Source organism: Chrysemys picta, chromosome 1 (assembly GCF_011386835.1).
Source record: "Chrysemys picta bellii isolate R12L10 chromosome 1, ASM1138683v2, whole genome shotgun sequence".
NCBI lineage: Eukaryota > Metazoa > Chordata > Testudines > Emydidae > Chrysemys > Chrysemys picta.
The window spans coordinates 162,114,915-162,223,354 of record NC_088791.1 but is presented as its reverse complement, the minus strand read 5'-3'; the positions used below and the strand labels follow the sequence as shown (position 1 = coordinate 162,223,354).

Sequence of the window (108,440 nt, the reverse complement as noted above, 5' to 3'; positions counted from 1 at the left end):
ACCCTACCCCCTACCTGTACCCTGACTGCCCAAAACTTTCTCCACTGCCCCCAAAAAGCCCCCCCTGTTTCTTGACCTCCACCTCCAGAACCTTCCTGCCCCCTGACCTCCTTACCCTGCTGCTCAGAACAGAGTGTTGGGCTCTGTGCAGCCGAGCCGGACACGTGGCTGAGCTCCCCTGCACAACAAAACCCGGTCTGGCCCTGCACAACAAAACCCGGTCTGGCCCTCCACAGTGCTGCCGGACTGGGCTGCAAAGGAGCTGCCTGCTCAGAATGCAGGGCGGATCCGGCTCCTCTACAGCTGCTCCTGAGTCCAGCCCGGGACTTCCCTGCAGCCCTCCCAGCCACTCTCTGCTAATCCCGGACATTGTGAGAGCTTTACAAATTCCCCCCCGGACGCTATTTTTAGCACACAAAAGGAGGACATGTCCGGGGAAATCCGGACGTATGGTAACCCTAGTTCTGGGAGGATGCAAGGGACTAAGGGGAGAAGGATGTTTGGGGCTGCAGGAGTTCAGGCTGGTGGGTGCCTGAGAGACATGCAGGTTCTGGGTGGCTAGGGGGATGAAAGGGGCTGAGGCAGTGGGTGCTGTGGGGGTTCTGTAGGTGCCCATGGGGGGGCTGGGTCATCCCCTGCCCCTTATTAGCTCCCTACTGTCCCTAAGCGTGTGAGTGGAGTTCAGCTCTGCCCTCTCTCTTTAGTAGGGGATTTCCCCTTTCCTGTTGCACTTGGCCAGCCTCTGGCTTGCAAAACGCGGCTCTGGCCGGGGTCCTGCCCCAGGGGAGGGGTCACTTGGAGCAGAACGTTCAGCTCCCTTCGCCCCCGCTCAGGCGCTGCGGTTGCGTTGCGCGCTGCCGCCGCCAGGGGCCGCCTCCCGCGCACCAGGGCCCCGCCCCGAGCGCCTGGTCGCAGTCCCGTGCGGCCACTAGGGGGCTTGTCCCACCCGGGCTGGCTCAGGCGGCGGCGGCGATGGCCTCGGGCGAGCGCTACGGGGCTCTGCGCAGGGCGGAGCTGAGGCTGGACTATCTCCACGCCAACTCGTGAGTGGCTCTTCCAGGCGGGCGCGGAGAGTGTCCGGCTCCCGTTGTGCCTGGTGCACGCCGGGGCCCCCCGCTGGTCACAGCAGCATGGGGCACTGCGGGTGGGAAGACCGCGGCGCTGGTGTGTTGGGGGCAGCAGCAGTGGCAGAAGGCATGAGCACCTGGGTAGCGTGGCGGGTGCATGACCTGTGCTTCCAGGCTCAGGCAGCGGAAAAGGGCTGTACCATCTGGGCGTGTGCTTGGGCTGCTGAGTCACACACTCAGGTTTCCCCCAAATAAACGGTCTATTCTCTTTAGAAGGATAATACTAAACCCACCCCACCCCCCCTCGGGCCCAAGCCCCTTACACTCTCCAGCTCGCTCTGCGAGGGAAACTTTCCATCTGTTGTTGTTGTTGTAAAAGCAGTTCCTACCCAAGTGCTGGCAATTCCCTTTCAACAACATAGGTAATATCTTTTAAAATAAACCTCTGCTGTCTCCACCAAGTCTGTAACAACAACTGTTTCTAAAGCGCTTGTATCTGTAGCTCTCAAAGAGCTTTAAAAAGGTAGGTATGTCATTTCTCAGGTAGGGAAACCGAGGCACGGGACTTAAAGCGTATATTTTCAAAAACATTTGCTACTTCTAGGTACTTAATTTTCTGCCCCAGAGTGCGGCTTTGTACTTTTCCTGAAGCATTGAGCATCAGCAACTGAAGGCAAGGGGAATTGCCAGCATCTAAGCACCCCAAAATATCAAGCATTTAAGGTCATTTGGATTGAGTGACTTGTCCAAGGGACATACTAATTTAGCTATCAAATTGATGTAACAGAACTATACCCCTCTGACTCCCACATCTATGCTCAGTCCATTTGACTGTAGCTTCCTGAGTTCAATAAAAGTTGGTTGTGGGGAGGAAAAGTTAGCTGGTCTTTCTGCGCGAAAAGCTGAAGAAATCTGGAAAATGTTAAGAAGCCTCTGATGTGTTCCTATCTGAGGTGCTTTCTTTTCCTGTGTATTTTGTCTCCCACGCTTGCACCACCACTGCAGCTCTAGTGGCAGTAGCAGCCATCGCTGCTGCCTGCAGGAGACTGAATCAGCACAGGTCACGAACTAGTGTACACTGTAACTATTGTCTTCTAATCTTGTTAAGACATAGGCAACAGTTTTACACGCTGGCAGCTAGTCTATTCTAGTGCTCCTTTGAATGGGTTAGGGTACATCTACACTACAGGGGGGAGTCGATTTAAGATACGCAAATTCAGCTACGTGAATAGCGTAGCTGAATTCGACGTATTGCAGCCGACTTACCCCATTGTGAGGACGGCGGCAAAATCGACTTCTGCGGCTTTTTGTCGGCGGCGCTTACTACCACCTCCGCTGGTGGAGTTAGAGCGCCGATTTGGGGATCGATTGTCGCGTCCCGACGGGACGCGATAAATCGATCCCCGAGAGGTCGATTTCTACCCGCCGATTCAGGCGGGTAGTATAGACCAGACCTTGGGTAACAGTGGCCTGTGGCAAAAAATGCTAAGGTTGTTGGAGTCCCAGGCTGCATCTGCACTAGAAAATGCTACACACATTTTTCCCGCCTTTGTGCCAACAATGACGTAAGCACTGTTGTTGTACATAGTGCTTGGGTGGCTTAAAAAACTCTCTTTCAGAAAGAGCTTGGGCTCTGCCTAGTCTAGCACTTATGTTACTGCTTGCACTGGTGTGGCTGCACAGTTGCTGGAACATGTGTGCAAAGTAAAAGTAGTTTAGTTAGGACAAGAAGTAATGATTTTTATTACCACTTAAATAACCTTTTGGGTGGGAATTGAAGGATATTGTTCCTTACATAAAAGAGCAGAGTTTAAACCCTTTCTCAAGAGTCTTGTGTTGCTGTCATGTTCCATTTTTGTAGCTCAAAAGTTTGAGATGTACAAATAAACAATACACCTCTAGCCCGATAAAACGCTGTCCTTGGGAGCCAAAAAATCTTACCGCGTTATAGGTGAAACTGCGTTATATCGAACTTGCTTTGATCCACTGGAGTGTTCAGCCCCGCCCCCCCGGAGCACTGCTTTACCATGTCATATTCGAATTCGTGTTATATAGGGTCGCGTTATATCGGGGTAGAGATGTACTTGAATTTCAGATGCTCTTTTAATGTTAGAATAATGCTCTGCCAAAAATTCTTCATTGAGAGTATAGGATTTTGAGGAGAGGCTTTAGTCTATAATGTGTCTCTTTATATCTCCCTATAATAAAACTTGAAAATACAGTGTTAAAATTAAAAGTCTCACAAGTTCAGTAACTAGAGCACCATTAGTATTCTTGCAGGCAGCAGTGGGCATTATCAGCTGTTGGTGTGATTTTCAGCACAGTTGTATTTAACACAGTTGAGCTAAATCCCTAATTCTGTGGAGTCTGTTAATCTGTCTCCCATCCTCCTGCTCCTGTACCTTAAATCACCTGCTGTTGCTGAATGCAGGATGAATTGATCCTTATGTGCAAGTTTTTATCCCCGGATGCACAATTGCCCAGATGCATTGTTGGGGCAGTAGAGGTGGCAGAAGCACCACAGATTGACCACAGCTGGAGGTAGGACCACGAATGGGTCTAGTGCTCCTGAGTTGGACAAGGAATCCTCTGAATTAGATGTCTGGCTGGTGGATCTTGATCACATGATCAGGGTCTGACTGATGGCTATATATGGGCTAAGGAAGGGATTTCTCCTGGGTCATATTGGTAAGGACCTTGGAGGACCTTCCTCTGCAGCAAGGGGAATAGATTGCTGTTGGGATCATCTAGACATAACTCACCTAATCAGTTCCTTGCTATTGCAGGGGTCTTTGGCATTGGTAGCACTTCAGTCTTTCTTGTTCTCTGCCAGTGGCACACAACAGTTTAGATGCCTGAGGACGAAAGTGCTTAGTTTAACTAAAGTTATTGGGCTCAGTGTGGGGAATCTGGTGTAATTTAATGGCCTGTGATATACAGGAAGTAAGCCTAGTTAAGTGTTTTCACCCTTTTTTCATTGGTGGGCCCCTAAAATTTTTTGAACGGCGGTGCGGACTCCTTTGGAAATCTCAGACATAGTCTGTGCCCCCAGGGGTCTGCAGACCACAGGTTGAAATTCACTGGTCTCAATGATCTAGTGATCTGTTCTGACCTTGAACTATCTGAAAATATGAAATTGAATCCTCAGTCCTTGGGGAGATACAGCCTGATTTTAAATCTCATCAGAATAGTAAATAGAGAGTAAACGCACTGGGAATGGAGTTACACTGTTGTGAGACCAGAACGAGGCTCAAGAAAATATTGATATCTATATAGTTCTTAATAGGTCATAGCATCACAGGGAGCTTGTGTTGCTACTTGCCAGTGCCACAAAATGAAATTAGCTTTTTCTACCAACTTAAAAAAGAAATCAATAGTGTACAATTTTTTTTTGGCTTATATCGTAACAGAAAACAAGCCCTTTTAACTGCTTCACCACTAGGGTAGTGAAAATGTTCTGATGTGTAACACGCATAATTAGAGAATGGAATATACATAACAGGTTAAAAGTGCAGAGTGACCAGCATATTCTGCCTGCATATTCAGTTTTTAGAAATCTTTATCACTAACCTTCACAATAGTATGTGTGTATTTGAATCTTAAGTTAAAAGCTGCTTTCATAGAATTTCATGTGTTTCAGTGTCAGGAACTGAACATATCACTTATGTAGATTCCATAATACACAGATGCTTGATTTGGTATTACCAATTGCTTGTAGGTTTTAACCAACTTTTACCTTTATTTTAGCACCACTCACGACTTTCTCTTTGGAGCGATTGCTGAACTGATTGACAACGCCCGGTAAATATTATACTTTGTAGGACCCAAGTTCTGTTATTTATGGGTTTAAATGTTTAGCAAGGCTGACTCTGCCAGGAGAGGTGGGAAAATGTTTCCACAAGTGGAAGTGATAAAGTAATTTTCAGGGTTGCTTGACACCTTGTCTACACTACAAATATTTTGCTAGTTTGTCTATCTCAGCATAGCTTCCTAGTGTTGATGCTGTAACATAGACATGGCCTAAATTACATACAAGTGTACCATGGAACATGATCTCAGTGAAACCAGGGCCGACGCTTCCACTAGGTGACCCTAGGCGTTCGCGTAGGGTGGCAGGATTTGGGGGGCGGCATTTTGCCGTCCTTGGTGGAAATTTGGCGGTGGAGGGTCTTTCCGCTCCGGGTCTTCGGCGGAAATTCGGCGGCGGGTCCTTCACTCACTCCGGGACCTGCTGCCGAAGTGTCCCGAAGATGCGGAGCGGAAGGACCCTCGCCGCCGAATGCTCAGAGGAGGAGCGCTGTCGCCTAGGGCGGCAAAAACCCTGGCGCCGCTCCTGAATGAAACAGTACTTGTTCTACTTCAGCTTTAATTGTTCTTCATTAATTGAAGTTGTGAAGCATTTTAAAGCACTGATTCTGAGAGGCCAGGTGCCCTCACTGGAATTTGAGGTCACTGAGCATTTTATAGGGCTGGTCCCTCAAATATTAGGCCTACAGTGTGTCTCACTAGCAAATCATGGTAATTGAATTTAATCATAAAAGGTCTGATTCTGCAAACTAAGTGTATAATTACTATTCACAGTAGCCAACGCTGTGCTCAGTGTTTGAAGGCTTGGGTGCAAAGACTGCATATAAGGTGACAAAAACAAGTAAGTTCAGACTTAGGTGTGTTAAGGAGGATTTGGCTGCAGGCCTGTTGTGTAGGCCACACTGCATACGTGTTCTCTCAAGTGGGTTAATGCTGGGGTGGTGTTACATATGCTGAGGCCAGGCCTTTACTCAAAGGTTAAATTGACAGCTGTACTGCTCAGGGGTGTGAAAAACCCACGCCCTGAGTGATGTAGTTAACCGGTTTAACCCCTAGTGTAGACTGTGCTAGGCTTGATGGAAGAATTCTCCTGTTGAACTAGCTACAACCCCTTGGGGAGGTGGATTAAGTAGACCGATGGGAAAACACCTCCCATCACTGCAGTGAGTATCTACACTGAAGCGCGACAGCGGCACAGCTGCAGCATTTCAAGTGTAGACAAGCCCAGTGTGGTTAATAGTAAATTGACACATGAGGAGCCCCCTTTATTCTGTACCCATTCATCTGCTTTCTTTGTTCCTCTTCCTTTTTCTTTACCCTTCTTTGTGCTCTCCCTTCCCATAATATAGAGAGTTTCCAATATGCCCTAGTCCTTAGGGCACATCTGCTAGTTAATGTTGACTGGACTCAGGTCTTGGAAATGGCTGTCCAACACACTCTGAGGAGATATTTGGGATTGGCTGTAGTTTTGCTAGCTGCAGGGACCCCAAAGTATCAACTGACTAAAACATTTTTATTATGCACACATACAGCTTCATTTTAAGAGTTTAGTTGTTTTAAATAGGTCTAATTCTTTCAAGTATGCAAAATGATTAGTCACGCTGTGCGTGACTCACTAACTGGGAAAGTATTTCATAATGCAAAGCTGGTTTTTGTAGTTTGTGCCAAAATGTTCAAACATGGAGAAACTGAATTTTTGAACTTTCCTTTAACTTAGTAACTTTGATTGTAGCTAAAAATAAAATAGCTCCCAGGATAATGCTAGGTCTTCAGTGTGCTACCGGTTTAACTACAACCAGTTTTCAATGCACAGTTTTCGTATTACACTGCTCTACAGCCAAAATGCTTCTGAAATAAATGTAGTCAAACTTTACTAATTCTGGATCACTGAGAACGAAAATGATGCTTAAAATTGTTGATTGGCTCTAGTTTTCAAGATATGCTATTGGGTCAGTATATACGACCCTTGACTTGGGAATGGCGGAGGATAAGTGAGTTATAAAGGGAAGGGATCTCAATTTAAAACAGAAATTACTCAAATACATCTTTGACTGGATCTATGAATAAATCTATGACTGGGTTTGGACAGTACTTGCTTTTTAGGCAAAACAATGAATGATGCAATCTGAAGCTGGTATTGCGTCATACATGATATGAATTGCATCATGTTATTCCTAGAAGTCATGGATGATGCAATCATAACGAAGCTTACATCACTCTGCTGAACAAATTGCCCTATATCAGCTCTAGAAATCATACAGTGTCATGCTCTCTTATTTGTCAGTGTTTGATTTTGCAAAAGGACACATTTCTGTTTAGCCAAAGTGAGCAGAGATGCCTCGTACTTGTGTGAGCAGTGCAGATAACTTCTGCTATGTTTGTGGTGAAGTGACTTTTGCATCACAAAAGCGCAGTATAACCACTATGGTTAAGAAAGCCTATCACCTTTATTTTGGCTGCAAAATTGGAGATCAGGACAAGAGGTGGGCCCCACACATATGCTGCAACACTTGTGCAACAAATCTTCGCCAGTGGTTGAACAGGAAAAGGAAATCTATGCCTTTTGCAGTGCCAATGATTTGGAGAGAGCCAGCAGATCATCCCAGCAATTGTTACTTCTGCATGGTGCCTCCAGTTGGGAAAGGTGTGTCAAAGAAGAAAAAGTGGACTGTGCATTATCCAAACATTCCATCAGCTATACGCCCACAGAGAAGGACTGGTGAAATATTATCATGTAAAGCAACCATAAACACATGAAAAGACCTAGGTTTACAATTTATGATTAAAACTCTACTATCTACACAATATACATAGACATAAAATGTAAAAACTTAAATATCTTAGAAACAGTAGCCAATCAGTTGTTTTAATTGTCATATTTGAATTCAGCACATCAAAATACATAATAAATAGCACATTTTATTTCTGAAGCAGACGACTTCTCAAAAATTGTAGACCAGTGTTATCTTCAAGTTGGAAAATAGCGGTTGTATGGGAAGGGTCATTTCAACCCTTTAAATTATTCTCCATTGTTCAGGTGGCAAGAACTAGAATGTCAGACCCTGTTTCTGTTATGAAGCATTTTTAAAATAGAAAAGATAACTGCTTGGTTAGACTCATTAAGCTAAATCCAGTAAGAATAACTCTTCAAGTACCAAGAAAAATCTTGGCTGGCAGAAAAATCTTGACATGTCCTTTCAACCAGTGCAATAGAATTTTGCTAGTTAAAATGAAAGTTTGGGAGATATATTTCTGATTAATGAATTTTGCCAGCTAGTCATTAGGTAAAGGTACATGATGAGCAAGGAATGACTCATCACAAAATGTGCTTCGTTGATTGACATGACTCGTGTAGGTAAGTTTTAGTTCTTTATGATTCTCCATAGCATTTTAATAAATGTTTCTAGAATTTTTAGTAATATGAAGCCTTAGGAACTCTCTATTAAATACTTCCTAGTAAATAGAGAGAGGTGACCATTTTATTTTGCATGTGAGTTAAAGGATTAACTAAGTTCTCCTGTACTTGTGGAAAAACTAATTTTCCATGGATATTTTGCATTGCATCTAGTCTCTTGAAGATTCTATGTGGGACAACTGCTAAGAATAGTGAAGCAATTAAAGAGGGATTGCAACTGGATATTGGGGAGAGTACAGAAAAGTTATTGGGCCAATATTTGTCTCTTCCCTTTGCTACTGCAGACTTCTGATCCCTGTAAAATTACTGGCATAATTCTCCTACATGACCCAGTAGTGAAATCTGAATCTTATCTCTGCCATCAGTGAGATACTGTGGAAAGATTTGTGACAGATTCAGCTATATCACTTCATTAAAGGATCAGATAAGAGGAGGTAACTTTGACAGGAAATGGGTGTTTGATGCCAAACTAACTCTCTCTAAAATCCATTATTAACCATTTTGGTCTGAAATGTGGAATTTCTTCCAGATCAGTAGCTCTGAGGTGTTAATAGAAATAGGTGAGTAACTGACAAACTATCAACATTTAAGGCACTCGATGATCTTCGAATCATGCCTTCTTTTCTGTGCTAGACCTTATGTCACCAAGATTCCCATTAGCTGGTGCTCTGAGTCTCTGACCTACCTTAATTGGAGTATTTGGGTTTGAAACAAATCACAGATAGTAATATGAGAATCATGATTGTTGCATATAAGCATCAGGAACATTTAATTGCTTTTTTCTTCACTGTCCCTTACTTGTTTAAGCTTCCTGACCTTCCCCATACCTCACTAGCACTCTTGGCTTCATTTCTTCTGAAAGAGCTTCCATTCTAAAACTTGCTAATTCTTAATCCTTTTATTGTCTCTTTTGGTATCAACCATAGCTGCTGATATGACAGCTTTCTCCAATATGTATATGAACTAAATGGCTTGGATAAAGGCCAAGGAACATGGTGTCTCATGGAAGGTTGTAGTAAACAAATATTGCATTAAGGCCTTGCTTTAGGCATTTTTACTTTGAAAGACAGCTGAATTCTATAAAGCTTGAGAAGGACACGTGAGAATCGTTGCTCTGGGCCATTTTCATCTGCTGTGGGCCCTCCAGCATCCCTGTAGTTTGCTACAAATGGATACAAATGGCTTTGAAGTTAAAATTACATCTCTTTGTGGAATGATTCTGTCCCAGTCCTGTTGATGACTTATTAAAGGTGAAATCCAAAACTTTTTGCTAAGGCTTGAGTTCGGGGATCTTGGTTTGCTTTGGAACAGTCAGTAGCATTGCAGTCTCACGTGGTAACCTAGGGGGAACACAGCTATCTCCTCTGCTTTAGGTGTTAGTGGTGCCATCCACTGTTATAGGGGAAATCCAACAACCTGCTCCTGGAACTTTTCAGGCAAGTAAGGGCATAATTCTGGATTCCTTATATTACTTCAGCTCTCATTGGAGGCAAAAGATTTGGGTAGGCAAAGAATGCAGGATTGGGCTCTAAAGGAGCAAGTGACTTTTCTCCACTTTGAATCTAACTTTTATTTACAGTTTCAAATGGATATAATTTTCTTGACTGCAAATTAATTTAAGTCTACACACACTGAGTGCCAGTAACATGATCTCCTCTACTAAGTTACCACACTGTAGTATGAGATAAATATTTCTTTAAGTGTAATGGATTACTGTAATGTCTCAGATACTTCAGCAGCAACTGTTAGTAGAGGGCTTGTTATTGTTGTCCAAATGACTCATTGTGTGGTGTTGGTATAACCGAAGGGTGCTATGCACATATAGAAAAGAGACCATCTTTCATGTAAGGGCTTACAATCTAAAGACAATCTAAAGATGAGGAAAGATACAAGCATAAGAGCCAGGTGAAGAATTGGTACAGCTTTGTTAGTCACATGTATTCTCTTTTTTTTTTTTTTTCCTCTGTGGGCAGAGGAAGGTAATTTTGTACTTTTGTTTTCAGAGATGCAGGAGCCACCAGACTTGACATATTTACTGGTAAGTGCCATAAAAAATAGTTAAAGGGAGTGATGCCCGTTGTCAGCAAGAAGCATATCAAGAGGGCATTGGTCTGCATCTGATTCCTCAGTTGCAGGTGTCTGCCTGCACGCTATCATGGTAGTTGAAAATTTGGCTTTGGAAATATCAGGCAATGGGGTTTCCATTTCCCTTGGGAAATCATCCCACAAATAAATGGATGTTGCCTTTCAGGAGGCTTGTTTAACTGTCTTTACCTATTTCTTTCAATAGCTGGGGTACAGAATGTATAATGCTTCTGCATGCTTAAGAGTATTATTGGCAGCATCAATGAACAAAGGAATGCAGAAGTATTTCAGCTTTCTTGTAAAATCGGGTTTTAGTATTTTCAGCAGGGCTGTTCAGTGGAGATATATAAGTAGCTAAAAAAAAATTCACTGTTTCGCCTCTCTTTTTTTCTCATTTTATTCTGGTGAAACATCTATTTTGCAAAGCTGAGCTCTCACTGACATTTGTATTGTTTGGCCAGCTAATCCTACTGAAAGCTGGAGTAGAGCTGGCCTAATCCCTTTGCCCCACTGAGCGTCAGACTAGCTAGATTCCCACCATAAAGCTTCCCTTATGGGATGCTGAGATGTCTCATGCTGGTTTCTACCCCTTGTTTCTACCTGTTTTTCAAGTTGCATCTTTCACTTTGCATGCCTCTGAGACCTCCAGCTGAGATATTAAACAGACATCAAGACTTGCACAGCTCTCTTTCTTTAGCTAAGTCAGGTTGGAAAGTGGTGTCCTGACAAGTTGCTTTTTTGCACAAATTAGAACACAAAAAATAAAATATATTAATACTTACAAACCACTGGGTTTAGATTACAGAAAATTAGAAGTATAGTAAAACAGCAGTTTGTCATTTTATTGTTTCTCTTCTTTGCTGAAAAATGACTTGTGTGAGCTTTTGGTATCAGTTACTGGGATCAACTGGCAATCCAGACCAGTGAGGGGTTGTGTCACCACTTGTCCTGCAGCCCTGTGCCTTACAATGCTTTGCTACTATAGCTCCTAGCTGAGATGCTCACAACCAGCCTACAAGTGTGCAGGTCACACCCTGAATGTCCGTGTGGTAGACAGCCCTGATTCAGCAGCTTTGACCTCAGCAGTACCTCATTCTGGCTTCCACCAGTCTTGGTCACAGCCAGCAAGGTGACCCCAGCATACTCCCAGTCCTGAGTTTTCCTGAAACCATGTACTCTATAATGTCCAGACCTTTTCTGGATAGTTCAGAGAAATAAGGTTTGTTTGTTCCTCTAAAGAGACACAAGCACATCACAAAAAGAACAGGAGTACTTGTGGCACCTGAGAGACTAACAAATTTATTAGAGCATAAGCTTTCGTGGGCTACAACCCACTTCTTCGGATGCATATAGAGTGAAACATATATTGAGGAGATATATATACACACATACAGAGAGCATAAACAGGTGGGAGTTGTCTTACCAACTCTGAGAGGCCAATTAAGTAAGAGAAAAAAAACTTTTGAAGTGATAATCAGGATAGCTCAGTACAGACAGTTTGATAAGAAGCAAGTGTGAGAATACTTACCAGGGGAGATAGATTCAATGTTTGTAATGGCTCAGCCATTCCCAGTCCTTATTTAATCCCGAGTTGATTGTGTCTAGTTTGCATATCAATTCCAGCTCAGCAGTCTCTCGTTGGAGTCTGTTTTTGAAGTTTTTCTGTTTTAAGATAGCCACCCGCAGGTCTGTCATAGAATGACCAGACAGGTTAAAGTGTTCTCCCACTGGTTTTTGAGTATTATGATTCCTGATGTCACATTTGTGTCCATTAATTCTTTTGCGTAGAGACTGTCCGGTTTGGCCAATGTACATGGCAGAGGGGCATTGCTGGCACATGATGGCATATATCACATTGGTAGATGTGCAGGTGAACGAGCCCCTGATGGTATGGCTGATGTGATTAGGCCCTATGATGATGTCACTTGAATAGATATGTGGATGGAGTTGGCATCGGGCTTTGTTACAAGGATAGGTTCCTGGGTCAGTGTTTTTGTTCAGTGATGTGTGGTTACTGGTGAGTATTTGCTTTAGGTTGGGGGGTTGTCTGTAAGCGAGGACAGGTCTGTCTCCCAAGATCTGTGAGAGTAAAGGATCATCTTTCAGAATAGGTTGTAGATCTCTGATGATGCGCTGGAGAGGTTTTAGTTGGGGGCTGAAGGTGACAGCTAATGGTATTCTGTTATTTTCTTTGTTGGCCCTGTCTTGTAGGAGGTGACTTCTGGGTACTCGTCTGGCTCTGTCAATCTGTTTTTTCACTTCAGCAGGTGGGTATTGTAGTTTTAAGAATGCTTGATAGAGATCTTGTAGGTGCTTGTCTCTATCTGAGGGATTAGAGCAAATGCGGTTATATCTTAGAGCTTGGCTGTAGACAATGGACCGTGTGGTGTGTCCTGGATGGAAGCTGGAGGCATGTAGGTAAGTGTAGCGGTCAGTAGGTTTCCGGTATAGGGTGGTATTTATGTGACCATCGCTTATTAGCACAGTAGTGTCCAGGAAATGGACCGCTTGTGTGGATTGATCTAGGCTGAGGTTGATGGTGGGATGGAAATTATTGAAATCATGGTGGAATTCCTCAAGGGCTTCTTTTCCATGGGTCCAGATGATGAAGATGTCATCAATGTAGCGCAAGTAGAATATGGGGCGTTAGGGGACGAGAGCTAAGGAAGCGTTGTTCTAAGTCAGCCATAAAAATGTTGGCATACTGTGGGGCCATGTGGGTACCCATTGCAGTGCCGCTGACTTGAAGGTATATATTGTCCCCAAATGTGAAATAGTTGTGGGTGAGGACAAAGTCACAGAGTTCAGCCACCAGGTTAGCTGTGACATTATCTGGGATACTGTTCCTGATAGCTTGTAGTCCATCTTTGTGTGGAATATTGGTGCAGAGGGCTTCTACGTCCATAGTGGCCAGGATGGTGTTTTCTGGAAGATCACCGGTGGATTGTAGTTTCCTCAGGAAGTCAGTGGTGTCTCGAAGATAGCTAGGAGTGCTGGTAGCGTAGGGTCTGAGGAGAGAGTCCACATAACCAGACAAGCCTGATGTTAGGGTGCCAATGCCTGAGATGATGGGGCGTCCAGGATTTCCAGGTTTATGGATCTTGGGTAGCAAATAGAATGTCCCTGGTCGGGGTTCTAGGCATGTGTCTGTACAGATTTGTTCCTGTGCTTTGTCAGGGAGTTTTTTTAGCAGATGGTGTAGTTTCTTTAGGACACAAATCTGACATCAGGAATCATAATACTCAAAAACCAGTGGGAGAACACTTTAACCTGTCTGGTCATTCTATGACAGACCTGCGGGTGGCTATCTTAAAACAGAAAAACTTCAAAAACAGACTCCAACGAGAGACTGCTGAGCTGGAATTGATATGCAAACTAGACACAATCAATTTGGGATTAAATAAGGACTGGGAATGGCTGAGCTATTACAAACATTGAATCTATCTCCCCTGGTAATGATCCCACCATACTTAATTTACATAGGATACAGGTAATAGCTGCCTTCTTTCCTGTTTGGCCACAGACTTTAAAGCATAATTTTATGAAGTATCCATATTTCCCTATATAATGTTAATACATTTCACCATGATAATACTCACTAGTGTGTCACTAGCTTTCAGAAAAGACCTCACTCTATACATTTTTATAACACAGTAATATTATATACAGTCAGTTGATTCAATCACTTACCACTTGAGATTCAGACCCCTATGGCTTTATATACCAGTAAACATTTGAAATGATTTCTTCTGAGTGTTACCTCAATGTAAAGTTTATTCAGGTTGTGAGGAAGGCAACATGGAGTCTGGTGGCGAAGGAAGCGCCATGCTTTTTCTTCCCTCACTTGTTATCTTAATAAATTTGTCTACCTAAAACATAAAAATGGACCTTCATCGTCTTTGCGTGACAATCAGGCTAGTCAGAGAATCATATATATATTCCTTTGTCTGGGGCACACCTGTTTACCAATGCCCCCTGACATGCCATAATTCCAGCATACATCCATAACTCTTAATACACACCGCGTACATACAGCACACAAGAATATTAATGATCAGTCAGTTATTAGTTTTCATATGATACTTCACAAGATATATTTTGTACAAAGATTATTACAATTGTGTGTAGGATGTGAATAGAGGGATTGTTGCATCACAATCTCCCTAACCGGCAAATTAGGTTCTACATTTATTACAAACAGGTTTTTCTCTTTTTTCAGTGGATAATGACAAACTGCAAGGGGGATTTACGTTGTGCTTTTTGGATGATGGATGTGGCATGACTCCTAGTAAGTTAACTATAAAGATGCTTAACTGGTTGTTCAAGGGGATAAAATGCCAAGTATATAGAGACATTATTTAAAATGATATACACCTCTACTCTGATATAATGCGACCCGATATAATACGAATTCGGATATAACACTGTAAAGCAGTGCTCTGGGGGGGGGGGGCTGCGCACTCCGGTGGATCAAAGCAAGTTCGATATAACGCGGTTTCACCTATAACACGGTAAGATTTTTTGGCTCCCAAGGACAGCGTTATATCGAGGTAGAGGTGTATATACTTAATTTACAATTTTACCTACTGTTTTTAGTATTTTTGCTAGCAGAGTAAATTAGTCCTGAAGTTTTTTTAAGCTGTGCATAAAGTGACTGTAAATTTTCTTGGAGAAATGAAATGTAAAATATATGGATTATTACAGAAATATAATTTCCCTGCTTTTAAAGCATAGCACCAACCACATATCAGAAAATGGTCAGAGTTCCAGGCACAGTATTACCAGTTAATTCACTGATTTCAAACAAACAACCAAACCGTGAAACATTCATTTGTTTTTAGGATCTCTCCCATAAAGGAATGGAGTTTAACATTGATGTCCTAGACAAATTTAAAACCCTGCTATAATTACTTTTTGCTTCCCTGAACTTCCTCTCCAGCTTGCATTGGATGTTGGATTTTTCCCACTGTGCCTAAACTGTTAAGTGTTGCTATGTTTTGTCAAACTGCTGTATTTCAGAGTTCGATGATGCATTCCTTGCTTATTACAGGGGTTCCTACACTTTTTTTTATATGTAAAAAAAAAACCCTCTGGGATTGTTCAGAATAAATGGTACAGTGAAAATGTAACATCAGTATCATTTCCACATATCACCATATTTCCAGCCAATAAATAGTGTACTTTCCTGTTCTCTAGGATGGTCACTTAATGAAGCCAGTTTCAGGGGGTCTGCGAGCCCCGGCCCGGTTCCTCCTCCACTTTGGCTGAGCTGAAGCCCAGAGCACAGCCTGGCTGGTCCTTGGAGTTTTTATAGCATGTTGGTCTCAGAAAGGAAAAGGTTGAGAACCCCTAACTTAAGGCACACTTCAGTGTACATCATAGGCAGCAATCAAAATAAAAATAGTACTTGTTGCTCTGAATTTGTACATGACGTTGTTCCCTTGGTGCAATCAGTTGTCACGTGTAAGTATCACAGTTGGAGGAACAGAAATGATACAGGAAGCACCAGAGATGAATGTGTACTTGATTTATTTTACCTAATTATATGTCTTTATCTGAGTGGTGCCATTTTGCTTATAAGAAGAGGATCAGTAGATGTTCACTTCCGTATACAATGGATTTTTTGTGTGTGGTCCCAAATAGACAATTTCCCTAAAACTCTAACAAAGGATCTTTATGATGGGACTTACATTAGCTTAAGGAGTGCTGGGTGTAATTCTGTATATTTTGCAGTCATATTTTTGCAAAAGTCATGGGGGTATTGTTATGCTATAGTACTAGGCAATGTTGTGCTACTAGCAGCTGAAGACTTTTCAGATAAAATAACATTGTACCAGTTTGCCATCTAGTGTGTTGCTCCTGCTTCTTTTTTAAGAGTGAATTTATTTTCCTTTAAGTATCCAAACAGCCTTCTATTGACCAAGCAATTTTAGTTCATTGATATTATGGCGGCTTCATGCTGCTCCCAAGTATATAATGGAGAGTCTTGATCTTCAGGTTAGGTTGATACATGCTGTAAATAAACTGTTCCCAGAATGACTATGTCAGATGTTCTTGGAAGTCATCCTTGCTAGTTAATTCTTTGAATGGCATTTGGCATGCCAACTTTCACTGCAAATGGAGAGAGCTACTCAGTACCTACTGCAGCTATCAACTGGTGGATTTCCTTCTTATGTGGGGAAAAAAAAACCTATGCAGAAAGCATCTGCAAAGGGGGAGGTACTATTTTTGACACAGGAATGTGGATCACAACCTAGCTTCTATTTCAAACTTGGCCAGAGATCTTGTATCATTTTGGGCAAGGCACGTAACTTCTGGTGCTTCAGTTTCCTTATTAAAACGAGCACAGTGCTTACGTCATGTGCTGAGGATCAACTCATTCTTGGTTTTTAAAATGCTTAGTTCTTCCAATGAAACGAGCTATAAATACAAAATAATATCTAAAATTTGTTATGATTTAATTGTGGCGTGTACAATTCCAAGACCTACTGTCATTCCTGAGTTAAGAAGGGAAGGAGTATTAAGATTTGCTATATTTGATCAGACCATTGGTCCATTGAATCTGGTATCCTACTTTTGTCAGCAGTGGTATCCAATTACAGCATTTGTTTGGCTACCTCTATACTGAGTCAGACAAGCATGGAAACAACTTGTGTCTGATTTATATCGTGCTCCACGGCTAATAACACACATCATAAGATCTCAACAAATCCTGTGCTGTAGCACAAACCAAGTGAATGCTCATTTTAAAATCTATGCAGGTTTTTAAAGTTTTCAAGTCCTGTGTTTTCTAATGAGTGTACTATTTGCATGTTTTAATAATAACAATAAAATTCTATTGCAGAGGAAGCTACTGATCTGATTTATTTTGGAAGGTCTTCTAAGCGGACATCTCTCTCAAGAATGATTGGACACTATGGCAATGGACTTAAATCGTAAGGGTGTTTTCTAAATCCTACAAAAACAACAAGGAGTCTGGTGGCACCTTAAAGACTAACAGATTTATTTGGGCATAAGCTTTCGTGAGTAAAAACCTCACTTCTTCGGATGCATAGAGTGAAAGTTACAGATGCAGGCATTATATACTGACACATGGAGAGCAGGGAGTTACTTCACAAGTGGAGAACCAGTGTTGACAGGGCCAATTCAATCAGGGTGGATGTAGTCCACTCCCAATAATAGATGAGGAGGTGTCAATTCCAGGAGAGGAAAAGCTGCTTCTGTAGTGAGCCAGCCACTCCCAGTCCCTATTCAAGCCCAGATTAATGGTGTTGAATTTGCAAATGAATTTTAGTTCTGCTGTTTCTAAATCCTAGTGTCTTGATTGTCTCTGCCTCAGTATTTTTTTGTAAGTATGATCCTTAACTCAAAAACTAAATGGAATAATGGAATATAATCCTAGAAAAATCAATGCTCTATTTGGTCATCTAACAGTCTGAATATTTAACTCAGTATTGTTCCTAATAGTGCGTACTGAAGTTCCTGATGGTTCTAGTTGTCCAGTTATTTCTAATGTATATTTCAAAAGTGAATATATTCACCATATTTCCTTCTGCTTTCTCTTTTTCTGTAAAGGGAGGGAGAGTTTTGGGAGGGAATTCCAGCCATTTTTAGGACAGATTCTTGCTAGTGCAAGGAGGCAAAAATGGTACTTCCTGGTGCTAGCCTGGCCCTGTGTGTCCTAAGGAAGAGTCAGTCTCCTGACAGAGGACAGATGATAGACTGCCACTTCTTAGTGGTTCCACTGGGCAAAGGCAGCAGTATTTGCTGCTGAAGGATCCCCACCAAAAGAAATTACTTGGGGGATATTCTGGATAAGCACTTCCACCTGCCACTCTGGCATTGAAGCTGGCTGACAGAAAGACCTTAGCAGAGAGCAGCTGGTGGAGACCTGCCACCACATCTAGAATTGCTTAAACTTTGGTATGTATTTATTTCTCTGTTCAGCTGCTTTGATGCAACATTAAGCAGCGCTGTGCATCCTTTAAAATATGTTGATCACTGATCCATGGCTCTTAGTAGTTGTGTGACTCTATGTATGTATTTTGCAACCAGTAGCCTAAAACCACAACTTTCTGTTAGTTTTGTGCACTCTGTCAACATGATGTGTGGTTACCTCATTTTGGCTGAGGATGGTTAGATGAGGAAAGGAGTCCCTTAAGGTTTAGGTGCTCCCTCTTCCCAAGAGCTGCTTTTTCCTTGTTCCAAACACCCATTGCCAGGAGTAGAAATTTAATTTGAACATGCTAGAACAGGGCCATCAAGCCAATTAATGATATGTTCTGTCTGTATTACTTAAAGTAAATTAACATCCTGACAACAAGCTATCTGAGAGTAATTGACATCTTCTGTATCTTTACTATAGTGGATCTATGCGAATAGGGAAAGACTTCATATTATTCACAAAGAAAGAAGATACAATGACATGTGTTCTCTTCTCTCAAACATTCTGTGAGACAGAAGGCCTTAATGAGGTATCTTTTTTTTTTTGCATTGATTGTAAATAGTTTCAAATAGACCCTAGGCAAGACTTTGAAGTGCTTAGGTCTCATTGAAATTCAATGGAATTTAGCCTCCTAAAGTGGGCGGTACTTTCTAAAGCATCTTCTGCAATTGCTGTGCATGTTATATATTGTGCTGTACGGCATTGCTTATTAAAAATAAATGAAACTTCTCATTTTTCATTAGAAATATTGTTTATGAAATACAGAGATGACTGTTAATGTAGGGAAAAAGTTGTCCAAGTCTGCTTTGTTTTGGGTTTTTGTTTGTTCTTTTTATAGAAAAGGTGAAGCAGAGCTTTATCACGCAGTATGCTCTGCTGACATCTGAAGGATAAGCACAGATCAAAACTGGTACTGTACTTCAATCTGTTGGCTTCACCTTAATTACAGTCAACAAACTATATTCTTTAGACCCTTCCTGTGAGATCTTATGTCAGATGGTGACCTGGTAGGGCCTAGGAGAATCTGTCTCTCAAAATGGACTAGATGGGATTTAGAAGGAGCCATGTGTAGCCTTCCTTCCTGGAGCTTTGATTGACCGACTGCTTGTACAGCAAAGCGACTTTAAAGGAAAAACTACTAATGAGGGTGACTGAGAAAGAGGTTTGATGTTACAGCCCAAAGGTTCAGTCTTGGTTGGTTGGTTCGTGGGGCAAGGAACAAGGTGAAGCTCAGGAACATGAAGAGCAAGGGATAGGACTGAAAATGAAAATAAGAAAAAGGAGGGCTCGTTTAAAGAAAGGAACGAGAAATGGAAAATGCAGGAAGAACTATCTACGTGTTATCAGAATAGGATATCTACTTGTAAAACAGCACCTGGAGACCATAAAGGCTACAGCTACGCTACAAGCTATGGGTGTGATTCCCCTGTTCGCTTACACGTCTGTGTGCTAGCTTCACGAGTGTAAATGGCAGTGTAGCCACAATAGCATGGGTAGCGGCAGCAGAGGCACGGCTGAGTCTTGCTGAGTACAAACCTGCCCGAATGGGTGAGTATGCACTCATCACAACTATAAAATAACAGAAAGCAGCAGGAGCAGCAGGAAGAGAGAGGAGGAGGAGCCTCTTATGTACCTCTCTAGTACCCCCAGCCTGGACTGATTAACACCAACTTCTCAGGGGACTTCCTGTTTACTGCTGCTTCCCTGAACCCACTTGAGAACAGGCAGTCAACTGAAGTAGTAGGAGCAAGTTAGGCCCTTAAGACGCTGATATCTTCCCTTACTCAGGCCCTGCTACCAGCCTGCTTATTTGTCCCCTTCAATTGAGTGTTGAGAGCCACTATAGCTGACACAGAACAGCAGTCATGAGTGAAAGAAGAAAACACCCCTCTGGGGCAGCATTCAGAAAAAGAAAGAAAGCAAAGGAAGCTTTTCTATCTAAGCAGGAAGGAGCTCTCCTGAGATATATAGACACAAATGTTCACGGTGAGCCTTCCGGCCCCAGTGAGGATGTGAGTGGTGAGGAGATGCCTGATCTTCCAGTTAGTCAGAGTGCAGGTGACCTGGCAGCTACTGCAGCATCCATATCTCCATCTCAAATGGATGTAACCATGCACATTCCTGAAGTGTAGATCAGAGAAGAGTGTGGTGGAGGCGCAAGAAACAGCTGCTGCTGAGTTTAGTTCCTTAAGTGTAGATGATCCAGGACTGTGGACCCACTTGAGCAGTAGCCTGAGGGGCTTCCTTGTACTGCATGGGCCACAGCAAGTGAAAAACTTCATGTTCCCCAAAGACAATTAAAATAGAAGCTTCCATCCAACACATTACTGGTGTGAAATCTCCAATGGTGACAAAGTGGAGAGGCCATGGCTTATGTACTCAAAAACCCAGAATGCTGCATACTGTTTTTGTTGCAAACTCTTCCAGTCTAATGTTCCAGCCACATTGGGTTCTACAGGAACAAAGGACTGGAAAAATCCAGACTGACCGGTAGCTGTCTGGCGTTGCAAGCTTCCACAGGGCTATCGCCACTCGCTTCTCAGCTGTGAGGGCTGCTCTCATCTTGGTATTCTGGCGCTTCAGGGCAGGGGAAAGCAAGTCACAAAGTTCCATGAAAGTGCCCTTACGCATGCAAAAGTTTCGCAGCCACTGGGAATCGTCCCACACCTGCAACACTATGCGGTCCCACCAGTCTGTGCTTGTTTCCCGGGCCCAGAATCGGCGTTCCACTGATAGAACCTGCCCCATTAACAACATGATCTCCAAAGCACCGGGGCCTGCGGTTTGAGAGAATTCTGTGTCCGTGTCCATGTCCTCATCACTCTCGTCACTGCACTGCCGTCGCCATCTCCTCCTCGCCTCGTTTTTCTGGTCCTGGTTCAGCATAAACTGCACGAGAATGCGCAAGGTGTTTACAATGTTCATGACTGCTGCCTTGAGCTGAGCGGGCTCCATGCTTGCCGTGGTATGGCGTCTGCAGTGTTCACCCAGGAAAAAAGGCGCGAACCGGTTGTCTGCCGTTGCTTTCATGGAGGGAGGGGTGAGGCTGTACTCAGAACCACCTGCGACAATGTTTTTTGCCCCATCAGGCACTTGGATCTCAACCCAGAATTCCAATGGGCGGGGGAGACTGCGGGAACTATGGGATAGCTATGGGATAACTACCCACAGTGCAACGCTCTGGAAATCGACGCTAGTCCCGGTACATGGACGCACACCGCCAAATTAATGTGCTTAATGTGGCTGCATACATTTGACTTTATACAGTCTGTTTCCAAAATTTGAATTCTGTAAATTCGGATTAATCCCGTAGTGTAGACATACTCTGAGTGTTTTGGCATGACATACTGAAGTAAATGTTGTAAGCAAGAGACTCCCAGGTGTTGACCTTGATATATCTGGAGCAATGGAACAACTGGACAAAATAAAGTCATACCTACAGTCTTACCGGTCAGATGAGGGATTTCAAAACGTTCTGAAGAGTGCACAGAAGTTGGCAGAAGAACTTCAAACTGAAGCTATTTTCCCACCCATTCAAGAATACAAGAGTCACCGAAGAACACTCCTGTGGACAAAGCTGTGTTTTCTACCAGTACAGTGAAACTACCGCCATCCCATGAGAGAAACAGGCTTTGCTGGTAAAAGCGCAGCTTTGCCAGTAGAACTGCATCTACACTATGGGCTTCTATTGGTTCAGTTATGTCTGTCGGGGATCACACCTCTTTGCACCCTCAGTAACACAGTTATGCTGGCAGAGATGTGTAGTGTAGACATGGCCCAAGAGCTCATCTGAATGACCAAATACAGAACTGAGCACTTTCACTTGAACACTCAGTTTGAGAATTGAATAGAGATGGCTGTGACACCAGAAAAAAGCGAGAGACAGATGACAGAATTTATTGGCGAGGCAGTCATCCTAATAGTTTCTGCTCTGTTTCAAATATGAAATCCATCTTCTCTTGACTGTAGGTCATGACTGACAAATTACCCTTTTTACCCTTAAATTGGGCTTAACCCTGGAGCTTATGAGAATGGGGAAGTAATGAATGGGCCACTCTCTTTTTATTTTATTTTTATTTTTTTGCGAGGAGAGGAAAAGGAAAAAACAGGTTTATACTTTCTTAGAGCTCTGCTCTCTTGCACCCCAGAGAATTTTTATGTCCCTAGCTAGCTGAGAATAGTTCCCTTTGTGTTTAAAATGAAACATTCCATTGGAAATGTTTAAAATTCAGAAATCTGCAAAAGGAGACATTTTGATATCCCCGTGTGTCTGGCACATCTATCATGTAAACCCTCAACAGTCCCATCCTATATTGACACACACTCTGTACTATATATGAAGATGAAGAGCTATTGTAAATATGACCGTGGATAGCCGTGACAGGGTTCTCTAGTGAGGTGGCTCTATATGTGTAATTTTGCCTTATTAGTATTTGTAAGAGCAACTAGCTGCTAAGGTGATGAACACTAAACAAAATATGAGGTAAAAGATGTGTGAATGTTTGAGATTGTGGTGTATGCTAATCTTTGTACTTCAAGTATAGTATAGTTTCTCATAATAGAAATGGGCTCTTCTTGACTAGAGGAAAATAATTGGATTTTCCAACGACTGTTTGTTTAGTCCACGCTTTTTCACCTTATAAGGCAACTTCATTGTTACATGTGTTCTAGATCTGTCTTTTTTAGGTATTTGGTAATGGGGGCCATTTGTAGAGTCTGAGTACTCCACAGTCATTAATGTTCTTGTCCATTCCACACTCTGTGAGGTAGGGTACTATATTGGCTACATCTGATGCACAGAGACTTGGTTTATTGCCCAAGGTCACACATGAGGTCTGTGGTAGAGAAGAGAATTGAACCCAGTTTTCCAGAATCCCAGGTTAGTACTTTAACAATTGTACTATCCTTCCCTTCTAGGTTCCATGAATGATTTCCATAGCTAGACATTGATGTTTGCCTCTAAAATAATCCCTATTGCCAGGGCCTGAGAGTTTACTGTGCAGAGATTGTTGGCATGTGATACATTGTGGGATTGTAAGTCCCAGGTCGGGAAATAAAGAATCAAACCTATTTTTTATCAGATTTCCTCTGTGGTTTTGTTTTTTTGTAGCAAAGATTGATTTTAGTAGCTTTCTGTATCTTAGCTGTGTAAACCTGTTTATCTTAAAAATAATTTTAGGATTATAATTTCTCCACAAAATAATTAAAAATAAAAGGACAGCAACAATCAAAAATTTCACCTTGGTCTTTGAATATTTAATATGTAATTGTCCCTGAAATATTTTTTTCAAATTGTTTTTTGCAGCTGATAGTCCCAATAACCTCATGGTCAAGAAGTACTAGAAAACCTGTCATAGGTGATCTTGAGAAATTCACTGTACAGATGTCTATCATCTTTAAGTACTCCCCTTTTAAGAGTGAAACTGAATTGCTGCAGCAATTTGACGCGATCTATGGGAGAAGTGGTAAGCTTTACCAAACAATGCAATTTTCATGTAAACAATTATTTAAAATATAGCCATACCGATGTATCATTAGAGAAGCAATGTGCTTTTAACTCTCATGGAGAAGGTCAACTACTGAAATTCTTATTTGGTCAGACCTTTTTAATAAGAAGAAAATAAAAGGATTAGGGTATTTACCTTACACCCTGGTTGCTATTATAAAGAGAATAAAATGTCTGTTCTACTTGAATGCCAAAATTGAAATGTTTATATGGGGAAAAAAATCTAGAAAGAATGCTGAAATTCTCCATGCACTTTGGTCCAGACTACTTAGATTTCCTCTCCGCTAGTTCTTCTTATTCGACAGGCCTCTTCTGTCTTTTCACACAGTGTAATGCTTAATGCAAGAGACTTGTCCTCTGCATTACCTTCCATCTGGAAGAGCCTCTCTCTCACTCTATATCTCCTTTCATAGTTCCTAAGAAAGTGTCTGTTTTCTACTTCAGTCTTATCTCTGAATTCTCCCTCTCTCTTCTATCACTGTAGCTGTATGAATCTTAGGCCTTGTCTAGATGGAGAGTTAGTGTGCAGCTATGGTGCACTAACTGGCCATGCGAAGCCTGCTAGTATGCCTTAAAATTCCCTAGTGCGCTTTGACCTTCTGCTGTTTGAAACTTTTATATCCAAGCTTGCTGTGCACTGACTGTATCTAGACAAGCGCTCAGTGTCTGTAAACTCAATTTGTATCAGACACGATACAATAAGTTGTACGTACATATTTCCATGGTTTTTGTTTTAAACAGGCCACACAAATTGCAGCTCTTATTTGGATACTGTATATATTATTTAGACAGGCTAGACTGACAAGATTAAAAAGTACAGAAGCACCTGAAAAGGATCTTTTAAAATATTCAAATAGTTGCCTTTAAAAGATGTATATTTTCTCTCCACAGGCACTTTTATTGTTATTTACAACTTAAAGCTTATGCTCAGTGGAGAGCCAGAGCTAGATATTAGAACTGACAGTGTGGATATTCAGATTGCTGGTCTTCTTGATAAGTGAGTGGCATAATTACATTACTGGAGCAAAGATTTGGATGAATATCTGTAATCAATAGTACATGGTTACATACACCAGTAAGAGTATTTTATTGGGGAACTGTCAATTGATTAGGAACTGAAAAACAGCATGGATATGTTGTCATTCAGAAATGAGAGCAGGGTGTCAAGGAAAAGAAATGCCTTTCTTTGACTAGGGGGTGGCGGGGTAACATAGGATCAAAAGGCAAATATGGTACGGTTGCCCAGTTGTGCAAATGACCTTTTTCATTCACTAATAAAACTGGGTAAACCATGCAGAGGAGAAATTGTACGACATATAAACATTCACTGCTCCCTGTGCTGTCTGTAACAAATGGATTGTATGCTCTGCTACCTCAGATGTCCCATTGTGATCAATGTTGAGGAATTGCCAGCCAATATTAGGGGCAAGTAAGAAAGTGAACGCAGTTCTTTAAATGAGAGGTACAATGTACCCATTGGATTTAGATGACACTTGATTTAGTACATCATCTTTTCAAAGCATCCTGGATATTGGGCCCTCAGGTAGGTGGCCACAGTTTATTTCTGTAGGGGACTCATTAACCCAACAGGGTTCCACTACTCCTCACATCTATTGTCATTTTAAGAAAGGGATGATAAAACTTTCTGGTTCCTCTCTTCCTCCCCTTCCCCCCCTCACTTTGCACCTGACCTATGGCAACCCCTCCAAATTGATTCTTAGAAAATACCAGGGTAAAAAACTTCATAGTAATGGGATTCTGTTGTAAAGAAGCCTAAGCAAGTTAAAAGCCCAACTCCCGTTGAATTTCATTGGGTCTTGTGTGCCTAATTCCCTCATGCTTCTTTGAAAATCCAAGGCTAAAAGACTTGGGTTTCTGAATAACAGCTGTCCACAGATCTCAAAGCGAAGATTATGCAAACCACTGTAATAATTTCTAATCCACTGAAGACAAAATTGATCATTCAGATAACTGTAACTTAGCTATTTGATCTTAAAATGCAGCTAGTTAAATTCTGTCTACTTATGACACAATTTTCATCTTCTCTGAGGCTGATTACTGCAGCACATTTAAAATTAATTTACAATTATTAATGCAATAATTCCAAGACTTGAGGTTCAGTTTTTAATTTAGAGATCTGAAAAGAGTTCACAGAACTAAATCTTGACTATAAGATAGTTATTCACAATTGAAATTAGACCTTTTCTGTACTTACATCTCAAGTACAATGGAAATTGTTTTGGGAGACATCCTATGTATTGTATAGATGGAGAAGTAGCAGTAAAGATGATGTTGACAATAAGTGAGTGCACATTTAAATTAAAATGAGCAATTTAATGTAATATGTATTTTTCAGATGGGACAGTAAAGAGAAGGGACAATAACAAAAAAAATTAGATAAGAGAGGGAGAAATAATGGGCTGAGGAAGAGAGAAAAGGGATCTGGAGGGAAAGGAAATATGTGGAAAACTAACGGGGTTAGGAACAGAGGTTGTGAAAAAAGAATCTCAAGGAAAATGTTTGAGTTGGTGCCATTATCTGAGCACTTTCATAATACTACTGTGAATAACCCTGAGTTCTGTACCAGTAACATAATAGATAAGTGATGGCTGCCTAAGCATGTTTGCTCAAGCACCCTATGGGGACAATCCCTAATGTTGTGTGAAAGAAGCAGACAGAACTTGGTTGCAAGCAGTAGAGCACAAAGTGCAGGGGTGATGAATCAGCAGGCTCTCTGGCCTGGAGTGGAACTTTATGTAAGTGGGGACAGATGACTAAAAATATCAGCGGTACCTGTCACTATTGAGGGGTGGAGGCTGTTGGGTCTGTGCAGGGCATGCTTTATGGTCTTAAACATCTTCTTTTGGCTGAAATATGGCATTGCCTCAATCACGTTAGTATTTTAAACAAATAATATGTATTGCTCTACGAGAGAAATCACCAGAACTACTAGTCATCCTTCCCTAGTCCCTGGGTTGCTTCACTAATGATTTCTTCCCCACCCTGCACCCACTCACACTCTGCAACTTCCCCTCCCCTTTGGTAAGACAGGGAGCTTGTCTTCTGACTGGCCTCCTCCCACTGCCTGCATTCCATGGGTATAGAGCCCAAAGATATTGGCTGGAAAGTCTCTTGTTCATTCTATAGTTTAGGGAGGCTGGGGGCCTAGAGAGCCCACTAGGGTGAGAGTCCTCCAGAGTCTTCAGCCAGGAAACCAGGAAAGGAAGTTAGAGCTGAAGAGGCAAGACAGGGCTGGAAGAGCAGGGCTCTCTGCTATCCAGCCCAGCTCATCAGACTGAACTCCAGTCTCACACTTTCATATTTCTTCCTTGTCTGCAAAGCACCATAGATATTTGTGTCATAATACAGTGGGAAAACTAGATTCCCAGGGTTAAGTAAGTTAGCTTCTTGCATGGTAATGTCTTAAGCCTGAAGCTGTGTGGCATTAAATCCCACTGTTAGTGAGATTTTCATACTATATGTCAACAGCATCCCATTATAAAACAAATTTCTAGCCAAATCAAGAACTGTACCGTAGTTTTTAGTGCCATCAGCTGAAACCCAGTGCACAAATTGCAGTTTATTTGCAAGGTTCTGACAAACTTACTCTGGAGAAAACCTTCAAAAATCTTTTAATACCTACAGAGAGCACTGCAGGGATCCAGCGCATTTTAGTTTAATGAGTCTGGGGGTGGGCATGTTGTCTTAGGTTATTATGCATCTAATTTCTCCATGTAGTGGAGTTCACGCTTTGTGGTCTTGCTTTCATACTGGATATTTCAGCCTTCCAGAACGATGGTCACTCAGAGCCTATACAGCTGTATTGTATTTTGACCCGCATATGAGGATATTCATTCAAGCTGAGAAAGTAGAAACTAAGCGCCTGCCCTACTGCTTTTACAGACCCAGGTGAGTAAGCTTCCGTTGCTGTTACACTCTTAAATATTTTAATTTTCAAACCAGTGCACTTGAAAGCCTAAATAGCCTTTTTGTCATGGTGGGAAATTGATTTTGATGGCAATGTGACTTACAATTTAAACAAAGTTCAAATCGCATTGGCAGGCAGGTCTGCTAAAGTGTAATCATCTGTGACAAATGCTTGGCAGTTACCACGACCCAGGGCAAAGAACTTGCTACATAAGATAATCAACTAAAGGGGGATTTTTGATTTCACTTCGGTGCATCAAGGTGCTTCTGTTCTTGTATGAAAGATGCAGTATAAGATTATAGGTCACTTATGTGGTTTATTTGTAATGACCCCCTAATCCTGTTAATTTATAGTTTGTATGGGGTTGCTCCTAAAGTAAATCTAACTGAGCCCTGTTAGTGCACTGATCATATTCCCACTGTAGTTAGGGACCCAACTCCTTCTTTTGAAGTCAGTGGCGAGACTCTTACTAAGTGTACAAACCAAAGTGATCAGTTACTTAGTAGCAAAATTTTTAACATCTTTATGGAAGGAAAAAATGGCTTTCGTGGTGGGTATAACTGTATGGTTGGTTAGCTGGTGTGTAGTCTGCAACAGAGGTGCTAATATAAAAAACTAGCAGAAGCATAACAGTGTAGTTGGGGACTTAGACATTGGAGTCCTGTTAAAACAGGCTTGTATTTTAATATCTAACATGAGATTTTTCAGACCATGTGCGTAGGGTTTCCAAGCACTAGAAAGATTAGTATACACAAATCTTGGGGTTTTCTAGTGATGCACGGTGAGATTTCTAAAGTGCACTAAAGTGTTGAAAATTAATTGGTCCATGGGGACCCTGCTGGTGACCTTTAAAGTAGTACTTTTTGAAACATTACTGTATTAAAGACTCATGAGGGAGCCTTTAGTGTGCACCAGCAGGGTCTACATGGACCAATTAATGTGCAAAATGTTAGTGTGCTTTAGAAATCACAGCCCCATAGAGTGCATTACCCTACGGATGCCCTTAGTCTTCATCCTGTGACTACCATGGTGGGCCGAGACAAGAAAAACTTATGGCTGAAAGCACAGTCCGATAGTTTCACCGAATTTAAACTGAGGCAAATGTTGTGGCCAGAAAGACAGATAAGAGGCATATTTTAGAACTTGGAACTAAAATATGTAGGTTATTACTTGGTGCCCAATTGAATTTTTACAGAAGTGCTCAGCGTTGGTCTAAGTTTGTTCCTATTGAAGTATGAAATTTTCTTAAAAGAGAACGGAGTTTGGCCAACATGGACTAATTTTGAAAATCCCACTCTACATGTTGTTGTCAACTACCCTAGGAAAATCAGTTTATTTACTAATAAATTGATCATGTCAGGGGGAGTCATCATGTATTCTATCTGGCATCACACAACTGGATTTTATGAAAGTTACATCTGTTTTCAAACTTGAGTATCATTTTTAGAATATCATGTATATCATGCTATGTAAATACATACATGTAACTACGTATAGCAATCCAAACTTGAGAGCACCACATATCTACTGCATAAGTTAAATAGTGTTCTGACCACTGATCAAAAGGAAAATGTCAAATCAGTGACTCTAGCTTCTACAATTTATACTTCTCACACTACAGATCATAAACTCGTGGCTTTTCTCCACTGACCATAGCTGGCTTAAAGATTCCTTAATGCCCTAGCTCTTCCTCAGTCGAAGATCACTCTAGCTTTACCCATCTCTGTTTTATCACCCTGTTGGGCCTGCTGTAGGGCTTTCTTGGAGCAGCTGACCTTTCTTAACCTTGTTAAGGGACTTGGATTTACGATAATAGTTCTCGGTTCCAAAGCCACTAGCTCTTATCCAAATACTGAGTACAGCTCCTTCTAATTGTGAACTTTCTTCTGTGCTTAATAGATTAATAATAGAAGAGAGACAGAGCCTGCACTGTAGAGAGCGCAAATCGAAGGTAGAAACAGTTCAGTCACACAATACAATCAAATGAATTACATCTCCAAATAGCTGCGAATGTGTTTGTACAAAAATTAAACTGGGTTAGATACTGCATATGTTGGTGGATCACAGAGTTTCATGGAAAAGCAGCAAATGGAAGGATTTGAATGAGGCACAATTGAAAGGGGAGATTCAGAGTGCAAGGGGCATCTTGTAAAAATATTTGCTAAGTTAGAAAAGGATATCAAAGGGGTGCGAAGATGAGTAGCTTGGGATGAATGTAGACCAAAGTATTAAGGGGAATAGTAGGAAACAAGCTGACATGTAACCCAGTGGAATCATTCAATTTCTATCCTAAACTGTAATGTAATGTTGCTGTGTGGTGTTTCATAATTGCCACATTACATCTGAGAGGTGGCTGCCTGTTAAGTGGCGTGTCAAATAATCCTTTTGTGTAGTTTATCAAGTTAAATTGGAAAATACTCTGGGTTAAATGTGATTATAGAATTGTAAAGTCACTAATCTGTGGGACTGGATGTAACTTATAGCAGCAGATACCCCAGTGTAGGTAAGCAAACTATTGTTCTATAACTTGCCCCCACCCTGCCAAGTCAGTGCTCAAGGGGGAGAGACTGCTTTTCAGAATCCTGCTGGCATGTCTCAATATATGCCACTTTGTGACTGAAGCTTAGCATAACTTCAGTGTTCGTGTTCTTGCAGTAGCGTAATAGTCCTCATATCAAGCTAAGTGTTAAAATCAATTTTGCAGCACCAAAAATATCGTTCCTTCTGAAAATAACTGCTGTGAATATCCCAATAATTGTAGAAGTGGGTGCTCTAGGTGAAATATTCACTCTTTCAATCACTTTCAATATCTGTTCTATTTTAATCCCCTATATATTTTGCTCACTCAATTTGTGTGGCCCTCTTTATCTGATCACTGTTGAATATTGAGCCTGTTATCCTGGTTCTCAGTTATTTTTAATGGACTGTTTTGAGACTTTGTTCTATATTGAGTACAAAGTGTCAGTTTCCTTTAACATATTGTATCTGCTCTTGCTCACTTTTCCAGTGAAATGAGAATCCTTTCAGCCCTTACATTGTACTGTCATATCTTAACAATTTGTGCCAAATTGAGAACTTGATGTTAGAATGTAATGAGTTCTTCAGGATTCCTCATTATAGATCCATCTTTCAACAAGGAGTCCCCACCCAAAACCGCAAAATTAGTCTCTGCCACCACCTTCCCCTCTTCCTTCCCAACATAATTTTTGCCTCCTCAGTTTATGACTGGCTTTAAGTAGAAGTCAAGGAAAGCTGCTTGGGTAATTCCAGAAAATGCTGACTCTGTAGTCCATATATTGGTCCTATATCCTTTCTCAGTAGTGGAGATGGAGAGGGAGCAAGCATATCAATCACATTGGCCAGCTTGGAGTGGTGCAAATGGAGCCTTAATCCAGTCTGGAAGCAACGGAGGCCTTGCCTCAGTCCTCTGCTGCTAATTCCTTGTTGCTTTATACTTAGTGCCCAACTTAGAGAGAACAAAAATAAAGAGCTACAGAAGTGGGAGAGAACAGAATATAGGTGATCCAGAAGCTTGGGCTCACACCTCTCCTGAGGTAGACATCACTTCTTTTCAGGCTGCCTCATTGCCAATCGGCTTTCCCCAAATGTGGACACCCAATGTCTGACTTTCCATTCTGATGAGGTTCCTTGGAAGGAGCTGTTGCTCCACTCTAGCTCAGAACTATGTTCTGACAGCTTCTTGTGCTCTCCAGGACAACTCATTTCTTTCTATGGCACTTCATCTATCACCCAACAATCTGGGAAGACGGGCTTTTGATCAGGCCAGCTCTGTGGCCTCACAAACTTGTGTGGGGAATAACTGTGGCCACATTTCATCTTGGTGTTTTCTGTATAAGGGTTTTTGTTCTCTGCCAGTGAGAAGTGGCTTCTGTAATTTTCTCACCATTGGGTGCTTTGTATGGGACTACACCCTATATAGTTCATTTTCCCCTCATGCATTTCTGCCTGGTAACTTCTGCTTCCTGCCAGTCATTATTATGGATGGAATTGCCTGTGTTCTATAGTACAATAATGAATCCTGTAGCTGGTGGGACACATGCATTTTTATGTTATGGGTTAACAGTTTACACATCTGATCCCTTGCTTTCACTTGATCCACAGAACTCTTGAAGGAAAGCCAGGTCAGACAAGGGCACAGGCTCTTCTTACAGTTAATCGTTGGCTCATATATTTGTCTCCTTGACTTCCATGAGCTTATGGAAACTTCCAATTCAGTAACCACATTCCCTTCACACGCCCAGCCATGTAACCTCTCTGTTTGCTGATACCCCTGGCTATGCATTTATTTTTTCTGTACAAGATTGTTTCCATTTACCTCTCAGATATTATTCCTACAGTTTTCAGTGAACTTCATATTAACTAACCTTTCCTCTTCAGTCTTTGTCATGAAATCGCAGATGATGACATTAAGGGGGTGCAAATTGTCAGTTTGCATCAAGACCTTTGAAAAATGCTCCATCAAAATCACAACAGCTAAAATATCATGCTGAATTGAACATTGTGCATTCAAAACTTGGCTTACAGAGCAACTGACAGTCTCTGTTAGAGGCCATACTGCCAGAAACATATTTGTATTAATTTATAACTCTGCCACATGGGCACTTACAGGTTGCTATATTAAATATGGTAAGTTCACCACCACTATTAATACTGGTTGGTACATTTGATAGTAGTTCTGGATGTTCCTGTGTAGGAGAGTGAGAACTGACAAAAACAATTATGTAACAATATTTTCTGTTGCTCTTTCCTCAATCCACTCAGATTTTCTACTATTTTTTTTCCACTAGGAAATAAGTTATGGGGACTAGTTATGTCCCTTGTGATTTTTTTCTTCCTCCTTGTTTCAGTAGGAGTTTCAGATGGAGCTATAACATCTGACTCTAATTTTCCCATGTACAAGAGCTAAGAGGAAGAAGTATAGCAAACACAATGCCCTAAAGAAGAGCTCTGTGTAGCTCAAAAGTTTCTCTCTCACCAACAGAAGTTGGTCCAATAAAAGATATTACCTCACCCACCTTGGCTCTTTAAACACAATGCTTAATAATTTTCTCCCTTGGAACTGGAGGCTTATGGTCCATCCTATATTTTAGCTTACTAACTTCTTAAAGTAAATATTAATGTTAACGCATACATTTATACTGCAAGATACTGGAAGCTGATTCTGCCTCTATTAGTTTTAAATGTCTTCAGTATGTAATATATCATTATGATTTCTCATTATCATACCTGTGAAAGGATAGTCAACAGACTTTCTGGCTGGGATGGCAAATGTTCATGAACCTCTTGAAACAATAGTAAAAGGGCTATGTCTATTATTTTGAGGATGCCTCACCACAGATTATGTACAAATGATAAGAGAAAGAGTGAACACAATATTACGTTAAACTTACCAGTGCAACATTTAGTACCAAGTAACTTACATAATTGTTTTTTTCCAGTATGGAAATTTCTCATTGTTTTTGCAAGGCATTTCCATAGAAATCTCAAGTCCTTTGGTCAGTCTATTAATTGGAAAAAACAATCGGTTTCTTTCTGTTTCTAACTCTTAAAACCTAGATGCCACGTTCTTGGATGATTTCTCTCCCGAACACAATAGAATAGTTACCCTCTTGGTTCATCTCTCTGATATCACACTAAGTACAAGATAAATCTTTGCAAGACTGTTTTATATTATTATTCTTAAATAGTACTTTCATCCACGGATCTCAGATCAGTTCCAAAACACATGAATACTTAACTTCAAACTTGGTATTAGGAAGAAGTGTTCAAATGAAACATCATTTAGTTTACTAATTTTCATTGTGTAGCTAGATTTTCATTTAAATGCTTACTGTTTAGATCAGATTCTTCAAGGTAATTAGGAAGTCATGAAATCCACCCTCCAATTGTTTTTTGTACTTCAGTATAATAACAAATCCAGTGACAGTTACTGGTTTCCATATTCATAGGTAGCTTATGCTTCATGTTGTTTAAATAGCATAAATTGACCGTGTAGACTAGAAAGTGCTGTTACATAAATACACTCTTCTGGTTATTTTCACAGAATCATTAGTTAAAGACAACCTCGGGCTTGTCTACACTATGGGCCCTGCAGTGGCATGGCTATAGTGCAGTGGTGCCATAATGTAGACACTTTCTACAGTAACACAAAGGATTTTTCCACTGCTGTAGCTTGTCCCCCTCCCCGAACAGCGATAGTTAGGTTGACAGAAGCATTCTTCCATCAAGCTAGCTGTGTCTACATTGAGGGAGCAGGGTAGGAATGCATAGCTACAATATGGATTGTCACACCTTGAGCCCCCCAGCTTTTCAACCTAAATTTTAAGTGTACACCAGGTCTTAGTAATGAGACTAATTCACTTTTCCGATGTTAGCAGCATCGTTTGAGTGTATCCCAGCATGATAAATCATTTTTAATATTTAAGAACCCTTTTCCATTTCAGTTTTATCTGGAAAAAAATGCTTCCTGTATTAGCAATTAGTAGTCTGTCCTAATTTCAAACTAATGCTTGAGATCACAATATTGCTGCATTTAAAAAAACAAAAACAAAACAACTCCAGTTCCCTCTCTTATATGCAACGTTGTCATAATGACATCTCTTTTCATCTTAGTTTCCTCCATTGAGCATTTTGGCTGCAATCAAAAGGACTGCAAGGCACTAAAATATTAATCTGCATCATGAACATTAAATTTACAAACTTGTTTGTACACTTTTGTTTATAGGCCATTCTTTAATTGAAATTAGAGTAATTAAAGTGATTTTACTGAGGATAGTAAAAAACATGCATGTAAATAGGTGGCATTGTGTAAAAAGTAATTGATTTTAAATATTCTGTTATAAAAGTTGTCCCCTGACTTTTTAAAGTCTGATACTTTACATATACAATTGCATGTGGAATACTTTTCACTTGAAGTACAAATTCCTTTTATGGATGATGATAAGCAGATAAGGTTAAATCCTGCTGGTTGGTTACTACTTTTAACTTGAGTGATGCTATGTGTATGAGTAAGGTGAGCAGTCAATTGCTCCAATGGCTTGATATAATTGTGTTGGTATGCATTAAACTATGACATTTTGGAATTCACCCAGGCCAGTAAGGGGTTGGGTCACCGTCTTTTTTTGTAACCCTGGGTATCTGGTGGTTATGCAGTGTTGGTCCAGAGCTCTGACACCAACAGGCTGGTAGCAGCCCACAATCCTCACCCTGGCTTTGCCCTGCCTGGTTACTCATTGCAGACTGACCTTCGTGTCCGTCCAGCCCGGAAATCACCCTACTGCTGGGACCAGTGCCTTTCCCTGGACTCTCACAGAGAAAGTGTTACGTTCGCTGCCTCTGAGAGACAGTGAAACACTCCAACCTGTCAGCTTTCTAGAAGCACACACTTTACTGACTTTACACAGCTCTGGAGGTTTTTAATGAAAGCAAAATGAGTTTATTAACAAAAAAACGTGGATTAAATGATACACAGTAAAAGGGATAAAGGTGGCAAATCTAAAAACTAAACAATCTAGAAAGATACAGTCTCTGTTCCAGATCATTTATCTCATCCACAATCTCCTTTCCAGCTTTTATTGGCCAGGAACCATCACAGAGATCAAATTGCTTGGTTCCTTTGTCTCCTAAGCTAGAATCTCTTTCTGTTCCTTTTATCCCCAAAGGGATTTTCTTTGTCTTACAAGTCGGAAAGGCCTCCTCTGGATTCAGTCTCTTGTTTCACTGGGATGCAGGAGCCATGTTAATTCTCTGTGTCTAGAGTTCAGGATCAGGATAACCTCGGCTGATGCAGCTTGATGTTTTTGTTTACTGCTAACATCACTGAACAAAAACACTGACCCAGGAACCTGTCCTTGTAACAAAGCCCGATGCCAACTCTGTCCACATATCTATTCAAGTGACATCATCATAGGACCTAATCACATCAGCCATACCATCAGGGGCTCGTTCACCTGCACATCTACCAATGTGATATATGCCATCATGTGCCAGCAATGCCCCTCTGCCATGTACATTGGCCAAACCGGACAGTCTCTACGCAAAAGAATTAATGGACACAAATCTGACATCAGGAATCATAATACTCAAAAACCAGTGGGAGAACACTTTAACCTGTCTGGTCATTCTATGACAGACCTGCGGGTGGCTATCTTACAACAGAAAAACTTCAAAAACAGACTCCAAGGAGAGACTGCTGAGCTGGAATTGATATGCAAACTAGATACAATCAACTCAGGATTGTTTAAGGACTGGGAATGGCTGAGCCATTACAAACATTGAATCTATCTCCCCTTGTAAGTATTCTCACACTTCATATCAAACTGTCTGTACTGGGCTATCTTGATTATCACTTCAAAAGTTTTTTTCTCTTACTTAATTAGCCTCTCAGAGTTGGTAAGACAACTCCCACCTGTTTATGCTCTCTGTATGTGTGTATATATATCTCCTCAATATATGTTTCACTCTATATGCATCCGAAGAAGTGGGCTGTAGTCCACGAAAGCATATGCTCTAATAAATTTGTTAGTCTCTAAGGTGCCACAAGTACTCCTGTTCTTTTTATGTAAATTGAAGTAAACCCACATTCCTTTGTCTAGGACAAACCTGTTTACATCTTTACCTAGGCTTAGCTGTCTGGTCTTAAATATGTTCTAGTAACATCATACAGAGGCAATTCATAACGTCACATATAATGTTAACACACGTGCATTTTACAATGATATTAATAACCAGTGTGTTATTAGCTTTCATATGATTCCTTACACAATGCCTTTTGGATAAATATCATGACAACAGAGTGTTGGGGGGTAGGGGCTGGGCCACTCCTGGCTGTTTGCGGAGGCACAGCCTCCCCTAACCGGCCCTCCATACAATGTTGGAAACCCGATGTGGTCCTCAGGCCAAAAAGTTTGCCTGCCCCTGCTTTAGTGCCATGAATTTCAGAAGTGCATCAGTCAGTCTTTGTTTTGAAAATAATATTACAAAGGTGAGATGAAGTTAGAGGTTCTAAATTACTTCTGGGAGGTAGTCTATCTACAACTTGTTTAGCACTTATTAGCATATACAGAGTGGCAGGTTTGTGGCAGACCTTGTTGGCATTGGTCTCTGAGAAGGTAAATTAATCCAAAGGTAATGTGCATTATAACATGTACTGCATAACATTTGTTTGCTCCTGTGACTGCTCTGATGTGTGTTGAAAATGCAGTTTGTAATGATTTTACCATTCTGTCTTAACAGAATGTACCCATACATCACGTCATCTTTTAAAGGCACTGTGATGAAAGAAATAAAGAAGGCAGAAGTGGATGTGAAGATTGGTATGCAATATCCTGAATTGGCTACTTTTATTGAACTATAACTTTGCTTTTTATTTCAAAATTGTGGCTTAATTATGCTAGTAGTAAAACTCTTTTGTGAATAGAAATCAATAACACTTTTGTAGCACTTCATATTTTTGATATGCTCAGAAATATTAGCTAAACTCCCATAACTGCTCTGTTGCGGTTAAAATATAAAATACAGAAAAAAGCATAGTCACAAATTGCCTTGCAAGATAGGATGGCGAGCTTTAATTCAAGAAAGCAAGGAATCTAAAGAAAAGTAGCGATCCTCTTCCTAAATCCAAGGTCATACTGACATGGTGGGGGGACTATCATGGGAAGCAGTGACTCTGAAAAAGATTTTGGGAGTCATGAGGGGATAGTCAGCTGATCGTGAGCTCCCAGTGCGACGCCATGGCCAGAAGTGTTAATGCAATCCTTGGACTAATTAGGAGGAGTACAGAGGTTGTTTTACCTCTGTGTTTGGCACTGGTGCCACTGCTGTTGGAACACTGTGTCCAGTTCTGATGCCCACAATTCAAGAAGGATGTTGATAAATTGGAGAGGGTTCAGAGTGGAGCCATGAGAATGATTAAAGGACTAGATAATATGCTTTATAGTGATAAACTCAAGGAGCTCAATCTATTTTAGCTAACAAAGAGAAGGTTAAGTGAATGGATTATAGTCTATAAGTACCTAAAAGGGGAGCAAATATTTAATAATGGGCTCTTCGATCTAGCAGAGAAAGGTATAACACAATCTGGCGGCTGGAAGTTGAAACTAGACAAATTCAGATTGGAAAAAAGGCATAACTTTTAATCAGTGAGTGTTATTAACCATTGGAACAATTTACCAAAGGTCGTAGTGGATTCTCCATTCCTGAGAATTTTTAAATCAAGATTGGATGTTTTTTCTAGAAGATATGCTTTAGAAATTATTTTGGTGAGGTTCTCTGGTCTGTTTTCTTCAGGAGGTCAGTCTTGATGATCAGAATGGTCCCTTCTGTAAATCTAAATTAGTGACTAAGTATGTTAGTACCTCAGGAGGTGCTCACGTGCTGCAGTCTCAGTCATTCACTAAGTGCCCTTTATTCCCACCGATTCCAATAAAACAGAGGATGCTCAGCACCTCACAAATGCATAATCCGAGATTTAAAACATTTAACAGTTCCAGGTCGTCATGGTGTTTACCCAATCGATATTCTCTTTTTCTGTAGCGCCAGGATTTCATAATGTCTCTAAGCTGTACTTTAAGTAATTGCTTTGCTTATGTTTTCTAGCTGAACAAGCTGTAAAAGAAGCTAAGTGCCAATTAAAGCATTTAGAAGAATCTCTTCTGCATGAGGTCAATGAGGTACTGTAGCAGTGATAGTATATCTTAAGCATATTCAGAGATATTGCTTGTTATAGCTCCACAGCAACCCATGTTTACTGGCCACAGGTGTCAGTGTGGAAAATGAACAGTGGTAGCTTTTTTGGAAAGGTACCTAATTTCTTTTTAATGTAATTTTTCTAAAAGATAGTCTAGAAACAGTTGTAATGGCAGGTTTTTTAAATTTAGCTTACCAGTATTATTAAACACCAGGGAGGATAACCAGAACTACATTTCTATCAGTTACATGTGTACTATTATTGAGGATTTTTACAAAGATTAAGTGCCTAGTCGCACTGATCTTGGATTCAATTACATTTTCAAGAAAATATTTTAAGAAGCTTCCTTCCCCCTCTTAGTTGCCTTTAAATGTGATAATGATAGTGCTTATGTATGGAGATATTGTATTCATAAAACTGTAATAATAATGCCCCCCCTCTTGGTCCGCCAACCTTCTGTCCCCATGCATGCATGTAGACTTGAATTTTTCATGATTTGCCTGTGAAATGTTGAAGACAAGGCTTGCTGTTAGTAGAAGGGCATACGTCACTTGCAAAACGTGTAATTGTGGGAGATGGAAGGAGAAGCAAGTGTGGTGATTAATTCTCAAAATCTATTTTAAGGGTCCATCACCTACAACGTAACTTCTGCTCTCCATTCAAAAATATTGTAATGATTGTTTCTTTCTCTTATAGTGTGTCACTAAAATCAGTGTTGGTTCTGTTTTGACTGGTCAGAACCACCAATAGTTTTTCTCCTGTGTCTTACCTTGCCGTTGTAAATCATTGACGGCTCTAACTTACACTTCATGCCACGGGTATTTGGGTGCAAAGTGAAATAGACCAGAATCATTAAAGTTTCATTCTGTGGCCTCAGATGTGTATAAATGGAGGAATAGAGTTAATTAAAACCTACTGCCTTCTGCTCCATTCCTTGGGGTATTGTGCTCTGAACAGCAGAGTGAAAATTTAACACTGATTCTAATATATCTTGATTTAATCTCCAGTACACTAACTGTGTCTGGCAGTATCTGGGTTGGTAGCAGACTAGTGACAGGCTTGGAAGTAGGGTGGGCTCCAGAATATTCACTTTCTCAGAATGGGAAGCAGCTTGGGGAAAAAAAAGTAGGGTATTAATTGATGCTAAAATAACTTGTTTTACTGCTCTTTCCCCTAAATGGAAAAGTCTGCTCAGCTTGTATTACAGGATTCTCTAGAAAATGCAAAAAGAATGTGTGAGAAGCTGGAGGAGAAACAAAGGCAAGATGTGAGACTATTTAACCAGTGTTTCATAAAAAGTGGTTGTGTACTGTTTGTTGTAAATAGTGATTTGATCCAGAGTCTGATATTTAAATAGTGCTTTCTCAAGTTGCAGCTGTTTGTCATTTCAAGGTGCTTTTCAATTACTTTGGATGCTCCAATCCTTTACCCTTTTCTGGAAAAAAAATTTAATCCTTGTAATTTTTTGGTTAAAATCTTTTACAATGAAATTATTTGTATCTATTTAGACACTTGGGTTATGTTTCCTCCCATACACCAGGTGAAACAAATATTGTTTATAATTGTTTATAATATGGTTACAAAAATTTGAAAAGCTCAAATCTTGGCTCTCTGATTTTGAGACATTGGTGAAAAATCAACCCTGGGTTCATTGTGACAAATCTAAGCAGCGTTACACAAGACATTTTGAAAGCCCTACCTTGTAGCATGGCAATTCAGTTAGGAATAGGAGTGTGCTAGAGACCCAAGGCCATTGATCCTGCATAAAAACAAGTATTTTTAGGAGTCTGCTTCTGTCACACCCTGACAGTATTTTAAGATGTGCTTGAGTTTACAATACCCATCTGTTGGCTAGATTAGAGTCAACTGCTTCTTTTTCTAGTTAATATCCACAAACAGCAGTTCAGATCAAACACCCTCTCTTCAGGGAAAAAGTGAGATTTGTAGTCCCTCTGTGTGGGTCCTTTTGGGCAGCCAGGAAACCCAGAGGCTGGATTATATTCTGTTTACCAGATCCTCTTCAGCATGGGTCCAAAGGGTGCCCAAAATTTTTCCATGAGGAAATGATTATTCTGTATCGTACAGGTTGACATTTCAGTCTCCTCCTCAACAAGGCTACAGCATAGAATCTTCTTTTAGAGCATGCAGTAGCTTCTTGTCTCTATTTTTATGACTTGCAAAACAGATTACAATTGAACAGAATGTAGGACACCTCCTCCACATACAGGCATATTTGTCAGACAAGGAGTACAACAGAAGGAAACAGAGATTTACTTCAGTGTCCAAAGAAGCTGACGATTATAGGCCTGTATTACCAAGGTTGAACGATATAAAGTAATGTCCATCTTCAGGCTGATATCCATAAGGTCATACATTCAAGTAGTCAACTGAAGGCATTCCCCTGTTTACAGGATCTGAGAAACACATACTTGCACTTAACTGGGGTTTTGTTTGGCTTTGGAGCCACTTACATAAGCATGTTGCTTCATTATAATGCTACTTAACACAATGGATTGATATTAGGTGAGGTGGATGTCTCGCCCATTTCCCCATACCCTGATTTCTAGAAAATAGGAAGCTTTCCTTCTTCATTGTCTGCCCGCCTGGCTGTTGGGAAATTATTTGCCCTCTTTATTCTTACCCAGCTACTATCAAGGATGCAGGTCTTCCCTTTTTTACTCCTGTCTTCTGTTTTATTCTTATTAGACTCTGTGCTTATTGCCTAGCATGGCAGTACAAATGGAGTGCTAATCAGATGCCCAGACTTTGCAAGAGCAACTTGTGGGCTGAGACTAATTAACATGGAGATTGTAAAATCTTCTTGGGTTTGGCAATCCATACCAACATCTAATGGATATGTCCATATATAATCTATAAAGTGGTGAAATTGGGTTCAAACCTTGCTCAGAAGAGTAATCTTTTGCAGGTGGATTGTCTGGTGTGTAGGGATGATAACAAACTAACAGTGGGTAGATTCCTATTTCATTGGGCTATCATTCCTTTGCTCCCCACAAAACCCTTCACAGTATAGCTAGACAGTTTCCCTCCGTGCACTCTGTCAACAGAAACTTTAAGGGAGTATGAGGAGAGAGCAGCTATTGCAAAGAACACACTACTTCAGTCAGTGCAGCAGAAAATGTCTTTGGTTATTTTGCTTTTATCCTGCAGGACAAGTAATTCTATCACATTTGCCTCTTTGCTTCATGGCTTTAAATCTGTTTGGTAATACCTCCTCTGAACACTGCATCATAATGATGTGATGCCCAGAGTAATTTAAGACTTCCTGGGAATGACCCAAGAATTTTGGAATGGATAGCAACTCTGAAAAAAAAAGTTTATAGGTTCGTAGGTTCCAAGGCCACAAGGGACCATTGTGATCATCCAGTCTGACCTCTTCTATAATACAGACCATAGAACTGCCACAAAATCATTTCTGTTTGAACTAAAGCATATCTTTCAGAAAAAACATCCAATCTTTAGCTGTTGAGGAGTAGGGTGTAGAGCTGCCTCTTTAGGTAATAGCGAACACATTCTTGCTTATGTGATGCCTCACTTCAAGGAAGGACACTACTATCATTTACCGAAAGTAAAATGCTCACTTCCTGGAATCTGAAGGTCACCTGTAGTACATGGGCTTCGTGTAGTCCTTTAACTGGATAATGCTACATTTTCTAATGTTACTGGCAGATGCAGCATACAAGTAGTGATTACATGATGGTGCTTACCTAGGAGTTCTCATACCAATTTTAATACTTTCCATTCCTCGGGCCTACCCCCCAAAATGTGGTTCATGTTAGTTGAAGCTCCTTGTTCATGATTAGTTTCTTTGACTCTGGTAGCTCCTTGCAGAAAGTCTTACAAAGCCAAAGGGCACTTTAACCCTCCATCCTCCACTAGTTGAATGGGAGGAAACATGAAGTGTATGGAAGTCAACTCTGAGAACAAAACTGGCTAATTTTTGTGTTGCTTACTAATGGATGATGGTTACAGTATGCCTAATTTAAAAAAAAATCTATCAGCCAGAAACTTTATGATATAAAAACAAGTGCCAATTTGGTAAGGCATTTTTCCTCTACAAATGCAACGAAAGAATGTCTTTAGCTGTTCTCATATTGATAAACATGAAAATCTTCATAGCAATGGCTTTCAGTCTTAATTTCCAGGTTAACAGCCAATGCTGTCTTTGTTAATGTCAAGCTGCCAACGTGCTACTTGGCTTGTGTTTGATTTTAAACAGGAATTTTCTGTTTTCAAAAATGGATGAATGTGATCTACCTCTGATCCATTTCCAGTATACAGAAGTCTGTCCCATCAGTTTGAAAACCCAAGAATCATGTTAGCCTTTAAAAGTTTGGATGTTTTTGTGGTCGATACTACTTTTTTATCATTTATATTTCTGGCTAAAGTGAACTGTCCAATCTCTGTATCTCCTAAACCAGATTAACAGTGGCTATTAAACTGGTAACAATAAGTACAATTAAATTAAATTATAAAACTTTAAAAGGAAATTTATAAAAGAAAACTTCTTATTGATTTTACATTGCTTAGAGAATTGAGGAGGCCAAAGAAGCTCTATTTAATATTTGGAATAAACATAGAAAACAGAAGTCAAGATGGAATGTTCATCTATAACAACAGTCGCTTGGTCAGAATGTATGAGAAAGTGGGACCACATCTTAAACAGGGGTCTCGGTAAGCTTTCTTTCTTTCTTTCTTTCTTTCTTTCTTTCTTTCTTTCTTTCTTTCTTTTTATTTAGGGTTTAAAACTTTGTTTTAAAATGCAGGTATTATGAATACCAGCAGGAGTCTAAAATCCATGATCCCACCTGAAAGAGGTTATTTCCTTTCCAAGCATATGCACAACATGGATTATTTATATATTTTTGAGTGTTATATACATGCGTTAAGGGAAGAATAAATCATTCAAAATATAGTTCTGCAGTTCTCAAAGTAATTTTTTAGAGTAACTCACTATTGTTGAATTTTTTATTGCAACTTGGGAGTTCTTGAGTTCTCAGTTTCTCTGAGATTTTACCTGCATGTAAGTGTTGCTCTTTTTATATCCTCCAAATCCTGGTGTCTGTTCCTTTCCCTATCCTGCCACTTCTGACATGTCCTCACATTTTAGAACATAATATTTTTGAGATTTATTTCATGTATTCATTTGAAATGAAGTAATTTAAATATAATTCTGCACATGACTATGATCAGACAGGATGCTAGTCTCCGTTTTCTATTAGAAAAATATTATTTAATTTAATAGAATATCAGGGTTGGAAGGGACCTCAGGAGATCATCTAGTCCAACCCCCTGCTAAAAGCAGGACCAATCCCCAATTAAATCATCCAACCAATTTTTGCCCCATATCCCTAAGTGGTCCCCTCAACGGTTGAGCTCACAACCCTGGATTTAGCAGGCCAATGCCCAAACCACTGAGCTATCACTGAGTCAAGGGCAGCTGCAAACAAAACAGATGACTTGTTCTTTGAACTTGGATCAAAATGCTTTGAACTGATGTTATTTCAGTTTCAGCAGTGGAGCAGTTGGAATGGTGGATGTGCCCTTAGAAGTCATGGAGCCAACACACAATAAGCAGGCCTTTGTCAATGTTAAAGAATATAACCACTTGCTGACATCCATGGAGCATTATCTGATCCAGTACTGGAAGGACATGGGAATAAGTAAATCTTTATTGTTTAGCCTGGTTTGTTTTATATAGCTATTAAAAAAAAATCTGTGTCAAACTGTTAATTCATCAAATACAGCCGATAAATTGGAAGTTAGTGTGACGGGTTCGGTCACAGATACCCCCCTTGGGACTGCTACCTGATGTGCTGAGACTACCTCTGAGCCCATTTTCCCTGCCAGCTTGGGACTTCATAACCCTGTCTTGTTGAGCCAGACACGCTAACCTGCTGCAAACACAGACCGAGGTCTGAACCACGTCCCCCGAAGCTGCAGGCTTTAACTGAAAACCACTTAGCAGGTACTCCTGTCTCCAGCACCCAGCTATCCAGTTCCCAATGGGGTCCAAACCCCAAATAAATCCATTTTACTCTGTATAAAGCTTATAGAGGGTAAACTCATAAATTGTCAGCCCTCTATAACACTGATAGAGAGATATGCACAGCTGTTTGCTCCCCCAGGTATTGATTACTTACTCTGGGTTAATTAATAAGCCAAAAGTGATGTTATTAAGTATAAAAAGTATGATTTAAGTGGTTCCAAGTAATAACAGACAGAACAAAGTAAGTTACCAAGCAAAATAAAACAAAAACGCGCAGGTCTAAGCCTAATACAGTAGGAAGCTGAATACAGATAAAATCTCACCCTCAGAGATGTTCCAATAAGCTTCTTTCACAGACTGGACTCCTTCCTAGTCGGGGCCCAATCTTTTCCCCAGTACAGTTCTTGTTAGTTTCAGGAGCCATCTTAGGTGAAAAGCAGGGGATTTCACATGACTGCAGCCCCGTTTTTTCTGTTCCACCTCCTTTTATAGCTTTGGCACAAGGTGGGAATCTTTTGTCTCTCTATAGGTCCTTATCCCTCCTTCTAAATGGAAAAGCACCAGGTTTAAGATGGATTCCAGTACCAGGTGACATGGTCACATGTCCTGAGAGACCCCCATGCCTTCATTCTTCCTGGCCTGACTCACAGGAAGGCTTGCAAATAAACAGAGCCATCTACAGTCAATTGTCCTGGTTAATGGGAGCCATCCAGATTCCAAACCACCATTAATGGCCCACACTTTGCATAATTACAATAGGACCTCAGAATTATATTTCATATTTCTAGTTTCAGATACAAGAATGATGCATTCATACAAATAGGATGAACACACTCAGTAGATTATAAGCTTTGTAATGATACCTTACAAGAGCAAGAGACCTTTTGCATATTCCAGTTATATTATATTCACACTCATTAGCATATTTTTATAAAATCATATGGAGTGCAACGTCACAGTTGGATCAGATTGTAGCTTTTAAGAACAGCCACCTGAGGGAGTCAGTGTGGACCAGACACCGTACCAGTTGCAATTCCTAGAGGCATGCTGCGCGCAGAAAATAGAGGCAGAGAGATTACTAACTATTCAACTGTTGTGCCTCTGGGAGCACACACGGGAGCAAAGGTTGCACGTAAAGTACTTTGATATGAAGTTGAGATGGAGGTGCTATAACAATGCATGCTACCTTTTCAAATGCTAATCCTAGGATCTGGTGACAATCCCATGTGGGTCAACCAGTTGAGTTCAATTTGTGTAAAGCAGGAACCCCCAGAGCCAGGATGATAAACGGTAAATCCAAATAGTCATCTAGCTGTAAGAGTCAAAAGTACAGCTGGAGGAATCCTAACATGCAACCTGAATTTGCTCTTTCCCAGTAGCCACAGGATGAAGACAAAGGAAACCAGGTGCAAGTTTTCTTAGCAGTGAAATCAAGCAAGCATTTTGGTTCATCTAGTAAGGAATTGGAAGTATAGGCAAATATTACATCTATTCATTTTTTAGATAAATTGATTCTACATGTATTTACAAATTAGATGTGACCCTTGCTGTGTCCCAGTTCAAACAACATTGTTTTAACAAATGCTATAATCTGCTTTTTGTATAATTACTCATTATTTTCAGTGTGCACTAGAAAACTTCTACAGTGTGAAAAATGCACAGAGCTCCTACATCACATCTTGGTTTTGAAAATAATCAGATAATTTTGGGTAGCTTTCTTGTTTTATAAATAAAAGATGCAATATCACTGTTTGTTTAATTCAGATCCATAGTAGTACTTGGAATAATTGTGCTCTAGTTTGAATGAAATTATGGCCTTTAAAAAAATCTACGCATGATTTCATCCATTAAAAAAATAATGTGCCTTTCTGTCTAATGCAGAGAAGTTTGGTAGCTCAAGATGTCCAGTTTCACCTGGCTACACTTGTTTCCAAGCCCAGCTCCCCATCCCACACTGTCCCCATATGCAAGATTTTAGGCTGTCACAGTGGGGTTTGTGCTTTTTGTTTCTTTGTTGTAATATAAACATTTTAAAAAGAGCAGGAGGTGTGGACATGTTCTGTAAAAGATCTTCCCTTCCTCCTGAAATATTCAGTCCTTTTTGGCTAGTGTGCATATCTATAAAAGCCCCCGAATGTTGCAAGTATGTCAATTAACCAATGGATATATATGTACCAGTAGCATTAGCTCTCCACATATCTGGTTCCTTTGGGACAAGTGTAGCCTCAATCCAGCCTTGGACAAGTGTGCCTTCCTTTATACATGATTGATCCACCAGTATTGCTCTGTATGAAAGAAAGCACAAGAAACACATCTACACGGGCAGTTAATAGAGGGTCTTTTCTCTCTTCCTAGAAAAAAAGTGGTAGAGTGCTTTTAAACTCCAGTGTATGAGAAACTGCTCCTGAAACCTTAAAAGGGATATGTATGTAGTTCCTTACTTACTTTTGAAGATGGCTAGGGAGAAGGAGAAGTTAGTTGAAGTAAACAATTACGCGCTTGCATGGATGGGAGCAGTGAACAGGGTTTCCTGTAGTGCTGCATATCCTTATGCACCATAAGCTATATTGATGCTCTGCTTCCAATTAGCTTTAATGTAGGAGACGTTGTTTAGATGTTAGTAAACTACCCATTTTAACTTTTGGAGCAACTTTGTCTTTTCGGACCTTGGCTCCAAATATGTCTCTATGACGTACTCAACCAATCCACCTCAGGATGTCTGTGCGTAGAGTCCTTTCTTTCAAAGAAGGTCTGAGAATCAGCCATTCAATTCGTCTTGGTTACTATTATTTAATATTGGTGGATAGCGCAGGTGTGCATGGCACTTGATGGAGAAGAGCATATTAAAAGATATGTTATGGTGGCAGGAAAAATGAATGGAGCAGAGAAGGAGAAAAATCTTACACAGAACAAGATAGAGGTGGCTTGTTTTGCAAACCACTAACGTGTTTTTGTTTTTTTTAAGTAAGTCGATATTAGAAAGTTAGCATTGGATCATGTTTGGTGAATGCATATGGAGAGGATGGACGTGATGGAATAGTGTTTGTTAGGCTCTGTCAAATATAAAACAAAGCAGAGTCCCTGCCTTTGAAGGTATTTGAAGGAGGAGAGAGAGTGCACGGCTCTCGGTACCAGATGCTTGAAGCTGCCCATGGAGATGTTTGAGGGAGAAGGAAACTAAGGGAGGCATGAATTGAAGCAGAATTGGTAGATCAGAAGGCCCAAGTGGGGCTTTACGTAAAGCAGACTGACTTGAGGCAGAGGCAGATCCGTGACCTTTCCTTCCTACTTTCTCCCACAACTTTCACTGACAGGAGCACACGTTTTTATTGACTTTAACAATTCTTCCCACTCCAAGCACTCTGCCTATGGTACCCAGGTGAAGTTGTGGCTTTGTCAACTTCTTAGAGCTAGAAATGTTTTGAAAGAAATACAAAGTAATTATTGCCCTGCTCTTGGATGCTACATTTACCATGAGAGACTGGAACTGATTAACTCTGTTGACTGTATTTATGTGCTTAAACAAGCTAGTGGTTTTGATCCAATATTTTTGCTGTTTATAAAATAAGTTCTTAAAGTTTAATCCTTTAGAGCCTAATTTGCAGTTACACACTTAGTCTCATTGAAATAAATGTGGGAATAGGGGGCACAACATATGAACCTCAATGTAATAAGCAAGGTCCGCAAAGAGTAATGTATTTGACAGAATAAATTTATCAAAGTAACTGATCAAAATTAAAAAATTACAACAATTCACACAGCTTTTCTGCCAGGTGTTTATGAGCAAAATAATTGTTCTTTCCATTAGTCTGTATGTAGAGTCATAGAGTTTAGGCAGGGACCACCAGATCATCTAGTCTGACCTCCTGTGTGATATTCCTAGATAATCCTGTCATGTGACCCGCACACACATGCTGCAGAATCTGACCTGGGGGAAAATTCTTTCCCCCTCATATGGCGATCAGTTAGACCCTGAGCATGTGAGCAAGACCCAGTTAGCCAAGTACCTGAAAGAGCCCTCGCAGAGTCTTGGCTCTCCCCATCCAGTGGCCCATCTCCAGCCATGCCCATCCCTGACCCCTCAGAGGAAGGAGATAAAAACCAAAGCAGAATACACTGCAACGGGTACATCTCTTCCTGACTGCTGCCAGTGGCTGGCTGAAGCCCTGGAGTATAAGATTTTTATGAATATAAGACATCAAGCAGAAGTGAGCCCCACAGCTGCTGAGCCCTGCCCCCTACTATCATATCATGCTTGCATTAGTTCCCTCTTTTGCTGATCATGATGGTGTATCCCTAGTATATACTGTTGGCTCTCTGGGAGTGCGGTCTAGTACTTGGATGAGAAAACAGTTGTTGAATACCTCTGGATTCTGTTTCTAGTCTGCCACTGACTTCATGTGACCTGGAGCAAGCCACCGAAACTCGGGACAAAATTTTCAAACCCAGGTGCCTGAAGTTAAGTTCCTAAATCTGTCTTTAGGCCTTCAAAGTAGAATTTACAAAAGTACCTAAGTGACTTATAAGCACAAACACCATTAACTTTAAATGGTGACACTGCCCTAAAATAATTTAAGCACTCTTTAAATTCTACATGGAAGACTTAAATACAGATTTAGGAGTCTAATAGTTTAGACACCCATGTTTTAAAACTTTGGCCTCTGTGCCTTCATTGTCCTGTCTAACTTGAGGATAGGAATATGTTCTACCTCGGAGGTCTTGTAATAATTTAACTAAAATATGTTAGAAAATACTTTCCATGTCACTGGAGCTTTTAGTGAAAGGGGAGTGTTTCACAAATAAATGTTAATGTTGATTTTTTTTTTGTCTTCAGTTTTTTTTTGTTTTTTTTTTGTTGGCTTAAAAATGTGTGAGGACAAAGCTTCCTTTGTGGAGCCAATCACCGTTAAAAAGTTGAAGATCGAAAATTACTGCTTATATCTGCAATCCACTGGATAACTACAAACATATCTAGTCTTTGTCTTAAATGTTTGTGAATTGGAATTTCACAATAGTCTTTAGCTTATAATGGATTTGAGCTGATAGAAAGGCATTTGAAAGGTGACTCACTGGTCTCTCTGTGTATTACTACCTCATTCTGTATAGAAACTGTAATATTTACATAGTGCTATGTATCTTCAAAGTACTTCACAAACATGGACTAATCATCCCCACTCCTCATATAATGTAAGTAAATATTTGACTGATAGGGACACAGAAGGGGATGTGACTTATTCCAAGGCCACGAGAGTGTCCATTTCTAAACCCACATGAATGCTTAGGATCCCATCTTTCAGTTTTGTTTCCAGACCACATCTTGTTCCCACTACCTTCATGCCCGCTTGCAACTTCTCTTAAAAGCTACTGGTCCCCCATTTGCAAAGCACGTTCTTTAACTAACATCTGTAGTTTACATATAAACTTATTCTTCTGCTACTGAATGTTGTATCTGTATAAATATATATTCTTCTTTAGGTCAGAAAGGAGTAACTTCATTCTGGAATGCGTTTGGATATCTAAGTGACAAATGGCTGGAGAAACCCTCAGATGCAATTCAGTATAAGAGAAGACGTGCAATGGAAATTCCTGCCCTGGTTCAGTGTGGTGAGTTTATATAATTGGATACATAAAAGGAGAAATAAGGAGAGGATTTAATAGGATAATAAAAAAGAAAGGCCTTTAAATTGTAACACCTTAATCCCAGCTTTCCCCAGCATTTGACACTGTATACTGCTGTGTTTTCATGTGCTTCTTCCTTCAGAAGATCTTCTTATAGCCCCTATGTTTCATTTTCCATCTACCCCTTAAAAAAATCCATCCACAGCTATTTTTTTATAACTGTGCATGTTCCACTTCTGAATGTTTCATCGCATCATATTTAAAGGCTGCCAACAAACTGCGGTTTTAATATGCTCCAGAGTGAAAGGGTTATTGGTGAAGGACCGCAGAATTGGAGCACAGCTTTGGCTTTTAATTGATAGTTATCCATTGTTTAAAATTAATTTGCCAAGCTCCTTTTACAAATTGTCCTTACATAACATATTTTTGTGTGAAGCTGTTTCATTCTTTCCCAGCAATGTGCCTCTCTGCCATGCCAGGTTGGGTTCTTTATTGCTCTGTATCGGGACAGGATCAAACCTCAAACTGGGCAGTTTTTATTTGATTTGGGTTTTTCTCAGTTTCTGTTAATTTGTTTTTGCTTTTTACCAACATAGCTTTGTAAAGACACCTTGCTTTTTTAACTTTTGAATTATTGTCTGAGCTTCCCACTTCCTATGGCAAAATCTGAGTTTACAGATGGCTGGCTATGCCTCTGGTATCCTAGTATGAAATTGATCTCACATTTCAATTGATCACAGTATAATTAAATACTACAGTGCTTTGTTATCCTACTAAGTAGCTTTGAGCTCCTGTTCCTGCAGTTCTGAGTCAGAAGTTTAATAAAAGGCTTTTTCATGAAAAAGCCCAGTAAGTAAATTCTCCCACATCAGTGTCACAGAAATAAAGTGTTCCCTACATTAAGTTGTCTGCTCCCAGAAAAGAAACTGCTAGTCATAACACTGTGAGCACAGACTATGACATTTAAATTGGCTCTTGAATTTATAGCATATGAGAAAAATTTAAATTTTATTTCAGAAATAACAGTTAAAACTTTTGTCAAGTAAAAAACATGGATGGAAAACATTGTTTTTAAATTACTCATTAGGGTACTCTGTACATTTAAGATTCTGAAGCTATTCTAGTGTAACAAAAATTTGAACCAGTATGAAGTCCAGGATTTGCTGTTTAGTCCTGGCTCAGTGCCAAAATATCTCCCCCACTACACGGAGGAACTTGTGATATACCTTGAATCATCAGGACTCACTAATACTTGTCATTGATCACTAGACAGCTGGAATGTTCAGCTTTACAGTGCTATATGTGGTATTCATTTTCAGCCATGTCAGCGCGTGCTGCTTGTTGGAAATCACATCAGTCTTGTCTCCCCATCCCATTTCAATACAGTTGTAATCCACCATTTGGGAGAAACCCACTGCATTTCAAAGCAGTCTGGAGTTTATTTCTTAGACGCACAAAGCATTTTGCAAATTTGTCAGATCTACTCGCTAAATTCATGTCAAATTGAAGAGAGAGGCAAGGTAAGGGAGGGATGGGGCAAGCAAGACAGCAGTAACCTATTTAACATATAATATTTCATGACTTGTCATGGTTAGATATAGTTTGACATCTTGAAAGCATTTGTACTGGTTAACTGATCCATAAATATTTCAAAATGCTGATCCTGGTCTAGAAATCAGTGAAACTTTAGTTGCTCTAATATAGTTGGCACAATAACTACCACTATTCAGAAACTATACTCCTTGCCTTCTCTTAATACTTAATCCTAATAATAAGGCATTAAACCCAAATTGGATTAGTTCTTCCCCAACAGGTATTGCAGCACTTCATATTTTCCGAATGCCTCCTGCAGTATGATCAGCTACCTTTTGGAAAGTGTTCAATAACAAGTGTTCCCGGGGTAGAAATAACACCAAAATAAGTGACAGTGTTGGACAGCATACACTAATTATCTAAAGTTACAGTAGTAAGCAGAGTATCTGCCAAACTGTATGTAAAATGTGAAATTATACATGGTGATTCCTTTGCTAACATGAGTCCAACTAACTGGATTGCCCTCAGAGGGAGAGAAATTGTAACTAACACACCGTAGAAACCTCTAAAAGTTATGCGAATCTGATATGATCTATGAAAAGCTATTTCAAGGCCCTGTATCTTCTGTTTTAGTGGGATTGGAAGCCTTATGCCATAGAATGTGAGCTTGGTTCCTGACTTTCTAACAGAGGTTTGGGATGGTAGAATCAGCCATTTCTATCCTTGATGGGTCATGACGTTCAAAACCTGTCACTCGTTCAGGACTGAACACTGCCTGTCCTGGAACTTGGGACAGCTGAGCTTTGGGGGAATAGGGAAAGGTAACATTTATATTGTATGTTGCCTTTTTTTTTTTCAATGGCAGCCATTTGCTGGAATTTCTTTTAATATGCCAAAATTAGTTAGTTAGTAGACAGAGGGAAAATGAGACAGTCAAAGCTGCATGTTGAATCCCATTAGCACAATAAATGGGGGGGTGAGGTTTGTTTGTTTTGATATGTGCTATGATGTAGTAATTTTCTTCTAACTACTTAATTAGATATCTGCCTTAAATGGAGGGTTCTGTCATCGTCCACTGATATCGAAAACAAAGACCACCGTGGAATCTGGACTTGTGAAATGATCCCTGGTCCTCAGGAAAACAAGTAAGCTTTTGATTAGCAATACTATATAACTGATTAGCATATTAATAATGAATTACCATTTATTAGCCATCTCCCTTGAAGCCAGAGTAATAAACAAATGCAAACAGTAAAGTATAGATGGTATAGAAATATTTGCAAAAGCAAATACCATGTGAAACTTTACTATTGTGATCGTTATATTAGAGAACAAAGGCAGAATAATGGGGGTGTATCTAACCTTGTTAACTGCAGTAAGTGGCAGATAGTATGTGTATCAGCTCTGCTACTTCGGACACTTTCCACTAATGGCACACTCCAATGGTAATCCCTATCCCTCCTTTAATAATGAATTCAGTCATTGGGAGAAGGGACATTTTGGGGTCACTCACATCTAATCTAAATCTGAGTCTGTCTGGCACACACCATGATTTTAGTGTCCAAAGCTCCATTGCGGAGAAAGCATGCTCAGGGTAATGCGAGTCAGGCAGCAATGTGGTCCCAGCAGGAAAGCTGATCCTGTATTAACTATTCAGGCAGAGAGAGGTGTGTGTGTGTGTGTGTGTGTGTGTGTGTGTGTGTGTGTGTGTGTGTGAGAAGAGAGAGAGATTCCATGCACAGCTTTATTACGAAAGGTGACTGTAAAAAATGGCATCTGATGTCTGTACTAAACACAGTGAAACTACAGGTAAGTATTTTTTCTGACTGCCAGTCCTATAATCCTAAACGAGGCTCTGACAGTCAAGCTTGGTTCCATCTTTATCACACGATCAAGGTTCCGTGGGCAAAACTGGGCCCTCAGGCCATGTCTACACCACAGAATTCTATCGACCTAATTTAGATTGGTATACAGCCACTGCAGTTATTAAATCGCTTGTGTGCGCACGCATACTTGGCTCCTTGGGTCAGCGATGCGCGTCCTCACCAGGAACGCTTGTATTGATTGTATCATCAGTGTGGGGCACTGTGGGACAGCCCCTGAAAGCCAGTGACAGTCAATGTAAGCAATGCAGTCAATCTAATTACAGACACTGCATCAATCTAATTACATGAGGCACTTACTTCGGTGGGAGACAAATTTAAGTGAAGACACATCTACAGCTGGGTTGATGCAAGGCAGCTTATGTCAACCTAACTGTAGTGTAGAGCAGGGGTTCTCAACCTTTTTATTTCTGAGTCCACCCCCAACGTGCTATAAAAACTCCATGGCCCACCAGTGCCACAACAGTGTTTTTCTGCATATAAAAGCCAGGGCCAGCAAAAAAGCAGGGCAATTTCTCGGGGCCCCACGCCATAGGGGTCTTCGAAAAGCTAAGCTGCTCAGGCTTCAATTTCAGCCCCAGGTGGCAGGGCTTAGAGCCCTGGGGCTTCAGTCCCACACAGCAAAGCTTCAGCTTTCTGCCGTGGGTCCCAGCCAGTCTAAAACTGGCCCTGCTTGGCGGCCCCCCCGAAACCTGCTCACAGCCCCTCAGGAGGCGCCAGACCCCCAGTTGAGAACCACTGGTGTAGAGCAGGCCTTGGTGGCCACTGTGCAATTAGCATATTGCACAGGCATATCTGACTGGGTCATGGTAAGTAATTCTGGTGCACAAGAAGGAATAGAAACCAGCTCTCTTCCTTTAATCGGTGTTTGCACCCCAGAACTAACAAGAGTTAAAAGTAGTAAAGCTAATTTTTGTCACTGAAATTAACAGAAGTGATGTGGAGTATATTCAGAGAACAGTTCTATTGTATTAGATGATGCCTCTTTTAGTCACTTTGGAGGGCAGTACTATACTTCGAACCACTGAAGATAATTCCTTGCCAGACAATACAAGATAACAGAGCATGTATTCCTTTTCACTCATTTTTCTCTTATATCGATTGAAACCATATTGTAGGTGTAATAGACCAGAACGTTTACCCTCCATCCCTTTGGGCACTTTGAACAGACTATCACTGTCACCGAATGAAAAAGAAAAACTCCTCTTAGATTCAATCCAGCGACATCAAAGGAAGCTAGAAAACTTGCAGTCCCAGGTGAGCTGTTACCTTTAGCTTACGCTCTTTTCCTCTGAGCTGTCTGGCATTTGTCTTAGGGAAAGTTCCCACTAACTCAATGTGAATCTAAAAATTAAACATTCTTGGTTTGTTTGGTTTTGTTTTTTGAAAGAATGGGGAGAAAAGCAGAATGTGTAAAAACTCTGATTCAGGTAGAACATGTTCCATGGCAGTATTTTTCAGTGATAGAGTTGGAATTATTAATCAAGTGAAAACCATTTCATTAACTTTGGTTTAGTAACTATCAAATTGTGAGTTGATCTTTGTTTTTTCTGAAATACATCATGTGAAGTGAAATTAAGTTCTACTAGTCGGTAAGCAAAGCGATATGTAATTGATACTATCTTCAGAGGTGAGAATTGCATAATTTGTTTTGCTCTATCATTTATTTTCTAATAGAAATTAGGATTCTAGAAACTGCTGCTGCAATCTTCATTACCAAATTCTGTCTGGGAGTTAAATATGCACGGTCCATAAATTCCAGAAATACTGGTACCTTTTGGTAGACTTAATATTTACTAGGTACTAAAAGGATAAATAGCTTGATTTCCAGATAAAAAATAATCCTCTCAAATTGGAGTGTATATAAACATTGTTGTCCTTTTTAGGGTGGTAGTAGATATTGGAGACTGGTTTGTTTCCTGTAGGAGGTGAAATCAGTGGAGTAAGGTCAAAATATTTTCGTAGTGTGACTAGTTTGTTTTACACTACATACATCAGTCGTTGAACAGAGCTGGTCACAATCAGCATGCAGACAAATCCTTCGTTTGGGAATACAGCCAAACACCAATGCCTGGCTTCAAGGGAACAACTCTTTTGAGCTAGGCATTTCTGAAGGCAGAAAGCAAACTCTTGATGTTAGCAATAACTTTTCCAAAAAATAACCCGATTCAGGAAACTAACAGCACAGAATTTCTTCAGACTGAAGAGTGCTTGTGCTCCAAGAAGAAAGTTGTAAAACTGTGGAAGAGGGCCATAACAATAGTCTAGGAACAGAAAAGGCCATTCTGTCAAACAAATCATTTCACAGCTTGCTCACCATATTTTTCAGCACTGAGTCTTATATCTTAGTCCTATACTCTAGAAATAAATCCTAAATGCCTCTGAAATTCATTTATTATCATAGCTGTAGTTTTTCTCCCTAGTTACTTATTCATAAGTTTGCCTAATTCTGCTGAAACGGTTCCATACAGTGGGGACATACTCCACGATTAGATTTCAAAAATCTTCCACTGTTGCTTTTGATAACTTCGCACACTTGTAGTTAGCTCAGCTCAATCTCCTTTTTTCCTGATGTCTTATACGGATAAACTGAATTATTCCGTGCCTTCTTCAAGAAAGTTTCTATGTAAGATTACCTATAATGATCAAAGATGAAGTCAAAATATCTCATATATAGGCAACATTGTCTCTTACTTTGTAGTAGCACAGGGAAAGAACACCATTTAACACCTGGTGTGCCTCTGAAATCGCTGCTGTATGCTAAGATTTCAATAATTTTTCCACAATAATTAGCTTTGATTAGTTACAATTTGCTATTATTTTTAGTATCTTCTGGAAACCTAGAGAACTTGTTTCCAGGACAATTATCCAATTCGTTGCTGGTATGCACAGGCTCCCATGGAAATGCTGAGGTTTAGCATTGGACTTCTAACTAGTGTTATTGCAGTAATACAAGTATTCGCTATAGTATGGTTGTAACAATGCTGGTTCTGGTGGGATCCAACTGAGAGTGCCAATTCAGGACAAATTGCTTAAAGCAAGGCAGTTTCAGCCCAAGGCTGGGGTTCCTTTACTGTTAAGACAAACCAAACCAGCCAAACAGAGAAGACTTCGGTTTTACCCCACTGGCTAACCACAGGTCACACAAGCAATTCCCTTACACCCTCCAGTTTCCCAGTATCCCCACCAGTGCCACTCATTATGGGGACAAATGGTTATGAAAACCAATACACCAGTAAAAGAGAAAAGGTTCTCCCGATCCCAAAGGACCAAGCCCCAGACCCAGATTAATATACAAATCAGAACTTACCCACAAATCACACTGTTGCCAGTCTTTTAGAATCTAAAATCTAAAGGTTTGTTCGAATAAGGAAAAAGATATAGATGAGAGCAAGAATTGGTTAAATGGAATCAATTACATACAGTAATGGCAAAGTTCTTGGTTCAGGCTTGTAGCAGTGATGGAATAAACTGCAGGTTCAAATCAAGTCTCTGGAGTACATCCACAGCTGGGATGGGTCATTCAGTCCTTTGTTCAAAGCTTCAGTTTGTAACAAAGTCCCTCCAGAGATATGAAGCAGGATTGAAGACATGATGGAAGAGCTGCAGCAGTTTTTTATAGTCTCTTGTCATGTGGCTTTCTTTCTTTGTTCTCAAGACATTCATCCAGCACATGGCAAGAAAAAACCTTAGAGTTCTGTCCGTAGGCATGTCCCTGCCCCGCTACCTTGCTGAGTCACAAGGTGTATCTGCCTTCTTTCAATGGCTCAGTTGTATAGCTGATGGTCCTTAATGGGCCATCAAGCAGGCTAGGTAGTGCTAATGCCAAATTGTCTGGGGTGTCACCCAGAAGCATAGCATAAGTTTGAAATACAGACAGTATAGAGCCAATATTCATAACTTTAAATACAAAAATGATACATGCACCCAGATAGAATAATCATAACCAGCAAACCATAACCTGGTCTTAAACACCTTATTTGACCCCCTTTATACAAGATTTGGTGCCACTACAGGACCTTGGTTGCAACAATGATCTATACAGTCACAGGTTATGTCAGTAACGTCACAGTGGTAACACTAATTACAGTAAGATGCTAAATGTCAGTGCTCTTTTGGTAAATTACTGGTCTCTTGTATGTGGACAGACTTTCACCAGTTCCTAGAACTGACCCTGCAGAGGCTGGAGAGTAAGGGGGAGCTTGACTCATCTCTTGCCAAATTGAAAAGCTTCCAGCTATGTGTGTTCTTCTCTTCTTCAGACAGTGTTTTTGATGCAGCACTGTATTGTACCTCCTGTTTTTCTGTCCTTATCTTTGATTGCTCTCCCTTGTCAAATGCCTTTTGAAAATCTAAGTGTAACTACATCCACTGAATTTGCCTTTATCTTGGTGGTAATACCTTCAAAGAACTCCAGCAGGTCAGTAAAACATTGTCTTCCCTACCTGAGTGCATATTGGCTATCACTCCAGCTGTGCATGCATCCTGCACACTTTACAAAAAGGTGTATATGTTTTATTGTGACAACTTAATACTATCATTTTTCTTGAAAAAATTATAAGTGCTGATAAGATTCAGCATAAATATTGAGTCCCATTTTTTTTCCTTTCTCTGAGCTGTGTGACAAAGTTCCTCCTCTACCTTGGGGGGTCCTGCGCTTATTGGCAGATTTGCTCGCCTCACAGATTCACCATGTGGGTCGGGAAACAGCCCAGAGACCTTCCCCTCTGGTAGAAGCCACAGTCCAGGTCAATTCCTCTTGTGTCTGATCAGGAGTTGGGAGGTTTGGGGGGAACCTGGGTCCGCCCTCTACTCCGGGTTCCAGCCCAGGGCCTTGTGAACTGCAGCTGTCTAGAGTGGGTCCTGGTACAGCTGCGTGACAGCTACAACTCCCTGGGCTACTTCCCCATGGCCTCCTCCCAACACCTTCTTTATCCTCACCACGGGACCTTCCTCCTGGTGTTTGATAATGCTTGTACTCCTCAGTCTTCCAGCAATATGCCTTCTCACTCTCAGCTCCTAATGCCTCTTGCTCCCAGTTCCTCGCATGCATGCCACAAACTAAAGTGAACTCAGGTGCCCTGATAAGCTAGCCTGTCCTAATTGATTCTAGCAGTCTCTTAATTGGCTCCAGGTGTCCTAATTATCCTGCCTGTCTTAATTGGTTCTAACAGGTTCCTGATTACTCTAGTGCAGCCCCTGCTCTGGTCACTCAGGGAACAGAAAACTACTCATCCAGTGACCAGTATATTTGCCCTCTACCAGACTCCTGTACCCCACTGGTCTGGGTCTGTCACAGCTGTTACAGTGGGAGTAGCATCTTTGGGGACTCTAAGCAGGCAGAGAGGAGCCGGCATTCATTGGGCATGTGCTGCACATAAGGACCTTTCCAAACAAAATAGTGTTTAGTCTTACAGTTAGGTTTCAGGAAGGTGGACAAGAGGACTTGCTAAACTTTTAATGTTTCCAGAGTGTCATGGTAACTTTTGTACTGAAGGAAACAGAACATTTTAACTACTGAATAGCTACTCTTTGCACGCTGTAGTGTTGTCTTATGTGACACTAAATTTGTTTAGCATTGGAAATCAACTTTGAATCATTTTTAAAATTGTTGTTGCTTGACTAAATACACTTGAATTTGGGGCCACACTTCTCCAGGTGATAAGTTTATGTAAGAAGGTATAAGCTGAGCTAACTACTGCGGACAGAAATGTGGCCCTAGATACTTAAATACCAAATATTAAACTAGATGTATAGCTACCCCATATGAAAGGAGAGGTAGGATTTGTCTATTCAGATTGCTGTTATGTTACACTTATAATAGAAGTGTGTGCTGGTGAACCATTTGTATGCCAACATGTACTCTTTGGGCAATATTGCTGTCACAGTTTCAGAGTAATTGCACCTGTATTTCCCCTCTGTGATCACTTGAGGGCATAAGATTTCTGGCTCCCAGCCAGCACTTCTCTTGGGTGGAGACCCACATCTCCCTTCCGGCTGACAAGGGATTTTAAGGACTGTACAGCCCGCTGCCATGCATTGTGATGTCCCCAGCAAGGAAGTCTGCCTAAAGGCCAGCATCTGTGTGTTGCCTTCTCTCCAAGCACAATGTTTTTACCTTTGACCACACAGCTCTTCCAATAAAACTCATTTATTATAAGAGCAAGAAACACCACACACACACAAAATTTAAGAAAGTTCCTACATATTTAGTTAGCATACCAAAAATCACTTATCTTCACATAGGGTATCTGGTAGGCAATGTCCCTTCCAACCATTCAGCAAGAATGGGAGTACCCTTAGAACCAAAGGTCCTGTCCATCTGCTGAGTCAAAAAGAAGGCCCTGAGTCAGGTTAGACTCAGCCTTTTGTACTCAAAGCCCTTTCTTTGTCTTTTAGTCTTTGGAAAATCCAGTTTGAATGAGTATATGCAAGACGCCCCAGGGAGTAGAACTTCTCTGGAGTTGTCGTCAGTCCCAGGATGAGTGTGTACACACACACTCACACACACAAACACACACTTTCTCTCTGTCTCTCTCTCTCTCTCTCTGTCTCTCTCTCTGTTCCTGAAGGAGCTGTGGTAACCCTCCCCCAGGGAGTAGAACTGTCATACATGAAACCATTCATAAATTTCAAACAGTGATTCCCCAAAGATATTGCATGGGGTTGAAATATTTGTCACCACTGCTTTACTAAATTTCTCAAGGTAGCATAGCATATTGTACAGTGTGTATATATGTACTTAACTGTCTACTAGCTCTCAAAGAGGCACAAACTAAATTGACTGCCAAACTGTGGCTGCCAAATTCACTCCGGCTGCCAAACTGTGCTCTATAATCTAAGCTTACATTTAAATATATTTTTGTTCAATGGGGGTACACAAAAACGTAAATATTAACCAAGTGGAAATCCGTAGTGCTCTAAGTGTGCAGTCAATCTGAAACAATAGCCCTGAGAGGTGTGAAATGCCCCTTTCATCTAAATGGTATCTACTAGCTCTAATTTGAGGATGACAGTATAAACCTCTACATTCTTAACTAGCTACCTGCTGGTAACTTAAACAAAATAACTAAGGCTGTCAGGTGCTTAAAAAAATTAATCGTGATGAATCGCACTGTTAAACAATAATAGAATACCATTTATTTAAATGTTTTTGGATGTTTTCTACATTTTCAAATATATTGATTTCAGTTATAACACAGAATACAAAGTGTACTGTGCTCACTTTATATTTATTTTTTATTACAAGTATTTGCACTGTAAAAAAACAAAAGAAATAGTATTTTTCAATTCACCTAATACAAAGTACTGTAGTGAAATCTCTATAGCATGAAAGTTGAACTTACAAATGTAGAATTACACTTCTACCCTGATATAACGCTGTCTTCGTGAGCCAAAAAAATCTTACCGCGTAATAGATGAAATTGCGTTATATTGAACTTGCTTTGATCCACTGGAGCATGCAGCCCTGCCGCCCCAGAGCGCTGCTTTACTGCATTATATCCAAATTTGTGTTATATCGGGTCGTGTTATGTCGGGGTAGAGGTGTATGTACAAAAAAACTGCTTTCAAAAATAAAACAGTGTAAAATTTTAGAGCCTGCAAGTCCATTCTGTCCTACTTCTTGTTCAGCCAATCTCTTAGACAAACAAGTTTGTTTACATTTGCAGGAGATAATGCTGTCTGCTTCTTGTTTACAATGGCATCTGAAAGTGAGAACAGGCATTCACATGACACTGTAATAGCCGGCGTTGCAAGATATTTACATGCCAGATGTGCTAAAGATTCATATGTCCCTTCATGCTTCAACTACCATTCCAGGGGACATGCGTCCATGATGATCACAGGTTTTGCTCGATAACGATCCAAAGCAGTGTGGACCAATGCATGTTCATTTTCATTATCTGAGTCAGATGCCACCAGCAGAAGGTTGTTGGTTTTTTTGTTTTGTTTTGTTTTGTTTTTTTGGTGGTTCAGGTTCTGTAGTTTCTGCATCGGAGTGTTGCTCTTTTGAGACTTCTGAAAGCATGCTCCACACCTCATCCCTCTCAGATTTTGGAAGGCACTTCAGATTCTTAAACCTTGGGTCGAGTGCTGTAGCTCTCTTTAGAAATCTCACATTGGTACCTTTTTATGCCTTTTGTCAAATCTGCAGTGAAAGTGTTCTTAAAATGAACAACATGTGCTGGGTCATCATCCGAGACTGCTATAACATAAAATATATGTCAGAATGCAGGTAAAACAGAGCAGGGGACATACAATTCTTCCCCCAAGGAGTTCAATCACAAATTAAATTGACACATAATTTTTTTAACGGGCATCATCAGCATGGAAGCATGTCCTCTGGAATAGTGGCCGAAGGGGTATACGAATGTTTAGCATATCTGGCACATAAATACCTTACATTGTTTTGTTTTTGAGTGCAGTTATGTAACAAAAAAAATCTGTTTGTAAATTGCACTTTCACAACAAAGAGATTGCACTACAGTACTTGTATGAGGTGAACTGAAAAATACGATTTCTTTTGTTTATCATTTTTACAGTGCAAATATTTGTAATCCAAAATAATATACACTTTGATTTCAATTATAACACAGAATACAATATACATGACAATGTAGAAAAATCAGAAATATTTAGTAAATTTCAATTGGTATTCTATTGTTTAACAGTGCGATTAAAACTGCGATTAAGCGCAATTAACTTTTTTGAGTTAATCACAGTTATTAATTGACTGCCCTAAAAATAACAACAAGCAGCAAATAGGCTTATTGCACAATTCCCAGCTGCCTCGCTCCTCATTTTTTTTATTTATCTGAATCCACGATGCTGCTTATAGAATTTCCCCCAGAGTACCATTACTGAGGCACCTGGCCACTGAAGGAAGGTCAGGCTTACTGGGGAGTATGTAGAGTTTTGAGCCTGTTTCTTGGTATTCTCTTGTATCTGATTAGAGAGGAAATTTACAGGATTCCTGATCAGCCTGTCAAGAACAGGAGTTGCTTAGGGAACTGCTCTCCAGAAACTTAAGGAGTCTACTTGGGTAGTCCCTGAAAATAGAAGTTTTATTCACTTTTTTGCCTATTCGGCTAGCTAGCACAGAGATGCTGGGTGGCCTTTGAGTTAGAATTCTGACTACTAGGTTCTTTGGTGGGAATTTCTAACCAATAAACCAGGCCTTTATAAAAGCTTGTTTTACTTCAGAGTGTGCTGTGGTGACTTGGTGTTGGGGAACAGAATTGGGGGCTAACCATGTTTAATCCCCCCCCTTTTTTCCTAAATAAACACACGTCTTCAAAAACCTCTGCCACCTTCTTGAAACATAACAGATAGCAGAGTCAGTTCTCTATAAAACTCCTTAGCTAGAGATGCCCCAGAAAGCCTCATTCTGCATAGAGCAGATACCAGAAGGTGAGTTGACTTTCATAAGGATGGGAGGGGAAGAAGTATTTAAAGAGGTTATTTATAACTTATTTCTGTGGTGAATGCCTCCTGCCACTACCGTAATGGGAGTATTAAAGATATTAAACTCAATAGTTCACAGTGAACATATAAGATGGTAAGAACAATCCATTAGTGAGTCTTTACTGATTTTGTGACAGGCATAAATTACTGTAAACTCCTGAATTGCATGTGTTTACATTTATTTGTATAGAAATCTCTTTTAATCAAATCACACACGGTTACTCAGTGTGGAGACAGCAGCGGAACTCTATTAATAAATGTGAGTAACTAAACTCTTCAGATAACTATTTTCCATTGTGAACTAGTAGAGGCAGGAAAGGAATTAAAGACACACTAATTTACCTCAGACCTGTACATGTCAGAATTTTGTCCTTTGAATGAAGTGGTGTTTCATCTTGCAGAGGAAGTCTGCTAACACATTAAGAGTCTGATCCAAAGCCATTGGAAATTAATGGGAATTTTTCCATTGGCCTCTGTGGTTTCTGGATCCGGCCGGATCTGGCTTTTTTGCCGCCCTAGGCAGAAAAGCCACCCGCTGCCCCCCCTCTCACCTCCCCAGCTCGGCAGGGGAGGGCGCCGAGCCCGGCCGCGGGCCCACAATCCCCGACCAGCCGGAGCGCCGGGCGGAGGGCGCCGAGCCCACCGCGGCTCCGCTGTCCCCGGCGGCCAGAGCGCTGGGAGGAGGGCGGAGAGGCCCCAGCGGCCAGAGCACCGGGAGGAGGGCGGAGAGCCCGGGCGGGGCTCTCCACTCTCCCCAGCGGCCAGAGCGCCGGGAGCAGGGTGGAGAGCCTGGCCGGGGCTCTCCACTCTCCCCGGCGGCCAGAGTGCTGGGGGGAGGGCGGAGAGCCCCCGGCGGCCAGAGCGCTGCGGGGAGGGCGGCGAGCCCGCTGCGGCTCCGCTCTTCCCGGCGGCCGAAGCGTTGCGGGGAGGGCGGCGAGCCCAGTCGCGGCCCCGCTCTCCCCCGCCGCGCCGCCCCCCTCCAAGCACTGCCCTAAGCACATGCTTGGTGGGCTGGTGCCTGGAGCCGGCCCTGTTCTGGATCACCCTTTTAGTAAGGTCAAACTTCGTGTAATTCAAGAGTTATGAAGTAAAATAGTTTGTAATCTTTCTTGTTAAATGACCCAACCAAAAGAGAAGTGGTTACTTTGACATAACTGACAGTTTCCTTTCTTTAAGAAAAATGAAAGTGTTCAGAAAACAGTGAGTCAAAGAAATGCTTTCCATAGAGAGCCAGCTCCGTCATCTTCATGTTTGGATAACTGTGGCAGAAAACAACACGTGCAAAAAAGAGGCCCTAAAAGATGGGATATTTCAGAGCACAGGGTTATTTCCCAGAAGAAAGCAAGACCTCGTGAAGGACAAATACCTCCTGTTTCCCTACTGGAGAAGGATCACCGAGTTTCACTGGTGTAGTACCACTTTATTTCTTTGTTTTTGATATCCTTCCTAAAGTAGCTTGCTTATTAGTTTGATTTATACTGGGTATTTATCAACTTAGAAGGTGCATTTCCAATAATAAAAATTTAAGAAAGGGCAAATACTATTAAAAAAAAATTCATGAACTTTCATTAAAATCTTTGCAGTTGTTTTGAGAATTGCAGCCCTTCCTAACTGGCTTTCCATGATCAGTGGGGCCTTGAATCAAAGTGGATGTGGCCCATTCCCAGCAAAACTTCAAAAACAGACTTCCGCGAGAAACTGCAGAACTGGAATTAATTTGCAAACTTGACACCATCAAATTAGGCCTGAATAAAGACTGGGAGTGGCTGGGTCACTACAGAAAATAATTTTCCCTCTGTTGATATTCACCCCTTCTTGTCAACTTCTGGAATGGGCCACATCCACTTTGATTGAATTGGCCTCGTTAGCACTACAAAAAGTCATTTTCCTCTGTTGATATTCACCCCTTCTTGTTAACTGATGGGAATGGGCCACATCCACCCTAATTGAATTGGCCTTGTTAGCACTGACCCCCCCACACTTGGTACTCCCATCTTTTCATGTGCTGTATATTTATACCTGTTTACTGTATTTTCCACTCCATGCATCTGATGAAGTGGGTTGTATCCCATGAAAGCTTATGCCCAAATAAATTTGTTAGTCTCTAAGGTGCCACAAGGACTCCTTGTTGTTTTTACTGATACAGACTAACACGGCTACCACTCTGAAACCTGAGACAATTAAATGACTGAAAACAAGGGATTAGAATGGAAAGGTTTATGCAGCTTTGAAAATAGTATAGTGGTAACACCTGGTACAGTTCAGCTTGCCAGGTATTTCTTTGTAGTAGCTGGAAAAAATAAAACATCTAAAAGCAGTAAGACAGACTAATAACATCAGCAGTTAAACTGGCTAGAATAAAAATGCACTGGTGCTATCAGTCTGCATGCTTCAGGGCATAAAGTGAACACTTGCAAAGGTCATGAAAAAGTCACTTTCCCCATGTCCTCTCCCTCTATTCCAAACACACCCAATGGGGTAGTATTGCTCATTTGACCAGTAGGGCCCAGCATTGTTTTCCTTCCTCTGGCAGAAATGACTGTTGAGGATGGCATACACTATTAGATGGACTATTGGTTTAATATGATATGGTCATTCTTGGTGCTAAATGACTCCTTGTCATAAACGGAGTGTGAAAAGACAGATGGCTAGTGTATGCTGATTTGAACATTGTACATTGACCTCATTTAAATGCCAGGATTAAATTCAGGGGCAAATATTCAGAAGACTGATGCCTGGCATACTTTTTGACAGGTGCAAATAGCACACAATGAACTGCAGGTGCAAATCTGTATTTCCACTTGCAGTTGAGTAGTGAAGGGTGCAAGTATTCAGATTTGCACACACAATTCAGTCGCAAGTACAAATTTTACAAGTGGAAATGGCATCTGAAAAATGAACACTGCCCTCTTGAAAATTTGCCCCTAGAAACAGAATCAGATTTGAACTGTGGTTATTTCAGCTTTTTGGCGCATCTCATGGAAATGTAGTAATAAAAAAAAAAATGCATGTTCTGGGCATTTTTACCTAAAAAGCAGAAGGCAAGAGCAGCAATGCCCAGTTATTAAACAATGCTAAGATTTCTGAAATGTGCAGGTTGCCACACTGTTTGAATAGGTGTAACATCCTGGAGCATTATTTTACTCTCCATCCTGGGTGATGTGGTGTGCTTCAACATCTGTGCTGTTGGCATGCTAAAACTAGCTAAACTTGTTGTTTCCAATTCTCATACCTTGTTGCAGGTGCCTCTTTCTGAGAGCCAACACATGCTTCTGGAGAAATCTGAAGTTGCCAAAATTAAAAAAGAAGAAAGTGACCCAGAAATCATCTGTGTAAAAAGCCTTTTACCTTTCTTTTTAACCCATAAGCACTTTGTAAAATAAGCTGTAGTCAATATCCATAGTGAAATCTGAGTGCATTTATACCTCTATTTTTCCTATTAGAAACCCATTTTTTAGAAATGGCTGCTAGCACCATTGTGCCAGCACTGGGGATCCGGCATAATTTTGTCTAATCAGATTTTAAAACAATGTCTTAACAAAACATTTTACTGTCCACACTGCCTGATGAAAACCAGAACGAATTTTTACGTGGCAGAAGGATGCAGCATGGTAAATAACTTAAAGCCAGTAATACTCTCAGTTGATTGGCTTTGAGCTTTCTAAACCCCTGACTTGAAATGCTACTTGCCTTAATTACTTGTGGATCATCTGCTCTAAAATGCTGCTTTGTCATGAAACTTGAAAAGGTAGTGTTACTAATGAAGTGAAAATCAGTCCATAAAACAGTAAACCTACTATGTCCGTGCAATTAGCACATACCTACAGTTAATCTTAGGAGCATAATTTATTCAGAATAGCACAGAAAGCAGCCTTTATCAACTCAAGGTGTTCTGTCCATGACGAAAAAGAATATCAACAAGCTAGATGAAACTAGCATAGTTGTTTGATATTAATTTTAACAATAACTCTGGGAGTCTGGTGATAGCAAGATGCACATAGAGCAAAATTGCAAAGATAAAGTAAGGGGAAATCACTTCCTGAAAGCAGCACAAAGTAACCATCTTAGAACCATGCAGTAAAGCATAAGAGGGAGCTAGGCCACAGGTAGTATCAAGTTACTAAATCAATTTGTGGCCGTGCTGTGGTCCTGTAAAGCCCCTTTAAAATATGAGTGTGACAAAAAAAAATTAGCACTGACTTACCTTACGACACATGAAATGGATAAAGGGGAGAACCTGCAAATAAAGCAGAAGTTGTGATGCAGCAGGGACTAATTACAGGCATACGTTAAAATATAGCTGTTGATATAAGAAAAGTGTCTGGCTGAACTCCTGAAGTGAAAGCCAAATAATTTCCTTGTAGTCAAAAGAAACATCAGCAAAGGTTTGAATACCAATAGCTCATAACTCACTTCCAGATGGGGATGTTAGCACAGGAAATTGTTATAGATAACAATTCATCATTGTTTGTGGCAATAGATAACAATCAAGCATCTGTTGGAAAAGTAATAGGAAAAAAACCACTAAATTTCCCATAAGAATACATTGGAGACAGCTTTTGTTTCAGAATGTGGAGGAAGTAACTGGGGGACAGCCATTTTAGACTTGATTCTGACCAACAAGGAAAAATTGGTATTGAATCTGAAGGTGGAAGGGAATTTGGGTCAAAGTGGTCATGAAGTGATAGATTTCATGATTCTAGAGAGCAGCAGATTAAGGACAAAGGACTTCAAAAGACTTAGATAACTAGTAGGCAAGATCCCATGGGAAGAAAATCTAAGGAAAAAAGGAGTTCAGGAGAGCTGGCAGTTTCTCAAGGAGATAATATTAAAGGCACACCTGTGAACTTGGTCCTGCCTCAGTGCAGGGGCTGGATTTGATGACTTTGTGAGGACCTTCCAGCCCTACATTTCTGTGATCAAGTGTGATGACCAAGATTAATTATAATAGTTGTAAGTCCTAGGTGTAGTGTGTATTTCCTATATAGAAATGTCTAGCAACATGCAAATAGTGTTTTATTTAGGAGGCAGCATGGTCTAATAGAGATGAGAAGTAGGAGTTGGGACCCCTGGTTTGTGTTCCTAGGTGTGCCACTGACTCACTGAGGCACACACTGTAAGTGACTTACCTAACATCAGTTTTCCCATCTCTAAAACAGGACCTATGCTACTACCATACGAACAATAAAAATAAAAGTTGTGACTTGGGCAGAACTTGTTCAAGCCACTCTTGTCAGGAGAATAGGCTCTCCCGTTGTCTGGTACTTACTCTTTCAGAGTTGGTCATAAATGTTACGTGAATCTCATTACTTGTGGTATTCTGGCATTTTTACTTACAGTACCAGTCAAAAAATGAAAGTCTGAACCCGGGGAAAAAATATCCAAACGGACTGGGATTGTTTGGAGTGCAAGTATGGAATAGTTCTTTATCGCTCACTCTACTAGATACTTTTCAAACCATTTCAGATCTTGCTATTTCTAAAGTAACTCAAGTTTCACTTGCAAGTGAAGTATTGTAGATGTCATCAGATGTCACTTGGACCACGTAGCTACTTATATCAAGTGTAACGGTTTGGCTCCTGTTTTACTAATCTGCATTCTACCTTCCAAGCAGTTATTATAACAACATCAAACCAGGGGTTAGATTGGACCAGCTGTCACTTCATTTCCTACTCCAGCCCACCTACACATACTCATACTATCGATGAGATAGCTAGAACAGGGAAAGTTTAACGTATGATTGAGTTAGTAGTAGTACAAATATAGATTACCTAAAGATAAGGATGGAACTGCATTTGGAATCAAACGGTAAAGTGGTACGTGACTGCTGAAATGACATAATACACGGGTTAGGAACAAGTGCCCAGCACCAGCTGCTTTTACCATCCACAGATTATAAATCAGATTGTATCACTACATTTCTGGCCCAAGTGGGGGCAGTGTGGAGTTATGGGAGCTCTGAGATGCTATCCCATCCAGAAGTTAGTCCATGTCTGAGCTTCTTGGCATACAGTAGGGAGTGTGTACATGGCCATTCCTCGTCTCGGTTTTGAGGAGAGATGAACCAGTGAGTGCTAAGCGAGAATAGTCCCGGTATTCCCTCAGCTGGAAGAACTATTACTGTGTCCAGCCTTTGTGCAGGAAACAGAAAAAGTGGCAGTGTGCCTTGTACTCCACAGCAGCACAAGTGTCAGGTATAATCTGACCTACATCTGTTTTCAAACAGTGCTTAAATACTGTATTGCTGGGTACCATAGAAATGCCTATAACATTCTTGACAAATGATACTGCTTTTTCCCTGCTAAGTGGCGGTGTGACCCTCCACTTCAAACAGTGCTTCGCACTTAAGGTTTGCATCTCCCTTAGCATGGAGCACCCCCTTTACTCAGTCATTCTGCCGGTTCTTGGAAGGCTTTTCTTAGCTCACATATACCAGTTTTTATTTGTTTTAAGGAAACATCATGTTTGTCATTTATTACTTGCTCCAAGTATATTTGTGTGATCACAGCTGGCAATCTAATCTCAGGCTGCTGGTGGTTAATTAAGTTAGACAAATACCTACTCTCGGTAGATATATCATTGCTTTTCTGTTATGCTGTAGCTGCAAGAATTAAATTAGGAATTAATTGCCTTTTACTGCCTTGGCAGCTTTTGTTATTATTAAACCAGACAGTTATTGGCCTGCTTTAGTTCATCTTAACCCCTCCCCTGCTTGCCATAAAATGATACAATGGCTGTATGCAGATACTTGCGTCTCTTGCCATATAGACCCAGGTTGCCCTGGCAAAACATATTCTCACTAAATATCTTGGCTCAGACGCTTGGCTAGTGTAACTGGGATAGCTCCTTGTAAGTCAATGGAGCTGTGCCAGTTCACACAACTGCAGATCTGGTCCTTGATCTATCAAATGAAGTACATCAATATGGCTCTGGTATATGAATGTAGATGACTCTTACAAAGTACAGGTACACATGTCCATATCGGTGTCCTGGGTGACGTGAAATATCTGATGATCATGCTTCATACCATCTTCTATACCAAATGGGTATAGAATGGGTAGCTGTGATGGGGTGTATAGACCTCACACTGAAGTGGAAGGGGTTAAGGAGCTACTCTGGGCCCAGGCAACTCCACCCTGCTAAACCTGCAGTGCATGCACAGGCTGGAGGAGAAGCTGAAAAGGGGAGCGGAGTAGCTCGCTTGCAGGTGAGCAGACCTACACTCTGAAACTCTCCAAAAAGAGCCCTGCTGGGGCCCCTGACTATTGATGGTCTGTCCGACCTCTGAGGGAAAAGGACTCTGGACATCTGCAAGGTTGGAGACTTCTTTGATTTATTTTGTTTACAAGCTTTTGCGTTTCCCTCTTGAACGGGGAGGCCGGTAGGAAGTGATCTGGGAGGCCTGGCACTTCAGGGTACCGAGTTCAGCTGCCTGCCCTTGGGCCCTGGATTGGAACCTAGTGGAGAGAGGTGGGCCCAGGTTCCCTTACCCACGTCCTGATGGGGCTGGAGACTCAGAACTAGGAAGACCCCATATCTCAGAGAGTCCCAAGTCTGGGGCTATGGCCAGGTAAAGCCTGAAGCCTCTTGCTGGGCAGAAGAACTAGCTCTTGTTGGAATCTTGACATACCCTGGAACAGGTGGACACAACTTGTGGCCCAGCCGGAGGGCCAAGCCATAGCAGAGGACAGATCACCAAAGGCTATCAATAGGGGGTGCCAAGACTGGGGCTATGGCCAGTTAAAGCCTGAAGCCTCTTGCTGGGCAGAAGAACTAGCTCTTGTTGGAATCTTGACATACCCTGGAATAGGTGGACACAACTTGTGGCCCAGCGGGAGGGCCAAGCCATAGCAGAGGACAGATCACCAAAGGCTATCAATAGGGGGTGCCAAGACAGAAGAGCACTTGTCACACCCTCACTGACCACTAGGCGGCACCTGTGGAGAGTAGATCCCTTCACAGTAGCCCATTAGCTTCACCACTTTTCTTCGTGCCTGAGGCAATATTCTCAGAACCTTAAATGTTATATCCCACTTCTAAGATACTCAGTATATTCTCCTGTAATAACTATCTTTGTAGATCACTTGTTTTGTAGACAAAAATGGTGCTGTCACCTTTGCTTGTGTCGTCATTTATCTGTTTGATCTGGACTAATTAGTTGTTATTATATATAAGTCACCTAACAGAGGCAGTATAGTAAATGCTTCTCTAAACTAAATTGAAATCCTAATTATATTAATAAGATGTAATTCCTTGGCATTTTGCTGTTTTGCACATAACATCCTAGATATATGAGCCAGGACAGCAGTATTGATTTATGGTGAGGAAACTTTCTTTGTTCTTGTTACTTCCTTTTTAACATTCCTATAGATTATTGACTTGCTTTAAGCATGCCTATATGCTTTAGATTAGAGTGATGATAATTCTTGTCCAATAGATTATTTGGTTTCCCATCACTTGCATCTGCATCTAATGTCTCAATCTTGGTTTAATTTTTTTTGACAGCCTGATTTATTTGTAGCTGATTTGCCTTTACTGCAGACTGTATTAAAGTACTGTACACAGGCCCATCAAAAAGGCAGCCTTGCTAGCTTCTGTGCAGATAAACCTGATGGTGCACCTGGATGGACAAGAATCAGTGTCTGTGTAAAAGCAGTTATTCTGTACTTCAGCCTCTACTGTTGTCAAAACAGTGCTCACTGCTCTCGCTATAAATAAAGCCCTGCCATCTGTTCCATTATCAATCCCTGGTTTTTAGCATTTGTAATGGCTGTAAAACCTCGCTCCAGGCTAAAACTTGGTTTATGAGGCTTAATGTCTAGGAATGATGTGAAATTATCCGGATGCTTTTTAATAGGTAATAAAACTTGGCAGCTCCATCAGTAGTACGCTGTATATATGACATAAATTATGATGAAAAAATGGCAGGACAGAATAAAGAACATTGTACATTTGTCCTAAGCAAGAAGTGGATCAGATGGAACCAACGGAAATGAGGTGGAGATCTTGTATCTGAAATAGTTCCTGAGTAGGCCATTCATGAGGGTTATGAGAAATTGAAAAAGATGGGGGATAAAATAGTGATGGAGTTGGAGAGGACTGATTTGGAGGTGCAAATATCAACAAAATGAAACCAGTTAGATACCTGGGAGGGGTGGCTGCTGACAAGAGTATGAAAGGTTTCACACACTATGAGGAATCTAGGTAGTTTTATATACTGTTTGTTAGAGATGTTCAAATTTGGAGTATTACTTTAAGTAATGGAGTATCTACGTGATGGAGTAGGAAATCTCTCCCCAGCACTCTGGGCAGTTCTTCTTCTTAGAGTATGCACAACATGCCTCAGGTGGCTTGTGACCAGGATTCATCGCTGAATTTAGTCCACTGGTTGGATCATTCCTTCCCCAGCCCGAGCTGGGTACTGACGGGGAGCGCAATGTGAACGCTGATTCATGCCTCTCCTGGGCACTATATCTCCATGCAAGAGGAGACATCTGCAAGGGGACATGCATGCAGCCAGAGCTTTCATGGTTTTAGATGGCTCAGACTTGCTGCTCCGGGGAGCTTGCTCCCAAATGTGGGGATCAGTAGAAGTAATTGCTGAGGGACAATCTATTAGGATTGTCATTAGCTTTAACTGTTTAGTTCGTTCTTGGCTGAATACCTTTTTTATTATTGCCATCTCTGAAAACGTAGTAATATGCCAACTCCTTATTTATGGGGCATTTTTTTAGTATTCTTTCTCCGTTCAAACCGTGAACAAACTCGTGAACAAAAGAAACTATATCACAGATGTGACAGCAGCCAAGGCACATATTTAACTGGCCTCTGAGTGAGCAGAGGAGATTTTATGCTTGATTCTCTGCCACTGATTTGACCACATTACCTCGGACAAGTCACTTAGCCATCTTACAGATAGGGGAAGAGAGACTCAGAGAAATTACTGCTTACCCAGCTTCATGAAGCACTGTGACATCTCTGGATTCTAAATGCTATCGAAGTGCTAAGCAATATTTGCCTAATTTTCATGTGGAAGGTGTGAGTTATATACTGTGATGGTCCTCCTCACTCACTTTCCCACTAGGAAAGCTGAAATCCAAGTTAAACACAGGGCTTGACTCCATGAGCCAGTGGTTAATCCACAGTTAGTTGCTCTGTGTTAGTTAACATGCTGTACACAAGCTGCAGTTAATAGTGGGCACATGGGGCAGCTGTGCTCTCTTTTCAGTTCTCATCATTGTATGTACAGGGTGGGGGCTTGCTGCATACTAAGTGTGTGGCATTCTCAAAGGGTATTCTCTAGTCCTTAGCTTCGCTTCTGAGCAGTGGGCATTTCTGGGATTTCTCTCGCTGTACATTGTGGGGTGAGTAGAGGAAGCCAATGGAATTCTGGGACTTGGAGTCAATTTTTTTTTTTTTAAATCCCATGATTTCACTCTCTCTGTTCAATGCTTCCTCTCCTTCTGGGTGGGCTAGCACCATTTTGAAATTGCTATCAGCCAGTATAGACCTAACTGTGTTCCATGCTGCTGTGCTGACAACTGCGAAGATGCAGAGGCTACTTGGGTTGTATTTCAGTTCTCAAAGTCAGGCAGCTTTGCGTTTTGGACTGTGCCTGACGCACCACCAAGCACATGATGTGGCAGCAGCAGCTTCAGCAGCGGGGGAGGAAGGAAGACAAGGACAAGATTGATACCAAGCAACTGCTACTACAAGGGCTGTTCTTGGAGCAATGTCACACATTACAGTGCTGTTTCTGGGCTTAGAAAACCAGTGTGGATTGGTGGGATAGGATCACTAGGCAGACCTGGGATGACCAGCAGTGGTGAGAGAATTTCAGGATGGCGAAGATGACTTTTTCTGAGATCTGTGCTGAACTAGCAGCAGCAGCATACCATCCTGCAGTGTCCCCACACACGGACAAGCGATTCGCAATCACCATTGAGCAAATGGCCACTCTGCAATGGTACCAGTCCATAGCAAGCCAATTCAGTGTAAGGAGATCCACTGTTGGGGCCATTGTAATGCAGATGTGTGCTGCCGTGCATAAGCACAGATCCACAGTTCTTATAAAGCTCGGAAATGTATTTTGAAAGAGTATTACACAATTCACGGTAAATGAGGGGTTACTGTACTCTAATGAATTCTGTCTTGTGTGCTCAGGCATTTTCCCTCCAAACTAGCTTGAGTAACTGCGGTTAAACCCCCAATGTAGACAATAATTACCATAATTAGCTGCTAATGCTACCGTTTCTGGACACTAAGGCCTACAGTAATCTGTGAGAGACGTGCTGTGCCTTGTCTTTGAGGATACTGGAGGTAGCTTAGTGCTGTTGCTAGGTCACTATGGGGAAAGATTGTGCCCCCTATTAACTAATTGTATTAATCACATTAATGCACTATCCCAGAGACCCATTGTGTTAGGGACTACACATGTACATACACAGCCCCTGCCCTGAAGAGTTTACAGTCTAACTGGACAAGACAGACGAAGGGTAGAAGAAGGAAATATTATTCCTTTTCCATATGAGGAACTGAGACACAAGTTAAATGACCAGGTGAAGAGGCGTCAGATCAGGGTTCAATTCCCATCTCTGCCAGACATCCTGAGTCCCAGCTGAGTACATTAACCACGCTTCCTCCTGCTAGAAGTTCTGCTTACAATGGCAAAATAAGTTGGCAGCTAATTTCCCTCCCTCTATTTTTAGCCCTTTATCTCTCTTTTCCAGGCAGCAGTGAGCTCTTCCTGTGCATCTCCACCACTACCTCTTCTCCAGGAGCCATTGGCGCACTAAGACTTTTGTCCTCTGTTTTACAATGTCAGTGCCTCCCTGTTGTCCCCACCCTGCCCTCTCATGGCAAAGCATCCTAGGGGACACCAGGCAGAAAGCAAATGCTGCTTTGTTTGTGAGACCGATTTCTCACAGCATTGAAGGGGGACTGTGCCAATTCTGGTCTCAGACAGTGGCCTCTCATTTTCTACCAAGGTTAGAGTCCCAAGGGCTTAGTTTGCACATTCAAAGCAAATGGGGCAATGGATGAATGCTGCATAGCACTGAAAAGATCCTTCCCTTCCCTGCAAGACATTTGTATTGGGAATGTCACACTGAACAAAAATCTGAGTGAAAGAACAGCGGATTACATGAAAGGCCACTAGCCTGAAATAGTCACACAAGGCTAACAGAAAATCACCACTATGGTGGGCTTCAAACTGGCAATCAGAATACTTTATACTTTTTTCTCTTTTTTATAACATGAGAAAGCTAATCAGATCATACGATAACTCATTTTCAGCTTCCTATCTTTAGGACACTACCGAGTTCCTTTCATATGTTGCTGCTATGAAACTTTCTTAAGTCCGTGCCTAACAAAGCATAGAGGTAGACCCACTGTATTCAGTGGGACTGCTCATGAGTTTGCTTTCCTGAATAAGAGCCAGAATAAGGCCATATTTAGAACATTTTAAAAATATCAAACTGCTTGCTAAGCAGCATAATCTTTTTCACCAGATCTACAAAACACGTGTTGTTTGCCCACATTTTCCCCCTTTATTTACATCTGGTTAAAAAAAATGGAGAGTTGATCTGTAAAACTGCACAAGTACAACATTGAGCTGAGAAGACAAATATCAAGGAAACATGTAAGGCCTGATTCTGCCAGTATGATTCGATCAACGTGATGAGGTCACTTCTGACTTATGCCTGTGGAAGCAAGATCAAAATCAAACCCAAATTGAATTTAACCTGGAGTTAACCTCCAATTAACATGTATTATATTGTGATTTAACTTTGCTAGGTAGATCCATGGCTTTTTAGGAGAAGACAGTTTCTTAAAATATAGAAAGATAAACTAAATTTTATGTGTTTTAGGTAATGGTGTCTGAGGATGAGACTGAAAATTTGTCTAAGTGTGGGGAAAGTAAAGAATTTCTTCGGTTGAACAAAGGTAAAATCAAAAAGTGTTTGTACTTTCAATCTAGACTATGTTTACAGAATTGCTATGAATATTTAAAACAAAACAACAATATACACAAAAGGGACTTGCAACTGACACTAATCTCACTATCATATGACTACTGGGAAATAGTTAGTTGGAAGCAAAATCTTTGTGTGCTTAGGCCAGGGAACTGAATATTCACTTGGAGGACAGATTTCAATTTCAAGGGACGATTGTAAATGACTACAGGTCTGTCTCATCTTACGCGGGGGTTCCGTTCAGCAGTTAGCGCGTAAAGCGAAAACCGTGTATAGTCAAAATTACATTGAGTTCAGTGGCGGGCGGAATCGCCCGCACTACAGGTACAGTATTAAAATTGTTATTTTTCTCTTTTTTTTTGTTTTGTTTTTTGTTTTTGCCAACTGCGTAAAGCTGAAATCGCGCATGTTAAATGCACGTAAGATGTGACAGACCTGTATCTTTAAAATGATATATATATAGATAACTTCCTTTTTCAACATAAGCTAGTGTTAAAGCATTCTTTAAAGAAATTACTTCAAAGTGGTTTCTAAAGTCAACAATTTGTTTTTCATCTAATGTGTTTTGCAAAATGTTTAGGTTCGTTTGGAGGAAAACAGAAACAGTGTGACTTACAAAGGTATATTTGTTTTGATCAGAAGGATGCTACAAAAATAAAGGGAAATAATGTGCCTTCTTCAAAATTGGAAAGGTGAGAATAGTAATATTACCAAAATGCAAAGGGGCTGTTCCAAAATGTTTTGTAATGGTGCTATAGCTAATGATACCAAATATTGCAATGTATTACAAACACTGAATATGCTAGACAAAACACTGAGTTAGGAATACAGTAATGATCTCACAGGTTATAGCGGTAACTACCAGCTTCAGTGTGCGGTTAAGAATGTTTTAGCATTTTATGTCTTCCATTTATACTACATTTGTAGTGGCTTTTGCAGTATATATATATATATAAAAACACATTTTTACTGATCTTACTTACTGCCGCTAAAAACTGTGTTAATTTCAAAAGACTTACTTTCAGACTTAAGGCCTAGTCTAGTCATCAGTGTAAATTGGCACTAACTTTATTGCAGTCAGTGGAGTTACATAAATGTAAAATTAGACTGAAAATAAGAATTGCTCCTTAATACTTACTTAAATTATTCTTTAGCTCTTATTTAAAGTAAAGTGGTAATTCTGTTTAATTTTGAAAAGTTGCTAATGCATAATTGTATTTTACCTGCTCTTACCTTTTTTGTTCTAAATCAGTGTCTTCTGAAATAAACTATATCCACATTGTGCTGCTTCAAAATTCCTTTCGTTTCCTAATAACTTGATTTGATAAAAGTTCTAGTAATAAAAGCTCTGGGCCAAATCCTGCATTCCTGTTGCACATAGAGCTCCCATTCTTTTCAAGAGAAAGGCAGAGGCTTAAAAACACAGCACACTATAACCGAGTGGAAGGGGCTAAAAAAAATATCCAAAAAAGAGAACATCCAGTCAGGTGTTCACTCTATATATAAAAGCCAAATTCTCTTCTTAGACTTCAGATTCCCTAATCAAGTTAAATTATCTTCAGCAACCGGTATATTCTTTTGTGTGAAATGAGACCCAATAATTCCGTATGCAGCTACAGTAAGATACCTAACTGTGATGCTACATGTAACTAGATTTTCACTCAAATACGTATACATATAAAGGCATAACTTTGCAATGAGTTGAGCACCTCCTGTCAGATGATCAGCAGCCTCGGCTCCCATTGACTTCCCCACTTGGCAAGATGGGGCCAAAGTGGGGCTTTTGCCAACATCCTTAACTTCACTGGGTGAGTGAATGAAAGAGCTACAAAGTTTTTCTGTTCAAAACATAAGTAACCTAACACAATTAGGTAAGCTCACTGCAAAGTAGACTGAGTAGCCTAAATGCCGACTTTAAAATAATGCTATATGAGGTTGAGATGGTAAACAGATAAATATTTTTTCCACAATAATGAACTCAACCCTTTATTGCCTACGTTGTATCTTTTACTGCTGGGTTAATTTCTATGCTTGATGCCATGTAGCAGAGTTGTGGGAATTTTCTGGTATATTTGTCCTAAAAATCTCAACCAGAGGAAGCACTCTGGATGGTTTATAAAGCAGACTCCATTTTTAATGACTTTTCTCAAATACAAGTAAAATATATGATGTTGATATAATCTACTCAGCCTATATTGTACTGAAAGCAATAAAATATCTTGATACAAATAAAGAAAAAAGGCCAAAATATGTCGTGTGTGTTAATTATTCAGCAAATTATTTAATCTGTTGCCCACTCTGTTGCTTATGCTACACAAATGTAGCTATTCAGCTATTTTGTTGATACTTTTGAATCTGAAATGCCAGTTTAATAGTACTAGGGGCTAGTCAATTCCAGCTCTGTGCTTAATACTTGCTCTTTAGTAAGCTTCACAACTGTGTATAACTTTAATTTGACTATATTTCTAATAAATGTAAAATTACCTTATTGATGCCCACGTAGATATCAAAGGATTGTCAGTGCAGCACAACTTGATATTCCTGAATTCTGGCTTGCAAAATTTCCTGTTCATTGACGTTTAATTTGTGCATACCAGAGCCTCAGTGCTTTGCTGCAAGTATATCAAGGAGGCCCAATTAGCCAGTCATCCTGCTCCTACAACCTGTAGTGCAGGCTTTTTTCTGTTAAGCAGACATCTCCCCCCTGGATGAATGGCCCAGAGCAAGCCATCCATCATTCACTACAATCAGAGGAATCAGCCACGATTTGTAAGAGTCTGCACTTTAGGATTAGAGTAGTGTAGAATGCACATTTCCAAGTCTGCTGGGCCAGTATCCTCAGGTGACTAAACATATTTTATGTTCTTCCTAAATCCTTTTGAAAATCAGGATTCCATGCTGTCTCTTTTATTTGTACCTTACTTCCTTTCTCCCTCTAGGAACTCAGTGGGGTTGATAAATAAGATGATAGAAAGTATGTCTCTGACTTCTTTTGGTGTAATACTTTAAAATGATCTTTTGTCTGCTTTATATCTAGTGCATTGGCTGAAGATCAAAAAGGATGTGCTGAAGGAAAAGTCCAAGTTGCGATGCAGGAGACGGGTGCTGTGGCACACATAGGAGAGTCTTCCCAGTGTATGTCTGGAAAGAAAACTGTAGAAACATTAACCTCTCTTTTAAGGTGAGTGTTTCGGTGGCTAATGCCTTGAACAGTTCTAATACTTTCACTCCATCAGAGCAATTGCAGCTATTGATCTGGCCTTCACTGAGCAGTGCCATAATTTAAGTCTCTATTTCAAAGGTACAGAAGGGAATCCAGATAGAATTGGAATGCTCTGTAGACTGCCCAAAATATTACAAAAATTGGATCAGATCTTCAAAAGTGTATGCAATGCACTTCAGTGTGCTCAGCTTACATAGATGTTTCTTCTCAGATGCACATACGTAAATCAGGGTCTACATAATTAGACTTTTGCAGAAGTTAGGCTCAGTTTTGAATATCTGGTCCATTAACTTTATTGCACAATGCTGTTTGTATATTTAGAAAAATCAAGTTCAGTAAATGCTAAGTAACATGCACCAACAAAGCTTTTAACAAGAACATGAATTTAACTGAGAATGAAATATATTCCTCTTTTAACCAGTTGAATTCCTGGCTTTTGGTTTTTGTGTAACTGTAATCCTAGTTTCCAGGATGTTGGCTCTTTTCCCATCACACAACCTCACTGTAATGCCAGATTTAACAGGGTGAAATGAGGGTTGCACTTATCTGCCTTTGAAGCAAGGCGTGGGAGATAATCATTGTTGACCATAGTCCCTGTGGCTGACTATGGACTATTTCCCAAGCCACCAGGAAGTGAAAGACTGACTGTGTACCTTCTTGTGGATAGTGGGTTGGATCATATGTGAAGGTGCCAAGTGGGACCAGATGAGATGCCTGCTGCTGAAGAGATGGATCTTAGTGGCTGGGGACATCATTACACCAATTGTCTACATAACACTTAGCAAAATGATAAAGTAGTGTATGTGAAAAAACTTTAGAGATTTGGATTAGCAAAACTATGAAATTATTTCTTTTTGCATCTATTCAATAACAGTTGCCAGCTGTATCTTTAAGGTTGTGAGTGCACATATTATATAACCCACTTTGAGAGAGTGAGGAATCTTTCCCAGCTAAGTAGAACAAACATTCAAAAACAGTTTAATGTGCTTTAACAGTCTTCAGAGGAAATATTGCTAATTGTTACTTCTTTTGTTATTTGGGGAAGAAATTTTTCACTTGGACCAGAGCTCAAAGAGCCGGGAAGCGATGTACAAGAAGAGAGGGGGTGTAAGCACGCTGCTAAACACCTTAAAATATATTTCACCTTAACAAAAACGATGTTAAGTACACATAAGCCAGTGGCCCTCAACCATTCCAGATTACTGTATCCCTTTCAGGAGTCTGATTTGTCTTGTGTAACCCAAGTTTCACCTCGCTTAAAAACTATTTGCTTACAAAATCAGACATAAAAATACAACAGTGTCACAGCACACTATTAGTGAGAAATTGCTTACTTTCTCAGTTTGTCTGTGTGAAATGTTAGTTTGTACTGACTTCGCTCATACTTTTTACGTAGCCTGTTGTAAAACTAGACAAATATCATGATGAGTTGATGTACCCCCGGAAGACCTCTCTGTACCCCCAGAGATACATATGCCAGTGGTTCTTAACCAAGGGTACAAAGCATACAGAAACATGACAAATTAAAGTTAGAAATTTAGTGGACAAATAGCTGCTGCAGTAGAATGAGGTGAGATTTTAGCTTCATACATTAAACCATCTAGTAACGTTGTAGATTAGAAGTAAATCAAAAGGATAAAACAACAGCCTCATAATTATCATGTGGCTGAAATTGACCAGAAGTCCACTAAAATCACCCAAAGTACTAACTATTTCTTCAGGTGACAGCTCTGCCAATAATAAAAAACAAATGCATTAAACTATCCTTTCAGCATAGTTCTGTAGGAAAGTGGTTGACTTAATGTGTTTGTATCAAAAGTAATTATCTGTATAGGCTTCTGACATGCTGTCAACATCAGATTTTATGGCCAGGCTTTCTGCAGATAAAATGAAACTTGTAGGAAACCCATTTTCCTTCCTCATTTGTTGCATAGTAATTGACTGAGTAAAATGGGATCTTACAAGAGCTTACAATGGAGCTGTCATGAATGCCGGACTTCTGTCTTTGATCGAGCATATAATTCAGTTGCTAGCGCTAACGGTGGAGAATTTAAAATGTAGGAAACAAATACTGCATAGGAAATATTTAACTATTCAGGAATCAAATGCTCCAAAACAAAGATTACTGGGCTTGTGGTTAAGCCATGTAAATAACAGTTATCAAATAACACTGTCACACACACACACACACCCCATTCTCCCTGTTTCAGCTACCTTCTTTACCCCCATGTCTGTAAAGGGCAACCACTATCCATTCAGCCAGTCGACTGAATTGACTTTGGAGTCAAGCCACAGGTTCCAGAAAGGTTACTGCTTAGTATGGGCAAGTCACACTATCCCAAGGGCAGAGAACACTGCTACGCCGTTTCTTTTGGCTGAGTGAATTGGCTGGGCGGGATTTTATTCTGTGGCTTTCCAGGGACTAGATCAGGGCCTGGAGTCAGAACCTTAGTGCTGTTTTTGTCCTCTCCCACTGATTCACTGTGATTATGAAGGACACTTAATCTCTCTCTACCTCAATCTGCCTCTCTGAAAAATAGGGATAACACCTCTTTAAAATCTTTGGGCACCCTTGGTTAAAGGGTATCTTAGTGTAAAATACTATTCCAGCCCCTGGTTGACATAGTATTGAAGACCTGAATTGAAAACTGCACCAGAATTTCCAAAAATTATATCCAGACCAAAGGACCAGTTCCTTAATTTTAGAAACAATGGATTCCACAATGGATCTCTGTGGCTGCCTGTGAGGGTTTAACCCCCGCGTCAAAGGGCTGCATGGCCTAGTGGCCGGAGTCCACAGAGTTAACCCTCATTCCAGGGCAGCACGGCCTAGTGGCCAGAGTCCAAGGAATTAACCCTCATCACAGGGCTGCACTAGCCTTAATACATTGTATTATGTTTTCAGGCAGTCTTTGGATATATAGTTTTAATCTTTCTCCACAAATAATATCTTTTGTACTGAGTGTGAGGCATTCTAGTGCTATAAGCTTTGTACTGGCATATCTAAAGCAGTTTGGTTTGTTCCATAGAGTCCAATCCATGGTACCATAGTAAGAAGGGCGAGTTTCTAGTAGGTGTCTTAATAAGAAGCATTCTGACTGGGTCCCGTAGTCTCCACAGTACAAGACTTGAGGTTAAAGGAATCTTGGATACTGACATATACCACATTTTGTTGAAATTTTTTAGGGAAGTCCTGCTGTATTTTTTGCCAGACTGCGAACTGTCAAGAGAACAGCTTAATTGCATGTCTGCTGAGGATCTTGTATCTATGTTTAAGGTATGTGAACTTGTAGTTTAAGTCTGTGTGTGTTCTAATGGGTAACAGAGTGGTTGCAGTTTAAAAAGTTTACACATGCGTTCCGCACCACAATAGCTAAAAACATAGCCTTTCCGAATCCCAGGATGGGGAACATCCTGATTTCTTAAATACTACTTCATGATAAATGTTCGTAAATTTTCATAGTGACCACTATGTGGAGCCTTTTTTTTCTAAGGTCACTTGTTTGAATCTGCCCAGATTGATAATAATCGCAAATAACCTAACAGCTGTTGTATGCAATCGGGTGAAATTAGGTGTTCTTCAGTGAACAGATGTGCACATCATAAAATCACTCCTCCTGTTGCTGCTCATACCATATTTAAAAACTGGGGACCAGGGAAGAAGAGTCTTCTTAAATACACTGATTTTAATGCATCCAGGTATCTTATTCAACTGTGTGATTAAGAATTAGGACAGAGTTGTAGGGGTTAGAAAAGTCTTACAAGCTTAGTGTAATGTATTTTAGGTATGTTTTTCCTATATAGCAGTTTTGAAGATACATTTTAGTTTCAAGAGAAAAAATATTCCAATTTGAAGTAATATGTAATAATCGTTTGCACAATCTCTTAAATATGAAGGGTTTGTTTTATACAGTGTTGTTGTAGCCATGTTTTTCCCAGGATGTTAGAGAGACAAGATGGGTGAGGTAATACCTTTATTGGACCAACTTCTGTTGGTGAGAGAAAGACAAGCTTTCGAACTTACACAGAGCTCTTCTTCGGGTCAGGATTTGTTTTGGTTTTTCTGTGAAGCAGTGCCTAAGCCAATGGTCAGCACATACTGCTAGGGGCCAGGTCCTGCGTCCACTGAAGTCAGCAAAAAATTCCCATTGATTTCAGTGGGCTCGTGGCAGATCTGTTGAGGTCTAAATAAAATTGGCTTGATAGTGCATATTGACCTAGTCCCACAAACTAGGTCTGTAAAGGACTCCATTGGCCTCTTCTATTTTTAGGAACGCTTTACTTCCACCCTTAGTTCCTTTGAAAACAAAGGGAGATTCAGGGCCGCCCGGAGGGAGGGGGGGGGCAAGTGGGGCAATTTGCCCCGGGCCCCACAGGGGCCCCCACGAGAGTTTTTCGGGGCCCCTGGAGCGGGGTCCTTCACTCGCTCTGGGCGCCCCGGAAAACTCTTGCAGGGCCCAGGCCCCTGGAGCTTCTTCCATTCCGGGTCTTCGGCGGCAGTTCGGTGGCGGGGGGATCCTTCCGCCCCGGGACCCGCCTCCGAAGTGCTGGGTCTTCGGCAGCAATTTGGCAGTGGGGGCCCCCTGCCGCCGAAGACCCCAGGCCCCCTGAATCCTCTGGGCAGCCCTGGGAGATTAAGGTGTGGAGTAAAATACATGAACGGGGAGTAACTCTTAGGTAGAATCAGACCTAAGCTTGCAATGTTTCTGTCCAGACTGGTTTCCATAAGATAACTTATTGCTCTCCTCCCATAGTCAATTTGTCATCTATGTGTTTCTGAAGTTACTTTGCATGACAATAGGAAATTTATCAGAGAGAAAAGGTACCCTTCAGAGCAGTGGTAGTTCAACCTCATTCTATCCCATGTAATTAAAACCTCTGACTTCTAAAAATAGGTAATTAGGTTTGGAGTGGAATGATTTCTTCCACAGTTTGGTTGCTTAGCTGCAGCTTTAAAATGGCAGTCAAGGATCAAATACCCCATGCATTCAGTGTTTGGATCGCTTGCCCCTGACAACCAAATTGAACTTTAAAAATAAATACAAAAAGTTTCTGAGAAAATGCCTCCTGCATATTGGTAAAGTTTCTTGGCATTGCTAACAAGATGTGCCCACTACTTGGGACAACATATTGGGAGAAAAGTCAGCAGTTGGTTATGTTAAGTCCATTTGCATAGAGGTAGAATTTTTTAATATTTGACACAAAGGAACTCTGCAATACAACGTGTGATGTTGCCCTCCAGCAATTAGACAATAGAGAAGATAAGGGATGGGGGAGGGACAGCTCAGTGGTTTGAGCATTGGCCTGCTAAACCCAGGGTTGTGAGTTCAATCCTTGAGGGGGCCACTTAGGGATCTGGGGCAAAAAATCAGTACTTGGTCCTGCTAGTGAAGGCAGGGGGCTGGACTTGATGACCTTTCAAGGTCCCTTCCAGTTCTAGGAGATGGGATATCTTAATTAATTAATTAATTAATTAATAAGAAGACCTATTATTATAGGCTAGAGGAGTTCTTCTTTGATCAAGTGATAAAGACTTATCTTCTTAGTACTAGAGGATGGAAGGTTCGTCAGGTGTGCGTGACTCATCCCATCGCTGTTTTCTGCTCCTTGTAGAGGTTTTTACACCTCAACCTTACCTTAAAGATGTAGGTGAACTCAATTGTGGGAAAAGTTTCACTGTCCTCCAGTGGGCACTAAAGATCTGCTTTGCCTCTGTGGAACTCTTGCAACCATTCTCGGAAACCTGCATTTTTCTTCTCCCAGGTCCTCCTGAGCTGGCTGACTGTCTGACTCTGATCCTTGCCCTCCTTTTTCCTCGTTTCTGTATTTGCTTCTATTTAGCTGCTTATTATTATACAAATGTTTCTTCACTCCTGCTAAGCTCATACATAAGCTTAATATCCTCACTATAAATATTAATTCTGCTTTATTTATAAAAATAGCCACAGGGGCCTTCAGAACAACTAAAGAAGCCAGCATTGTGCTGCAGCCAGGTAAAACTATTTTATGTAATTCGTTTGTATTCTAAACTGATGTTACATCAGATAGAGTAATTTTTTGTGTGTCGGTTTCCAAGGAAAAGAGCATTCTTTCATATTAATTATTGAATTAATTAACAGCAGTACATATAATACCCAAGAGACACATTCTCCTCCAATGATATACAGTACATAGAAAAGGTTAAATTTAGGTCAGTAAAATGGGGTTTACATTTTGCCTTCAATTATGCCCTTGCAGTACTTTTGAAACTATTGCAGTCAGCGGTGCTTATTGGCATGACTAGGCATAGAATTTAGCCCACTTATTCTTCTGTGAGTAGTTGCAGACCTGTATTCCACTCAAGTGAGTGCAGGCCTAGCTCACCGAAACCAGAGAAATTCACTTAGCAGTATCTATCAAGGCAGTGCTCACACCCTGCCAGGACTACTTGAGGCCTGCACTGCTTCAACCCTCCTCAGTACTTTCTTACCGCCCACAGTTTGAGTCAGAGCGTTCCGTGTGGTACAGTAACTCCTCACTTAAAGTCGTCCCGGTTAACGTTGTTTCTTTGTTACATTGCTGATCTATTACGGAACATGCTTGATTAAAGTTGCACAATCCTCCGTTATAATGTTGTTTGGCATCCGCATGCTTTGTCCACTGCTTGCAGGAAGAGCAGCCCTTTGCAGCTAGCTGGTGGGGGCTTGGAACCACGGTGGACCAGCAGCCCCCCATTAGCTCCCCGCTCCCCTAAGTTCCCTGTGTGGCAGACGCCCAGCAGGCTATCAGTTGCCGACAGTTCAGCTGTCCCTCCCCCCACTGCCATGTGCTTCTCCTGCCCTCTGCCTTGGAGCTGCTCCCAAGAGCTTCCTGTTTGGCACCCCTCTTCCCCCTCCCCCCCTGCACAGCAATATCAAGGTGTCCCCCTCTCCCCTGCTCCTGCCCCCTGCTTACCCCTTCTCCATAGAGCAGGGTGGGGACATGACAGGGCTCAGGACGGAGGGAGCTCACTGGCCACAGCTGCTGTCTCAACTTCCTGATCTACTTAAAAAGGCAATGTACTTAGAGTGGTGTCAGCATACTTAAAGGGGCAATGTGCATCTCTCTGTCTCACACAGGGTGTGTGTCTCTGTCTGCCATGCTGTCTCCCCTCCCTCCATTCGTGCTGCCTTGTAGAGTGTGAGGCTACATTAACAACAATGTGTTAACCCTTGAGGGCTCAACCGAATGCTAGTTCATCATTTAGCAGTAAGGCATTCCCTGGGAAATATCCCACTTTCTTCCATCCTCTAACTTAACCACCTCAAACAAGCTTCACAATCATCATTGCTGTGTACAATATTAAATTGTTTGTTTATACTGTGTGTGTATGTGTTTATGTATGTGTGTATGTATGCATGTATAATATATATATATATATTATAATTTTTTGTCTGGTGAAAAAAATTTCCCTGGAACCTAGCTCCCCCACCCCCATTTACATTAATTCTAATGGGGAAATTGGATTCGCTTAACATCGTTTCGCTTAAAGTCGCATTTTTCAGGAACATAACTACAACATTAAGCAAGGAGTTACTGTATCTTACCTCACACTTCTGTTGTTCTCTCAGAGAGTTTACTCTAGGTATTTTGTATATAGTTAGTAGCAGTACCCTTAGTGTTAGATTACTTAGTGTAATAGTTGGATTTTACCTGGTGCAAAGCCTTTGCTAGGTTTCAAGCACTATCTCTCATGTAGAGTAGCTATCCTCAAGAGTAATTTCCATGCTCAGTGCTTATTGTGCCTGAGAAGGGCATATTGAAGAGAAAGTACTCCATTTGCAGGTCCTTCAAAAAGAGGATACTGGTGACTAGAGACTTATGCCTGGCCCAGCACCCTGTAGAGCAGGGGTCTCAAACATGTGGCCCGCGGGCCGCATGCGGCCCGCAGGGTGATTTTCTGTGGCCTGCGAGCCCCTTGCAGTCCCCCCGCCCTCCCCCAGTGTTTACCAGAGCGGCTCCGGCCGGACGTGCACCGGGAGCAGGGCATGCTCCCTGCCTGCCTGCCCTGCGCAGCTCCGGGAAGAGGCTGGAACATGGGGAAGGGGGGACGGAGGGGCTGTGTGTGGCTGTTGTTTCAGGCAGTGCCCCCAGCAGCTCCCATTGGCCGGGAACGGGGATCCGCGGCCAATGGGAGCTGCTGGCAGCGGTGCCTCGAGCAACAGAAACACACAGCCCCTCCGACCCCCATTCCCCACGTTCTAGCCTCTTGCGGGGGCACGGCAGACAGGCAGGCAGGGAGCCTGCCTTGCCCCCGGTACGCGCCAGGCCAGATCCTGCCCCCCAAACTCCTCCTGCAGCCGAACCCCCTGCCCTGAGCCCCCTGCCGCACCCTGCATCCTGACCCCTTGCTGTACCCCTCACCCCTCCTGCACCCCACACCTCAACTCCCTGCCCTGAGCCCCCACCACACCCCACACCCCTCCTGCACCTCCTGGGGGCAGGGAGGGGGCAGAGTTGGGGTGGGGATTTTGGGGAAGGGGTTGGAATGGGGGCAGGGAAGGGGTGGGAAGAGGCGGGGCAGGGGCGGGGCCTCATGGAAGGGGTGGAGTGGGGGCTGGGCCAAGGGCAGCGGGGGCGGAGGTGTCAGTTATGCGGCCCTCGGGCCAATGTACTAGTCCTCATATGGCCCTCATGGTCATTTGAGTTTGAGACCCCTGCTGTAGAATAAGCCATGAGGCCCACTTTGGTGTTGGGATCCTCCTCAGATTGCCCGACCCCTCAGCATGCTTTGATACCACCGCAAGACTCTGATTCTTCTCCCAAGGGAAGGAAGAGATTGTTCTCCTTCCTGTCCACCCCGAGAAAGAAGGCTCAGAAAACCGATGGTAGTCACTCCAAGGCTCAGGGAGATTCTTCCTCCTCTTCTAAGAGGAGTGTTGGGCAACATCAGGATTCTTCAGGTACTCAGAATAGAGCTGGGCTGTCTTCCCACTCTCCAGTACCAAGACGATATCATTCTAGCACTATACCGTAGACTCCAGTACGGTCCATGGTGCGTCTGTTGAGTCCAGTACTGACAACATCAGTCTCAGCACCGACCCTATCAACTCCACAGGCTTATCAACCCGACAGCCTCAGATTTACTTTGCCTCTCTGTGCTAGACTCACCTGTGATACAGGAGTCCTCAGCTGTGTGGTGTCTTCTGCAGTCCTGGGACTATCAGATTTGATTACATCAGAATACAGGTTGTTGGTGTGGTCATCTCCAACACTGTTTAAAAATCAGACTGCAAAGACAAATCAGTTTCCGTAGCAACACTGAGAGATCCATTGTCAGTATCAGTTCCATTTTTGGCTCTGGAGACCATTTCATCTTGTATAGGCAAGAGCTACAGTTTCAGTACTGGCCTCTACTTCAATACTCATATCCTTTCCAGTACTGCCTCAATGACACCACCAGTTCTCCAGGCTCTGGCTTCTGTGCCTTCATCGATACCAATGTGGCCCATGTGCTGGGCTTCAGACAAGTCACGGCATGTGATGGCTCCACCAAGGTGGCTCCTCCCTTCCCTTCAGACTATTTGGAATGTTCCTCGCGTTTGAGTTCAGAGTCATCTTCTGCTTCTCTTTTTCTGTCCAGGCACCAAGCTCAAACGTTTTGAGAGCACCAGGGGATCCCCATCAGCACTGAGATCAATACTGTTTTTGCAGTAGAGACGGCAGTTTTTGGCCTGGTTCCTGCTGGCTACCAGTGCCATATCACTTCCCTTAGTGGCCTTCATGGAACCCTTGGGATGTCCCTCAACCTTCAGGGTTCGATCCTCTTCTCATTCCAGAGAATGTTGCCAAACCCACCAGCTGTCTCACTTCCTGACCCAACTAGGCTGGAGACTCATATTGAGGTTGCTCCTTCTGAGCTGGTACAGACTAAGCCTTTATTGCAGGAGCAAACGGGGTCATTTTGGGCCTACTTCCTTCTTCATCTTCCTCACCAGACGATTACACTATGCCAGATTCATCTTCCGTGCCTAAAGACTTTGTTTTATCAAGATCTCCTTAGGGAAATGGCTACAGCCTTGGCATTCAGGCCAAGTTCATTCAGGAGAATACCCATAAGTTAGTGCACATTCTCCAGTCGTCAGTTTCAGGGAGGGTAGCTCTACCTACAAATGAAGTACTTTTGGAAAATGGTATTATGTCCCTATGCAGAGTTTTGAGTGCTTCTATTAATATCCAGCCTCTAACTTGCTATTGTAACAGCTGAAAATGAGAGAGTGAAACATGAGAGATTTAAGTCAATGCCTAAAGATAGAGAGTCTAAAAGATTGGATGTAATGAGACGAAAAATGCATTCAACCTTGTCTTTACAAATGTGCATTGCTAATTTTCAGGCACTGTTATCAAAATATAAATTTGTAAATTGGAAGGCTACGTCCAAATTTAGAGACAAATTGCCAGAATCCTCCAGGGAAGACTTTTTAAGGCTTTCATTGTGGAAGGTTGTCTAGTGTCAAAGATGTTGCTGCGGTGAGCATGGCATGTAGCGGACGCCTACTCCAGGATTATGTCCTCTGCTGTACAATGAGAAGAGCTTTGTTACAAAACTCTGACATAGCTCCGGAGGTCCAGCAGGGCATAGAGGATCTACCTTTTGATTGTCAGTTTCTGTTTCTGAAAAGACTGATGAGATGCTACATTCTTTTAAGGAGTTGTTGAGCTACTGAGCTACAGAGAATTCTTTCCTGGGTTCTGGCTGATGAGTCTTTCCCACATGCTCAGGGTTTAACTGACCGCCATATTTGGGGTCGGGAAGGAATTTTCCTCCAGGGGAGATTGGTAGAGGCCCTGGAGGTTTTTCGCCTTCCTCTGCAGCATGGGGCACGAGTCACTTGCTGGAGGATTCTCTGCACCTTGAGGCCTTTAAACCACGATTTGAGGACTTCAGTAACTCAGACATAGGGTAGGGGTTTTGTTACAGAAGTGGGTGGGTGAGATTCTGTGGCCTCCGTTGTGCAGGAGGTCAGACTATATGATCATAATGGTCCCTTCTGACCTTAAGTCTATGAGTCTACTTTCATTGGAGGTGATTGAGAGGCCTCATTATGGAGGTCAGCAGCAGCGATACCATCAGTATTCCCAGCTGTATTTCAGGAGTTGGCTTATCTTGCTAGACAGCATGACTTCTCCAGAAAGCAACACAATTTGCACAGGCGAAGGCTTTCCAGTTCCAACTTGAACCAACCAGCTCATCCTCTATCAGTCATTTAGATTCTCCTACAAAGGGCAACTTACCAGTTGTCAACTTCCAGACCAATTCCCTGCCATTTGGGGACAGACTGTCCTGCTTCTACAGTGCTTAGGAAACAACAACCACAGGCAAATGGTCCTAAACACTGTGAGATCGGGTTATGCAATCCAATTCCCCCTTCTCACTCCCAGGCACCATCCCTTTTCAGGGACTTCTCTCATGAGTCACTGCTCCTTCAGGCAGTAGTGATCGCTTGTCAGGAGAATCGGAATTCACATCTTCCCTTGCCTGGATGATTGGTTACTGAAAGGCAAGTCCAAAGCACAAGTCTGAGGCACAAGTCCTCCATCACATCCAGTTCATACTATGTCTCTTTTATTGACTGGGGCTGATTTTGAGCAAAGGAAAATCAGTATTAATTCTGATACAAAGAATCAAGTTCATTGTGGCCCTACTAGACTCTACAAGTTCCAGGGCTTTCTGCCAAATGAATAATTTCAAATAATTCTTCATCTGTGTCTGTTCTTCCAGTTTCACCCTTCAACTATGGCATGATTATGCCTGCCATTACTAAGTTATGTGGCTGCATGCACTTATACAGTCCAGCATGCAAGTTTGTGCCTTTGTCCTCTTAAATTATGGGTGAAGTTGATCTATCACCCATCTTCAGCCATTGGACAGGCTTGTCCAAGTGCCACTGGTGATCCTGGAGTACCTAGAATGGTAGGCACATCAGAGCAATGTGTGCAAGGGTGCTCCCTTTGCCCGTCCTCCACTGACCCAAACTATAGTTACCGAAGCCCCCACAATAGGTAGGGGGATGCAACTAGGGACATTGAAAGTTCAGGGTTTATTGGCAGAACAGGAAGCTTCCCTTCGTGTCAATGTCCTGGAACTTCAAGAGGTTTACAATACAGGCCAGGCCTTTTGGGCTCAGTTCAAAGGGGCAGCAGTTCACAGGCTTACCAACAATACCACTGTATTGTATTATGTGAGCAGTCAAGGAGGAGCCCACTCTAACCAGCTGTGTCAGGGAGCAAAACAGTTTTGGCATTTTTTCTAGCAAGGAAGACTCATTCCCACAGATACGCACTTGTCGGGAGTTCAGAATCAGTTGGCTGATCACCTCAGAAGGAATTTCTCCCAAAATCGCAAATGGTCACTGTGCTGCAGTCCATTTTCAACGAATGGGGCATTCCGATGATGGACTTGTTTGTAATTAAAGACAACAAGAACTTCAGTCAGTTTTGCTCTGGAGCTGGACTTGATCCAGGCTCATTAACTGATGCCTCCCATTTGAATTGGAGATCAGCATTGTGCTTCCCCCCAGTCCCGCTTATCCCTCATCCCTGAGGTTATTCTAAAACTGAAGACAGATCATGCCAAGCTGATACTCATTGTGTCAGCTTAGCCAAGACGATGTTGGGTCTCCAAACTTCATGGTCTATCTATGTGACTTCCCAGAACTTCCCCTCATGCCCTGCTGACACGACTCCACAGTCAGATATGGCATCCGGTGCTGAGCAGTCGGCACCTAACAACCTGGATACTCCATGCGTAGGTGAAGAGGAAGAATGATGTTCAGAAGCAGTGCAGCGAGTCCTACTTAATAGTAGAAAACCTTCTAGTAAGTCGACCTATTTGGCTGAGTGAAAACGTTTTTCAGTTTGGTCTTTGGCTCGAGGAATTTGGCCAGTGCTAGCACATATTCAGGACATTTTGGATTACCTGGTATATCTCAAGTCCTCAGCTCTGTTACTCAGCTAGATGAGGGTCCACTTAGTGGCAATTTTAGCATTTCATCCTCCAATCCAAGGGAAGTTGGTATTATCCAGTCCCATGGTAATTAGATTCTAAAATGTGTTGTCTACCTCTTTTTGCCTGTAAAAGAAATTATTCCCTTTTGGGACTTCAATACTATACTGGCTGCCTCGTAAGTCCTCTGTTTGAGCCCCTAGCAACCTTTCCCATCTATCCCTTGCTGAAAGACAGCTTTTTTTTATTGCCAGAACTTCTGTGAGGAGAGTTCGTGAGCTGCAGACCCTAATGACGAAGCCTACTGCTACAGTTTTTCAAAGGCAAGGTGGCCTGGAGGCCATACCCTATGTTTTTGTCTAACTAAGTTTTCATATTTTCACCTTAACCAAACAATATACTTACCTGAATTTTTTCCTAACACTCACTCAAATGTGGACGAGAGGAGCACTTTCTGTCCTTGGATGCAAGACAATCCTTGGCGTTCTGTGTAGAAAGGACTACACTGTTCCATGCATCACCGCAACTTTTTATCTCGTGTGTGAATCGGATGAAGGGTCAGGTGGTTTCCACACAGATGATTTCCAGATGGATTACTTCCTGCACTACAAGAGGATGTGGGGTAGCTCAGGCCACGCTTCCACAGAGGTGGTTGGCTCATTCGATGAGGGCCCAAAAGACTTCAGTTTTGTTTCTCAGTGACATTGCTATATTGTAAATTTGCAGGGGCACTTCCTGGTCTTTTATACAGATTTTTACCAAGCATTATGCTATTTCAGCTGCATCTAGATCAGAGGCAAACTTTGGGAAGCTGGTTGCAGTCATTATTTCAGTAGATTCTGAGCCCCCTCTCCTACAGGTACTGCTTATGAGTCACCTGAACGGAATACATGTCTGCAACCACTTGAAGAAAAAATGGTTACCTGCCTGTACTGTAACGGTTGTTGTTCGAGTGGGTGCAGACATATATTCGACGCCCCACCCTCCGTCTTCTCTGCATCAGAGTCTTCAGCCTTAGATTCCAATGCAAAGGAACTAAGCGGGTGTCAGGGCAGCACTGCCTTCAAGAGCCCTGGGAAGGAATGTGAGGGGCCAGAGGGTGCGAGCGTCACCTCGATAGGTACTGCTAAGCAAAGTCCTCTGGCTTCAGCATGCTCGGTGTGTGCACGCCTTAGTGGAATACACATCTGCACTCACATCTCAAAGAACAACAGTTGCAGTACAGGGAGCAGGACCGACTCCAGGGTTTTTGCTGCCCCAAGCGGCGGGGGGAAAAAAACAGAAAAAAAGCTGCGACCGCAATTGCGATCGGCGGCACTCCAGCGGCAGCTCCACCGCGCCGCTTTCTTCTTCGGCGGGAATTTGGCGGCAGGTGCTTCCGTCCGAGAGGGATCCGCCACCTAATTGCCGCCCAATAGCCCGACATGCCGCCCCTTCCCCTTGGCCGGGCTGGTGCCTGGAGCCGGCCCTGACAGGGAGGTAACTTTTTTTCTCCTTGCAAACTTATTCTAGATTGCCTCTTTTCAAAGAAGTACATTTTTAAAATGCGGTAAGCACTGTGACTGCCAGTGCCCTAACTGTAAAATAAGGGATGCTGATCTTTTTAGAACCAGACATTTACTCAAAGAACTATTCCATGAATCATGTTTAATGTAAGTGTCCAATAAGAATTGTTATGAGGAAGCACAGCTATAAGGATCAATCCATTTTTTACAAACTAGAGCAGTTAAATGATATAAGAACTATGATAAAGGCAGAATTAGTGAATTAAAGTTCAATTGTATAGGCTCATGCTGATCGTTCTTATTGACAAAAGTAGTTCATTAATTTCAGTGGGGATTATTTACAGGAACAAGGGCTTGTCATGTAAGTAAGGGAATGCAGTTTCATATCCTTAGTGTGTTATACAATCCTAATATGTCCATTATCTGTTGTTATTAATGAGAGTTGAGGATTGTTAATGTAATCTTCATGCTGGTTGCAGCTGTAAATAAACATTAACCGTGAGATTTGCAAGGGATTAAACTAATTTCTTAATATCCTCCTATCTCCCCAGGCCCTTTTCTCTTTCCTAAGCTATCAATTCAAGTATCAGTTCTATGTGAATAAAAATGGGACTAGAGAGGGTTGGCTGGTTGGGAAGGGGTTTTTTAGTTCTTAAAAAGCCATTTAGTGAGTCTGGAGGATATGTTGAGGATTCCCTTCTCCCAACACTGTAATAAAATAGCTGAGTGGAACCTGGTTGATTTCACGTACTGCACACTCAACATCTGTTTCTTATGCTAGATAGCTATGTTCTGTGAGATTAAACCTCCCAAAATCCTTCTAGAGCCAAATTATTATTTTCTCCTATTTCTCTTCAAATTACTATTGTCAAATGGACTCTAATTTAAGAGTTGCAGATAGATGAGCATTAAACTTTTTAATCCCTGACTAGTGAGTTTAAATATTATAATAAATTGAATCTAAATCCTTCCTGCACCATCAGCTGCTGCTTACAGTTCCACCATTCCTGCCTATCCTGGGATCTTGTTTCATATCCTCCATGTTGGTCAGTTTGATAAATTAGTAGTGAGTAATTTCTCCCTTCTACAAGCAATTATAAATGTATATTTATTGTATTTCTTAATACAAATATATCTGAATTGGTTTTGCTGCTTTTCGATAAAATAAAATGCCTGTGTACCTCTCTCTCCAGGTCATGAAAGACTATTTTGTTCAGCATGAGAGTAAAATACTGAGAAAAATTCAGTCCCTAACTCGCCATTCCTGTGAGGTAGCATATGTTAGTGAACTGCAACAGAGACACTGTGAGATACAAATAAAAGCTACTCAAGAAAAACTAAAGACCCTTCAGGAGAAGATGTCAGAGCTAATAAGGCGAATTCACCCAGTGAGTGGTATTTAATTCAAATATTTATTATTAATGAGATTTTTGGTATTTTTCATAAGGAAAAAAGTGCAATTTGTCCTGGATTAGCTGTTTCAGACTACAGTGTCTCTGTCAGAATAAGTGTCTGTGCACATGGATTTTTAAAACGAATGATGCTGCACAGACTGGAAAGAATCTAGCATCACTTAGATCCCAAGTTAGGTTGGCAATAGCGTAGTTTAAAATAACACCCCTTTACTTGTAAACTGAGCAGTTTTTGTTCTGGAATCATTAACATACTATCTGAAAAAGACTCTAAAATCGTTTACAACAGAGCACAGACACACTCCTACTATTGAGGAGAGTTGGCAGACTATTGACTATTATACCAAACAAATTACTCTATATTAAACATAAGATTTTCTTTGAAGCACAGTGCTGCTGAATACCCAATTCATGTTATTCAACTTTAATTTGTGTAATATCAAGTTTATTTAATTATTGTCTGTATCATTAACCAAAAGGCTATAAGGAAGTAATTTAGTAATTTCTTAATATTCTCATTTATGAGGTATAATTTCTTTCCCCCCTAGTTTTTTAGGTGAAGTGATGTTTTGTCTGTAATGTTTGAGCCAATCCCATGATGAAGGCAACAGTGTCACCAAAATGCTTATATCGAGAGTTTTAGTAGAACTAGAATAGCACCTAAATAATCCAGCTGACAATTGAAAAACAGCATATGAAATTGGTTTTCAAAGACATATAATAAACTTTACAAGAGTCTCTGGAACTGAATAAAAAGGGCAACCAGTACAGACCCAAGAATTAGACGTTAATTACCACTTACTCAAGTCCTTGGTGTGAATTGTCATAGCTTCATCGAAACCATTGGAGCTGTGACAATTAAAACAGCTGAAGATGCTGGCATATTTCTAAATGTAAATATAAATATTGAAGTGTGACAGATCATTTAAATGGCACTTCTGGTTAGACATTTTCTAATTAATATTACAGGGATGAAGATTATAATTAACTCAGAACACTACTCCATCTTCTGTATATATACTGTTGGCCATATCCTCATTTGATGTAAATCAGTTTAGCTCTGTTAAAGTCAATGGTAGTCTTACAATTGACTTAAATGGAACCAGAATTTGGCCCTAAATGCATCATGTATTAATTGGCGGGTAGGTTCTTGTGCATTGATGTGAATTGTGCCCTTGGAGAGCAGAAATAGTGACTTGCTCATGTGCTGTATACTAAATTACAGACTTACAGCTTGCCAATAAGGCCTACGTGTCTTCATGTGTAAAGAAATTATAAGGCTTCAAAGAATGATAGCAGATTCTAGCAGATGAATTTAACATGGGAAGTAGCCAGATTTGGAAGCACTAAAAGGGTATGTGAGAAAACAAAGCTAAAGTACAAATAAGAAATCTAAAAAGTAAAGTTTGCAAGGCACTCATGGTGATGGGAAGTAAACTGGAATTGCTCTGGGCTCTCTCCAGGCATCAGCCTGAGACATGGTCATCTTCAGTACTAGCTGAGGTCTTTTTAGTCCAAAGTGCTGCAACTCTTACCTTGGAGAAACCAGAAACAGTATAGGATAAAGAAAAAGCAAATCAAATTTTCCTCTAATCAGTCTTACTTTACTTTACAGGAGTTGTTGACAGAACTCAGGAAGCATTGCCAGTCAGTCAAGGAAAAACATGACCTTTCTCTTGAGGTAGGTGACCTGGTCGTTTTCCTGGCTACAGTTAAGATTGTTTCTTGGTCAGTGAGTAAATGAGCCAGCTAAACATTCTAGATGGTGTATATGCCCATAAATTCACAGCCTCATGTTCCCTTCCATTGCAGAGGTTAATGTTGCTTATATATTTAAACATCAGAAAGATTGCTGAGAATCTTGATGTGAAAAAGCTGGGGTTACGGTCCTTGGTCCCTTGGATACTCCACCATAGAAGTAACTCCTGTGTTTTGATGTCTCATCATTTTTATCGTATGATAATGATTTAACCAGTCTTTCCATGTCTACAGTCTTCTAGTTCTGAAGCACTCCATTACACTTACCTGGGTGTTACATAATGTCATGAAAGGAGGTTTTGAAACCTTACAAAGGCTCTTAATGGTATTATGAATTGTGTCCATTTTCTCTGCCACATGAGTTCACCTAGGGTTACCTCCAAGGAAGGGCCTGGCATCATCAGTGCTTGAGTCGAGTTGCCATATGGTATGCACCTCTCAGGTACCATGAGAGCTGACTTTTTTCCAGGTTCAATGGACGCCAGCTACAGCTCAGTCATCTAGTGAAATCACTAACCAGACTGCAATTATAGCTCAGTAAAATTTTATGTAGGAGGGCTTTTTGCTGGTAGTGTGGAGCTCACTGGAAATACATCTTGCCTTTTTTGTTGCACCAGAGCACACTCCCTTTTTTCTTTATCTATTTCAAGCAAAAATATCCTGACTAATACAATCACTGCATCTCTTGAAATTAAAGAACATCAAAATATTGAAGACAGTAAAAATCTGCACCCAATAGTAATTTTTTTTACATCAGGACTGGAGATGTTTAGGGTGGAGCAGTGAGTTGGTTTATCTTCTGAAAAAATTTTGGTTAATGGGTAATATAGACATTATTTTTTCAGTCCGGCACCCTCTCTAGATCCTATGTCCGGAACTGAAGACACTCAGCACGTTGCAAGATAAGACTGTAAATGAGCAACTGGTTCTCATAAATCGTTCATGGATTTTTTATTTTATGAATTTAGTGAGACTGTAATTAATTAAATTCTGAGCTAATCCTTAAGTTTTGCTATTAAATAGGTTTTCAGTGGAAAAGCTGCCTAGATTCCTTGAGCACTGGTTTTAAGACTGTTAATGTAAATGCCCTTATGGTATAACACACTGTTGTAAAAATACTCCTATCTGCCCCTCATTGCCTTTCATCTCTCCCTCTCCAGTTCATCCAAACACCATTGCTAACGCTCATCTTCTTCAGTGGCCATGCTGTCCCTTTTGATTCCCTTCAGTGATCCTGTCTTTTATTGCATCAGACGCGAGCTTCTCATTCTCTCCTACAGAGTTCTATATAATCACACCCTTAACCCTCTGTCTGTATCTCTGCTTTCTTTTCTCTCTGCTCCATGCTTTGTCTTGTTTTCCCACCAGTTTTGTTCCTTTCATTACACTGCCCATAAATCTAGAACAGTCTAATTATTTTACAAGGCTGTCTTTTCTCCCAGATCCTTGCTTACCTGCCTCTACAAGCAATCTTTCCTCCCTTCCAGTCACTAATTGCCACACACACACTCCGTCTCCTGGACTTTTTTTTGTTTGTTTTCTGTTTGCTTCATCTGCTTTAGATTGTGTGCTCTTAGGGCTGGGTAAACACAGTTATATTTGTTAGTTTCTTTGTAAATATTATTTGTAAATTATTGCAAAATGCTTATAGATCCATGCATGTTTGTTTTTTAGGGTGACCATATAGATGACTTAAAACAAATGGATGACTATCTTGAAGAGCTCCTTAAACAAGACGTGTGCCAATCTGGCATTGTAAGATTACCCATTGTAGATACAAACACAGCAGACTTAGGAGAACCTGTCATGCCATGTGAAGAAATTGTGGATGCTTTCAAGAACTGAGGTGGCTTGGTCTCCATTGCTCATACATTTATAGTATCACAACTTTTAGGAACACATTAGAAAATTAATCTTAACATAAATATGATTGTAAACTGTTAACATTGAAAATTATCATGGTTGGATTTTAATATAATTTTGCTCATGCTTTTGGGAAATTGAACCGGTCAGCTTCTCCTTTGAATTTTTGTGCATTATGCTCTTGAGAAGTTGTTTTAATTTACCTTTGAGCTATAAACACTACTTCTGATTGTTTGATGTAGTAACTTCATAGATACACACAGACCTGTGTATCGTATGTTAGTACTTTGTAGTGATAGATATTATTGAAGATTTATGTTTAGTCAATGAAGATAAAAGACTTGAAAAATGTTATTTTAGAGTATCTTTGCTACATGTTTCCTATTACTGGATATTACAAATACAGTTGTTTTAGAGAGCTTGCAAACCTTTGGCTAATTTATTTATATTTATGAAGGAATGTTTCAGGCTGTTCAGTATTTAGTCTACTTTTTTCAGGCATTACACAGAGAAACTCCTTAGTACAGAAGTCAATGGGAGCTTTCTTGAGTTGCAAACTCCAACCTCAACCCTGCATCTGATAGCATATTGGTAGACTGCTGCACCCATACAGAGTCCCATTGAAGGACTGGAGCCCAACAAAAGAATTCAGCATTTGATCTATTGGGATTATTTGAAAAATGTTTTTAATGATAGCTAGTTTGTAACTTCTTATTGAAATCCTGTCTGTATGTCTTACACAAACCAGACTAGTACATACTTTCAAGAAACATTTGGCTACTGAGATATGCTTGGACTTCTGGTTTTACTTAGTTATAATGCTCCAGCACTTTATTTAACTTATGGAACTTAAATGAAAAGCTCAGAGTGTTAAAAAACCAAGAGTCCACAGAGTTAAATAATAACAATGTCTCATATCTTAACACTCAGCATTAATTTTGGAGACTATGGCAAACGTACCACTGAGGAAGAATTTTCCAGTCTACACTGGCACTTCCTTGTTCTTCAAAAGAATGAACTACAGTTAGTCCACTTCTCCCTCCTCACTTCTGCAAAGGTTAAGCATGTTCTCCTTTTAATCTCTTTTATAAGCTTAAGGTCGGATATGGTCACATCACCTATACAGTAGAGTGCAATTCCTTTGCAGGCTTGAGGCCAAATTTTTGAAAGAGCAACCTTGTTTCATGTGGGTACATCATGTGCTAGAAAATATAGCCATCTGCAAAAGGAGGCTGGGCCTCATCCCTCTTAGAAATTAGGCCCTTATAGTTTGTGCAGTTGTACAGGAATTTGCATCTGTGTTCTACCCTGCAGAATGAGACAGATACATCACCTTTTTCTCTTGCACTACTCTATTCCCTCCATTTTGACACACTTTTTGAGTTACCTTTAAGAGTTACTGTATAGGTCAGGCCTAAATAGCTAAACAACCATATTAATCAGTTTTGGCTGCTGAGACGTTAAACCATTAACTACCACCACATAAAAAGTACTATGAATGTAAAGGACCATTTAGGTCTTTGTGCATAGTGTACAATTGCTGTTTGTTCTTTGTCAGAGTTTGTCTTGAAAGTCATCTTGTGTAATAGGTTTAGTCTATAACTGCTCACCAAAATTATATAAAGAGCCACATGGGTAAGAGAGATCAAAAAAAAAAAGGCAGTGAACAATTATATATGTTGGAAGTAGCTGTCCAAAGTGTTTTCAGATATCCAAGTGTGAGTACAATAAGTGGGTTCAGATACTTCAATGAAAGGTGCTATTTAAGTGCAAACTATTAATTTCACTCTTGTAGTATATATTTAAAAGCCTGGTACTTGCTGTTACAGTCCAAGTTCCATGCAGGGAGATCCAGAGCAGCAGCTCTTGATGCTTCAACATGTTCAGTGGCAGGTCTTTTCCTGTCTGGCCTTGTCTCTGTGTAGCGTATAGTGGGAAGTGAAGAGGAATACAGCTCAGCACTAACATAAGGGGCAATAGTATGCTGCAGTTTTGGATAGTTCTCTGAAAGCATCCACTCGTGCAGCGGCAGTCAAAAAATCTAACAGAATATTGGGAATCATTAGGAAAGGGATAAATAATATCACAGAAAATACCATATTGCCTCTGTATAAATCCATGGTATGCCCACATCTTGAATATTGCGTGCAGATGTGGTCGTCCCGTCTCAAAAAAGATATATTGGAATTGGAAAAGGGCAAGAAAAATAATTAGGAGTATGGAACAGGAGAGATTAATAAGAGTGGGACTTTTCAGCTTGGAAAAGAGACAACAAAGGGGGGGATATGATAGAGGTCTATAAAATTATGACTGGTGTGGAGAAAGTAAATAAGGAAGTGTTATTTACTCCTAGGGGTCACCAAATGAAATTAATAGGCAGCAGGTTTAAAAAAAACAAAAATAAGTATTTCTTCACACAACCCACAGTCAACCTGTGGGACTCTTTGCCAGAGGCTGTTGTGAAGGCCGAGACCATAACAGGGAAAGAACTAGATAAGTTTATGGAAGATAGGTCCATCAGTGCCTATTAGCCAGGATGGGCACGGATGCTATCCGTAGCCTCTGTTTGCCAGAAGCAGGGAATGGCAACAGGGATAGATCACTTGATGATTGCATGTTCTGTTCATTCCCTCTGGGGCATCTGGCATTGGTCACTGTCGGAAGACAAGATACTGGGCTGGGTAGCCTATTGGTCTGATCCAGTGTGGCCGCTCTTATGTTCTTATGGTCAACAAGATGGTATGAGCTGACAGTAAATGGTAAGTGGAACCAACTTATGCCATTTCCTCACATGCAAAGCCGCTGCGTATGCAACAGGACAGCTGGGCCCCAGAGTTTAGTGAGAAACTACACCTGACACACCCCTATTCCTGTGAAATATTGATACAAGAGTTTTGCAACTTTTTCAAAATGCCTGAATCTCACCTCGTACACACCCTTTTTACATTGGTTTAACTCCATAAACCATGGTGTGAAATCAAAAATGAGGAGAGGCCAGCCTCTCCTCATTGTATGTCCCAGCACCATGAGAATTGAGTGGGAGGAAAGAGTATCATCAACTGATAAAACCCTTCTGCATTTAAACTGGACACTGAAGGTAATCGCACTAGGATGCTATATTTACTTAACCTATATCTGTGGAGACCTGTAAGAGGTTTACAGTAGCTCCTAGATGCCGAGTTAGTGTCTAAATGATAGTTGTCGGCAAGCCATTAGAGCTATGCAGCATAAGCATTTGGATGAATAAATACTGAAAAAGGGTATTTGGAATGTTTTACACTATGGGTGCCAATGGATCAGCAGATGATATTAACGCCATGGAAATCCATCACTGGTACACAAAATTTATGAAGGAGTGCCCATCTGGACAGCTTTGTCTGCATGAATTTAAACTTGTTCTGGGTCTGCAAGGTCTTACTCAAGATGCAAACAAGTACGTTGAACAAGTATTTCACACTTTTGACATGAATAAGGTAAGGATTCTTACTTAACTACATAGCTTTGTTAAAGCTGTGTAATTTGCTGCATCAAATGGTATATCTCAATGTTCTGGTCACACTGGTTATTTAGACCTATGGTTCAAATATAGCAAGAAACTCCATGTGAATATATTTAAGTAGCCAGAAGCTAACGCTGAACTCTCTTGGGAGTTCGCCTTTTTCAAAAATATCTGTGTACAATCCTTGTAATACTTTCTGAATCAAATCTAGTTACTTGAAGACTGAATTTCTCAGGCTGTTTTTAGAGTGTGTTAGACAGTGGAGATTTTTTTCCCCATAAATCTACTTGAAAAAGCATAATTGTTTGACTGGGTCCACATATATCAGTGCTTATGAAGAACTACTAAATATACTGTTCATTGAATGAAACATTTCTTCACAATGCTAAGTGTGTGATAAGTTTTAGTTTGAAATTAATCAAATGGCCTTCTCCAGAGATGGCTCCAGCTGCCCCATACAGACTTTTATTCTTCCCCCAACTCCTCAGTGTTTGATATTGCACAGTGTGGTTCTACAGCAGCTGTTCCTGCATCACTGCCTGCTGCTCTTGTTAACTCTGCGCTTCATACAGGTTCCCTCTAATCATAGGATCCACATCCAAAAGAGCTCACCTTCTTCATTCCCTCCTAGGTCTAGGAAGCACCTTGAAATATTGCCTAATCCTACTCCCACTGAAGTCACTAGGGTTTTGGCCGTTGACTGAAATGAGAGCAGGGCTTGGGCTCCAAACTAGCAACTTCACATCAATGGATTCCAAGGTATTCTTCAGCAGAAAGATTCAGTGGGCTCATCCGTGTCACACACCCATGGAAAAAGCATTCGGACATTCTGTTCCAATGAACCCAGTGAGGTTGGAATGACTGCATTACTAGTAAAGCAAAATGCATTAATGCTTCGTATCAGGGATTCCAACAGGGATTACATTTGGTGATCCAAGATGCAGACAAGGAGCATTAATCCCATCTTGTTTTAATCTTTAGAAAATCCCTTTCTCTAACAGACTTCATTATGAATAGAAGTTAAATTAGTGTAAGAGCATTTTTAAAATAAAAGAGATTTGGGGTGATGGCGATATGTGTGTTGTTACATTGTGCCTAATGGCCCAGGAATTACTAGAGAGCTAATGTACAGTTTTAGCTAGTCGTGATAAAATTATATACTGGTAACATTAATATTAATTTGCTTTAACAGTCTTTTAGGTTTTTTTAATATTGAGAAATTATTGTGCTTTAATCTATGTTTATGTATTCTGAGTACTGCTGGTTGCTGTAATACAAGACTCCGTGGTATACGATAGAATCTTTTGCTTTGTCACAAATGAACTAAGTATTATTGACACTTGCTATTTATATTAAGTTCATTTATCATTGGAGGTCACTAGACAACCACATGGAGGGACTGACTGGTAATTGGTTAATCAGAATCAACTAATTCAAGGAGTGTAGCAGTACAGTTGGCCAGCTAGCAAACTCTGAATCCATTAAAATGAAATCTGATTTGGTGGGAAGATCCCAATTTTTGTCTCTCTTAATTACTTACAAATAATGTGTTAATGGTTACACTTCAAATATAGCTTTAACAACATTTTAGAGACTCTTTTTAGCTGCTTCAGAATTTCTTGGGCCATATGTTAGTCTTCTCCAAGAATTTCTCTCCACTCCCCTATAAATAATCTATGGTCCACAAAGCCAGATATCTAAGTGCTGTTAATTTTAATTCAGAAATTTTATTTTAGACCAATATTTTGATGAGGATCTAGTATTTTATTGGTGCCTCATCAAATCAGGGCCTCATAAAGCCTCTGAGGTTAGATTTCCAAAAACCAAGGATGGGACCTGAATACTTTCTGGGAATCATAGTCTTTAAGGTGTCAAGTTGAGCACCCACAAATGGACGCGCACAGAATTGCCAGTCACTTCCCAAAACGTCGGCCTAGATATTTGAAAATGTCTACTCTTTTGATACAGACTTGTACATTATGATATCTGCAAGATTATTTTCTGATGTCTAATGCACTGACTTCTCTGATTTCTATTGGGATTTATCCCTTGTATTTATCAGGTTGTACACAGATAAAATTTAAAATATGTCTGCATGAGGTGGAGGAATTTTATGCTATTAAACTATGGTCCTGCATTACTGAAATTTCTAGTTTTGGCAGGCAACTAAAAAGGTGGCTCAAAGCTTTGGAAATATGCATCCTCAAGAAATTAATGAAGTTTTAAAAATATTTCTACAAAGATCTGTATACTTACTAAGATCAATAAATAATCTAGAAAAGAAAAACTGTTATCAAAATAATATATAACCATATCTTTATGACTGAAATTCTATATTAGAGAGAACATGCTTCTCATTTCATCTGGTTAGGGAACCTTCTCCATTTCAAAGAAGTTAGACAACTCGTCTGTTTTAAGACTTAATAAAATCTACCATAAAACTACCTGTCCCAGACTTTAAACTTCATGTTTAATGATGGGTTTTGAACTGATGCTGCTTTCCCATTCTGCAAGATATTGCGATATTATTTAATGCTCATCTATATGCTTTTGTAATCTAAAAGACGAGAATCTTTCTCCTTGTAGGGTTGTCACAGCAGCAGATGCAGGAAAAAGTTATTGAAAGGGTAAGAAACTGGTTGGCACCTATAATATTTTTTTCTTCAAATCAGTGGTATGCTTAAGACTTTACATTCTATACCTTTTACAGCCAATACAAATAAATAGGGTGGCATCTACATTAAGATAAAAGGCTTTTATCCTTTCCCTTTGCATGCTCTTTTTGTAAAACTTTTGGCTGAAAAAAATTGAACATCTATTACAATCGAGTGAATGAACTGGTGTGTTTTACTCAAAGCAGGATGGAATAGGGATATTCTACAGAGGATAAAATGTAATCTATCTCTTTAAATAACTACATATATTTAGGGTTACAGAATCTAGGTGTACTACCTGATCTCTGAACAAGGGGTTAACTACAGCTCAGTTTTCCTCCCTTTTAGTTCAGGGGAGGGATTGAGAGTTGACTGCTTTGAATATGGAGAGAGGGTCTGTGGCAACTCAGGGCCCATGCTTGGGGGTCATGGAAGTTCTCAACTGGAGGTTCGACCCCTTTCTGTTTGCTCTGATGTGAAATATATAACTTTCTTGTTGTAAAATAAGTTATCTGCTGAGCCATTCCACAGACTTGCAGTCTGGTATCAGGAGATAAACTTAATTTAGACAAAACAAATGATTTGTTAGCATTTGAGCCATTCTGCAGTGAGACACGCTGGGTTTTTATGGCCTGGTTCAGATTTTCTCAGTAGCTCTATAATCACTGTGTACTTGATCATCCAGAATGTATTGACAACTTGTGACAAAAGTAATAACTTAGCAATGAAGTAATTCATGAGAGAAGCAGACAACTGTAGCTGCCAAAGAGAGATATAAATATAGTACAGTAAGTGCCTTCTGCCTGTGACGAGCATATCAAAGTAAAGCCTGTGGCTACTTGAAGTGAAAATAAGCTCATAGCAAAAATTCTCTCACTAATGGGCAAATTCAGTCAGATAAGTCTCGGGGAAAATGCAACCTCAAAGAAAAGTAGTGCTTTTGCCCTGAAATGTTTGCAACCATGTGAAGGTGCTTAAGCTTCACCTCGTACTAAAAACCTTTTCATGTGGTGCAAAGGCAAAAAGATTTCAACCTTGATTCTTAACCTTCATAGCTGAAGAGAATATCCATTTTTTATCTCCAGTGGCACAAATATACCTATCTCTTAGCAAGTGAAGGCCACATCCTCAACGGTGTGAATAAATATAACTCCATTTATTTCAAAAGAGCCAAGCCAGTTTATACCTGCTCAGGATTTGGCCCAAAATGTTGAAAGGAGAATTTATAAATCAGATTTGAGTTGCCCAGTTATTAAGTTTGTAGACAGCATGGATTGTCTTACAGTACTGATACATGAGAGCTGGAATTGAGTCTTTGATTAAGAAGCTGTGTATTGTAAAGTTTCTTAAAGTCCTAAGTAAATATAGTATAAAAATACTGCCATACACAATGTATTGTGTTTGGAATTTCTTCAAAGCATAGAGAAAAAGTCAAAGAAGTTCCACTTACTGTTTTTATAGTTTAAGGGTAACATCTGTCTACTGCACTAACTCTTTTCAGTCTTCTGTGGGTCATATTTGAGCAGTTTATATAGGAGTAAAGAATATCAAAGAACTACATATGTTTTATCTAAAAGTAAGGATATTTTAAAGACAAAACTTCACTGACAGGTTTTGAAGACATCTGATGAGAATTTAAGCAGACTGCTTGAATTTATATTCTCAAGTTACTGTAATGCATATCATTCCATTGTAAGGATTTTTTTAGCCATTTTTGACATTAACTAAAAGCAATATATGACAGATATATTTTTTTCAGATTACTGAAGAAGTCTAAAGATCTATAAGGTTTTATTTTGAGATTTTTATATATTTCTTTTCAGAGAGAATATAATAAAGCAGAGTTTCTTCAATTTTATCAGTGTAGTCCATATCTTAATAGTGTGATTGTATCAGGAATATCTTCTCTCCTTTACAATAATATTCAAAAGCCAAACATTTGAAATTGATAGAAGGAAAATGTACACCAAACCCAATGTGCCTGTGAAACTCTTTGCAACAAGAAATAATTCAGCCATTGTATTTCCAATATTCAAAAAAGGCTTGGGCCTTTACACAGATAGTAAGAAGATCCTGAATTATAATAGGAATTTCTAAATGTTTGGCATGTTAAGATATTTCATAGTAACCAGAAAATGGGCTGCCAATTTCTATGAAAAAGAATGGAATTTGGGGGGTGGGTTTTCACCCTGAATCAGGATGAAAATCCAAAAACTCAAAAATTTTCATGGAAGTGGAAATCTGCAATACACCTCTACCCCGATATAACGCGACCTGATATAACACGAATTCAGATATAATGCGGTAAAGCAGCGCTCCGGGGGGGGGGGGTGGAGCTGCGCACTCTGGTGGATCAAAGCAAGTTCGATATAACGCGGTTTCACCTATAACGCGGTTAGATTTTTTGACTCCTGAGGACAGCGTTATATCGGGGTAGAGGTGTGTTTCATTTTGGAAACACCAAAACATTGGTGTGAAAGTTTTGGTATTTCTGAAACCGAATATGCTCCCTGGGAGCCACAGTGCCACGTCAACCAGCTGGACTGCAGAGGAGCCAGGGAGGTGTGTGTGCTGGCCAGAAACAGGCAGATTTCTGATAGAAACATGCCTGGTTTATGTCAAAATTACACTGAAACTGACACATTCCCATGAATCAACATTTTCCAACAGAAAAATGTTCTGTCAAAGAATTTCAGCCGCTCTAATAACCTATTTCATAGTTTCTTCCACCTTCCTCTCAAGCATCTGATGCTGGTCTGCTGGGGGAGACGAGTCTGAACTAGATGGACTCTTGCTCTGATATCATACAGCAATTTGTATGTTCATATACACAGTTGCTTACCATTCCTGTGGCACCGGTAGCAACTGATTCATAAAGTACCATTACAAAAGTAATGTATTCTTAGTTGTCATCCCTTCTTAGAACTTACACAGAAGTAAACTCTATAGAAGTAGGACCTAGTTTTCTATTTTTTATGATACTTTCCATACCAAATTTACTTACTTCCCTGGTCCTTCTCGCATGAACAGAGAGCAACAATACCCAAAGTCCGAAGGTGCAAACAATTCAGTGTTTATTGGGGTGAACTTCCAGCAAGCATGATTCCAGTTTCCTTCCTCAGTGTCCCCCTTCCCAGCTCTGACACCACAGAGCCTTGCCTGTGTCCCTGTTCCCATTCCCCCCCCCCCTCTTTAGCAAAACATGATTCCAATTCTCCCACCCCCATTCCCCTCCCTTACTTCCTGATTGACTGCAGACTTTATAGTAAAACTTGAGTTCTGCTTAGCTATACCTTAACCAATCATTTTGCTGAAATTTAACTAACCAATCCTAACATATTGTATCATGTTTATTTAACCAATTATATCCCACCACCTTAATTGGTTTACACCCAACAAAATTAATTATACAGCAGACAGAAACAATCACAGAATCAGACAGAGATTATGCAGACAAACAATAGGGAAGTGGAGACTTCAGTGATAGAACAACACAGAAATGAGGATTTTACACCCCAGCTATTGATAAGTGAGTTCTTGCCAGACAGGATGCTATCAAACTAAGTTTTCTTTAAATCTTTTAGGCTCTTCCCTTTCTCTGGAGGTGATAGATCGGATGA

The 108,440-nt window shown here is 40.9% G+C and overlaps 1 protein-coding gene across 14 annotated transcripts; it reads left to right on the top strand.

Annotated features, from left to right (window-relative positions):
* Window positions 1-837: 837 nt before the first annotated feature.
* Window positions 838-99,094, top strand: MORC1 (MORC family CW-type zinc finger 1). Of its 14 annotated transcripts, none has more exons than XM_065574672.1 (29): window positions 935-1,043; window positions 4,815-4,868; window positions 5,649-5,715; window positions 10,293-10,327; window positions 14,594-14,662; window positions 17,219-17,309; window positions 18,740-18,848; window positions 23,625-23,784; window positions 24,717-24,822; window positions 27,609-27,734; window positions 37,009-37,088; window positions 38,371-38,444; window positions 39,657-39,721; window positions 43,010-43,153; window positions 43,988-44,142; window positions 49,944-50,072; window positions 52,660-52,765; window positions 54,622-54,760; window positions 63,159-63,227; window positions 64,145-64,375; window positions 66,211-66,300; window positions 75,838-75,913; window positions 76,523-76,634; window positions 78,980-79,123; window positions 82,352-82,442; window positions 85,108-85,158; window positions 94,828-95,022; window positions 96,662-96,727; window positions 98,479-99,094. In XM_065574672.1, the coding sequence occupies exons 5-29, from the start codon at window positions 14,653-14,655 to the stop codon at window positions 98,647-98,649; spliced, it is 2,790 nt and encodes a 929-aa protein (XP_065430744.1). In that variant the 5' UTR covers window positions 935-1,043; window positions 4,815-4,868; window positions 5,649-5,715; window positions 10,293-10,327; window positions 14,594-14,652; the 3' UTR covers window positions 98,650-99,094. The 14 variants fall into 14 exon arrangements, with proteins under 14 accessions (XP_008163762.2, XP_042709562.2, XP_065430725.1 ...); XM_065574666.1 differs by having other exon boundaries at window positions 954-1,043; window positions 39,648-39,721; XM_008165540.4 differs by lacking the exon at window positions 5,649-5,715 and having other exon boundaries at window positions 838-1,043; window positions 39,648-39,721.
* Window positions 99,095-108,440: the final 9,346 nt, after the last annotated feature.

Coding starts and splice junctions, on each gene's coding strand:
- MORC1 (XM_008165540.4), top strand. CDS start 973: ATGGCCTCGGGCGAGCGCTACGGGGCTCTGCGCAGGGCGGAGCTGAGG. Junction 54,761..63,158: donor TAGAAAACTTGCAGTCCCAG/GTGAGCTGTTAC, acceptor TTATTTGTATAG/AAATCTCTTTTAATCAAATC. Junction 96,728..98,478: donor AACATGACCTTTCTCTTGAG/GTAGGTGACCTG, acceptor TTTGTTTTTTAG/GGTGACCATATAGATGACTT.